The sequence below is a fragment of the Corapipo altera genome, unplaced genomic scaffold (genome assembly GCF_003945725.1).
Source record: "Corapipo altera isolate COAL_440 unplaced genomic scaffold, ASM394572v1 44, whole genome shotgun sequence".
NCBI classification, from domain to species: domain Eukaryota; kingdom Metazoa; phylum Chordata; class Aves; order Passeriformes; family Pipridae; genus Corapipo; species Corapipo altera.
The window spans coordinates 18749793-18893971 of record NW_020884880.1 but is presented as its reverse complement, the minus strand read 5'-3'; the positions used below and the strand labels follow the sequence as shown (position 1 = coordinate 18893971).

Here is a 144179-nt window from a genome sequence, read left to right as displayed (position 1 = left end):
AGGCTAGAAGGAAGACATGCACAAATTAAATGAGTTGCCTAGGATAATAAAGTAGTTCAGTGGCAGATTAAACAGAACTTTTGTGCCTTTTCCATGGTCTCTTCTTTTTTAACAATTTGTCACTTTTTCTTATGAGTAGTTAACTGCTCAGTTATCTTAACTACTAAAAGTAGTTAAGGTTTTTTTTTGCTTACTTAGTACTAAAACTAAGTAAAAAATTTATTGATATTTACTTACATGACAATTAATGTTCAAAGATAATCTTAGGTCTTTCTCAAGCACACTTATGTTTACATTAATTGGATAAACTGAAGACGTTTCATGTAAAATGTACAAAAGTGGCTATTACAAGTTAGCAAGATTTATGCAATCTTTATAAAAACACAGCTATCACCGTGTGAGAGATGGAGCATTTGGCTTTCTGCTGCCTCAAAAATATGTTGGTTCAGGATTCATCTAACCACTGCATTCAACATTTGAATAATTTTGACCTTTTACCACCCTTAGACAATTCAAATAAAAGGTTTCCTGTTGTCAACACAAGCTCCTTGGGGCCTCACTCAACACTCTATCTGTCAACTTGCATTCTAGGCTATTTTATTTCTTGCTTAAGTGTTGCAAACAGAGTTGCTATCTCGTGAAGACTCCGACCTTATTGATAATTCCCTCTGTACTATACCTTTCAAAGTGGCTAATACAAATACCCAATGAGTCATTTTCCCACTCATCCATTTCTTCTGTTCTCTAGGGCACTTTACTGCAGGTATGCAAACATTCAGTAACCTGGAGATTCCTGTAATTTTTGAGACTTATCTGTGCAAGCATTTTCTGTCTCAGAAAGTCTATAATAGTATATGATTAATAAATGCTATCCTAAAAGAATTATGTTACATTGGAATATGAAGACACGCTGTAGATGTTCTTAGAGAGTAAAAGCTGAAAATACTATCTGAATTCCACCATTATCTACGCAGCATACAAATTTATACATTACAAGCTACATTTTCAAAAGCATCTTGTCTTCTAGCTTTCCACCCACAATTTTGATATCAGTTCTCCTCTGCATTCTAACATTTTGCTAACAAGTACTGAAACCACACAGAATGGCTGCACAACTCAAGCTTTGAGTGATATTTTTTGAGTCTTTTAAAGACTTATCTCCGTTCCTTTTTTTGAACAAAAAGTTCTATAATGCTTGGGAGGTCTCCTGGAGTCCTACGTCTCCTTTTCTAGAAAGCCATCAAAATAGAATGGATAGATGTAACGAATTTTAAACATGCGTATAGCTCCTTGTAGTTTAGATTCTACACAACTGACAAACAAAACTATTCCCTGGTCATAGCCAGAGCTTCATCCTTCCTTGCCCAAGATACTGCAATGAGAGCAATGGCCAGGCAGTCACTTTAAATAGCAGCATGGTGATTTGAGCACATAATTGTCTGTTCGTTAGGGTGTATGAAAAGCCTTATTCTCCTCAAAATTGTTGCACAAAGGAGAAAAAAGAAGCAGCTATTTCTGCTGACTTTTCTGAGAGGTGGCCTGGGCTCACAGCTAGTGAAGAAATCTCTGGGTGGGACAGAAGGTCTAACCCAGCAGACTCAAAGGAAAGAAACGCAGCTCTGAGGCAAATGGGTGGGCAGCACAGACACATAGACATTTGTTCCACACAATCTGAAAACATCTGTATTTCACTGGGTGATGCTGCAGTCTTCTCAGTTCCTGTGGTAAGCCTGGGTCTGTGCCAAATTGAAAAGTTTGACCTAGTTTTCAGTATTTTGGAAAGGAAAATCTCCACTAAGTTCGCATAATGCAGAAAATCGGGGGGAAGTAATTTGTCATCATAATAATTTGCTAGAAACAAATAAACAAAAGGCAGATATGTTAAAACAAGGGAAAAATAATTTGTCCATATAATTTCTTAATGGATGCTAAATCTTCATTGCCAGAGATGAAACTTCCAGAAGCAGGCAAAGGCATGAGAATGTTAATCCAAGGGGTACAACATCTCCAGTGGCAGCTAAGGGTTGGTATGCAAGGATTGGTCCACTGAATTTAGGAGTCCCACTAACAGGGAAAGACAAAGACAACAAGAATATGTGTGGGTTTAACCCTTCAAGATTTCTGCTTCACCAACTGACCTGAAGCCCACACACAGCCCGGCTGTGTGAAGTTCAGTGGAGATTTGTGTAGGAATTAGTGCGGGTCTTAGGAGCACCCACTCCTGTCCGATTTGCAATGCTATGGAGCATTCTTATTTGCCTTTACTTCTGGTATGTCCAGTGTAATCTTAGGGAGACATTGTGAGACCTGTAACATGCTATGGGGTAAAGGAGGATGCCCAAAACAACCACATGTTTAGCTCCACTGATCCCTTTTTTTCATACTTTCCCCCCCCTCCCCCCAGTCTCTTCTCATTGCTCCTGTCTCTTGTAGTAGAAAGAAGCATAAGGACTCAATGTGCTAATAGCATCTTGTTTTTCATAGCAGACTGCATATATACATATGCAAATATAGTTTTGAGCTGGGATGATGGGTTTTGTTTAAAACTGTCAAAACTGAAGTCTGTAGAATTTTCTTGATGTTGAAAATAGATGAGTAATCCATTTGGTAGTATCTGTGTAAACAATATACACAAAACCACTTTCTTAAAACATTTCTGCTTTTAATTCTTAAATTAGTTCATACTGCTCGATTTGACTACTTCTTTCAACTTATTCTGACACTCTGGTCCTGCTGAGATGTGTCCCATTCTCTCCTTGTTCCTTCTGCAGATTGGAAATACATTTAAATTAATAAAATTTCTCAGAGTATTAAAAAAAAGGCGTGTTAAGCATAAATTAAAGAAACAATATATGTTTAAGCATAAATAAGACTGAACATGATTCACTACATCACCTTAAAACAAAAAATTGATAACAAGTGTCACATGACAAGGGTCAGAAAAGATGAATTTTCTGTCCGACTTGTATTAATTTATTTTTTTGGCTATCAGTGTCCCCTAGGAGATCAAAGCCTTTTAATGTCCAGAACAGTCTGTTAAGCATCTCACCTAATGAGACCCTTCGCTTAACAGATTCACTGAGATGGACAGGACATTTGATACCCTTTTATATAAGGACTGCACTTGATAGCAATAGAAAAATCCCTCAACAGGTTTCTCCTATGAGTTATTTCGCCATCGACAAAACCGTCAGCAACTAAACACAGACTCACTCTAACAGTTCATCAAACAACACGCTTATTAATACAAATTTGGGACAATTTAGGGGGTTCACTGTGTCTGGAATAGGGTCTAACTGCAAAAAAATGCACAAAAACTATGTAGTAATAATAATAATAATACAAAGCATAGGCACGCATGCTAAAGCAAAAGCAACTTGCAAATAAGTAAGACAACTTACAAAGAATTAGTAAAGCAAAAACTTAAGCACCCGCCCTAAAGCAAAAGAACTACCAAAGAATGAGTAAAAATGTTAAAGTACTGTAGAGCAAAAGTAAAAGTAGTATATATATATATAGAGTGATTGGTCACCCCAAGGCGTCCTGAGAAGGTGAAGGGAGAAAAGGTAGCCAGTCGGTTACCTCCGCAGCATTGATGGAGCTTCTCCCTGATTTTTGCTTATGTCCAATCTCTTTTTATACCTTTTTCTTTAGGCAGTTTGAGTGGCTATAGTCAATAAACTAATTTTTGGGGTGACAGACAGATGAAATAGGCCCAAGGATCCACTTCCCAAATTCCTGGTAGGAAGGATGTTCTCAAAAAAGGGCTGTATCATCTCCATACCACGCTTTTTTTCATTTTAATCTTTTTATGTCACCTGGGAATGTCTCCCCAGGTACTGGGTTTTTCCAGAAAACCATCAGGAGCCCTTTTCTTCTTTTGTGTGGTCTTATCTACCACCTTACAACAAGCATGTCTATTATCAGCTACTCCTCTATTCAACTGCTGGGATTTGAGTTTAGGGGTTTATAGTGCTGCCCAGTATATGCAGGTCTTAACCTGCAACTGGTTGAATCCAGTGAGATAGAAAGTACATATTTAAACAGTATAGTCTTCACCACTTCAATCAATATTTAGGAAAGAGTCTGACTTTGCTGTCTTTGCCTATGATAAACCTGTTTTGAGGTCAATAATACAACTACAAGGTGAAATAAAGGACATGGCTTTGAAGGGGAAACACAAAATCCAGAACTTTCCCTTCCCATAATAATTTTAAATTCCATAAATAATTTCAATATATCTGTACTTTGGAGCTAGCAATGTCTCCTTAATTGGAAGGCCATGTTTTCACTGTTTCTTCTTTTTTAGGATGTTACAGGGAAAAAAAAACCCACCAGGTAAAAATTTCAAAGAAACCTTTGCTAAGTGGGATATCATACATCTTCCAAAAGCAACATGAAGAATTTATTTTTGTTTAATTTTTCTACCCACAATTGTAGAGTTTAAAAGAGGCATTTGAACAAGTGAGTATGAAGCAAATTAATGAGGATACATGAGAAGACTATAAGATGCAAAAACCTAGGAAAACGATGAAAGTGAAAAACCCCGCAAACAGTTTTCTGACTTTGAATGGCAAACTCAAGAGAGATGAAAGATGAATGCATCAAAAAGAACATCCTTTTGTTCCTTGAAAGAATAGATTATTGTCTACTTGTATTTTTTGGACACCATCACTGGTAGTGCACTCACAAAAAACAATGGAAGACACATCCCTGCCCCAAGGAGCGTACAATCAAAGAAAGCCAATGGAAAGATGTCCAGTCATTTCAAAATGAATAGGATTAGATCCAAAATTAAGAAAATGTACTTAAACAGCAGTGCCTGCCAGCATATTAGCAATAACTCAGCAAAAGACAACAGTCAGCCTAACCATTCAAAGATAGATGTTTTGATGACAGATTAAAAATAAATAGACATGGTAATGGATATAAAGAAAATAAACTGAAGTTGCAAGGAAATGTTTTGATTAAAAAGCTGATGTTCTCAGGTCAAATATGCTGTCAACAGGGTATGACACTTAAGGTCTCAAAAAGCACTCAGAGCTAAACTTCAGCTTTGTGCATGCAAATCACTGGTGTGTGTGGTTGTTTATCACTGTCACTTGTACAAGCAAATGATAGAATTTACATCTGTAAAAGCCCATTTGTGCTTAGTTTGTATTCAGTTAGCACATACAGCTGAGGTTTGTATGCATATCTGTATATTTTATTATTTTCTTTGCAGAAAAAGCAATGCTCAAATTGTACCTGAAAAAATAGATGTCATATTCTGAAATCTGGTTCTGACTAGTGCTCAGAAAAAGCAAAAAACCCCAATACAATGCTGCAGATAGAATCTAATCTATTTCCAGCAATGACACCAAAATAAGATAACTCAGTTTATGAACAAACAAAGAAGATGCCAGACATCATGCAGATGTTAGAGTGTGTTTGTCTGTTTCCTTTCTTGTGCCCTTTAATTTACAGTGAAGCAGTTAATAATTTTGACAATCATTAGGGGTCACTTAACTTCAGAGAAGTTACTAATGCTTTGCTACCAGTAGACACAATTCATAACCCTAGCACTCTTGTTTGATCCTGCTGTGAAGGCTCATGGCATGTCTGTACTTTACATTGGTGTCAGTTGTGTAAGCAGATTGAAAATTCCTGGATCAGGAGAGGTGTGAGGCTGAATTAGTCAGCTAACCTTTCCCTATGTCATCTTCAGCACTGAACTGGACCCTTCATTAAATTCTATATCAGCACAGTTTCCCAGCTATCCCTGCACAACAGATCCCAATGCACTGGGATCCATTGGGCTCTGCCTATTTGCCATTAAAATATATAATTTTTATATTTATTTGTGTTTGACAGGATATTGCAGTAAGATCTCGATAAAATTTATTTAGAGTGAGTGCTCAGATTCTCAAACAAATGATGCAACTGCCGAGGTCAAGAACTGGACTATAAAGTTGTTCACTGTCCAGTTTAGCATTTGCACTTGCCTCTAAGAGACAATGTTATCCTTCAAACAGTCAATCACCTTCACTGGTAGTCTGTGGGCTTTCCGTACAGCTGTGTGTCTCATTTCATATGAGCACCAGAAGAACTCAGCTGCAGAAAATAGTTGAAGTCAGAGTCCAATAGCAAGCCAAGAGATTATATTTTTACTTCTTCATCATCCACTTAATCTATTCTCAACCTCCAAAAGGTACTTTCCTTTGGTCTACCTGTACCTACCTCAAATGAAATTCAGATTCCAGAGTTTAAGCTCTGGCCTTCTGGGAACACTGTGCCAGCATGTAAAACCTGAGTCCTCACATCATTCTATGTATGCACAAAAGTGGTCAGGATTCAAGCCCCCAGCAGCAATAGCTCTTAAATTACCTTGTATTCTCATGGAAGTCAGTTCACAGCTGATCATAAGTTAAAAGGTATTCCACCACAGCAGAATGCAGTATACTTCAGCATGGAATTCAAGTTTGAGAGCTAGAAGGTATGTCTGTGAAGATAAGCCTATGTGAAATAGATCTAGCAAATATTTTCTCGTTTAACCTCAGAAATTTTTCTGGAAGATAGTCAAAGTGCTAAACTACTATTATGAGAAACAATAGAGCTGTATAATAATCTGGGCAGGTCTGGGGCTGGGAAAACCCCTGTCTTCTTAGAACTAGGCAACAGCAATATGACTGTTATCTCTTGTGGCATTATCACACTGATATCTCACAACAACAAAACAATTTTTCAGAAAAAAACCTATTTTGTGTGCCTTCCATGAAATCAATTTGCATTTCTATTGCTTTCTAATGAAAAACTTTACAGTTTACATTCTTCGCTATATTTATACAGCTTTTATAGGCATGTCAAGTTATCTGTTTTGCTAGCCCTACATTAAGTGCTCTGGAATAATTATTTGTGTGTTTATTATATTGGGCACTTCTCTCTTTTCTAAAGCAAATTAGAATAAAATTAGGACTTGACATCTTATCTAAGACTAACAGGCATCCTACTCCAGTACCCTGACAGGGCCCAGTGTCAAATACACTTCAAAGGAAAATAAGTAGGCAAAAGTATCAATTAAGTATGCAATAACTACTCTGTACTAGACATTTCCTCTTAATTACCACCACACCATCATTAATTTATGCCAAAAATAACAAATTTTATCTACAGTATAAAAATATTTCTTACTGTAACTCCTGTAACTGTTCAGTTTACCCACATAAAGGTCTAATACTCTAAGAATTTAAAAGCCATTTTAGAATTCCAAAATAAGGTACAGCAAAGCAAATGCAAATCAGTAGACATTACATTCTCAAGCAACATGGGTAATGACTCAGCGTTATTTAGATGTGCATTTTGATTTCTACAGCTGCATCTTCCAATGCAGTGCTATCAGTCAGATTGAAGTTCTAAACAATCTGGTGATTCTACAGTTCTGTGACATCTAATAGCTCATTTACTTTTTTTACCTGTCATAACAACACAACAATCTATTTAAGGAAAACATTTCAGCTCTTATTTAAGATTTGCCTCCTACTAAAGACACCCATATTCTGGGACATGATTCAGAGTGATGGGAGGGTTAAAAAGGTACAAGCAGATAATATTGCCTTTTAGTCATTCTTTCTTAAGAAATTAACTTCATGAATTCCATTTTGAGAACTTTTTTATTCTCTGTTTAGGAAATACTTAATATGTTTCAAGTATATCTCCAGTGTACACAAAAAGGGGACAAGAAAATATTAAAAATAATCTCTGTGTTTCATTAAAAAATCCACTCAAACCATCTTGTGTATTTGTGCACTAAAACATATTGGTGTGTATCAGTATATTAAGCATAAACATACATAAGGCATGTAGTTCCATATTATACAGATGCATCTACACCCCCATATGTGAAATGCAATAGAGAGTAGATGGTGAACAAAAACATCCCTGCTTCTTAGCTCAGTCCCATTTGCCGTGTTTCAGGATGAACCAGAAAAGCATTTACAAGCAAGAAATGCTGTGGCACTGGGAGAAAGTCATATTCTAAAAAAATAAAAATAAAAAAATAAAAGGGTGTTTCTCAACGGAAATTGAAAATTTCCCTTCAAGTACAAAGGAGAATTGAAAACAGTCTCCAGGGGGGAAAAAACCATCAAAAAAACCAGAATAAAATCTTGCTTGCTAAAACAATTCTAAAATATTGGAAAAAGAAACTAATTTGAACAGAAATTTGCTAATTGGTGTAGCTGATTATGGACAAGCATTAAAAGAAGAGCAGCCAGATTCAGAGAGCCAAGACTAAGTTTAAATGAAATGGATGCAACACACAGGCTGAAGAATAAGTTCGTGATTCAGGAGCAGCAGACAGAAGAGATATAAATTGAAAGGATGTAGAAACATATTGGCTGTACATGTTCTCAAGTGGAAATTCAGAAAATCTGGAAAGTTAAAATTACAGGTATGGATTTAACTAAAAAGATAAAAAGTTACTGTTATATTAGAAGATCTCATTTGGCCTGTTCTGTGTAACTTGTCAGGGTACAAAGAATTCTTAATTGCTTGAGCTCAGGTCTTCAAGTGAATCTGTGATTGCTGATTTTGTGCTGGTATATATTTTAAGAGTTGTTGGGAAAAAAATTCTCTGGAGTGATTTCTTTCAAAGAAATGAAAACTTGACTTTTTGGTACAGCAACCAAGTTGTCTGTACTAGCAAAAACACAGTTCCTTGTTATCTTGCTAATACTTGGCTAAAGATATTTTGTTTTCAGGAGGGAACTAAAAAGAGTGTGATGTATGGACAGCATACAAAGGACAGCCTTTATGACCGACGGTGGTGGTTTGATGAGTGAAATTCCTATTCTTCTTTAGAAGGAATTTTATGTGAATAGACATTTTCTCTACACTGAAAATAGGGATTTCAAAACAAAATAGTTTGAAGGAGAGAGAAGTTTTTTAAATTGCTCGTGAAATACATCATTTGGATAAAACCGTTTTGTCATAATGTTCAGTTGCTCATTGGTAATCAAATTTTTGTTTTGCTGCTCATTGTTTAATGTTTCTAATAATCACACTCAACATTGTTTATTATCACTTCTCAGGTCCATGATAGGCCTAAGTTTTAGGAAAAAATTTTCATAGAAGTTGCAAAAGATAATTAACCTGTTGAGTCAAATACAATTCAAGGCTAAAGGAAATGTAGCTACATTATATCATTTAAAATGATTTATAATTAAACTATCTTTAAAAAAGCCTCACAGAGGTATTTCAAGATTTTTGCACAGTCTGAGAAAAGCTGTACTTAATACAATATCCAAAGACATTAAGGTGGATTCAGTTTTTATAGACATAAGATCGTCAAAGGGAAACCTTTAAGCTTCAGAAAGAGGTAAATATGATCTAGCTTCACTGACTTCAGCCACCAGAGGATGATACAGTCTATTTGTAAACAAATGGTTATTTTTTAGCTACGATATTTGAGAGATGATGATTGCTAGGGATTTATGAGCAAGTCATCTCATTTCTCTTAATCATGGCAATGACTCAATTTTCCTAGATAGAGTGGAGTTTCAGTATGTTCCACTGATCTTGCAATACACTTTATCACTTGGGTATTTGTTTTTTTTTCTTAACTCTAAGCAACAATGATCATAAGACATGATATCTGTGGGGAGCATTTACCATGAAAAAGCACTGCATACTTGGCAGAACTGCGGTCAAAATATTCTTTTCCGTTTCATTATAAGACTTCATTTGTAATTTTATGTGGAAGTAAATATCAGTGTTATTTAGAATGACAGTAAGAAAGAAATGGTAAATAGTAAATAGTATGAAAAAAGAAAATTATTAAAGTTGCATAATAGCCCAGTTAGTGCTACTGTACAAAGGCAAAGGAAACTCTTCAATGTCTACTAACACAATGAGAGTTTGTAAATACAGAGCAACACACAGTGTGTGGGAATGGATCAATTACTGTCTCCAGAGCTCTAGTAAATTGGGCAACATAGCTGAAATGACCAGACAGAAATGTACTGGATTTCTGTACTTAAACCTTGCAAATTTGTCATCACTGAACATATTCCAGGCAGCTGCATTTTGAGCTTATGCATATATCCCTGTCTTTTAAGCCCTATGAGCTTCAATATGTCTCGAATATTCTCATTACTTGCTTATTTGAATTTAGAGTTTCCCTTCTCAGAGGTAGCTGATGACAGAAACACAAAACATGTAGACTCTTAAGATTCTTGTAAGAATGACTGATTCATATCGGGTTTCAGCAAAAACTTGCGATTATGAATTTTTGATGAAATAAGTACATGTTATGCATAAAAGCCTAAAGAACAACAAGGCTATATTTGGAAACTCAGTCCAACTCCCTAGCTTTTAAAAGCTGAAATTCTAAACAGAAGTTACATCACATGTAAGCCCTCTCAACTGGTTTGGGTTGGTAGGTGCAGCACAGACCTCTGACACGTAATCTAGAAAACTGTTCGAATTGTGAAAAGCTGTCCTTCTTCTGTGAATCAGCCACAAGAGGCAGGCGAGACATGCATGTCATTTGGCCTACAGAATTATTACCTGGCAGGAGCAAAAGACTAGTTCTAGGGGGCAGACAAAGGCAATACCTATCTATCATTTTGCAAACATAAATCTTCCACCGGTGGTATTTCCAGTATATCCATATTACAGCTGCAGATTCCCTGCTGGCCTTCTCAGTCAAATGATTTCTTTCTGAGATCCAGACTGTTCCCACTCCTTTCTATTATCTTTACATTTTAACTCCACTTTTCTCTGTCTTCTCTTCTTTTCCCTAATAATTTCAGTTACTCTCTCTTCTCCTGTGCTTCATCATTGTCCCCATCCTTGTTACACTCAGATCCAGCTCCAAATGCTCCACTTAGGCAGTTTTCCTTTTATTGCTGTGGCATCAGCAGGGGTTCTTTGACACTAAAAGAGAGATAATCTCCTACTACAAGCTCTGTTCTCCAAACCACAATACTTGTCAAAGAGAGGAGGAATTGCACAAAGCCCCACTTGGCCCCTTCAGTCCAGGCAAGGAACAGATCCACTTAAGATGAAGCTTTGGAGAAGATAGTTGCCAAACCTTAGTGGCTAAAAACATGGAGGCACTTTCTTTTTTTTTCCCCCAGCAGGTTATAAATGCATACCAAACGTAGGTAGTTTTTCATAGGACAGCTCATGCCAAACTTTAGGCCACTGCTTCAGAATGTGAAGGTAATGCAGTTTCCTTGGTAATTGTAAACGTTTTTCATAGGGGCAAAAACGTTTTCCTATGAAATCTATTGTGAGGCATGGATCTGCTTGCCTAAGCCTTCCAAAACAAGTAAAGTACTACATGCATTTCAGCCTGAGGTAGATACCTGCCATGGCAAACTTCAAGTTGAGTATTTAAAATTTAGCAAAATTGTATTATATCTGAAGACATTTAATAATGGGAAAAGACAATGTCTTAAATATAGGGATTTCTTATGTGTTTATTTTAGATTTTGACTGTACCAGTATTTCCTCTGAAACTCAGCATTGTGGGGATCAAGTTATTTCCTCTCAAAGGGATGAGATTAATTTTGCAGACAATCTCAAAAACAGAATTTAACTAAAGCTGACTGCTTTGTTCTTCAAGGGCATGGGAGATGCTTCAAAAAGGCTACACTGTGAACTGAACAAAGCTTGTTTTAATAATTTTTGTGTATGCATTTGCAAGGCATCTGAAAAAATACCCATGTGATTTCTTCAGATGCAGTAATACTGGATATGTTTCCCAGGATGAGATTAGGCAGATTGCCTTGGGTTTGCTCCACAGGGGACAGGTCAACTACCTTTATTGCATGCCATCAGCAATGTGCCACTGAGACATTTCCAAAAGATTAAATACTTCTCAGGATTAAGAGGCCTGGTTAAAACAGAAAATTTCCTTTTTTGTTTTTGCTACCTGTAATGCCTATTAGGGGGCTATAAAGGGGATTATGGAATCTTAAATCGTCAACAGTATTGTTTGCTGAGGTCTTTTTGTTGTTTTGGTTTATATTTATGAAAGTATGTGCATTTTCAAATTGCATATGCATGTAAATATCTATTAAAATAAATGCAGAAAAATATGTTGTTTAGCCTCCCTAGACAACTGCTGCATTTCTCAAGTCACTGTGCCAGTTAAGCTTTGCTTCATGGTTGGAAGTGGCAGTTGGTATAATTATTAAAGAGAAGAGATTTTTGAGGATTCAAAGGATTGCTTATCAGTAAGTACTTTACGTGACTTCATAATACTTCCCTGTTCTGTAGTAGAGGGTTTTTTAAAATTTCCTTTACAATCAAGAAAAATGAAATTCAAGAAGTATGTTAGCAATGGTAAAATCTATTTCTTCTTAATTATTTCTCAGTCTCACATAGTGACTCTTTCAGTTTGTATTATCTGACTAATACAAGATTCACATATTTTGGAATTTACTCTTTTTGATCGAAATGTTATCAAGTACAAGATACAGTATCCCAGATAACCAAATAATTATTTAAATTATTAACTAAGCTTCACATGATACTTCCATATGTTTAGTGTTAAACTTTTTTTTTTTTTTTTTTGTGTGGAAGCAGTTGTAACCTTCTGTCCTTGTGTTTTCTCAACACACAAATGAAGGCTGGCACAAAGTACATAATTTCACAATATTACAAGTCAGTTTCAGAGGCTGCAGGACTATAGATGGAGGATCTTATTTTTGTCAAAAGACTCACAGAGCCCCCACTTTATCTTTCCAGCTATTTTACTCCTGAGTCTGACCCTGTCTTTAAACCGGGTGTCATGCAGTGAAGCACAGAAGTTCAGATGGCATAGATCTATTTTGAAAGTTTTACTTCCAATGCATGTCCTCTAGAACTTTAAGAAAATCAGGCTCAGATCAGGGCCCCGTTGTGCTAGGAGCTTTACCACGAAAAAAGAAAAAAAAAGAAAAAGAGAGAATAAAGATGACTCCTACTCCAAAGAACAAATATAAAAAAGAAGACTGGGGGGAAATGTAATAATGATAGTAGATTTTAATAGGCAGTTAGACATTAGTATAAGTATTAGTAGGCATTAATGCTGTACAGAAAGATAAAGTTTGACATTAGAGACAATGTTGTATAAGTTAAGACTTTTAACCCAGGTAAAAAATATCAAAAGAAGTGCCAATGGGAATAGTCAGAGACCAGTATACATCCACTTGCTTACAGATTTGTAGTAACACTACTTCAGGTTAATGCTCAGAGGATAGTATGGGGCCCTGCCCTGAGAAAACATTCCACTGGCACTGATTTCATGTTCATGCTCAACTTCCCAGCTGCAGATACATTAGGATCCTTACTTCTTTGCAGCTTAGTGTTTAGAACTTGGATAAGGTTTTTCTCTAACAGCTGCCTAACTGTTAACATTTTTCTGCTCATTTAGAACTTTTTTTTTTTATGATAGGACTGTTGTCTTTCTGCCAAGCTTATCAATACTGCACTGCATATGTATATCTTCTAAAAAATATTTGTATTGCACTGTGTTTTAAATTATTTCTTCTGTCTCATGTCTCCTGATTTCAATTTTTTTTAAGTCTCAGTCCTTTGAAATATTTTCTGCCTTTGGAACAGGAGCATTGAACTCTTCCTGATGCCTAACTCAAGTGTGGAAATCAACAGGACATATTACATATACTAAGTTTTGGATATTGAAATGTCAAGTGCAATTCTGAAGAAGGTATGAAGGACACACAGTGCCTAAGGAGGTAGACTGAACTGTCGTTTCCCGAGATACCTGCAACCTGAAAGGATGAATGTGATCATGGCATAAAATAAAGCTGAGCAAAGGTGGCAAGATGTTAGCTAGGAAGATGATAGCTGTGCAAACTTTCCATGTTTGGGTACATAAGCACAACAAAATGATAAGCAACTACAGAATATTTTAGTGACAATAGCAATGGAGATTTCCAGTGCATTCAGCATGCTTTGGAATGCAGGGTACATATCCAAGGTCTCTTAAGGGTTAGCATTTACTAATAACCTAACATTGTCTTCTCATTTACTATTGCTCATGTTAAACTGCCCAGTACTGTACACATGCCAGTTTCCATTTTATTGTACAGAATCTATTCTGCTAGAGAATGCTTATTAAGTTCTCTTCAGTTAGCTGTTAGACATATTATATAGCCTTCACCTCTGTTTTTGTGGAGTGTGTGTTTAAAGTGCTTTTCTTAAGGTCCATAGCTGTCCCAGGCCCACACTATTTCGCTACGAATGGTTATGTTTATTGTAAACTGGAAAACTAAAAGTGAAATAGATCTGAGGCATGCTGCAGACTGAAAACTTTAGATCATGTCCTAGCAAGCTGGAGTATGCTTCTGTCTGAATTATACATGGCCAAGCATCAGCTGTCTTGCAGTGGCATAACATGGCAAATAAGTCAGCTATGTGAATCTTCATAGGAGGGTCCCAATTTTGTGAAATACAAAGGTAGGCTGTTTGAGCTCCAGAAGCCTTTCTAAGCCTGTAGGGTATGCTAAAAGTGTCCTGTATTTGACCATGGAAAGCACTGAGACATATCAAGGGACACAGCAGCTTTAGTGAGCTCTGTGGTCCAGCCCCTAATGTACCCCATAAACATAATCATATTCATGAACATATGTCCACTTCTTTTACCCTCTTCCACAAACCAACCCTTCCAGCATCAAAAAGTGTTTTAATTTCAACTCTTTCTTGCAGAGGAAAGAAAGTTCTGAGATGCTCATAACGAATAATATTAATTACTGAGAGGATTATTAATTCCACCTCCTCACCACTGCACCTCTCTTGTTCAGTCTTGACTTGAGCAGAGCACTGCAGTTTCTTTCTAGCTCCTCCAGTGATGGAGAGAAACTGCAGCACTGTGCAGCACCTGAAAATATGAGTGCAAAAAATATGCTTTGCAGCTCTTTGGCTGGCAGCATGCCCCACCATATGACCCAGTCTGCAGAGAATGACCTGAAACGATGAAAATGGGATGCAGCCTCTCCCTCTGCCGTAAACGGCTGTACTGCACCTATCTCTGGCCTCAAAGATAGTGAGGGATTATAATTTTTGTGCTTATAGCAATGTAGCTCACATTGTGCATTAACTTTGCCCATGATAAAAATGCTTCATTGTGGTGATACATCCTCTCTAGCAACCAGCTCACAAAATTGGCAAGGTAAACTCAAGAGAACCAAATGCATTATTCTGAAAGATGGTACAGTTTATTTACGTGCTCTGCAGATCAGAGAGCTGGAGAAGGGAGTTTGCCTCCCAAATCAAATCGCTTGTTTTAATTCCATGTTCCAGTTCACATTCATATACTATTTGCCATTCCATTATTGTCCCCGTAGCTTCTTTTTTTTACTACTTTACATGTTTCTGTTGAACTTTTTTCATGTTATTTTTCTATATGTAATTACCTTTGAATTTTCTAAGCAAAACTTTCCTTGTTTTACTTATTTCCTTCCTGTATTTGTAGCCTCCTATGATTCCTCTGTTTAATTTATTTGCAACACCTCCTATTTTAGAGTCATCTATGAAACTTGCTATCTCCTTTTTATCTTTCAGATAATTAATAATAGTGTTAAATAGGACACGTTTAAGAGACCATGCAGCTTCCTGTCTTGTATTCTCAATGACTATTTGCAGCATGCAACCTGAAGAAATCTGTATCCCTAAAGATCAACCTGAATAAATGGTAGGACAGATTGCCTAGGGAGCGTACTGTGTTCTGAGGAACTGTCACCTCTCTGATCTTTCAACAAAAACTCCTACTTTACTCTCAGAGAGTTCACAAACTCAAGTTCTACTAAATTTAAGTAGAAGATTCAGAGTTTGCAGATGTAACTAGAGACCTTCTATAAATCCACTGCTCTAAAGAAACTGTCCTATTCAACCACATCAATCTATTAACTTTGACTACTTCCATGCATGCTAAAATACTGCTCTGCATGCTACTCTTGTCCAAGTAGAGCCAGCTGAAACAAGATGATATGCTGTTTGTCTTCTTGCAAGGTAGCCAGAAATGTACTGCACCCATACTGGTCATAATATTTTGGCTGTCAATCACCTGCTACAAGTACCTGAACAGTGAAAAACTCAGAGATGACTGGTCTCCAGCATCCATTGCCAACAATCTTTGGCCAAAATGTTCAGGTATAATCAAGACATCAAAGAACTAGGGAAATTTCTGTTACATCTTTCTCCCCTCTACATTAATTTAGGCAAAAATTAAAGCTATTTATTCAGTTATTTGTTTGAATGGTGAAATTTTACTGCTTTGTTAAGACCTCTGCATGGCCAGTAACTCTCAGAGTAGCATTTAAACTTATTAATCAGCTTTTCCTGTCTCTATTTCTACTAAACAATTGAAAAGAAGACTGAAAATATTTTTTTAATATATGTGAAATGCTATATTAATAAGCATGTTTAATGAAGTACATAATACATGCTTATATTTCATTTTGTAAACTTACAATCATGCTGGGAAGTTCAGTTCTGTTTTTAAGTATTTCTCATAATAATGCAGACAAGACTCTGCTATCTCTTATAATTTTTAATATTTTTTCTTGTGATTACCGGGTTGACTGCTTGTTAAGCTTCAGTAAAGTGAAATGGATCCCAGTATAGCAGTCTGGTGAAAATCGATATATAGTTCAAAGATGTATCATATTTTATTACAGCCTGTTTAGGATGTCTCTCATCATTGCACTTATCAGAATTCTCTCACCATTTGCATTTCTGTCTGTGCCAGAAAGTACTAGAGTTCAAGTTTGGACTGGATATAATTGATTTCACTACCTGTTCTATTCAGAATTAGACACAGCTTCAAAAATAACATGAAGCAAGAATAAACAGGAACTGTCATCAAAAGAAGGAATCTCCTGCAGCCGCTATTCCTATCTTTGCTCTGTTCCCTCTCTTACATCACCAGATGTACTTACGTAGCTACATGATGAACTGGATCAGCAAAGTAACCTGCCAAAACTCTAACTCTTTGTTAGAGGGGATATGGGATTAATTTTGATCCACATTGGTTTTCTGATCTAATTTACTAAACGTTCAGAAAAATACTTAGCTGCATCAAGTGACACTGAGAAAAACAAAGCACCAATGTCAGAAGGACTGGACTGCAGCAATGTCAATTTGATGCTTTTAAGCTGTACACTGGAAAAGTGTGGTTAAAATCAAATGGTACTTAAAATACATCACTAGTCCTAGTGAACTGTGATGAAAATACGAACATGAGAAGTTTCCTAGAAATCAATAATCTAGGCAGCATAATAACTAAAACAAGGTAAATTATTAGCTATTGGTTAAAACCTTATTTTTTCCTTAAGTGTTTCATATTGCCTGCTAAGAATTCTTCCCTAGACTGTGAAGAAGCTATTTATTAAAATCTTGCTTATTTTGGCTTACTTACTTCTAATCCTTCTCAGAATTTTGGCCTTACCTCATGACTACTTTATTTTCTCACTAATTTCTTGTGAGAGATTTTATCAGAAATCCTTTTGAAAAATCAAAGTAAATTACTTCCTCAAGATGCCCTTTATACACTGTACTGTTGACTCAAAGAATTTAGCAGGTCAGGAATGTGTGATTTACCCTTGTGGCAGCCAGGCTGGTTTGATCATATCAGCATATATTTATCCAAGCATTTCATTACTTTCTCCTAATTACGCTGCATCAGTTTTTCTAATAGTGAAGTTTGACAGACTGTGATACCTGTAGTTGTTCTTGAATCCTTTTAAAAGATGGGAAGACACTTTTCAAACATAGAAAGTTTTTACTTTAAGTGATATATAGAGTTTCACTTTCACATTTTAGGTTTCTCTTTTGCTCTTTATCTTTTTCTCTTTTCTCTTTTGTCTTTTAGTCATAAGCAAAATGTAGAAAAGAAGAAGTATTTTCAAGGACAATTTATATTTGCTTGAGGCCATAAAATTACTGTGAGATGGGTGACGCATTACTTAAAATATTTCTTAAATTTAATTAATTTCTTAAAATTAATATGTAATTATGTGAAGCTTTAAGAAACTTCAATAACAATAGTTGTCAGAAATAGAATTGTTTTGAGAATCATTTCAGTTATTTTTTTGTTTATAAAATGTCTCAAAAGGAATTAAATTATTGTAAAAATTGCAAAAATAATTTTAAAGGGCTTTTCATTGAAAAATTGATGTGAGGGCGATGACCATTTATCTTGTAGAATAGTGAAGAGAAAGCCTTCACATTTAAAATTAATATTTTATCTGTCTCTTTTTGCCCCTTTCTTAATTCCATTTTTATCCACTTTGTTCTGTTTCTCTTTTGCTTCCCTACTCCTTGGGGTGGGAGGAAAGAAATTTCCTTTGATCTTTATTATACTTTGCAGGTTTTCCTCTTTTAAGTGTAATTTTAGTTGCAGGACAGTGAAATGAGCATGCTTTGGATGTTCTTAAACATATCTAAATGCTGTGTAGCAGTTAATACTCCTCTGGACAAACACTACTTTTGAAATGAAAAAACTCTTACAGACAACTTAGAGATTCCAAAGCTGAATTTTCTAGTATTGATCCTAAACCTAATGTTAACCAAAAGGGATTATATATGAGGATCAAAGGACAATGAAACCCCAGTATTGTTTAATGTTGAAAAAAGGAATGTGTCAAGATTATGCAGTTGAAATGTAGCTTATAACTGCTGAAACATATGTTCCAAATATATAAAGATCCAGCATTTTGCTAGAATGCGCTGAGAATTGAAGCTGTGTTGAGAATCAGAGAAACTTGTCTGTTTTTATTTTAGCAGTTATCTGAACAGTTAAGTGTAAAAACTCAATAACGATACTCTCTGTGATAAAAAAAACAAACACAACTTCAGTTTTCAACTTTAAACTTGAACATACAGTAAGCTTTTCAGCAATTGTACCATGCCATGTAATGATCAGTTTAAATAATTATTCCTTTGAATAGTTCAAACAATTCTACTTCGTGAAGAATCAGTGAGTTTGTGCAAAAGTGGACAACGTGTGAGTACAGTTTAGCAGGGGAATAGTGAGAGTGTGATGATATAAGTCACCTAACTGATTCTTGATGGCTGAATTCCAAGGTATGTTATAAAGTAAATGCAAAGCACCCTGATCTAGGGAGAGATGTCTCTGCCCATGGCTGGGGAGCTGGACTAGATGATCTTTAAAGGTTCCTTTCAATCCAAAGCATGCTATGACTCTCTGAAAAAATAAACGTAATAAAGCAACATTTCTTATATGCCGTCATTGTTTCCATGCCGTCTGAGCATGAAAAATACTATATGTGAAAACCCCCCCCAGCATTTACCAAGAATGCTGTGAAAAGCATCTCATGAAGGGCTACAATGTTATTCTTTATTGTGCAAAATTACTTTTTTTTTTTGAAACATGGCTCTAGCTCATATGACTGGGTGGCTCTACAGTGTTTTTCCCAGTACCAGATTCCACAGTAGTCTTCAAAGGTGCGGTATCACAGTTCTGAAGATAGTACAGAGAAAACAGTAAAAAAAAAGTGTCTGCTTATACAATATGCTTCTGAAGAGAACTGTGGTAGATAACAGTATTCAGTGCATTTCTGTCTTCAAAATGCTTTCCCATTAGTGATAATGAGCCACCAAAGAAGGCTAATGGTATCTTCAGCTGCATTAGGCAAAGCACTGCCAGCAGGCTGAGGGAACTGGTGAGGTCACACCTGTGACCGGTTCTGGGCTCCTCAGTACCAGAGAGACATACTAGGAAAAGTACAAAGAAGGGCCATGAAGATGATGAAGGGACTGGAGCATCTCTCCAATGAGGAATGGCTGAGAGAACTGTTCAGCCTGCAGAAGAGAAGGCTCAGGGAGATCTTACCAACGTATACAAATAATTGAAGGGAGAGTGCAAATGGGATGGAGCCAGGCTCTTCCCAGTGGTGCCCAGTGACAGGATCAGAGCCAATGGGCACAAACTGAAATATTGGAGATTCTCTCTGAAAATCAGGAAACACTTTTTCACCGTGGTAGTGACTGAGAACTGCCCAGGGATGCTGTGGAGTCTCTATCCTTGGAGATATTTAAAAGCCACCCGAACATTGTCCTGGGCAAACAGCTGTGGGTGGCCCTACTTGAGCAGGAAGGTGGGACAAGACCACCCTGGGAGGTTATTGCAATCTCCACCATATTGTGATTCTGTGATAATCCTATCTTGATGGAGTAATTTTGCCGCTAGGAAAGTCAAAACAAATACCATAGTACAAAAGCACACAGATTTTGTCCAGATTTCCCAACATCTCAGATGTGTCCTGAAATATAAAAGCCTTTCAAAGCATTTGTAGTTATAAAGATCTGATGCTGAAGAAGTGCAGCAAGAATATGTTGAAATAAAATATTAATAAATGGGAGATTGAAAACTACTATTTCTACTGCATAGAAATATAAAAGGTAAGACCCTATGAATGCAGCACACACATGAAACTGAATATTCTCTGCTTATAAGGGCCACTATACTACACTGATAATTACATTTTTCATTTGAAGATTATGTTAGAACTGTGTTCAATTGGGAACCAAGAGTACAGTCCCTTCTGGTACTGCTGCACCTCCTATTCCCTTTAAAATCATTTATGGGAAAAGGACAATTTTCTAAACAAATTTTAGATAATATATCCCTAATTTTTTGCACACACATGATCGCTTTCAAGAAATATGGTCAAAGTCTGATATATGACTCTTTCAATAAGAAATTAGAGTGCAATTATTCTTGCCAGAATTATTTTTAAAAACTGAGAGAGTAAATAATCAGGAGATAATGTTCTAAAGAGTGTAACACCACAGGAAAATCATTCAAAAGACAAAAGTAATTTGGTGACAATTTTCTAATTGTTAGAAGGCTTTTGGAAATGCTGGAAGATACCAACTTTTTCACAGGAGATAATTTAAGTAGTAAATAACAATGTTTTTATTTTATCCCATTTTGCTTTTAACATCTGGAAATTGTTTATTTATACTGAGAAATAAGGAAGGAACAAAAAAAATTCATCTTTACATAAGATACACCACTACCATCAATTTAGTTTATTACAACTCAATCACTGTTACAGTTTTCCTCTATCATAAACTCAGTATCACAAGATAAACTCCGTCCCAATGTATGAGTAGATAAAGCCTAAAAGGCAATCACTTCCATCCCTTTGGATGATTTTTTGGGTCAAATGCCTTCAGGACAACTGATTTCAACTATGTGAAAATATACTGAATGCATTTCAACTTAGTCAAATATGCTATTTCATATCTCAAAAGAGAACTTCTGGTTTTACACATTTTGGAAAAGATTCATAACAAATTTCAGTTGAAGAAATGCCTTAGGCCAATGTGGTTTTCCTCAAAGCACACTGCACTAACAGACAATGCACAAGTCTGAAGTTTCTCTTAAAGCAAAGATTATGACCCATTGCCTTATAAATAGTATTAATTTCAATCTCACCTCCCTCTGCACATAAATACAAAACCACCCTGTCAACAGAATCAGTAAAGCTTTCAGATCATGCAGAATACTTAGATGCTGTACAGCCCTTCCCAGTCACTTTTTTAAGCAGATGTAGGTCTGTAGAGAAAAACCCACATGAATTCAGACCCCTTTCTGGGGGATGGAGTCAGGGGCAGAGAAGTTTCTATCCCTTTCACAACACATTATAATTTGACTCAAAACTAGCCCCAACAACACAGGTGAAAAAAAAAACTTTCAAAACATGCCCAAGAGGCTCTACAGGCAGTGTGCATGAGGATGCATTTCAATGCTAGTAACATGTAGATTATATAAACATAGCCTTACTTTGTCTGACCTGGAGGATCATGATGAGAAAATAAAGACAAGAAACAGAAGAAAGCTGAGAGGCTTCAAGTATGTCAAAAGCATTACTCTTAAAGGGCTTTCCTGTAATAAATAGTATAATGGGAAACAAACAGCCTAGCATAAGATAGAGAAAATCTAGGAATTCCTGGGATAATGCTTCCAGTAGGGAACAGAAAAAGAAACATATTCTCATGTCCAAAGATGCTGCAGAACACTAATATTTCAAGAGCTGTGAAAGGGACAGAGCACAACAGAGTATAAAAAGTGTCCCAAGTGGCAAGTCCCATTTTCCTGAAAAAAATTTTGCCATTTCAAGATTATTCAAAATATTTCTTTTTCAAATAAAAGAAAGTATGTAATAACAAATAATAACAAATACTGAGTTATAGTGCTGTCTTTTAAAACAGGCTGCAATATGCTGAGACATCTTCATGAGGTATGGAAATTTCTTTCTTCAAAATCAATTAGAAATAAATTGCATAAAAAGGCAGCCAATTATACATGGTTACAAATTCCCAACATTTAATAGTAAATTTTGATGGCAGTCAGAGGGCTGAAGTGATGATCTACTCAGGCATTATTTTTTCCAGCTCCAATGTTGTATATGTCTTCAAATTCCAGCGTGTGCTACTCATTGTTAAGTTTGTAACTACCATTGAAACACCAGCTCTGTATAATCAAAAAAATTTGCTGTGAGACTGTCATTCTCACTTGACTCTTACACTTCATCATTTCCACATACCACTGGATATAGTAAGACTATATAAGTTATCATTATTATCTGCAGTTCTATAAATTAGTTTCCTATTCACAAGATAGAACTTGTATTGAATCCAGTTGAGACTTAGAAAGGCAGATCTCAGGTGTAATATCTGAGCACACAATGAAGCAGAAGGGAATAGCTCCCATTTTTTTCTAAAGGTCTGAGATTAGAAGTACACCCAAGACCTTCATTAAGACTATGATGACCCATTTGAAGGCTTACAAACACACCAACATTCCAATCTATGCATCCTGCCTTGTCTGAGAAGGGCAGCAGAAACGTCAGTGCAATGTGAAAATGAGTTTCTATATCTGACTCTCTGTGATATACTGGATGCAAAAAAAAAAAAAAAAACTTAAAAAGTCTTTCTCAAAAAAGAGCACAGACAGGATGACAGGATGCAGCCCTTTGAACTGCAACACTCTGGACTTGATCCATGTGAGAATGATCAAAGCAATCAATTCTTACTGATCAAATGAGTTACAGTAATATATAACTTCTTAACTGGACATGTGGACAGAGTAGCAGTTCTGACTAATCCAGTACATATAAAATGACTAAACTGGGCCAAGAGTGGTCTTCCTTTTTACAGATGGGTCAAGAAAGTTAATTCAGAATGAGTAGTACTGCACCCCTTAATAGATCTGGAATTTCTGTAGAGCAACAAGAAGAGATTCAAATTCTAGTATTGAAAATATATGGAGTTCCTCTTAGGAGGAATTATTCATCATATATGTAATGTCTGGAGTTCTCAACAACATTATTTGGTTTTAGAAATTGTTTTTATTAATTGCAAAGGAATTTTGAAATTGCATATTATAATTATAAAAATACCCTTCCAAAATGCAAGAATTACTCTAGTTATGATTTATCAGCAAAAATAAGTATAATTTGCAGCTTTTTCTTTGTATTTCCTCCTTCTCTCTCTATGTGATTCACAAGGTGTTTTAAAACCACAGCTCTACCACATGCCTCAGAATTAGTTCCAGATCTTTTTGCAATATTATTTCTATTATTTGATCATTTAAAATAATAGTTCAGAAGGACACTATTTGTAAGAAAAAATATTATTTTAACTGTAAGAAAAAGGGTTTCACATTACCAAAATAAACAGACAAAAAGATCAGCTCTCATTGATACTAATGTTAGCACAGGTTAACTCCTTGCTTTAGGCTAGGACATAATATCCCAGAGTTTTTACTTATTTGAAATAAGAGAACAATATTAAAATAACTGAATATGAAATTATTGAGTAAGTACTATAACTGACAATAGCAGAAGCATCATGAAAAACAGATACTTAAGACAAACATTTTATTTATACATAGTAAACAAAATATGCATCTTCACCTTTTTGGGTAGAACATTCTGGAACAATGATTAAAAAAAACACCACAGAAGAAAATAAAGTTCCTGAGGCTGAACTCTCTGGAAATTACTATGGATTTTTTGGTTGGTTGGTTTTTTACTCCTCTTTCTCTCAGATACAGTATTAGGGTAGCTGCAGGAGTTCTACCTGGAGACAAGAGGATTCTGGGGACAAAGGACCCAGATGGCTGTGTCTGGGGACACAGTCATCTTCCATATTTCCATACACGGGTATAAGACAAATATAAGAGGGAAATAAATAATTTATATGTAGGTACACATGTTAATTTAAAAAGAAAAACACAGGTTTATTTCATGTTTACCACACATGCTTTTTCCCTGTGCCCACTGAAAACAAGATAATTTGAAACTCATTATACTATACATGGTTAATATGTTTCTTCATAACTGAAATTTACTTCTGTGGCCAAGAATCACAGTGGCACACAGGAAATCATTAGGAAGTATTTTACTGCTGTCCAAAATGTTTGCATGAACTAATTTTATAACATACCTGCAAAGATAGAAAAAGCCAAAGAATTATTGCTGTTAGCTATTTTTAATACAATGCAGTCAGCAGATAATTGTGTTTGCCTTAATGTTAACTAATGCCCCTCCTACTGTGTTTTAAAAGGAAGTGGATCAGCAGGAAACATTTAATTTACAGCAGCTTCTTGCTGTTTATGTGAAAATCAGCTACCAGAATACCAAATGGTTGTTTTATGTATGATTTATTTCTTCCTCATTGATAAAAATTCCTCTTTTAGAAGAAAACCTACATACCACAAAACAGGGAGAAATATTTTAAAAATACATGAAATGTCAAAAGTTCAGGGTTTTTTTACATATACTGCAGCCTATACTCAGACTATTTCAGAGTATTAAGAATATTTCTGAAAATGTGTCCCTCAAAGTTGTAGCTAAGGAAACGCAGTTGGACACAATAATTATAAATCCTGAAAGTTAATACTATTAAACACTTTCAATGTCATTACTAAGAGTCCTCAGCAAGAAATCTGAAAAGAAAAAGAGGAAGATTTTTTGAATTCTGTTTTAATTATTTTAGGATGTTTTGTCTTGCTTTCTTTTGGGGGACTTGACCTCATTTTTTTTTTTTGTCTGATTGACAGCAGTACCTATCTTCATAAATACTACCTATAAGTGTGCTTAAACAAAATTCTACACTGTATTTTCAAGGGCTTTTCAAACCAGACTACAACCAGCCTACTGTGAATGCCAGACAATAAAATAGGGAAATAAAATGTATAGTTGCCATTTAGCCTCTAGTATATTGATAGTATTACTCTGCAGGGTTATTTCACTCAGTCTTATTTTCTTACGCTTTTAGGTACAGCCACTCACTGCAATCACTTCAGAAGTTTATCTATAAAGGATTTAGACCTCAAAAACACATACCCTAAAACTGGTTCTGAAGTCTAGTGGTTTTAAGTAATGTTTAGTGCATTTGAGAATGGAGTTTGGTCAAACACCTGCTTTAATGTCCTCTTTCTGCCTGTCAGCTATTTCCCTGGAAAGCACAGACCCATTTAGCAAAAACAAAACTGACCAAAGAAAATTATATGAGAGATTGAAAAGATTTACACAGAAACAGCTGGAATTCCACTTTGAATCAGCATGACAAATCAACTTGTGAATACTTCCTCTTGTAAAACTGGGAGCAAGAAAACCTCATAATGCTACTGAAATTACTTCTATGATTATTTCAAAAATGCTTTTATAATTAATAGTATAGATGAGGTTTGGGTTTCCTAAGTTTCACCTATTCCCAACATATAGAACTATGTATTAGACAAGATAAGAGCAAAGCAAGTCCAGCTTCTCTTCCTTCAGCCCTGCTCCTTGTTTTCCATTTCCATCCTTTCCAAAGGTTTATGACTTATATGAAGATGAGTTTGGCTGAGAACTATAGCATGGCTGTTTTAGCATCAATTTTTCAACACATTTAGATATAAAACTCTTAAATTTCATACTTCTTACTAAGTGGAGTCTTTTCACTCCACACAGTTCGTAAACAAATCAATTGATCATCTAAGATGCTGGACAAAACAATGTGTGGCATTGGAATACCACAGAAACTAGTAGAACCTTTTTACTCTCAAAGATCCAAATCAGACAATTTATTCATATATTGGTTCAACTTGTTTTAAAGTGAAGCTAGTCCAACAGAACTATCTCAGCTAAACAATGTGAGGCAAAGTAATGTTGAAACCTTTCACTACACAATACTTAATAAAACAATAAGGTACGCCAGCAGTCTAGCAAGCCATCATGTGTTCAGTGGCAAAATGAAAAATGCCACTTATACTGAAAGTCTAAGGATATGATTGCTGAAAATTAGGGCATTACTTACTTTTATAATGTAATTATAATTATCTATAAATTAATAGAAGTAAAATGCATTATAGCAATAACAGATGTTTTGAATTTTTTTGTTATACTATTTATATATACTTATACTAATAATACTACCATTACAGTTGTGATCATCTGAGCATGTTAAAAAAAATAACAGAACCAAACAAACCAAATTTTCTGGGAGAAAAAAAGCACTACCATAACAGCCTTTTCTTGGCCCTGAAGAATGCAACTGACTTAAGCTGCTAAAATGTTGCTATATCAGAAACAAACTTTTTTCTCCTCCTACAGAAATTATTAAATATTTCACATATATTGTATGCTTGCTGTACATAAATAATTTCTGATAAGACAGCTCTCCTAAATGAAGAATTCCAAGTATCTTATCTAGCCACAACAACTGTTTCAATTGAGCACCTTAGCACATCTTTCCTTCGAAAAGATTGTATTGTTTTCTGAAATGTCATTAAGTATCCATAGGACTCACCATTTCAAAAAGAGGCAATATGATCTCCAGCCAGGTCATTTCATAAAGGTGGCTGGAAACTGACCACGAGAAAAGACTCTTTTCACTGCTTGGGAACGGCCCTCAGATCAGCTCAGTTGGTTAAAGCCTGGTGCTAATAATGCCAAGGTGGTGGGTTCAATCGCTGGATGGGCTGTTCCCTGGAGAGTTGAACTTTAAGATCCTGGTGGGTCCCTTCCAACTCAGAATATTCTGTGTTTCTCGTAATAATTATAGTACTTAGCTTATTCTGCTTATACTTATTAACAGGGAAATAATTCCACAGTTCCACGCTGTGAAAAACAGCTTTTTGTATTTTAGGGAACTCCATTGCTTAAATACCTCACAAACTACTCTAAGTTATGTAGACCTTTAAGTAATTAATTTCTCTGATAAATGAGGCACTGAAGGTATAAATGGTCTATGCTGTAACCCAGCAAGGACTGAATCTGCTGTTCTTTTCATTGACATAGTTTGGATCAGAAATTAAAGACTGATAAAAATCACAATGGAAATCTAACTAATTCCAAATAACAATAAGTTATTTAACAAGGAACAGATCCAATTTTGGAGAAAGGAATTCTTACTTAGGACCATTTCTAACTTCTGATTAAAATATTGTTATATTTACTCCTTGGGTATCCTTGAATTTTTTAACTTTTCCTCATCTGTGTCGTCTTCAAAATTCTTTGTTATAGGGATCTTGCAACCACAAGGAGCTTCTTGCTGTCAACAGTGTTGTGAATTTACTACTTAGAAATAGTGATTATATCCTAGAACAGGGTTTCTATTTCTCTTACTCATTCCTCACTGAAATACACTAAAAGAATCACATGAATCACAGATACATAATAAGTACCTGAAGAATGCAGTAGTAGCTTAGTAAATTATTCTGCAGGGTAGTCAGAGTGCTACCAAGTAATGAAGAGTTATTAGTTTATACAGTTCATTAGATTACATTAAAATATTTTTTAAAGGCTCCTCCAAAAGTTTCTCTTTTGCCCAAGTCCCTATCTGTTTTTTTGAGTTTGATCTTCCTAAAAGAGTAAAAATAAGTTCTGGTATTTGAGCGACAATGAGCTGTAACATTTCATTTATGTTAATCATATGTTAATACATTTGGTTACAAAATTAGTTTCAATATACATTTATTTATTTACATAGAATTTTTCCCAATGATGAGATGCTACACCAAGCATGTATGTTTAAAAAGTCAAGATTTGAGAATGTTGCTAGTACAGTTAAGACCCTAGACTTGATACACTGGCTGGAACATAGTGGGGATTTTTGTCTATAAATACCAAAATGGGAAGGTAAAAAACCCCATTTCAATAAGACTGTTGACTGAAAGATCACCCTTTTTTTTCAAAGAAAAATATAATAAAACGCTTTTCATCACCATTTTTTCTTGTTAGAATTTCCTATTAAAATTTCAATATATTATATGGAAAGCAAACTCTGGTCATTTGGTTAAGGCAGTGTGATGATGTGGGTCTCACCTCTGACTCTGTCACTGACCTGTTCTGAAATATTGGGTAACATGTTTAATTTCTTTGAGTCTCTGTCTTTCTTCTGATTACCAGTCAACTTGATTTATACACATTTTGAAATATTTGAGTTATGTATAAGGGGTTACCCCTCAGTGTATTTCTACAGTGTCCCATGTAGCAGGCTTGTTGATGTACTTAGTACATTTAATAAAAATTTACTATTATCTATTAAGATTCTCTAAATTAGTACACACTAAGGAAAACTAGGTAAATTTATTGCAATATTTCCAATATATGGTAGATAAGTAATCATTAAAAAATACTAATGGATCACAATCACTTCAGAAACACAAATCAAAAAACAAAACCAAACAAACAAAAAAACACACACACAAAAAATATGTTTACACTCAAAATCTAAAGCTTAAGTCAGATTAAGGAGTCTCTGCCCACATCAAATTTTGAACCACTCTGCACAGCTAAGATTTGGCTTTGTAACTGTTCCTAGGACCCTAACATAAGCCCTGCAAACAAAGAAAAATCTGTGGTCTCTCACTTTACCTGTTCCTACATAAATACATGCTCAGAAAGCCCTCTTTTAATGAAACTTGAAATTTAATTGTGTCTTATCCCTTTGTTTTATACATAAGACAGCAACGTTTCTTTTCCTTTCTCAAGCTCTTCTCTCTCATTCCCTGAATCTCATGAATTTCAGATCCTATTCACTTTGTCAGAAATGTCTTTGGGCACCTCCAGACACTCACAACAGAAATTCAGTAGTCACCCATACTTGTTTTTCAAATGCCTAGAAGGACAAGAAGCCCTGCAGTTTATACGTAGAAAATCTATCAAATCAAAATGCATTACTGTTCTCCAGGTCTGTTTATTGCCAGCCTTATTATTAAGTCTTCAGTCACACCAATGTTACTGGTTATAATAATCATTATTACTTTCCCACCTTATATTACTAACAATTATATAGTTAGAAGGGTCTGCTTTATACGTCATTATAATTTATCTGATTCTCTGCACTTTCAGTCTTACAGCGTTGTTCTATTAAGTTCTATTGTGAACGCAGCCAATCTGCAAACCTTTTACTTATCAGTAAAGCTGCACTGAACAACTTCAGCTCTTGTGCTCGCATGTAGTTTAAGAAATAGCAATTTAAATGTTTTCAACTTGTCCGTTTAACTAATTTTAAGGTGATACTAATTTTATGCCTTTTTAATGCTCTTTCTTCACAATAGATTTGAACTTTTTGCAAGTTCAAGTGAACAAGGAGTCACATGTAAAGTCCTGCACTTGTTTAATAAGTAAATTTCATAAAATGATGCTGTGTGACGAATAAGCATGTTTAATTAAGAGCAGCAGATACTGCTACGGTAAATTTCATGTTTGGATTGAGGTTTGTTCTAATAAATTGTGCATTTTTTTTTAGCAAGAAGTTATTTGAGAAATATAATACCAATACGCCAATTATTTTTAAAACATCTTTACTGAGAATAAATTAATCTGCTTTAGTCCTGGTTGCTGTAGATTTTCCCATAAACTATTTTCTATAGGGCAAAATGGTGCACTGAAAATCTGCTGAAGCAATATGCTACTACTTAGCAAGTTCAATATTTAAAAATGGAATAGACAGTATTCCTGTAGCCTCTACAGGAATTGTAAATCATTGTAAAAACCACCAATTTGGCATGATTTAACATGACAAATAAGAACTGCTGTGAATGGAACAGCAACGGTACTATAATTTTTAAATAAATTTACATTATACAGAAAAGCTCATATCTTCAGCATTAAAATAATTTTCTTTTTTATAGTTATTTCCACTTCAACTCAAAACATGAAGCTTTCTAAATCTCTTGTTTAAAGACTAAAATAATTCTGTATTCATCCTGGACATCTGCTCTAACAGACAAATCCAGATAAACTTTGTACTTTTGCTTCAAATTTTGCCCTTACCGAAAAAAATTATGTAATGGTATACTATTATGTTTAGCCTCATTATGTTTCTAAAATAAGTGTTTCCTAAACCTCATTTCAGTTCAAATAAACGATTACAAGTATTCCGGACCAAAATACTCCAGATAAACAAATTACAAAATTCCAAGAAAAGATTAAGCACCATAGTGCCCACTCAGACTTCCACTACTTAAAAGGAAAAGGTAGGCTTTTCTCGTAAGATTCTATAATGTATTTTTATGTTCTTGAATCAGATGCCAATTAAAAAGTTATTATAATTATTATTGAATACCTAGGGATAGTGTATTCTCTTTATCCAATTCTGTAAAACCCAGTTGATTTCCTGTCCTTAGATCCTCAAGATATGTGACATTGCATCGGTTTCAGTCTTCTTCTAGAGGCATTACCAATATATTTTTCTCAAAAGAGCACACTAATTAAACAATTTTGATTTAAAAGTGTACTAGATGACAATCTATTAATCCATCTGTCAAAGTCTGCTCATCCATTTTTACTTTGATCGTCCAGGTTAAGATTTCTCCTAAAGGTCAGAGTTAATTCAATCTTCTGACTTTTACTTTCTGCACAATGTCAAGGAATGTTACTACAATAATCAGTAGTTCTGTGCTTTTTGAGTTTAAATGTTTCTAAACTAAAAAAATAAAAAAACAACCCTCTATGCTTCTCCGTTCATGCTTCTTTTTATCTTAAGTGATGGTAACTTATAAATTGTTCAAATAACACACAAACACACAAGCAAGTGAAATAATATGGGAAAAAAAGAAGCAAGTGATAAAAGGAAATATTTTAAGATGCAATATTTTTGAGCTGACTCAGTTTTATCTCCTATTCCCTCTATTAGTTTAATAAAAACCTCTTCCTTAATTATTTACTAATTAATGAAGTCTGGAGAGATACACAAGGCTAAATAACTTTCCTTTCTTTCACATTGAATGGTAAGTATAAAGCACAGAACTTATACATTTTTTTATTAAAAGAATCCAGAGATCCTCATGCCAGTGTCACTTCAAGCACTGGACCATCTACTCCTACTCCTATGTCTGCCCATTTTTCTTGGTGAATTATTGTCTGTTTCCCTAAGACTTCACTCCAAAAAAACCCCAATACTTCCCTGTCTACAACTGATTTCCCACACAAAACAGAAGTGCAACATTTTGCCTTTTTAAGTGGCTACCAATATTCTACATACGGGGTTTTTTTATTCATAGTTTTCACAGCACAAAGAAAACAATGCTCTTTTGAAAACAGACTGACTAGGAATTAATTTAAGCTCAAACAATCTTGACTAAATAACGAGCTTTGTTGCATTATAAAAATAAGATAGAGTTTCCAACATCTTATAACTATAAAACGCCATCATTTGCAGATTAATAAGGCAGGAGAGCAAGCAGATATCATTCTGTAAGGCCTTTTCCTCCTAACTATATAAAATGAAGATAAGTGCATCATACGTGGCAAACTGAGAATAGAGGTTAATATTATTTCCGTTCTTTTGTATTTTGGAGGAACTTGTTTCATGTTTCAGAATTTTAGCAGAGAAGTAGAAAAAGAGCAAGGCAAAAAGGGACTCTAACTAAATTATCATGACCACACTTCCTTTGTGGGCCAAAGAATCTCCTGCTATTAGGTCAGAAGTAAATGTCTTTGTAAAGATTCCAAGTAATGACAATCTAAATCATGTGTTATAAAGGTTAGTTACCCTCATTGTTAAAAGATATGCACCTTATTTATTAGTCTGGATTTGTCTACATTCAGTTTCAAGCCTCTGAACCCTATGTTCTTTAGTGTTTAAGGCCATTAAATACTAGAAATCTCATTTTCATGCACCTATTTGTGGATTCTGATCAAATTACATCTGAATCCTCACTCAAACATATTGAACAGATTGAGCTTACAAGAAGCCCACAAACATTCCTATAGCTATTTCTGAACACTTTTTTCAATAATTTTTCCTTTTTGAAATATAACAACCATAACTGAAAATAATATTACAGGAACAGCCTTACACCATTAGCTAACGTTGTCCTACTTCTCTATTGTTCTACCCTTTTTATGCCAGCAAACAGTACAGGAAAAAAAAAGTGATCTACACACCTGAACACATTACTCTGATCTCAAAGTACAAAAAAAATCTAAAACAAGTTCTGAAAAAAATAAACCATTAAATACATGAGGGTAAATAGAGAATGAGATAAAGTGACATGACTATCAGCGTAATCCTGCTAGAGTGACTGGATGAGTTTAATAAAAGAGCAAATTTTACGGACAAATAAAAAGCAGAATATACTACAAAGAAGTTTTACATAAAATAGGGATTAAAGCTACAATTGTACAAAGCAAGGAACTGGCTGAGGAGAAGATGTCAACTCTTGTCTGCTAGACCTCTGCCCTAGAGTGAAGTTAGTAGTGGAGTTCCTCAAAATTCATCTTTGAGAACAATCTTATTATATATTTTTAAAACTGCGTGGCATAAAAAGTAGGAGAGATATCAATGCCTCCTAACCATGTGTCAATACAAAGAACTGAACTATGATAAAGGAAGAACTGGGTGACTTGAGGACTGGAGTAATAGAAGTGTCATGACATTTAATAATACAAAGTATGAGGTTGGGACACAGGCTCAGTGCTCAAGGCTTCTTAGCAGTGTATACCAAATTGGATTTTGATGCCCTCAAGGAGAGGATAAAATTACTTATTTTCTCAGCATGAACAGGCTTCAGAACTATATTTCGCAGCGATGACAGAGGAACCAGGACAGGAACATCTTCCCTGAGAAGTTAGTGTGTTGCTAAGCTAAGCAACATCCCTACCACCAACAACAGACAACCATGGTCCCACTGCCTTGTGCACAACCCCCTCTCTGACTCCAGGCTGAGTCCATTGTACCCTGTCTGAGGAGGACAAGAGAAAGCTACCAGCAGAGGCAGAGAGATGAAACATATACATCCCAGGTGAAAACAACTTCCAGTTCCAGCATCAGATAGCCAGGATCCCACAGTTTGCTTTGTGCTCATCTCTGTCAATGGTCAAATCCTCCTAGAACACTACATTGTCTCTAATCTGGGGAAATGAAGAGGAGGGTACAAAAGTCTCAACTGATTAAAACTTCCCAGCCCCAGTAACATGTGGCTATGAGACCTAAAATATCCAGCCCTGTTAGAAGCAGGGGCTAGCCTTAAGCTCTTAAACCCATCTTCTACTCCCCCATACTGAAATGAGTTCTTTTCTATTTTGTTATCCCCTCTAGCAGCCAGGTTGACAGTGTTGGGGAAGAGGTGTGAGCAGAAGGGGCTGAGTACACAGTCAGCTTAGCAGCAGCCATGTGAAATTAGTGTTGGTGTGATCTTGGCACTGTGAACTGCTAAGAGAGAATGAAATATGGTAGCAATTGTGTACTATGATGATTCTCCAGACATATCAGTCTGTCATCATACACAACTATTTATGCCTAAATCTAGTTCTGTGACAGTTCCTCAGAAACTAATACACTGAAAACCTATTAGGGAAATGAAGATCATAACATATTAGTCAATCTCAGGACAACCGAGCCACCAATGTGATGCAACCCTACAAGGCAAACATGACCTTAAATCAGAAAAGATCATTTCAGTAGAGTAAGAGAAACCTTTATGCTATTTTACATTGCACTAATGAGTCCCTGTGTATAGACCTATGCAGAATTCTGGCAAATTATATTAAAGAAAAATGGATTCAAACTGGAACACGTGTGGAGAAATGTTACTAGGATGATGAGGGAATGGAAAATTCCCTGTTTTATAAGAGCCAAGTTAAAGAAAATGATAGCACACTACTTTTTTATTACCTCCAATTCCACCATAGTTTGTTTCTGCCTCTGCATCACCTGCATCTTTCTAATAGCCCAAATGCTCATGTCACTATGCACTGAAGTGGGTCAAGAAACTAATTAGTCAATAAAAAAGCTTTCAATCATCAGTTTCCTGATGGGGTTTCTTTTCTAGTATGTAAGTCTGTGCTGGTACACAGCAAATAAGGCCCGCAGCTGAGCTAAGACTAACAATGCCAATTTATGGTGCAAGTGAAGATCATTGTTTGCTAATAAATACAGGTTGAAAGGAAACACCAAGAGGGAACATAGATGTTTAAATATAAGGACAACACAAGCTTGAGAAAATGGTTATAAATCTATCAGAAATCACTTTAGGCTGGAAATCAGAAGGCTTTTAGCTGTCACAAAAGTACTGTTGTAGTTCCAGTTAAAGGGACAAAAGTATAGTCAGTTCTTACAGTAGAGCAGCTGGCTGTCTTCTAGCACTTTAGAAGTTCATTTCAATCCAATATTTAACAACTGTTCCATATTTTTGATGATAGATATGCATTCTATTGTGTTGGAGTGTAGTACATTTTTTTAAAAAAGTTAATTTCCAGGAAGTAAAAGATTAGTAAGTTAACACAAAAAAATAAAATCACTTGTACAAACTGTGACATCCCGAAATTCTACTAGTAGCAGTATTTATTAGTAAAAGCAAAAGAAACTTCAGATAGAGTATAATTTCTCTAAAATTCAAAAAATACTTCAATAGCCTTGAAAAAGGAATTATCTCCTATATGTATTATTAGACATTCAGATGTGCCTTGTATACCCTGGGACTCATTACAATACGTGTAACCTGATTTTTAACAGAGTTTGGAACTCTGTTAAACTCTTCCGGGTTTTCTGAAATTTATCCACCTGTTCATGTGTCTAAAGCCATTACTTGGCTCCAAAAAGGCAAAGTATGCAAAAATAAATACATGTAGCTAAAATTAAATTTTTTTAAAATCACAAAAAAAGCGTCAAAATGTAGGTAATCTGTTTAGTTTAACGATAGAGAGGGGAAAAAAAGAGGCACCCTCCAAAATCTCTGATACCAGTTTTGAACATGGTTAGAGCTCACTATTTTGCATGAGAAACTTGATGAGCTATGGAGTCTTGAAACATCCCAAACCGCAGCAAGTGGATTATATCTAACCATACATGGTAACTCTTAATGAGTTGTATTGTGGCAGCTCCTTTGGAGGTCTGTGCTGGGAGCAATGGATGTGCATTACTTTGCTTGTTCGCTTTCACATTCTTTGCAATGAAAGACTGACTTCGGGAACATCTTCTCTAAAAACTTGACAGAGACTGATTATTAGATAGTAGAAACATGTTTTGTTACCGTTTTAAAGAAATTTTAACAAATTTAATTAAATTGAGATATATGTTTTAAGGGTTAGCTGAATTACACCGCTGGGCATAACCACACAAACAAAATATTTTACATGCCACTTGTTAAATAACATTCATATGTGACCACATAAGCCTAAACTATGTCTAACACATCAAAAATGACTACCAAGTTTTCAGATTTTACACCCAATACTGCTTTCTTCCCCCTCAAAAGATGCCCTCTTTATGCCTCACAGTACACTTGAAATATCTACTTTTAAAATACAGAATAATACACACAAAATAACGTGAAAAATCTGAAAAAACATATGCAAAAAAATAATAATACAAAAGAAATTCAAAACTCAGATAGTATATAGCAATGCAATTGCTTTTATCATATCCTAAAACACATTAGTACCATCTCCTAGATAAGCTTAAAAAAAAAACCAACTTGAATTATATTCTGGTCTAAAGAATACAATACCAGATTTGTTGTGGAGGTTTTTTTCCATTTTTTTCCAAAGTACTTTAAGAACTCAAACTCTAGAAGTGGTTGACAGCAAAAAACATGGATAAGACAAGTAAAAACTATGAACCTAATGCCATGCTTATCATCACTTTTAATCAGAACATTAGAATTTTATATTTTACAACAAATTTTGTAAGAGATGCCACTCCTCACTTGAGCAATACTGCATCATTACCACATGCTTGATCCTCTAGCACAGCCAAAAAACATTTCAAAACCAATATAAGCAGAAGCCAAATACACCTGACAAACAAAATAAATTATGTTATACTGGTTATTAATGAGATAAATGTACTCCTTCCCTGTTGAAATATTAACAGAGATGTTGCAATTGATATATTATGTCACACTAAAAAACAGTATAATAAAATTTCAGCATGGTTTTTAAATTACTTCCTTTTTGATCTGTAGATCGGTGGTCCTTGTTGCTATTATTTTTAATGAATAATAAACAACATACAGTTAATAATAATATAACATAAAAAATACTTTTGTGTGTCTCATTGTTCAAATGTCACCTTCACCTCGAAGGGACACATTAAGTGTGATTAGAAAATCCCTGCCAGGTAGCAAACTACTCACAGCCACTTGTCATCACCAAAAAGGTCAGCAAATTTGGAACACTTGTCTTTTTGTGAAAGAAAAATGTGTCAAGTTTGACAACTCTTCTAAGCACTTTGCCACAGGATATCCAGAGAACCTGTGTTGTGCCAGGGAATTCCATGGCCCCTCCCCATTTCATTACAAACTCTGATAGCAACGATGCTAACGTTGGAAGAGCTTGTTTTTGTAAAGTTATCACACCAATGTTATCCTGTAGGACTTTGTGCACTCCTGGCTCCAACTACCTTGCTGCAATAGCTCGCCTGTGATGCAGTGAAGGAGTTTCACGTGTAGTGCTCTCTCTGCAACCTGAGTCTGGAATGCCTTTTTCCCTCCAGTCAAAGCAGATGCTCCATCAGCGGTTACAGTTTTTTCATAAAATGTTTGTTTTAGTAAAAAAGCCATTTCCTGATGAGAATAGATCTTCTCCAGTACATTTAAAGCAATATTTGTTGTAAGACTTGTTTCTTCAGATGTCCAGCAGTGTCTTCTATGCATCTTCCAACAGTATTTACTGACAAAGGAGTGCATATTAGTTTGTTGCCATCTTGTTTTGCCTGCATTATTTTCAGTGATTTTTACCATGTCAGGAATAACAGTTGTTTCCCCAGTGGTATGTGATCTTTTTTTATTACCTGTGAAAATTCTGGATTTTTATCACTAAGTTTTGCATAGTAATGGATTGAACAGCATGACTTGAAACATCACTGAAAAAAATTTGTGAAGGCTTGTCTTCATGTTCTGCATGCTTAGTTTCTAAACATCTTGCTAATCATAATGGCTTCATACTACCATTAGCTAATACATCAAGACACAATACACACTTATAGTGAACTTCATTAATAACAGTGGACGTCAAATCATAGAATCATAGGATCATGGACTCACAGAATGACTTGCGTTGGAATGGAGCTTAAAGATCATCACAGTTCTGACCTCTTGCTGTGGGAAGGGACACATTTCAGTAGACCAGGTTGCTCAGAACTCCATCTAACCTGGCCTTAAACACTTCCACAGGGATGGGGCATCCACAATATCTCTCGGCAAACCGTTCCAGCATCTCACCATCCTCACAGTGAAGAACTTTTTCCTAATATCTAATCTAAACCTATTTTCTTTTAGTTTGAAGCCATGGCTCCTTGTCCTATTACTACATTCTCTTGTAAAAAGTCCCTCTCCATCTTTCTTGTAGGATCCCTTCAGGTAATGGAAGGCTGCAACTGGGTCACTCTGAAGCCTTCTCTTTTTCCAAGCTGAACAAATCCAATTCTCTCAGCCTTTCCTCACAGGATATTTCAGTCTTGGTAAATTTTAACGTCTTCAATCAACTTATCGTCAGATCCAATCAGATCACTGTTGGTTTTGATGTCACAAGGTTGACCAAGAACTTGCACTCTACCATTTTCTTGTTCCATGCTTCAATCCTTCTTGTTCCTATCTTCAATCATGGTTTCTTTGCAGGAATCTTTTTAAGCCACTTGTCCATTTTGTGAGGGTTAATGTACAGGTAGTACAATCTGTAAAACCACTTATGCAGGCACATGTAAATGGCACTATAGACAATACACTGAAAACAAGTGAGGGCTCCACTGTCAATCCCTCTGCATTGTGGAAAACCCAATCCTCCCCAGGATGCCTCGTGTACCATACCGGCTGTGACCATCTGACTTACTGACTGAATGAGGGCACCAGCATCAATTTCTATATTAGTACAGTTAATACATATTAGTACACAATTAATATTATTTATACTATTAGTATTATATATAGTGGTATATTAGTACAATTTTTTTCTAATAGAAAATAACTACAAGTGCCAATATTGTTTTCTCCACATGCCAGTGGATCATCCTGTATACCTCTTGGCTTGTGTGCTCTGTACGTTGGTCAAGATGATGCTAACTTTATTACTATATTAATATAAAATTCAAATCCTTCCCATTGTTTTCTTAGAGCTACTGTTAAAAATGAAAATGTTTCTATCATTATCCTGCAGGCCCTACTTAAAGTAAAAGAATTTTCCAGTAGTACCAGTTTCTCAACAAAGCTACTTCACTGTCAAAGGGGTATTGCTTTATTTTTTTAAAAAAATAACAGGACTCAAAATTGCTGAAAAAAAGGCAGAGAACAGGGACATAACAGAATTATTTTCTTTACAAAGATATTGAAATTTCCAGTGTTGTTTCAGGGTTTTTTTCCCTTCTTTAAACACAGACCAGTTGAAGAAACTACCACTGAAGCAACTATAAGCAAAGCAACCACACGGAGAATAAACAACAGCAACCAAGAGGTCATGTTGCTGGTGGTGCCTGTTAATCTGGATTTCTACTGAAGGGAGGGGAATTTTTCCAGTGACACCTAATAAGTCTGAACAGCTTGAACAGTTGAAGATGTCTTGTGCGTGTGACTGTTGGGTCTGACAAACCCTGACATGCCACCCAAGTGAGCTCTCCATTATTTGTGATCAGGTGCAACTACATTCCTATGGCTTGCTTCTCAGACCCAGTTAATACCTGCCTAATTCTGCTTCCTACTCCTGACTGTTCTGTCTGCCAGCTTACTGCTTCTTGAAGTAAACTCTTACCTTGTCCTTCTATTTAGTATATATTTTGATTCTGTGGCTTTTTCATTCCAAGTCTGATTCCTGAGTATGCTTTTGTTTGTTTTTTTTTTTCTTTCTTTCTTTTAAATATTCTTTTGCTACTCCTAATTTCTGTTTCAGCTTTGGCTCACCCTAACTTTTTTCCAGCCTTGATTCTGGTCTAGCAGCAATCACTGAGCCCAGCTGCCTATTTATAGTACTTACCTACAGATGACAGTTGTTTGATATTGTGTGGAAGTTGACAGTATGAATCAAGAAATAAGACTTTCACAACTACTGAGCATGTTTTGAAGCTGTTACTTGAAAACAGCATCAAAACAAATTGAGTTGAACACTGCTTTAATTATCAATATAGTTACTGAAACATGAATACTCTCTGGGTATCTGTAGGAAATCCAGTGTAGATCCCTCTCTTCCACTATGGACACTGTTCAACTCTCATAATGTAACCATTCAGATTGTAATCACTAGATCTCTGACTAATGATAAAGTTCCAGCAGGTAGAGTGACTTGCATGCTAAGACATTACCTAAGCTAAAATACAGACTATTTTCCTATGGTTTCTAAATTAATAAGGTGTTACTTATGAAAACTAGTGATCCTGAATCTGAAAAAAATTAAGTGTAAAAGGGAATATAATTTAAAATTAAGCTTTTTAGTAATTATCTCTAAATTTGATACAAGTTCCAGTACTATCATGGTTATATTGAAGACTAAAGTCTTTGATATAAGACATTACATTAATAAAAATAAAATCTATACTTGTAACCATCATACAAAAATAAAAGACCTATAAATTCAAAATCTACTTTATGGTTTCTGTTCAAATCTCATGTCCTTTTGAGATCTCTGGTTTCACATCTTTAAAGAAGCCTATCTGAAATTCTATTGATAAAAGAGCACTGAACTGAAGTTTAGTAACTTGATTGAAAAATCATCCACAAAGGATCAGATGTTTTTTGGGACCATGCTTTCCACTTTTTGACAGGAAAAGAAAGTGAATGCCTGTAAGGTTTTGGATTCTAAACTTAAGCAAATTTTCACATCTGAAAACAGAGCTAATCTTCAACACATTCATACGACTCCTGGATTTTGCCATACCCATGTACGAGGACTCGCATCTGGAGAGACAAAGCTCATATGAAGTGAAAAGACTACTACAAAAATATGGACCCTTGTACTTTGAATTTTTTGGATGGCATTATAACTTGATTGTTCCTATTCAACATGACATTCACCTTGACTGGAACCAAGTTCAATTACCCTGGACCAGATCCACAGTTGCCAGACAGTAACGCAACTTCCACTAAAGCTTTCTGAGAGTAGCATTGTCAGACTAAGCTCTGATGGTTTGTTCCTGAAAAAAACCAAAGTCTCCTGCTCCATACCACTCTTTAGGTTGCAGCTTTAATGAACTGCAGCCTGCCAGTGAATTATGAGAAACAAATCTGCACCTCGAGAGAGTTTTGAAACTAGAGAGACTCAGTCAATGGGAGGATAAAATTCTTGAGCATATCTTGTTGAAGAAAATTTACCATTACAAGTTACCTCTGTGTATTCTTGCTTGTAGAATTAGCAGCCTCTGATGATAAGCTTACAAAATCCTTAACAAATCTCAGGGTCACTGAAATGAGCATTTGAAGCTGGTGCTTGTCTTAAATATTACTTCCAAATATAAGTGTATTGTAAACTGGCATAATCAGCTAGAAATTCACTTTTTGCCAGTTTAATTTTATTCTTTTTTTTTTGTTTGATCATTGAAGAAAGGTTAGAGCAAGGACAAAGAGAGGAAGGCAATTCTTCCTCCAGTGGCATTCTTGAAAACATTCATAAACAATGACTTGGGAATATTTGAGTGAACTGACCAGAGTAAACTGAGTTAAATCTCTTCAACTTTGATGGAGAAGATGCAGTGGTAGAAGGTTTTGTGTACATGGTGATCAAAGAACCACCACTATTAACAAGGAAACTAGGTTCCTTCAAAGACCTCACTACATTTTATGGTAACAGTCAGAAACGGTGCACAGAACATAAGGAGGTATAAGTTGTTCTCTAGTTAAACACAGGACAAAGTATTAAACAAAAGACAGAGCATAATATTTAAGGTTGATGCTAAACGTGCCTTCAGGAATCCAACAGGTGAACTATTCACCAAAAAAAGCCTAGAAAAAAAAATTCTAGAGAATACAGATCAAAGAAGGCTCCAAAGAAAAAAACTAAATCAACCAACCAACTATAAAAAAACATACAGAAAAAGAAACAAACCAAAAAAAAACCCCACAAAATCACAACCTATCTATCTACGAGACAGAAGACTTCTTTTTTTACTCAAATTATTTTCTGATTAATGATTGTCCACTGTGCAGAAGGCTGAAATTTTAAAACCAGAGGTTGCCAGCACACAGCATAACATCACAGGAGTAGTACTGTCATTTTTCCTAAAATCACTTGCACTAAAGAATAATCTTCTTATTCCATGGCTTTTTCTTAACACCGAAGTTGTATGACTTGGATAGATAATGCCATGGCTAAGGAAACATACATAATTATAGTGTAAGGGCTGTACTAGGTGAGTTTTAGGACACAGTTCTGGTTCTAAAGTAGAGAAAACGGATCTATGTAGTGCTGCTGACTCACTACTTTGAAAAATCACAATTCTTCAAAGGTCCTTCAGCTGCTGGGAATACTGAATCATATCTTATCATAGAGAATTAATATAGATGTAAGGATTATTACTTCCACTCAAACTCCCTGAAGAAGTCTGCAAGTATCTCAACAAAGAAATCGGGTTAAGACAACCTTGAATTTCTGAAAGGCACTTAGTTCCTTACTAGAGGCTCTTAAGACAAGGAAGGAGGCCATGGTATACAGATCCTCAAATGAGTAAGCCAATGGAAAAACAAAAGAAAAATGGGTAAAAGGATATTTGATCTGTTTTCTTAGTAATGGCATTTCACTAACATAATCCCAAAATGGCCTCTATTTGGTCTTCGTTATGTTCATAAATTATATGAAAAAGTGAGTAAACACCGAGAGGAATCTCTAAATATGCTCTGATGTTGATACTAACTTCTACCAGAGAGATGAAAGGCACAGGGACAAGGAACTAAAAACAAATGAACAAACAAACAAAAAAATAACAAGAAACCCACACGACTTTCTAGTCCTGACTGGGCAATAAAATGGTAGATGAAATACAGCATACAATAAAACAAAAAAGTGATGAATATGTGAAAGAATTCTTAACTTTACAAATATGACAAGCTCTGAATTGAAAATTGACACTTAGGTAACCTTGAAGTTATGACAGCTCTATGAAAACATTGTCTCAATGTTCAGCAGCAATCAAAAAGTATTAAGAATTACTAAGATGGAACAGAGGAAAACACCACCGTGCCACTGTGTGATTCTACAAAGCTCCCAAATCTTACAGGCTGCGTATATTTTTGTTCTATAAGAACAAGACAGAACAAAAAAGAGGGAGGTAACAAGGAATCAAGGTATAGAATACTTTTCAAGTACCACGATGTCTGGTAAAATTCTTTACCTTACAAAAGGGATGACTGGCAAAGTGGTAAAATGGAGATCTACTACAACATGACTGGGATTAGATAAGATGAATAGGGAATGATTTCCACTGTCTTTTTTTAGCATGAGAACAACTTTTGTGCACTATAGGCTCTAAAATAACAAGAAGAAATACTTCACAGAATATGTAGTATACTGAAGAACTCCTTAACTCTTTATCACATCACATGAAAGTTTATATGGGTCCAAAATCAACTGAACAATTTTTGGAAAAGAAAATAACAAACCACTGAGACCTTTGCTTGTAAAGAAAGGGCCTAGAGCTACAAATTGTTCGAGGCAGGGAGAGCACCCAGAGAGCTACTGCTACATGTTAGCACCTTCTTCATATATTCTTTGCTGGACATTCTGTAATGGCTGATCAGAGAAGGAAAGGTGAACAAAAAGTCTGACTATCTAGAACTGTTCTTGTAATTTTGTCTTATGTAAGTTCCTTTCACCACTTCCTCAACCCTTCTTTTAGAAAGAGAACATGTCAAGTTATTAGGAGGAAGAATATGAAGATAGGAAAAGTGAAGATTTTTAGAACAAGGAAATAAAAAGTTCATAATATTATTATGCAATAGAGGAAAGAAAAGAACCCAAACCAAACACAAACAAACAAGCAAGAAAAACCAAACCAAAAAGAAAAAAAATCCCCCCAAAACCCAAGCCACAGAACAAGATGACAAAATAAACTGACAGTAGAAAAGAACCACTGGAGGAGATGGATCAGACGTTTTTACAACAGTAATGGCTTAGAAATAGAATTCTGTGTCCAGAAACAGACTCCTGGCCTGAAGACTAGTGGAAGACCCCTGAAGAACCAACTTACTACGCAGGAATATTAGTAAGGTAACAGCGCTTTTGGAGTTTTGCCACAACCAAAAGAGAATCCAGAAATTTCCAGATTTGTGGGTTTGTTGGTTTGTTTGTATTATTACTTCCTGTTTTAAGGTGTCCTCACAAAAACACAAATCTGAAACAACAACAAGGAAAACTGTTACTTAAAGGAGAAAAGCAAAATAGTAAAACTGTGAAGAAAGTCCAAATTGAATGCTTGTCACAGAACAGAAGTATTTTGACTACCAAGTTAGCAAATGGAAAGGAAATGATAAAGACAGATGAAGATAGAAATGATTGCCATTAAGAAACGTTTTCCAGCTACAGTACTGGGAGGGGATAGTGGTGTGTCATGATGTTTACAAACAGGTTCTGGAGAAAGCAGTCGATGGTGTTGAGCTGAGTGACGCATTCACAGATGGTGTCTGACATCCAGTGGTCAGCCCATGTAATGGCATTTAAAAACAGCGCTTCACAGCACCCTTAGTTTTGCTTTCAATATTAGAAGGAGAGACCCTGAAGTCATGATCGGTGATGAGGGGCAGGCGGAATAAAATCAGGAGTATACATTAATTATAGTAGCTCTATATAGATATGGTTATTTTTCTAAAATTTAAGAAGCGAATTTATTAGGAGGTCCTATTAGCTATCAAGTTGTACTGTCAAGTTCCAGAGGGATATATGAAAGAAAAAACTAGTTGACTCAGTTCTACCATTGAAACAGACGTGCTTTCGTTAACACTGTTCAATATTATTTCAATAATGGAAGAAAACTAAATTTTTTTTTTTTGAGGAAGACTAAATTTTGAGCCTAATCTGAATCCAAAAATCACAGACCACCTGAATAATACTCCCTCAGCTGTGAATAGAATTGAATTTGAGTTACAGTACGCACATACTGTGTGGTTCTAGCAGTCACAAGGACCCCTGGAATCTTAAAGACCCGTTCCTGGGAAACAAAATGTATCTGTTTATTTGAAAACCCTACTGGAGTGCAACTTCCTCCTAACCCTTGTTTTTCCTCTGTGCAGCTTTTAAGAGCAATTCAGCTCAGCATGACAAAAGCAATACTAATAACTTTATTTTGAGATCCATACAAGAAAGAGGTATGTAGAATTTGTTACATCTACAGTACAAGCTTTCAACTCTTACAGGTGCTTTTACTTACTTACTTTTAGGCTTGTGAAGTGATTGAATATTTCATTTTAAAGGTCAATTATAATCCTAGAGTTAGTGTTGAATTTCAATGCATGAATATACTGGATAAAATGTTCACTGAGATTCCTATTCAAGTGAAAATTTCTAATTAATATATAAAAAAATCACTCTAGTCATCAGAAATATTAAATGAGAAAAAATATTTCTTGAATAAAAGATTAATAAAGTGGCAGAAGGTGTTTTAAAAAACCACAATATTTTATGGTACTTACAATAATTAAATAAATCTACTTACACACAGAAACACAGACAAGTTGCATATTGATACACTTATCTTCTGTACTGAGGGCAAAAGAACAAGAAAATTTTGTAGCAAAATAAATTTTTTCTATTTCTCAGCTCCAATTCAGCCCCTGCATTTCCAACATTTCTAGCTAAAACTAACTGCTTAATTGTCTTTCGTTACAGGTAAGTGATGCAAACATAAATTAATGGAATTAACAACAAACTTTATTTTTTATAGCCTAAATAATAAATTAAGTACATAAGCAAAACTACTGTATACTCAGATGTACTTTATTTTTTATAGGCTAAATAATAAATTTAATTAATTAATTAATATTAAATAAATTAATAAATAAATAAATTAAATTAAAGTCTAAATAAAACTACTGCATACTCAGATGTACTTTATTTTTTATAGTCTAAATAACAAATTAAGTACATAAACAAAACTACTGCATACTCAGCTATTCAGTCCATCACACAACAACCGGTGAAGTATGAATTGGATACTGCCCCCACTTTAGGAGAAACCCTTAAGGCCATACAGCAGGTGAAAATCGGGAAGGCAGCTGGGGTTGATGGAATTCCACCTGAAGACTGGGAAACATGGGGGCCAAGCAGGAGGCCCCCATGCTAAATTTCATGAGTTTGTACTGCTCTGTTGGGAACTAGGTGAACTACCACCAGACCTCCGTGATGCAGTCATCATCACCTTGTATAAGAAGAAGGAAATTAAATCAGACTGTTCAAATTACCGTGGTATCACTCTGCTCTCCATTGCTGGCAAAATCCTGGCAAGATATGGATCTGAATCATGGGTCCTCTACCGCCACCACCTGCGTCTCCTAGAACGCTTCCATCAACGCTGCCTCCATACAATCCTAAACATTCACTGGTCAGACTACGTGACTAACACGTCTGTTCTAGAACAAGTAGCAGTCACAAGTATTGAGGCCATGTTGATGAGAACACAGCTGTGTTGGGCAGGGCACATCTCAAGGATGAAGGACCACCAACCGCCTCCCTAAGATCTTGCCACTGGCTGCCGCAAGAGAGGAGCCCCAAAGAGGAGATACAAGGACTCCCTGAAACAACATCTCAGCCTTGGCCATATTGATCAACATAACTGGTCTACTCTGGCCTCCAGTTGGGAGGTCTGGAGACACACCATCTATAACACTGCTGATGCTTTCGAGAAAGCACGCAGGATCACTCTTGAGGAGAAAAGACAATGCAGAAAGAATCGTGCCTTGCAGAATATATCACCTAAGGAGACTTTCTGCTGTGCCTTTTGCAACCGGACGTGCCTATCTCGTATTGGCCTTTTTAGCCACCAGTGTGCTTATAACAAAAGTGGGTAGAGCCCTTCCCAAATCTTCGTTCGCGAAGCCCAGCCATGACACTCAGATGTGAGATATCCCTGACTAAAGATATCAGAAGAAAGGCATATTTCTTTATACAAAAATTTATTTGTAACGTAAGGAATTTAGTGAAACATGCAAGTGGAAGAACAGCTGGATTTTCGCAATCACCCTCACTTGCTCTCTAAAGTCCATATCTTAAGTGGCGAATGCTACTTTGGAAAAGCAGAAGGTTTCCTTTTAGGGACAGCCAACACTATATGAGCATAGCTCATGATGATCATTCTGGGGATGTGCTTTCTCCTGAACCTACCATGTTATCTGGCTTTGTTGAATTTCTCCTATTTTATTCACTTGAATTAATCACAAAAGAGTTCGCTCCTTTAGAAAGTCCTACACAACTTTTCTATTCCTTGTTCAAGGGGGTTTTCTTCTCTATTAGTATTTGGTTTAACGCCTTAAAAAAGTTTATATACGACAAGAGCTCAGTAGTCTTGCAAATCATATTAATCAATTTTTAAGTAAATTATGATCTTAGAGAGAATATAATATTAATAAAATAAAATGACCATATCTAATGCTCCCTTGACATTAAATTGCAAGTATGCTTTTCCTAAATGAGAATGAAATACACTCCTCTGGAGTATAACAAAGTAAGGATTAAAGTCTCCCATTTCTTTTCTTTTTTTTTAAAGTAATAAAAATGCAGTCTTCAGCAACATAAACAAAAAGCATTCTGAACATTTCAAAAGGAAAAATCTAATTGTCAGCAACAGGATGAGGTCATGTAACAGAATTACTTTTATGAAAAGGATTGAAGTACTAAGACCTCTCATAAGACTCCTTGTCAAGGCATAAGGTAAGTTCAGAGGGAAGACAGAAATACCTGTCTAAGAGGCCCAGAGAAACTAGAAATATCTACACAGTAAATAGAGTGACCAGATAGATACAGAAGGGGGACTACATTGCTCTCCTACAAATAAGTATTTTCTCCCAAGCATAATGTTGTACAGCATACACACTTCCAGATAGCATCTGGACTTACATACAGTTATACCCAGTGTTGTACGAACTAAGCCATGATGTAAAGATAAGGATCAGTCAAGCTTTTCTGAATTAACCATATGGAAAGGAGATATTGCTAAGAGAGGTGGGAAAATGTCAATACCACTGCTGTCAGATCTGTATAGAAGAAGTCACTATGATATACTGTGATTCACAGTGTATCTGTCTGATTAACACTAGAATTGACAGAAACTCACAAAAATAAATCCAACACAAAACCATTCATGATCAAGTTTCCATCCACTTGTATTTCATAGTTGAAACTGTGAATACTTTTTATCCATTAGGTCATATTTTATCTACAGGTAGATCAAGGCACCTCCCGAACAGCAAGCTTAGAGTGATACCACAATCTAACCAGCACTTACAAAACCTTGAAACTTGCAGCTGAGATCTGCTGGTAGAGTTATACATACTCTCGGCAAAGCTGGCATCAGATGCACTTGAGAAGCTAGACACCAGTCCCAAAGGGCTACTGGAATGAAAATATAAATACTCCTTTATGTTCATTAAAATACAGCTCTCTTATTTGTGCCTGCTGCTGAGCGGCACACCCCTTGCTCGGTTTTGAGGGGAGGACAGAAGGAGATGGGTCAGAGTTCTGGAACACTTACATGAAGCTGCACCTCTCACCCCGCCCCTCTCGGTCAGGGGGAGCCTCTCCAACAGGGAGATCAGATGTGTCTAATGATCAGAACAGATGGATGTGAAAATTGAAATAAAGTCCTGAAGCATGTTATCTTGGAATTCTCACTAGCAGATGGTTCTGAGGACTTTTGGAGGAATGCTCCACAACTCTCATGTATAGTACCCATTTGGAGTTAATTTTGCTGCCAATTAGTGCTGTAGGTAATCACCTTCTCAGACAGGTATTAGCAAAAAGTCTATGAAAGAAGTCAAAACCACTATTAATCTCAGGTGCAATCTTGCTTCTCTTGCAGAGTGGCACTGCAAGATTCCTCACAGTCTTAACTGTGGGATATGTTTCACCCAAAGGCAAGAACAGAGTAATCTCTTTAAGAAAAATTGGACACATCTTTATTGAGAAAAAGAACTGAAATGTCTGAAAATAACATAAATGGGTGTATTAAGAAAAACATGGATGAGTCGGTTGAATTAAGCAAAAGTCATATCAGGCACCTGCACATTCTGGTCCAGAGTAAAGGCCAAAGGTTCAGCTTGTCTCCAAGTATGTGAAAAAATTACTTCAGCCAATCTAAGACAAACTGGAAACCATTTAAATTTTCAACTCTGCTTGAGGGCCTATCTGTCTACACTCTGCACCTGAACATTTAATAATCTGTTGGAGGCTCTAAAGATCAGTGACAACATGCTATCTTTCCTAAGAAACCACTCAAACACTTATTGAAGACATAAAAGGACAGATGGCCTTTTGTAGTGGGTTGACCCTGGCTCGATGCCAGGTGCCCACCAAGCTGCTCTGTCACTCCCCTCCTCAGCTGGAAAGGGGAGAAAAATGTGACAAAAGGCTCATGGGCCAAGATAAGGAGAGGCAAGTCACTCAGCAATTACCATCGTGGGCAAAATAGAGGTGACTCAGGGAAATTAGTTTGATTTATTACCAGTCAGATCAGAGTAATGAGAAATAAACCCAAATCTTAAAACACCTTCCTCCACTCCTCTTTTCTTTCTAGGCTTAACTTTACTCCTCTTTTTCTCTATGTCCCCACTCCTCCCCTAGGTGTAGGGGGACAGGAGTGGGGTTTGCGATCAGTTCATCACACGCCATTTCTGCCAATCTTTCCTCCTCAGGGAGAGGTCTCCTTGCACTTTTTCCCTGTTCCAGCATGTGGTCCCTCCCACGAGAGACAGTCCTCCAAAAACTTCTCCAACGTGAGTCCTCCCCACAGGCTTCACAAACTGTTCTTCCACTGATGCCTTCCACGGGGTGCAGTCCTTCAGGCACAGACTGCTCCAGCATGGGTCCCCCATAAGGTCACAAGTCCTGCCAGCGAACCCACTCCAGCATCTCTTTCCACAGGTCCGTATGTCCTACCAGGAGCCTGCTCCAACACAGGCTTCCTTCCACAGAGTCACAGCCTCCTTCGGCTACCCACCTGCTCTGGCATGGGGTCCTACACAGGCTGCAAGTAGTTCTCTGCTCCGACACTGACCTTCATGTGCTGCAGAGGCACAGCTGCCTCACCATAGTCTTCATCACGGACTGCAGGAGAATCTCTGCTCCAGCACCTGGAGCACCTCCTCCCCCTCCTCCTTCCCTGACCTTGGTGTCTGCGGTTGCTTCTCTCAGACATTCTCATTCCTCTCTCTGGCTGCCTTTTCACAGCAATTTTTTCCCCTTCTTAAAACTGTTATCCCTTTTTTCCCCTTGTCAAATCATTGCTGATGGGCTCATATGCCTTGGGCAGTGGTAGATCTGTTTTGGAGCTGGCTGGCATTGGCTCTTTTGGACAGGAGGAAAGTTTCTGGCAGCTTCTCACAGTAGCCACCCCTGTAGCCCCCCTACTACCAAAACCTTGCTACACAAACGCAGTGTATCTTTTCAGATTTTTCCTCTTATAATGGAACTAAATAAAAAAAAAAAAAAAAAGGACATTGATACTTAGGTTAGTAAAGTTATACACAAATAAGAAAAGTTCAAAGTAATATTACAGAATGTTTTTAAAAAATGAACCAAGACTCCTTTCTGCATAAAATATTACATCTTTCAGGACTGTTTTTATTTATTTAAAGGCAATTTCTTTTTAGTTTCAACATTCAAAATTCCAATTTATTAGCATGCGTGTATACACAGATACATATCCACAGATATTATGCTTTGCTGTGCCTCAACACTCAAAAATGACAGTATTTCAATAGTTTCTGGCTCAAATAACTAAATATTGAAAGTTACAGACTCCTATGTAAATATATTGCTATTCTGCTATTTCTATCAGTATAAACCCACTGGCTATGGGTAACGTAGGATATATCTTGCATCACATTATTGATTTATTGAAAATTAAGGTCATCTGAAAAGTGGTTCAGATAATATTAAACAAAAAAAGATTGTACTTTTGAGCTCTCTGTTTTGTATTTCTCTAAGTGGGATCTAAGTACTAACATCTTCCAGAAAAAACATTCATATCACTGAGGAACAAGTGCTGATACACTGAATACAAGGACGAGAAGATTATAGTTGATGACAGCACACAGAACATACTCTCTTAAAATATCCATAAGCTATTTTACATTCAGAATTCCAAAATAAATAAGGCAGAGATTTCATATTTGATTTGTTCTGGCACAAATCTGGGTAAACTAGAGTGCAGGGTTACCAACATGAAGTTATTAAAAGAAAATTATACCCACAGTCTAATCTCTGGCAAGCACTCAAGAGCAGTCAAAGCAATAGTCATGAGATAGTTTTATTTTATGGTAAATATCTGACATTTTCATTAGTATACACTGGTAAGAAATACATACTGATGTTCTGAATGCCTGTAAAAGGCAAAAATGAATACACCCCCCAAAAATAACTACAAGCAATTTAGAAATTAATTTGGATTTCTTATCAATTGGAAGCTCCTGAGATTGCCTGCAAGTGCTGGTAGAAAAATATTTGGGGCAGAAAAATGGAAGATTTTATATGTAAGAACTCCTAAGTCAGACAAAAGATCCACCTAGCACTGTACTTCAGAGTAGCAAAAGGAAATGCAATGTAGGGAGAACATACACATCCAGCCAGTTTCTCCCAACACACTCCCACGGCCCCTAAAAATGTTGGATTAGGGATGTTAGAAAGCACACATTTGCCTACTTCTGTTCTTCCTGAGTAACTATTATGTTTATGACAACAATTTATTTTTGAACCTACTTGTACTATCTGACTCTACAATCTCCAGTAAATTCCAAAAGTTCAATGCCTACTTCATAAAGCAGCACTTTACTTGTCTGTTTTAAATTCACCTCCTACTACGTTATTGAGGGCCATCTAGTTTTAGTACTGTGAGATTTGATAAGTAACAGTTTCACATTCCTCCTTCGTGATCATAGGAACTTCTGTCATATTTCTGTACTTTCTTTTTTCCTGAGTTGAACCTACAGCTTTGGTTACACTACTTGCTTTTCATACAACTGCTGTAGACACATATGCTTTCAGACAGACCGTGTGTATAACTTTAATTTTTAAATCTACTTTGTAATTTAATTTTTCTTTTGAATGAATCTTTTAATCCACTTCTGAAATATGGTTTAACTTTTCAACTGCTGACAGTTGAAAAATCTCAAAATTCTCAAAATAATTAGCACATTATTCTTCTGTCTGTTAATACCTATATAATATGCAAAATCAGTTTCCAACTACCTTTAAGCACAAATATATACAGTAATCAATATCTGAAAATATTCTTTCAGTCATTTGTGTACAATGTAATATTTTCCCAACCTTAAAGGAGTTTGGAATAACTGTTAAAATGTTTCAGTGCAACCCAAGCTCTGGAACAAAGAGTAACCAGGAATTCAGCATGATGGCTTCAGCAAAGCCACCTAGATCATACGTCATGCACTGTCTCTTAACTGGATTGGAACAAAGTTTGGCAGCCCACTCTAAAATGTAACCGAAAGAAAATATGCTTTCACAGGAAGTCTATTTGGGAGATGTATCCGTATCTCTGCTACCATCAACTATTGCATGGAATGCATTAGGAGGAAGAAATAAAGTCCTTATCTTACTTTGAAAGCTCTCACAGGTGAATAATTATAATCCACATTGACTTCAACTGAATTTTGTGATAAACCTCTGTACCAACAGAGAGCAAGTCCAATCTGATACATTTAACAAATTTAGTTTTCCATTTCATTGCTATTCCTGCAGGACACACTAGCTGTTCATTTTTTACCTTATAGATTTGCTTATTATAATTTAAAAGCACAGAAAATACAGAAATAAAGTTCAAAGACCGTTCATTCATCAAATTTCCAATTGTGATTGTCATTATAGACATTCATAAGTCCTTAGCATGGATTTGAAGGACCTGTTGGTACTAAAATCCAACAGTACTACACAGATATCAGTGTTGTGCAGTTTTGCTCAGTTGGGCGATCATCCTGCCCTAAAATAAATAATGGTTGCAAAACTTCAGTGGAAAGAACTTCCACTGGAACAGCGCACCATATGCATGTTTTGTATTTTCTACATTCTTAACATGGTTACAACAGCAAAACTCACAATAGGAATTAGAAAGCCTTCCTGTTCCAAAGCAAAGGGCTATGCATTCTGTCAATGTTAAAACTGGCAAGCAAGAGCTAACCTTTGCTCCAAGTGCTGCAGCTGTTTGGATTCAGTGCAAACAGGCTTGGGAACCTAAGGCAGGGCATAGGATTTGTCTGCAGAGCTGTGAAAAGCTGTGCCGTAGGCACTGTGTAAAAGACAGGAGTGCTTGGGGTGAGGTTCTCCAGAGAGATGGACAGAAGAACAGTTGTCTTCTAGAGAGCATTGAAGAAAGGTTTGCAGGAGTTCAACATATTAATTTGTGGCCAAAATAATGCTTTGGTTTCCAAGGGAGTAAAACTACTAGAAAGCCCCGAGGAACAGGAAGCTTTGAAAAATGCAGGGGTGTGATGGGGAGGTCAGGTCAGATTTTGGTTTGTTGGAAGGACAGAGCAGCTTGCCTGTTTCTCTTCTTTCTGTATACCTAAAAATCAGTCTTAGATTATCAGAAAAGTCATCTGCTCAAAGGCAATTGATACTAGAAAGTAAATAGTTATCAATGAAGACAACATGAATCATAGCATCAACTGGGTTGTAAAAGACCTCCGAGATCATCAAGTCCAACCCTTCATCCAACACTGCCGTGGTTACCAGACCATGGCACTAAGTGCCACATTCAGTCTTATCTTAAAAACCTCCAGGGACCGTGAATCCACCCTGGGTAGCCCATTCCAATGCCTGATTAGTCTCTCTGTAAAAAATTTCTTCCTAATATTCAACCTTAACCTTCCCTGGCACAGCTTAGGACTGTACCCTCTTGTCCTAAAGACAAGAACTGTCTAATAAAAAAAAAAAAACACTGACGCTGAAAATTAGACATAAATTAACTTACCCCCAATAACAGAGCACAGATTCAACAGTGATTGAAATAATATTGTGTTTTTTGCAACTAGTTTTTTATTTTTCATACACTTGAGAAAAAGAACACATCTAAAATATTTCTGCACATAATACAAAGTAAGCATGCTCATGTCCCAACAAAAACGAAGATGACCAAAAAATTAGGATTATAACACCTGTAATCTTATCTTTGCTATCTGCATTCTCTTCCCAGAACTACTTCCTAGAGGAAGCTCTAGACAGATATAATTACTTCCACTTTTATGGAGTCTCTTCAGGAAGATACTTGTCAGAAATCAAGCACTTATTAGATCATGGATGAGTATACACATTGCAGTACCATGGCTGAGCTGTATAAACTTGTATAGCATCATCACTTGAAAACAGTTCCTGTTTTATACATTTTGCATTTTCACTACAAACCCACACTTTATCTAGATAAATTTTTTTCTTTTTTTCAGCCATAGGAAAGTCAAAGTTTTGCTAATCCTCCATTAAAAAGTGTCAAACTGGTTTTATCCTAATATATTTTAAAAAACCCCGAAGTTATAACAACCAATGCAACAGATTTTTTCAAGGAATATTTACTTATCAGTAAAGTTATTTTTAACTCTTTTAATTCTTTAAAAGTAACACCTTGTAACAAAAGCATTTTATCTTAACACTTAACAAGGATACCAGCAAATTGTCAGCCAGAAGATACACAACAGATCACTCCAGCTACTTACTTTGCTATCCCCTTATGAAGAAGGGAGAAGAAAAAAGAAAGACAAAGAAATGTTGCCAAGAAGAAGTAGGATTATGTAAGATATATTTTTCAATACATCCCTTGAAGTATTCATTTCTCCATAGTTCTTACATCGAAAAGAGTATCAGATATTTAAGATGCATAATTAATTGTATGCACATTAACGACATTTGAACAACAAAATCATAACATAACCTCCTATTTTCTCTCATTTTTTAGTTTACAAGCCAGGTGTGTTTTCTTTTATGACAGAAGCATGCCTATACCTCAACATATTTTTTAATTTTAATTTGTAAAATCAGAATATTGCATAAAGGGAGGAAGGGAGTCCTCTTAAAAATTAATTGCTTTGATGATTGAAAATGAGATCAAATATGACAGCAAAGACCCTTGCCATTACCAGGTCAGTGCAGTGATTAGGGAGCACGTTAGGCAGAACTTGAACCCAGGACTGTTTTAAGGGGTTTAACTGCAGAATATGATATCATTGGTACATGTATGCAAGAAAAAGAAAAAAAAAAGATCAAAATAAAATTAATGAGAAGTCACCATTTTCTTGACTCAGCGAAGATATTTAAAATATTGAATCTGTTGAAAAAAAAGAGTTCCATTGGTTAGGGAAGACCCAAGAATACAAAGAATGTACAGTGTATTTCACTGAAATGGAGGCTTATTAAGCCAGTGTCTAATTTATGTAACTATCTCAGCAGAAAATGACTCACTCATTCTTCTTATAGTATCAAATTAGCTATTTATCACAGTACCACTTAATAACTTCTGTGAATAAGGAATACAAACATTTTCTTCCTATAGCCTGTTCCCCACAAAACAACTCTTCCTCCCCTGCCAAAAAAAAAAAAAAGAGGAAAAACAAACAAACAAACAAAATAACAAAATAAACCCCACAAATTCTTTTCATTTCCCGTTGCTTTCTTAATGTATTTCACTATGATTTGTACAAGAACTTAATAAAGAAACAGCCAAACAGTGGAAAAGCCTGTATTTGAGCAAGTACAGAAGACCTCCAGCTACAAAAGCAGCTAAATTTCCAATCTAAATACTCACAAGTGAAAGATGAGCAGTTTGGGATTAACACCAAGGTAAAATTTAAAAGCTTAGTCGGAAAAGGGTAATGGATTTTTAACTCCTTTTATCATATTAGCATATGGAAGTTCAAACTTGTTGCAACTAACAGGAATGAGTTAAGTGTGCTCAGGACCAATTCTCTTTGCTCAGCTGAAATGCTACCAGAACACATTGCCCTGACAGTCAACAGATCTCTCTGTCTCAAACACCTTGATTATATACTGCTAGAAAGTAACAAAACATTAGGCACCAGCTAGTTCAGAGCATTCCACAAGCGAAGGCAGTGCTTATGGCTCAGGACACAGCAGTTTTTGAATGCAGATAATTTAACGTTTTCAGAGAGCTACAAGTCCTGAACATTTCAACCTTGTATTTCTCTAAAAACTGTAATAAAAGTTTATGGCAATAAATTGCCATATATGGAATGGCAATGTTGTAGTGATTCAAAGTTAATGCATTTTGTTGACTACATGCTCTTTCAGAACAGTGTTTCCTTTATAAAAATGAGTGACCACTCTAAAGCAATGTGTTTACCACCAAATTAGTTCTGGACAGACCTCTTTCCGTTTCCTTTCTCTTCTCATTCACACGCATATTTATCTCCTGGCAACATCACACAAAAGTTGAAATATAACGTCCAAGAGTTTCTCTAGACATTTGTGAAACTGTACAAAGATTCAAACAAACAGTTCTTTCTTTTGATACACAGAACAAACCCAATAGACATATTTTAGCTACAGAGAATAAAAAGTTAGCTAAGTTTCCCAAATGCAATTAGGGCCTAATTTTTTGTTTTAAATTTGAAAGTAGAGAAGGGACAAAGTAGAAATATCTACAAATATTATTTGTCTAAGCACAAACAAGAAATGTTCAATTTTAACACACAAAACAATTTCGCACTTCAAAATCTACAGGCATTAAGGGGACAGCAAAAGAAATTTAGCTCAGCTGAATGAAGTGGAAGGTTTGGCACTGATTTTGTCAGCCAAAACCCATGCGAAATACCCAAGCTATAGATGGCGATGAAAGCTAAAACTTATGTATTTTATATTTTTAGCCTCTTTAAAGTAGTTTCTTCCTAATAGGTCTTAAGTTTTCTTCTGCCAAAGCACCTGTTCTTTGCAAGAATTCACCATTTCAACTAATGTGGGTTTGAAAGCAACAGCATTTGAACCGTGGAAGATACATGGATCTATTGTGATTAAAAAATATTCTTCAGATCTTCCGAGGAGCTTGCTATTAAGGCTAGTACCAAAAAAAAAAAAAAAAGAAAGAAAGAAAGAAGAAGAAGAAAACCCCTAAAAAAAACCCCAACCCCAACCACTAAGCTGCCATCTTCATCCACTCCTTCCTTGAACGTCTTACGGTTCTGGATGAGCGGAATGAAGGGAGGTTTTAGCGACGAGCCCTCAGGGCAGGGAGGGCGCCCGGGGCGGCCCCGGGGAGCTGGTGACGGTCAGAGCCGGCCCCTTTCCGCCTGCTCGGCCGGGGCTGCCCTTCTTTCAGAGCTGCTGCTTTCAGAGTGAACCGGAGCGGGCGCGGTACCTGAGGTATTTCTGCAGCGCCCATCACCTCACGGAAAGCCGCACCCGAGCGTTCGCGGGCGCCTGAAGCGAGGGGAGGCGGGGGAATGGCGGCGCCAACACCCTCCCTTTCCGCGGCCGGAGCCCTCGATCCGCCCGGCTGACGGGCACACCGGGCACCGCTGCCCTGCATCCCGGTCCTGCTCCCCGCGCCGCCCGACAGCGGAGCCTCCGAACCAGCCCGGGCTGAGGGGAAGGGGCGCAGCGGCGGCGCCCTCCGCCCGCCCGACGGCGCTTCCAGCCGAGTGCCAGCGGGGCTGGGCAGCGCCGCTGTGCCCCCCGCTCCTGCGCCCCACCGACCCGGGGCCTCAGCCGCTGCCCCGGTCTTTGTGGGCATTTCCTAAGCTGTTACGGGCCCGCCGGTGCCGTCCGGAAGCGCCCGTCCGCCGGCGGAGGCTGGAGCTCGCAGGCCTGAGGGAAAACACAGCGTGAGGCGACCTGACCCGGCTGTCGATCCGGACAGCAGGCTCGGGTTCTGTCAGCTTTTCAGCTTGGAGCTTCATCTTCTTCGTTAGCAGATGGGTAGGACACTTATTAGTCAGAAACATGTCTTCATAACCTTTTCCACCACAGGACCCACTGGCGCCCAAGTCAACGAGCCCTCCCTTGTGAAAACCAGCTTTTCAGCTCTTTCTCGAGTCCTTTTTTCCTAAGTCTTTAGAAATTATTCTCCAAGGTCATTTGCTGCTGCAATAGGAATAAATTTTATATACTGTAAGGTTCAAAATAAAGATGTTCTCTTGCTATAGTGTCCATAAAACATTTGGTTGACTGGAAGTGTCACCCACATCTGTCCCTCACACAGTATGGAGTCTTTTTCATTCATAGCTTTCTTAGGGAACGCCTCATAATTAACTGAGGGAAACATACCACTTTTGATAAGAAAATAAAGGTGGGCTTTGCTTTTCTTTTGTTCTTATTCTTCACTTGCTCTTCGCCAGTCATAAAATTACCCAGTTATGCTTCTGAATTTTAATTATTAACAAAAATTGTAATAAAGTAATGAAGTATAAACAAATCCTAAATCATTTCCCCAGGAGAGACTTATCTTTTTTAGTTTTTAGCTTTTGTGTTATCAGAGCCTTCCTTTCGTATCCTTCTTAAGAAGGGCCTGTAACATTTTGGTTAAGATAGAGTTAATTTTCTTCACAGTGGCTTATATGGGCTATGTTCTGGATTTGTGCTGGAAACAGTATTGATAACACAGGCATGGTTTTGTTATTGCTGAGCAGTGCTTACATGAGACAAGGCCTTTTTCGCTGGTTATACTGTCACACAGGTGAGAAGATTGAGGGTGCATGGGAAATTGGGAGGAGACACAGGCAGGGCAGGTGACCCCAACTGACCAAAGGGATATTCCATACAGTATGACACCATGTTCAGTATATAAAGCGGCAGGGACAGGAGAAAGGGGAGGATGTTTGTTTGGAGTGATGGCATTCATTTTCCCAAGCTACCATTAAGTGTGATGGAGCCTTGCTTTCCAGGAGATGTCTGAACACCTTTCTGCCCATGAGAAGCAGTGAATTAATTCCTTGTTTTGCTTTGCTTCTGTGAGCAGCTTTTGCTTTCCCTATTAAACTGTCTTTATCTCAACCCATGAGTTTCCTAGCTTTTACCTTTCCAGTTCTTACCCTGATTCACTGGTGGGGGAGTGAGCGAGCAGTTGTGTATTACTTGGTTGGTGGCTGCAGTTAAACCACAACACAGATCCGTGACTGTTGAAGTTCTGATTCTGGTTACCACATTCAACATGTGTGGAGCTAGGTTCCCATCTATCTCTTCATAAGACATACTCTGTAGACAGGAAAATTCTGTACTTCCACTCTTATGTCATTTGAAGGATTAATGGAATGGTTTGCTTGCTGTTTTTCATAGGTCTGTGTATATGTTATTTCTCTCCAAAATACTTTACTTCATTTGTTGCAGATTCCTGTTGAGTAGCCTGAAGATCCTTGATGAATTGGTGAAACAATATTGTAGAAATAGCTTCAGTTTAGTTGATATTTGAAGAAAAGGTGTTCTGTAACTTTGAAAACTATATTCAGTACTTCAGTTTGAGTGATAAATCTTGAAAAAGAAATGAGTCACTTCTAGAAGAGGTTGTGCTTAATATAATACAGAAGCATTAATCTGTAAGTGAAACTCCTAAAATGCCCTTTGTATTTAAATGTGACTTGTGCTATATCAAGAGTCTAGAGAAATACACAAGAAGGATTTTAATTACATATATTTAAATTTGGTACTTCCAAAGTTTTACTGTAATGCAGCTTTGTGTCCTCTCTTGATTGGTACAGAAGGATTGTAAAGATAGCATAAAGACTGCTAAGGCATTACCTTTGGGCAGGACGTGTTTTATGATCTTTGTGTTCCTTCTCTACAACATCAAGTACAGGAAAGGATCTGAGGAGAGCAACTATGACTTGTCTTTTTATTTGCAAGGATTTGCACTGAATGAATAAATGGGAGTGTTTAAAACAGCTTTTGCACCTGCCAAAGTGAAATCTAATGTAATATGGTTCATAGAATGCTTATTTTTATATCAAGTTCATTCTATTCTAATTATATACAATAAAAATGTTGTGTCATTCTAATTATACGTTATTTAAATCAAACAAAATAGGAATAGTCAAGAGAATTCAACAGAGAACAGGGAGTAAGATGTTCTATGCACATACTTCTAATGCATTAGAGTTACTTAACTATTGTCTGGGGCCTTAACATTTCTGAACCCTTTATCTTCTATTTAAAATTTTCTAGATGAAAATCTGATGTGAATTGGTTTGATATAGCTTATTTAATTGCTGATCTGTGGGGGTTTTTTTTCATGATAGAATTTTTAACTTTTCTCTTTTGTAGTAAAACATAGTCTTAAATCTGAAAAACAAACTGTGGAATCAGTTCATTTGAGGAACACACCTCTCTGATACGTCATGAAACTGGAATGTATTTGGTCCTGAGAAGTTACTAGTCTCAGTTAAAGATACACCATTTGGCTCCAGATGTTCTGGCACATGTCCTTGTGGCCATCTGTTGTGCTGAATCGTTTGCAAAAGTTTGAGGGGTTTTCTTGTTTTGTTTTAAAAGTTCAATACTCTAGTTCTGCTCATGCTTGTGCCCGCAATTTACTTCAATTGTATGTGCTTAACACGTGCTGGGATTAGGATGTCAAACTGAAGTACAGAGAGATGTCTTGCTAATTAGATGATAATTCTTGGTAGCTTCCAAGATCTAGGCTGGACAGCTTACAAACAGCTGTGTGGCAGCGTGATGGTGTTACATGAAAAATCTGTCAAACTAATGCTATGTTTCATTATCTTTTTTATTTATTCTTTTTTTTTATTCCATAGATGTTTAACAGAACAATGTATGCCTATATGCAGCTGAACTATATGTTTTTACATTTTATAATGAGCTTTTTAATCCATACCCTGTTTTAGTACTTTCTGTATGAATGGGGTGATAATAAATTGATTTTTATCTCTTCAGAAGCCAAAGTATCTGTTTTTTCTGAAAAGATATCTGACGCCATGAACTGTTGTCCACCTAAATATTACACATCTCAAAGAAAAAAAAAATAAACAGACAAAACAGACTCTCTACTATGGGAAAAATTCTGACATTAATTTTAATATTCCTGTCTTTAAGCTGGTTTTAAATGTGTAGCACCAGGTTTTACAATACTAAACATTGTTTGGGGCTATTTTTTGTTTAACTGCTCTGTAGAGATGATCCCAACTCTAATTTCTAATGAGAAAAATATTAGCAATTAAATACACATTTAAAAATAAATGTGATAATTAGTCTATGAATGCTATTCACAAAACAGCAGACATATTTGATAGCCCAAATCCTTATGTGCTTTCCTTCCGAATTTCATAATGGCACTGTTTCAAATCAATGTTAATTTATGTAGTAAACCCTCTGTTCTGTAACTTAATAACATACAAACACGTTTGTATCCATGCCATATTAATTATTACAAAGAGGTGTTAGCTTGGACATAGTACTTTTTGGACTTCAACAGGAGGATGCTTCTTTTGGTAAGAAGGATTTTAAATAGAGTAAAAAACAGAGCATTGCACTATTTTGGCTTATTAAAAAAAAACAAAACAAAACAAAATAAAGTTTGTATGTAAGCTAAATTCTGGTGAAATCATAATAATGGTAGTATGTTGAAAAACTTTTTTTAAAGTTGTTTTGAGATCTGTGAACATGATTTATGGAGAACTTGTGGGTTTGTTTTTTAAATGAGATTCTTGTCCAAATAACAATTCCCTACTCTCAGCATGGGTCCTGTTTCCATTTGGTCTTTAAGTATTTAAAGAATACACAATATTGCAATATTTTTCCATATATAGATCAATTTGGCATGCTAGTACACTTCCCTTGCTCCAGCTGACTTTGTGGCACAGTTGCCAAAAGCCCTTTGGGACTTGGCTGAAGAACTCTCACAGCATAAAAGCAAACTGCTTGGTTTTTTAGCCATAAAGGAAACTCCTGTTATTTTTAAATTAACCTTGAACAGCACAGCTGCTCTCCCCAGTAGATCTACATTAGACTTGTTGAATCATCTTTTTTTTTATTCCATATAACAGAGGTCCTAATCTGCGATTTAGATTTATCCTCACTTCACTTTGACCCTGGCTGAAGAACAAAAGCTGTGTTTCCGGCAGATGAGGTTTCATGCAGTGATCTTGTCACTCTGGTGTAGCAACAGAGTAGCGAGTGCCTTTCACCTCTGCCTCTGGCTTATGGGAAAAAAAATCCCAACAAACAAAGAAGAACAACAACCCCACCCCCCAAAGGAATATGAATGTAAAATGCTACACTGTGGCTTGCAGCTGTAACTTCTCAAGAAGCTGGAGTTAGACGAATATAAAATGGGGGGGCTCCTCTGTTGAGGAGCCCTCCGAGCGAGCTGGGGGCCACTCCCACTAAAAGTCACTGACCTTTATTGCTTTGCTAGGGCCATATTTTGGATGGTAGTGGGCAGTTCAGTACGCCTCAGAAAGGGGAGAAGGGTGGGGTTTTAGCCACTGTCTCCTTGTGTTGATGCCCAGCAGTGCCAGTGAAGAGTGGGTGCTGACAGACAGCACTGTCTCCTCCTTGTAAGAGGAGAGTGGAGTACTGTGCTCAGTTCTGGGTTCCTCAGTACCACAAAGACAAGAAGCAACTGGAGTGAGTCCAGAGAGGGGCCACAAAGATGATTAGGGGCCTGGAACATCTCTCTTATGAAGAGAGAGTGTGGGAGCTGGGCCTGTTTAGTTTAGAGAAGACAAGACTGAGCAGTGATCTCGTTAATGCATACAAATACCTCAAAGGGGGGTGCCAAGAGGATCGTTCCAGACACTTTGTGGTGCTGCCCAGCAACGGGATGAGGAGCAACGGCCACAAACTAAAACGCAAGAAGTTCCACCTCAACAGGAGGAAGAACTCCTTCACCTTGAGGGTGGCAGAGCACCGGAACAGGCTGCCCAGGGAGGGCGGGGACTCTCCCTCTCTGGAGATATTAAAAACCCACCGGGACGCGTTCCTGTGTCACCTGCTCGAGGTGACCCTGCCTTGGCAGGGGGGTTGGACTGGATGATCTCCAGAGGTCCCTTCCACCCCTAACAATTCCATGACAGCGCTGCAGGTGGAACGCCGACACAAAGCACGCCCTCACGCCTCTCAGACAGGCCGCTCGGGGACGGCACCAGCCACCACTCCCGGTGGGGCGGGGCCAGCCCTGGGCTGGGCTTCCCGAGGCGCTCGGCTGTGCCGGGAGCCGGCCCGCCTGCACGCCGGGATTTGCAGTCCTGCCTCCCTCCCCCAGTCAGGCGGTGGGGCCGCCTCTCTCCTTCCGGGAGCGGCGTTTGTTGACTTCCTCGAAGGCGGCGGGGGCGGCGCCGAGCGCCGGGAATTCCCCGCAGTGGCGGAGGCTGAGACGGCGGCCGGGCCGGCGGGGCGGGGGGCGATGGGCGCCCGAGGGGCCCCGAGCGGACACCGCGACGGGCGGCGCTGCCTCCCCGCCGAGCCGAGCGCCCGCCGCTGACCCGTCCGGCCCGGCCGGGCCTGGAGAGGTGGGTCCTGGTGCGGGGCGGGGAGCGGCGAGGCTGCCGGCGGAGCACGGCGGCTGTGGGCGGCCCCGGCGGGCTGGGGAGCTTCGTGCACGCTACAGTAGGGGCGGTTCTGGCCGGTCTTTAGTTTCTCTTTCTAAAACAGAGTCGTCCTCGTAGAATCACGGAATTGTTTGGGTTGGAAGGGACCTCTGGAGATCATCCAGGCCAACCCCCTCCTGCCAGAGCAGGGTCACCTCGAGTAGGTGACACAGGAACGCGTCCAGGTGGGTTTTAAACGCCTACAGAGAGGGAGAATCCACGCCTTCCCTGGGCAACCTGTTCCCGTGCTCTGCCGCCCTCAGTGTGAAGAAGTTGTTCCTGCTGTTAACGTGGAACTTCTTGTGTTTCAGAAGGAGTAGGGTGTCGATCTTGTGCCGTGCCCCTGCCCTTCTTACCAGTCACATTTGGCCGGTATAAGGGGGTTATCCTGCTGGGGGACCGGGAACGTAGTTTAAAGGTACCACTAACAAGCTGGGAGTGGTCTTCGTGTAGGCAATAAAACTAACTAGAAAGGTGTATCTAATCAAGCTGAAAAACTGTGTGAGTTCTTGGAGCTGCAAGCTTGTGTGTTGGTATAGGGGGAATCTGGCAAACAAAATGAACAAATTGGTTCAAGGTGTTGAAACAGAAGCATGATGGAATACTGGAGCAGACAGGAATACAGGTGCTGCAGGCTGCGGTGCTTTAGAAGAAGGGAGCACAGACTAGCGCTGAGGTGGTCTTATATGTTAATGAAGCGTTCAACTTTTAAGAAATTACAGCTTTAAATCTTGGTGTTTCACCTGGTAGGGAAAATACCCTTATCTACTTAAAGAAATCAACCCCTAACAACTTAGAAGTGAGAGTGTGTGTGTCAGCTGTTCCAGTGAGTGGTTTTAGGAGCTTTTTGTTTCTAAAGGAATCCCTTAATTTCCTCACTGTCTTACACTGTATGTATGCAGTAAAATCAGTGTGCTGGAAGCCAGCTCTGGAAAAAGCAGAGTGAAGGGAAGATTATTGGTGTAACCGTAAAGTCTGCTCTGGGCTCCAAAGATCAAGCTTCTCTTCTGAGACAGAGTTTTCTGAGGAGTGTTGTTATAGACAATGGGAAACGTAATTTCCTGGATATTGGTGTATGATCAGATGTTACTGCTGTTAATAGTACCAGTTATCTGCTGGTACCTGTATCTTAGAATTTTGGGAGTTGTAGTAGAATTACTGTGGAAAGCAAAAGAATTCCAAGATTACTACTACTTTTTGTTCTTTGAATAATTGATATTTTATAACAGGACTTGCATTAGAAGCATTAGATGATTGCACTAAAACTTAAGTATACGACTGTCGCCCTAAGTTCTAAGCGCAATTTTTGATCTAAACTCTAAAGTGAGAAGGCAGAAAACACTGGTTGAGTAAACTTTAGATCAGATTGTATGGAGGTTTTAGCCACCTCATCCCCCACAACTTTGCATCTTTACTAAAACTACTTATTTTTAGAACCTTGTATGCTACATTTACAGTTCAGAAAAATATAAGGTGACATTTGCTAGAGTACTAGCTAGGTTGTGTTTTACAAATAAAATTAAATGGTTAGGAGTTCTTTAAAAGAGCAAAGAGGATGAAGTGACACCTTTGTACAGCAAAAGTGGGTAATAAATTAGAGATAATATTAAGATTGCATAAATTTCAGCAAATATTCTAATTTGGTTTTCATTAAGTCTCTGTTTTCTATATGGCAGTTAAAAAGTAGGGAAAGTGTGAAAATTATTGGTCAAATACATGAACAAACTGTATTTAGTTTACTCAGGGTGGAGAAGTAGAATAATTTAATCTGACAACACTGGAAAACCTGTGCATGGAGTTGCAAATCCGGTAACAGTTGTTCATATGATATAAATAGATGTGTTGAATTGGAGATTGTGCATTATGTCTGTAAAATATTAAATGTAGGATGCCTGCTAGGAAAGTGGAAACTCCCTTGGAAAAAGTGCAGACCTGTCACTGCACATGCTATCTGTATCTGACTTCTTTAGAATAGATTTTGAAGAAAATAAGCAAAAAGGTAAAAGAAAACAGGATAAAATGCAATGTGGGTTTATCTTTTGATAAATGTTTTGATTCTTTCACAGAGATTTTTTTTTTTTAAACAAAGGAAGTCTAGATAGATAGTCCATATTGAATAAAAGAGTTACAGTGATAATGAGATCGAGTTTGTTAAGATGGCAATGACAGGATTAACACAAGGGTCAGGCTAGGAACTAGCTTGCTGCATCATATGTGTTTCTTTTATGCACAGGTCACTGTGCATTAATTAACTTATTTACATGGTTACACAGGGTTTCTGTGTGGATTTCTTAGTGTATGAAATCATAGATGCTACTAAAATTTGACAGGACATTTGGGGAGAAGAAATGAAGTTTGGGAAGGTAAGTGAAGCATAAGTAGCTTGAACATTCAAAGTCATGCACTTAGGAGCCGCTAACAGGAAGTTGTGTTCAAATGACCAGGTTTGTCTGAAATAATGGGATATAAACCTGAACATAGAATTGTAGGACAACTCAAGTTGGAAAGGACCTGGGAAAATCATCTTTTCCACCTTCTGGTGTAAAAGGGAGCCTAGATGAGATTTTCTGGGACCCTTCTCCGTGTTGTGAAAACCTTATATTGGTGAGTTGCAGGAGGTGACCAAGGGCCATCAGTGCAACTCAGTTTAACTTGCCTTTTAGTAGCTGTAACAGGTGTTTTCAGTTGAATTAAAAGTTAATGCACTTAGATAAGGCTTTCATAATATCACTGAACTTGTAAACTTACTGAGTGTTAATTAATCTGGCAGTGTAATTGAGTGGGAGGAAACTTATGACTGGGAGGTAGGACCTACTGTTTGGTTTACAAAAAAAGATATGAAAAAAACAAACCCTCTTAGCTTTCATAAATAGTTGTTCTTTATAAACATTTTGAAATGGGAAGCAATGAACACCAAAAAAATGCCTAATGAAATAATATTCAGTGTTAGCATGAGAACATATGGGTTTTTCAGTAACCTTTGAATATACTTATATTTGGTGCTAGAAAGATTTAATAGTCAAGAGCTATCTTGTTCCTACTTGTGTTTCTTTGGCAGTACTGCTCCTGATTAGTTTCAACATTAAATGTAATAGTTTAAGAAGCAGGATTATGTGATGCTGAGAGGATAATATTTCATTGACTCCAACTTTTGGGGTTTTTATTTTCCCCCTCTTCTTTTCAGGTAGTTGTTAGGGAAAGTGACAGCATCCACAGGAAGGCAGATTGATTACATTACACTGAGGACGCATAAGGTTTGCAAATTAGTGATGGAGGCACTGGAGTATGAAACTGTTCAGAGAAAGTAAAATTTATCAAGCAGTGTTGTCATAAGATGGGCTTTTTAGTGCTTTTCTAGTTCTTGTGAGAGTTCATTAGTTATTGTAAAAAGCTTGAGACTGAAAAAATTGCCTGTTGTACCTAAGGAGATTTTGCTTGATTTTTCTGACTTTCCCAGATGTTCATGATTAATGAACTACAGTGATCTAGTTAGTGAGCTTGGAGACAGTGACTTCTGTTTCCTGAAGGCAACGAAACTAAAGTGATTTGGAAGGTCTAGTTTAGCTGATGTGCTGACGTGTTTCTGAAAGAACACCAAGTGTGCTGAGGCAGCAGGACTGTGCCCTTGTACGTATGGACTCTCAGAGAGTGCTTTGGGCCTGTGGACTTTGTCCCATATGAAAGGATGAACTGTGGCCAAAGTTAGCAGCTACTGAGATGTGTGTGTAGAGATTTATTTATTTTTATTTAAAAATTAGCAAGTATCTGTAAAAAGGGATGTCTTTTTCTGTAGAACAGACTGTTCACCAATGAAATCAAAGAGAACCTAAGATTTCTGAAGGAGAGATGAAAAATGATAGATGCTTTAAGAGGCTGGAAATCTTGCTTCTTTTGATGTCATGTGTCACATGCTCCATGTGCTGTGTGGAGTTTTCGATGCTGGTTGCAGGAATTCTGTATTGTTCCTTGCAGTGCTTGCTTTAAAAAGTGTCTTTTTAAAAAGAAAAAAAAAATCAGTACAACTTTTCTGAAATTAAGGTGAGGGCTGCAACATGCTCATTCAAGATTCCTGTGGTTCAAATGCCTTTCTTGAACATAAAGTTTTATTTTTGTGTCTACTTGCATGTATGTGTATATACCCTTCTATGTAAGGCAAGGTAAATGAGTACAAAAATTATGCTCTTGTTATTAACAACTGGAAACTGTTCATACTACCATTATGGAGTCAAACTCGACTCTGGAAGGTAAACGGTAAAGTGGTTTGGACTTCAAAGAACAGGAGAATAACCATCTTAAAATTATTTGCATTTGACTTCTGGAAATATTTTGAAAACAGTTACGTTCTCTTTCAGATCAACAGATGGGGCAAAATGGGGATCTGCTCCATACTGGGAAAAATTTAATGTAATCCTGCTTTTACTATCTCTCCTTCTGATCCGAGAATAAGATTAGCATTTCAAACTACAGAGATCTGTTTGTGCAGTGGTCTGTTTGCTATTAGAGCTTCTGCATCCCATGTTCCTTCTATGTAGAATGTGTTTTATATTTAACTACCTCCCATGGTGTTAATGACTAGTATTTGTAAAGCTTTGTAAAGAGGAAAGCTATATTTCTGCCAAGCATTAGTAAGAAATGGGAAAACATTCTTTTTCCTCAAGGTATTTATTATATTAAATCAAAGATGTTCTATAACATATGTTGAGTATTAGTGAACAACAGAAGTGGTTTCTGTAAACCCTTCTTTTCTTCACATTTTGTGAAAGAAAACTTAAGTGGTGCCACCTTTTCAAACTCATACTCTTAGAAAAAGGGAACATAATTACTCCTGCTAGAACGTATTACTCTGTCCTGTTAACAGTGCTGGGGTCTTGTTTGTTTTTAAACATTAGTTATTTAATACAAACACTAGCACTGGTATTCACATAATGTATTTCTTTTTGGATGTGAAGATTAAAGTTCTTTGAAATAGACTTTCACATTCAGATCATTCTAAAAATAAGTATAAATGCAACATAATTATTACAGGCAAAGTGTTTAGCTAATGTGCTAAATTAAAGGAAACAAAAAGTAAAGTATTAGGGAGACCTTTCTTATTATGGGATGTGTCGTAAGTGGGATTTTAAAGCTTGCATCAGTTGTATTCAGAGACATTAACTTGTCAGTATCCTCCTTCAAATATTTTAGTGGGAAATCTTTCACTTTTAACTAATCTGTCTAGTACAGATTATCTCATGAATTGCAACTCCAGAGAGGTCAGAATTCACTCAGGTACTTCACAGTGACAGCTCTGGGACATTTGCAGCAGTGCATACAAGTGTGGCTTTGATTTGGAGAAACTGAATAGTTTAAAACATAGTAGCAGTCTGTGGTTGGACTTGGTGAACCATCCTGCAAGCCCTTCTGGCATCCTTCTGCCAGATTCGAGGAGCTGTAACTCCTGGTATAATCAAAGCACTTCTTTCATTGTTGTTTACAGTTCGTGGTTTTTTTCAATGATGTAGTATAATACTGGATAATCTAAATTTATATTTCTGTCCTTCAGTAAAATGACAGATTACAGCTGTAGTCAGGGATTTCTTACAGACGTAGCCCCATTTTGTATTATAAGGGTTTCTTTCTGTCTATCGTGACGGCAAAAAAAAGGAGATGACCTTTATAGTACTGCTGATCTTAAACTGTTTAATGGCAGTTTGTTGTCAGTTAGTATGCAATATGTTAGTCAAAAATGTGTGTGTCAGTTTTTTCTGAAACTGATCTCTTGTGTGTAGAAATTTAGAAAAACATGTATTACAAAGCCCCTTTAAATTGTGTGGGGTTATATGCTTCCCTTCTAAATAGTGTCCAGTGCTGGCTTAGAAAGCAGCATCAGAAAACCTGAGTTGAATAATCCTGTAAACTAAATGAGATCTTTTGAGTAAAAAAATATTAAAGTAACTAGTTCTCTTAGCATGTGCAGGTTGTGTACCTGGATTTCTAAAATCTTATTTCTGTAATCTAGTCTTTATTTGAAGGTCTTTCTCTCTTGAAAGCTCACAAAGGCAGTAAATTTTAGTTAACAAAACGCAGAATAAATGTGGTCTCATCTTCTCATGTTGTCTTCTGTTTTCCCGTATTGCCATCTCCTGGTGGAACTGATATGTGCAAGAAATAGGGAATGTACGATGCTCAAGTTTAGGAGCTATAGGAAAGTGTGGGGATAAAGCTCTATTTATGTACAAGGTCACAAATCTGTTGCTTTCTTCAAGAGCTAATGATAAGCTGTGACACTTCTTTAATGGTGTTTGAGTCGAGTGTTCAGAGAAAAGGAGACGTGTTGCCTTGGGAGGGCAAGCTCTGAGGAATTTGATGAGATGGGTGACAAGACTTGCAGGGCCCTTGGTAAAATGGAGGAGGATAAGCTGGTATGTTATGTTCGCCTTAGAAGACAAAATGAGCAATTCCTTCAGCCAGTTAATGCAGTTTGAATGATGTAGTGCTTTTGGTCAAGGTCACCTTGGAGTGATACTGTTCTTACAATGAAAAGGAAGCAAATCTTTTTTTTCAGGGCTTGTTCTGCTTAAATATGAGGCAGAACAGCAAGCAAGGGAAGCTTAGGCATCAAACAGTGTACAAAGCATCTGTTTGCCTCCTGAGCGTAGCGATTAAAAGGACTCCAGTTTTGGTTTGTAGTTTTTCTGTCTTTTCTCACCATCACAACTCCATTGCTGTCTATTTAGTATAAACGAGCTGTCACAGTTTTTTATCATGTTTCGAGCAAATGGCTCTGAGCAAATTGAGACAAATGTGATAACAGCACCATTGTTCAGCAGCAGCTGTACTACAGCTCTTCATAATGCTGCAGCCTGTAAGCTTTTCCACTGCTGCCGTGGTGAGAGAAGTTTGACCACAGAGAACAAGCTCCAGAGCAGTTGATCCCTTTATCTCTTAGTATCTAGAAACAAATAGAAGTCCAGTTTGAATTTAAATAGCAGATACACAGGAAAAGCAGCAATGGTGGCTGTATGTTTTTCCTGCACTAATGGCTGCCTTTCCTGCAAAACTTGTGCTGATTGAGTCAGTTTGCTGTTGTAGTAAGTTTTCCTACAATACAAACTGTCTTCATTATGCTCAGTTCTTTCATTCCAGCATTTCTGTTGGTTCATTAGCAAATCATCAGGAACCTAAAGATTTGTTCAAGAGGGAAAAAATAAAATTAAAAGTGTGTTTTTCATAGAATTCACATCAGTAGTTTGTTGAAGGGCGGGGGGGGGAATGTTATCAGGCACTGGGTAGCATTTCTTAGTATTGCATAGAGATGCAAGGAATCTTGATGTTCATAACTAAATAAGAATGAGCGGTGTCCTTTTTTGGTTGGTTGGTTTTGAGTTTTGGAGATTGGCTTGTTTTTAAATCAAACCCCAAAACTTGTAACTGATAACTAAGAAAAACGCCTTTAGGGGTTTTCCCTTAAGACCTGGTGCTCAAGAAAATATATAAATTTCTTTAAGGTGGTATTTTCTTATTGAATGTTTTGCTGTGCCTAAGTGATGTATGTTGTAAAAAAGCCTCAGTGTAATATTTACTTTGCATTTTTCATTCAGGTGGGTCTGCCTAGTATTTTAGGGTGACACTTTTTTTATGGTCAGACTGTTGTAGGTTTTTTCCACTCATATTTAAGCAGGGTTTTTTTTCTGAGTATGTTTTCATTCTTACCATATCTGCAGACAAAAATTACTGTAATCATTGTTTGGAAGGAGGTTTTCTACTGTGACCAAGTAAAGAGTAGCTACTCATGCAGTCTCTTGAAAGACAAATGCAAGTGTACCTTAAGATTCCATTTTAAAGTTTGGGAAAACTGTAAGTATTTGCATTCAAAAATGAAGAAAGTTTGGCACTTGTGGTCAGGAACCACCAGTAGTTAGTTGATTTGTTGCAACTATACTCTTTTACTGCTCATTGCCGGCTTGCAAAAACTCTGATACAATATTCCTTTGGAGTTCAGATAGTGGTACCAGCCAAATTCTAGGTTGGTGTTAAACCTTAATAAAAATGAATTTGAAGGTTCATAAATCTGATACGTATTCAAAATATTTTTATCAAATAACAGTGAAACATGCTTCTTTTCTAACCAGCATATTTCTATTGTAAAATGGATTTCAAGATTTTTCTGCAAGATTAAGATACTTCATAATTATTCGATCTTGTCATACTTAGACAGAAACACCCTGCAGTATTATTTTGGAAGGTTTTCAGACTCTTGATGAATTTGTCTTTGTGAAAACTTTGCATTTATATCTGTCTTTTTAACAGCTGTCATGGAGGAGTTGGTAGAGGATGACATCTGTATTTTGAACCATGAAAAAGCAGACAACTCTCACAAGAGAGACAGTGATATTCCTGTTTCATCATATAGTGGAGATGAGTCTGTTGCCTCACACTTTGCACTTGTCACTGCATATGAAGATATCAAGAAACGACTAAAGGAGACAGAGAGGGAGAACTCCCTCTTAAAAAAAAGAGTGAGAATTCTAGAAGAGAAGGTAAGAAAAAAGTTGATTTACCAGTTTCTAGTAGCAGCTGCTTTTTTGCTCCTTGCTGCATGGCAGAGCAGATGGTTAAGGATTTAAAATATATACTTAAAATAGTTTCCATGTTAAAAAGTCTTGGTAAATTGTTTTATTTGTTGAAGTGAAATGCAGTTTATTCCTCTGGTAGTCTAGTTGCATCGTACCGGGATTTTTGATTCTTACTGGGCATATATATGACACAATGCAAAAGCAGTAGTTTTGATTCAGAAGGATGTGTAGTTGCACTGGATTGTTACTGTAGTTTACCTACCTCTTTATGGTGTTTATTAACTTGAGCACATGTGACAGTATTGTTGAATAGTGAGGTGCAAAGCCTGTAAGTTGTCAGAATCCAGGAATTGTCTATCAAAAGACTCTTGGGCTCAGCCTACTTAAATATTAAGGAAAAGTTGGTTGCTAAGACTACCTAGCTAGGTCTAACTAATTGCAGTCTCAAACCTGAAATACAAAGTTGTCATGCTTAACATAGATGTTGGCTGTCTATTCTTTGACACAGTAATTCTAAAACATAAAGGAATCTTGTAATTTGTTTTATATGCAGTTTCTCATGCCCATAGTCTAGTGAAGTTCATAAAAGCTAAAAATTGACCAGGACACAGGTTTTTCCTCTCCAAGTAATGAATGCTGTCATTAAACATATATCCATCATTCAGTACTGAGTGTCTTTGTACTGCAGAAGTTCTTGACTTTGATAGATTGCTTTCTTATATGAGATGGGAAGATACATCCTAGTGTTAGAGATAAGACATTTTCTAGGAATTAGTCCTAAGTGTGTGCTACTGATTCTTGAAAGCTTTCTAAGTATGTGTTTTGTGGCATTAGAATACAGAGTCTGAGTCACACTCGGCACAACTTTGAAACACTTATTCAGGAATTCTTGGTGACTAGTTTGACAAGATTGACTTTCTGTCAAAAGGCAAAACTATCTCAGCATTTTCTTTATGTAAGGTCTGGGGGGTGATGGGAATAGGAATAGATCTCTAGACTGAATATTCTCTCAACCATGCTGAGTGTAACATCTTTTATGTAGTTACTTAAAATCACAATAAGCAAGACTTGACCTTGACAGTTCCTTTTGTCTTGCATCTTTTGGTTTGGCCTGGTTCAGCTTAATTCTCTTGAAAAATGATACTTTATTTTCCATGTGAATACCACAAAAATGTTACTGAGAGAGGAATATTGAAAAGGCCAAGGCTGTTTAAGTAATAGAACTGACTTTCAGTCTTTGCCAATAGCTAATATATCTGTATGTTTAAAAAATATATGGAGAGTTACGCCTTCTGAGTTTTCAATTTCAGAGTGTATGGAAACTTCCAGAAAGCTTATTAAGCCTTTGTGTTCTGTTTCAGTGGCGTTATTAGGGGTAGGAAAATGTAAAGGACTAAATTTAAAAGGAGTAGAACATATACTTTGAGAGTTAAGAAACTTTTGCCCTTTGCTTTTGTATTATCTTTATGGCTTGCTTTCCCATACTTTTTTTTGAGCAAGCACCTAAAAGAGGAGATATTTAAGGCAGATACATATGTGTCAACACTTTGGTTTTGTAGTTTTTTTCCGTGTAGCTCTTTGATTTTTAAGAAAATACGAACAAATCTGTTGCAAATATCTACAAGAGGTACACTAAACATGTTTAAAGGAAGTGTGCAGGATAAACAGGATGAAAAAGAAAATGCAATACTCAGTCAAACCAAGAATTTTGTATGTGAACAGATGTAATTTGATGTGAGACTTTGCTTCTTTCTGTCTTATTAAAAATGCTGAATATATTTTAACTCTGCTCCCCGTTTTCTGGCAATCTAGTTGGTGGTGCTTATTCTCCTTTGCTTGTCTCTTGCCAGAGCAGGCAATGAGGGAGTGGTGATCTGAAAGTTAGTAGTTGTTTGTAAAATAATTCTGCTTTGGCTTTTCTTACATAACTACGCTGAAAAAAATCTTTGTTTACATTGAGTCATTAAAAAAATATGTTTGGTTTCCTCTGAACTTTCTATATGTTGTGTATTTATGTGCTTAAAACTCATTTTTCAAAAAGCAGTCTGTACATTTTCAGAGTCTGGAAAAAGTATGATTAAGGGATTATCAGTGTGAGAGTAATCATGATTTGTGAATGGTTTTTAAATACTCATAGCAGTCTAATGAAAAGTATCCCTGCCCATGGCAGAGGGGTTGAACTAGATGAGCTTTTAAATGTCCCTTCCAACTGAAAGTATTCTGTGATTCTATAAACTAGTGAGCATTAAGTATGGTTAGAAATTGCAAAATTTGTAGACAGCCTTTGTTACACTTCCGTAAAAAACTTTGTCCTGTAACTTTGGTCCATATCAATGTATTTGATTAATTTATTATCTAAACTAAAAAAAAAAATTAAAAAAAAGCTGTTAGATTAGTATTGCTGGCTGTACTATTGCCTTTTTTAGGTTGTGCAGTTCTCAACAAAACATACAAAACTTCTTATTTCTCATGTCTGTTAAACTTTTAGCTGCTTGGCTCCCGGCGGGAAGAGGAATGCAGTTCGGTTGGGCGTGAACAAGTAAATAAGGCATACCAAGCCTATCGAGAGGCCTGCATCGACAGAGATAACTTGAAAAGCAAGCTGGAAAAAATGGTGTGCCTTTTTAAGTAATGATTTAAATGCATGGTTTAATAAGTACTTGCATAGTTAGTAAATTTTTACTGTAGAATGAATTTTACTTACTAAAGATATGTGGTTAGTTATATCACTCCTTTAGGGTTTTTAAGTACATTACAATACCTTATGTAGGAATAACAATTTCAAGTATCTCAATTTTATTACTGGGCTAGAACAGTGCTAAAAAAAGACCAAAGTAATATTTTTTTTGTTTTGTCTCTGTTTAAAAAAAAATTGAATTGTCAGACATGATAGAAAAAAGCTTCACAAATGGTTTTCTGCTGTGTTCCCCCACCCCCCTTCCCTCCAAAAATAGGTGAAAGAAAGTGAGGAATCCTTGAAAACCTTGAATGAACAGTTGCAGTCTAAAGAAGTAGAGCTGTTACAACTGAAAACTGAAGTGGAAACGCAACAAGGTGTGTGTTTGGTTACTTCATCTTAGTGCATGCTGATGAGCCCTCGTGGTTATATCATGGTCTTGGGGCATGAAGAGCTTTAACCCTATATAGTGACTGGGTAAGAGAGGCATGTCTGGCAGTGAGGCACTTTGAGCTGGGGTTCATTTTTGTGAATAGTGACATGCATGTTAGATGGTTGTAGGTGAGGAGCTCCATGGTAAAGATCTGAGGCTGTTGTGTTCTACCACAGAGGATTTCATAATTTGAGAAATGGGCACAACCTGACAGTGTATAGGCTGTGTCATGTACATCTCTGGACCCCACCACCTTTCATCAGAGCAGGGTGGGAGCATACCTGTACAAGTACAAAGATTATTCAGTCAATACCACTTCCTCTGGTACCTGCAGAGGATCCAGTATATTCCTTTTTCTCGCTGTTGGGATATATGACAGGTGCAAGAGGATGTTGTACAGCAATATAGCTACAGTCAACAACAGTCACTTAAAGGGCTGGGAGATGAGAAAAGATAGAAAGATATTGGTTGTAGAGAGCCTGGTGGAAAGAGGAAGGGGAAACAAACAGTGTATCCTGGCAATTCCAAAAGTCCAAATCCAGCTTCTGTTACTGCAGTTGTTAAGAGGGCTGGGCTCACAATAGGTATGTAAAACACTATGGAAGAAAAGAAAATCTGTATTAATTTAGTTACAAGAAAAGAGAGCAAGAAAATGCCATCTGTGTAGGGATATGGACTGACTTCAGGGTCTGTACAAATGCAGTCATTTGAAAGGTACTTGAGTTGGATTACTCTCCAAGAGGACCTCAAGCACTGCTTCAGTTGCACAAATTTTTAAATCTAGAAGAACAAACTGCATGTAGTGCTAGTATGACTCTTGAGGACCTCATGGTTTAAGGAGATAAGAAGTGCAGAGATTATAAGGAGAGCTCTGAAAATGTGGTGATTTCATGCCTTATTTAGAAATCAGTTTTACTAATAACTGGACTCTGAGCATCTTGTTTGAGTAAAAAAATCAGTGTAGCTTAAGCTTGTTTAAACTGTTAAATCTGGAAATAAGTGTACCATGTGGTTGAAGATTTGAGGGTTTCTTCCTGTCATATTCTTTTTTTTTTCTTGCTCTCTGACTCGTGTTCTGCCACTGATTTGATACTAGGATCATCTTAGGTGGCTTCTTACTGTGTAAATTGCTTTGGTCTAATAAGATTTATGTAACTTCTATGCTTTCCCCTTTTGTTTTGATAGTATCTTTTGTTGTTCTGTTTGGAACTTCCCGATTAATCCTGGGGGAAACAATGGTAAATTATGTAATGATATAAATCTGAGGGGGAAAATACTTGTGTTTTTAAAACACGTAAGAAGTATGCAGATTGGTCTATATATTATGTGTGTTTGCCATGAACTGATTTTTCTATTATCAGTGCCTTTTATGCTGGTACTTCCATGGTATGTAAAATCTCCAGTGTGTTCCTAGAAAGTAGGGCTCCGTGCTTTAAACTCAGAAAATAGACCACTTCTCTGCCAACAGCTTTACTAGTGTTAGTATTTCCTTGCTGTCATAAACTGCAATTTCTTCAGAATATAATGTTTTTGTAGGGCATGGTCTGGTTGAGCAGAGCCTTACATATTGATTTACATTCCTTGAACTGAGACTGGAATCTGATTTTTTTTGCTTGTCTTCTTTACAGTGATGAAAAGTTTGAATTGTACTCAGGCCAACTGGGAATTAGAGAAGCTGAACTGTGACCTTAAAGTTCATAGTCTGGAACAGGATCTAGAAAAACTCAAGGAAGAGTGCAACAGTCTCAGGAAGGAGTTGCAAAAATCCAAGCAGAAGGTACCTTAATTTTTAAGGAATTTTTGTAGTAATAGTTTATTTTAAATCCCAGGTTCAATCAAAATAAAGGGTTAACAAAGATATAAAGTATATAATTGAGTGAAAGGTGAACATCTTGGTAAAATTTACCTTCAATATTTTCTTGGACTGTCATGTTTCTTGGAAATAGGCTTCCCAGTGAAATGGTCATGGCACCAAGCCTGTCCAGATTTAAGAAATCTCTGGGCAACACACTTAATCATAAGGTTTAGTTTGAGGTAGTTCTGCAATGAGCACAGAGTTGAACTGAATGATCCTTAGGGGTCCCTTCCAAATTCAGATATTCTATGATTTTTACATAAGTGACATGTCCTAGCCATTCCCCATATAACAACAGAAAATAAAGCTTTATGATTTTTATAAGTAGTCATTGAAGTGTTCTGTGTAAGCTGGGCTACTTAAAACGTTTGGGAAAAAAACTTTTCTCTCTCTCTTTTTTTTTTCTTTTTTTTTCTTAAATTGAATGCTTATGTTAAAGATGCCCTGAACTTTATTAAAGGAGGCCTAGCATTTTTCTTTAGGGTAGCTGCACGAAGCTTGTCAGGAAAGTACCTCTTTGGCTGCCCCTCCCTGTCATTTCTAGGGCATATGTCTGTTTTGAGGGATTAATTTTGTAACCTGGCTGTTGTTAGGACCTCCAAAAGAAAATTAAGATAACGTAATGTTTTTTGTTACTGTTAAGCTATATGTCTAGTGCATTCTTAATACTTTCCATCTTACCCTTGATGAAAGATGCAGTGGCAGTTTCTAGGACGCTGTGGTCACACTGAAGTTACACAGGGAATGGAAAAGATTTAAATGTGATTGTTTGAAGAGGCAGATTATTTTACATTCTGTATGGCCATTAATAATAATAATAATTATGTAATCTTGATTCACACAGTATTTGAGAGAGTCTGCATTTTTTCCACTAGGTGGGGATAAAGCACGTGAGGTGTTTTGTTAACTTCCCTTGTTTTCACTTTTGTCTGGAATTCTTTCAAGTGCTTTCAATAACTTTTAAGATCTGAAGGCATACTGTAACTTGTAATTGAAGATTGCAGATTGTATTGTGAGGGTGAATGTGTTAGACAGAACAGACTAAGGTAGCAGTTGTAAGGGATACCACATGTGACACTTTGAAAAACGCTTATATCAGCAGCTTTTGTTGGAAAGAACAAATACAAGGAACAGCTTTTTTGTTTGTTTCTTTTATATATTTTTTTTTTAATATAATTTCTTCTTGATCCTGGTAACTACTTAATATAGGAAACATAAAGGTACAAGTTTTCAAATGTGGGGTAAGCACAACTCGTTTTTTAACTGTGACATTAAATATTTGATGGGCGGTGGTGGGAAAGTCGTCATGAGAGGAAAGATCTGCCAGGTGAAATACAGGCAAATATGATCAATGGGCAAAGACAAGTCAGCATTGTTTCAAACCCAGCTGGTATTTTTGTTATTCCTTGATGTAATTATATTAGTTAGCTTTTTTAAATGTTTTCTACTGTGTAGAAATAGTTTACTTTCCATTTTTTTGTACTTTTAGATATTCTTACTCAGGTTTTGCATTGTAGTTGATGCAGTGTGTACATTATATTGACAAGTTGCTTGAAATGTGCACAGGCTGTCATGAAGCCACAGTAACAGGTATCAAGTTCAAAACAGCTTTGGCTAGGGGAAATGGTAGTAGGAAGGTAACAGGAAAAGAAGGGATATGAATGGGAGTTCATCACAGGTGAGGGTCTAGTAGGAACACAGCTAATGAAGTGAGCCCAATGTTTGATTTGTTAAACAGTCCTGTTAAATTCTCTGAGGCTGCCAGTACATGCAATTTTAAAGTAAGGATAAATTATATTCTGTTATAAAAGCAACTTGTGGAAGTAAATCTGTACTGAAACAGTTTGCTTTAATGTAAAGGTCTTTATATACTCTGATAGGGAAAGAACAAGAGAAAGACTGATTTATTTTTTTTTTTATGGGCATGAAAAGTCTTTCTCAATTTTTGCTTTTTAAATCAATCACGAAGTCTGACAGCTGTTTAAAAGAAAACATTGTACAGAGGTGGCTGAGCAATGCCTTCATACGAGTAAGTAGTTTAAGCATTTTTAAGTGGAAATTCTTAGTAGAATTTTGATTTCATTTTGAAACCCTCTGCAGCCAACACAAATGAAGACTACTTGTGAATTTCAGTATTACTGAATATTGTAGTTTCAGTGCCATTTTTTCAGACAGAAGATCTGAAATCATGTTCATTCAGTCTCTGCCTTCCCTTCACTCTGTTACACAGGACCAGGCTCAAGATGAAAATCCACTGAGTGGAGACCACCTTCAAAGGCAAGGTATCCAGAGGTATGAAAAATCAAGTGATGTTCATGTTTTATTTTCAGTTTACTGAGGGACAGTTATTTGAACAAATAAATATTTTAGCAGCCTCTTTAATCATGTTATTTCAAATTACATTATTTCAAGTCTAGGTATACTCATTTAGCAAGATCATTGTAAATTTTTTTTTCTTTGTTATGTTTGTAGTTCAGGATGATGATGACCATTTACATCTTCAGATTATTGTAGAGAAAAAGCAAATTTAATTATCTTGGATTTAAAAATCAGTTTTTTTAATAATTAGTTGACTTGAGGAGGTGGTAGATAAATTTCCAAGTGTAATCCCAGCTATGGAATGTCTTCATTCTGTGCATGGGGAGGTTTCTGTGTTTGCATAGTTGCAGGCTTCAAATCCCTTGCACACTGCTGGAACATACATTCTTACTTAGTACAGTGCAATAATATTTCTACTAGAAGACGTTTTAAAGGATTTTTTTTTAACACTGAGGAGCCATTGTGTGACTTATTCAAAAAGAAATAGCAATTGTCCAGAAAAATGCTAAAATATCAGAAAGCATTTGTTCTCATTTTGTACCCATTCAAATAATAATTGTTCTTGTGATATAAACTCCTTTGTTATCCTACCTTAAGTATATGTGCTATATTAGGAAGTATATATATCTTTTAATTCTTTATGCAAAAGAACTATACAGGAATGCATGAAAATTCCCAAATGTTCTGTCTTGCGGAAATGAAATTCTGTCTTTCTACCCAGTTATGCCTGTTCATGCACTTACAGGATTTTCCACCAGAGGGAAGAGTGGTCCTTCATAATGACAGATTGTTTAGCATGGTGCCTTGTTGCTTCTTTGGGCATTGAAGAGATGGGAAGGGAGATCAGTCACTGAAAGAGAACTGTACAGATATTTCTCATCTTATGTTCTCTGGTATAATGACGATAATGTATGCACTATGCACAAATCACACTTTGTCCTTTCACCTTGACTGGATACTTATTCCTGTGGTTTCTGATGGAGCTTCATAGTCAGTCTTGCACGCTGATGAATGGTATTCTCTCAAGATACAGCAGTTATCTTTTGGTCATTGCTCTGATCAAACTGATAATTTGATCAAATGATCATTAATCAGAGCAGATTTATTCCACAAAGTGGGGTTCAGGTGGCAGCCATCAGAATTAGCTTATGTACAGCATAGGGTTTCTTCTAATACTATATAAATATTGAATGTGTAATGAATACGCAAGCCCATCCAAAAATCTGTAGAAAACACACATGAAGACCTCCTGTGAGAAACATTTGTTGTAGCTAGCAATCTTGCTTCTTATGGGAGATGGAGGCATTTGCAGTCAGTTAACTTCTTGGAGAGTAGTTGTTTCACATTTGTGAGGAGTCTGCAAATCTGACTTTAAAGTCTCAGTTTGCAAATCTGCTTTCCTGTAGATTTAGACAGGCGGTCATATTGAAGGTTTGTATTATGTGTAGAAGGCAGTATAGGATAAACCCTGAAGCACAGGGTATCCTTGGTTTTCAATTGCAAATTTGTCAAAAATTAGGCTTTGCAATGGGATTCTAGGTCGGCATCCACAAAAACGATTAAGATGTGTCATGTGTGATTTAAGTGGAATTCTGGTACCTGCAGTCATTTGCAAGATGCTTGTAAAAGTGCTAAATGCACTTTACAAAATTCATCCAAACACTTTTCTTCTAGTTACTGGCAGACACTGAGCCATTCTTATATTTACCACTTCCGTGTTAAATATTGGACAGTACTGTCTTGATACAACTTAAGTTTGTTTGGTCTTATTTTGAGACCAAAACACGTGAATTAATGAAGAGTGGTTGCCACATCAACTTAATTTTACACAGTTGTCATCTTTAATGAACTCTCATCAACAGTTCAAAGAGCCAAAAGGATTCTGCAGTAGAAAGGCTCCAGGTTTATCTGAACTGCTTGAAATATCAGTTTTGAAAATTTTAACTTTTTGTCAGAATTGGTGACACCTAATACATTACCTATTAAACTGTCAGCTTCCTCTGTTCTTTAACGGTGCTTTTTCAATCTGACTGTTTATATTCTGGTGAGATATTTCTGAGCACAGCAGAAAGTTCAGTTTCTTTGTTTTAACACTGTTGGCGTTAACTTGCAGGACAACCTAGTACCTGCTTCTCAGAGTGATTTTGAACACATTTGTGCCTGATATATTTCATGCAGGAGTGATCCTATATTGCTGTTTTAGAGGGAAAGAACTCTCTACGTATGCATGAAAATACAGTTATAAAGCTTATTAATTCTTAGTCATCTCGATAGTTTGAGACATTGAGCTGTTTTCAAATAAATGTCTTAGGTGAATGTAGTGAGGAAGAAAAGAAATTTTCTGGAAACTCTCACCCATGATACTTCTCTTCAATAAATGTGTTTTGGTGGAATGTTAAGCATTAAAAAAAGCATTATTGATTTCATGTTTAAGTTGAAGTAACTACATCCTTATGTCTTTGAACACTAAGTTAATTATTAATCAACATAAGAGTGGTATTCAGTGAGGCTTTGCTTGAAATTTTACCAAGAAACATATGGTAATGCTGACTTCTCCTAATTTTTTTGTTCTTGATTTTCTTACCAACTATTAACCTGTAATGCCAATGTTGGAACAGTGCTGCCGTTGCTAAATAAGTTTCTTGTGTTACGCTGTCTTAGAGAATGAACTGGGTGACTATATTTTACTCTGTCTGATAAGGCAGTGTATTAACATAATAATAATAATACATCATGCATAGATGACTGGAATATGAAACAGTATGTTTTATGTCTTAGTTTGGTCTGTGTGGGAATGCTCAGTTGGGATCTCAGGTATTCAGTCTGAATTCAGCGTAGCAATGTAGACAGTGTAAGACCCAAATATATACGGAATATTTAAAATTCTGATCAATTAATATTACTAGGATCATAATCTGTGACGGGGTGTGTGGTCATTTATTGAAAGGTGTTCAAATTAAAACTACCTTCTTTGCAACTTAGTGTTACTTTACTTACATATTTTAACTACTCCTTTGAGATTTCTTATTTTATGGGAAGGTGGTTAGTTTTAAATAATGAAAGGAAAAAGTATACTTCATATTTCTCTTCATTTGGGGAATTAAAATTATTATTATTATTACCTAGTATGTCAATATATAGTGCATTATATATTGTAATATGCACAAATCAAATAAAATATACAAATGTCCATCAATTTAAGGTCATTATCAGTATCATTCAATGCATTTTGAATTATGGTACTGTAGCAAAATTTGCAGTGTTTGTCAGGCAAAATCAATTTATTAACAGATAATGCTTGATAAGCATGTAATAGGTTGCTTTAGAGGTGGCAATATTTAACTGGTAATAAATTTTTGTTTTGAAAGTGTGCAACAAGCATACTGGGAACTGAAGAGAGAAATGTCTAATTTGCGTCAAGTGACTGATGTGCAAGCCGAGGTTCTACGAAAACTGAAAAGGAATCCAACAGCAACCAATAAAGGCAAGTCAGTGTTTGCAGTAATAGACCTTACAAACACAAGCTGTTAATTCAAGATGTCCTATTTTAAAAATGAACTAGCTATCATATCTTATCAGAATCTCATCAATTGAAGTTGATAAGCTAGACTATATTATGGTTCCAGTTTACCCATTTTCTGCTTTTGCTTCTGTCTCATACTGGTCAACTTCACACATAAAGGTGTTGCTGATGTGTTTTTTCTTCAGTACTGTATTCTGTTCCCCTTGTGGCTTTTTTCTCAGTCAAGTGTTGCTTATGTGCACAAGGCTGAGGTGTTAAGTTTACTTGTATTTGACCTTTTACCACAACTACTTCATATTAGGGGGGAAAAAATCTTTTTGCAAATGCAGTCTTATTTTCCCAGTACAGAATATATGAAATTGGAAATATTTTAAAATCAGACTTTAGCAGACAGAAGTTTCCTTATGGTTCGATGTTTCTTTATGTCAGTGTTCAGAAAAGTTGTCTTTTTTAGCAAAATGCTGCACAATATGACATTTTTTTGAATGTCAAAATACTGGGGAAGCAAAACTGCCTTATATAAGGGTTAAATAATTTCTGTATAGAGTATTTATAATTTCTGTGAGCAGTTCATCAGAGAGTTCTTCTATTTCATACATATATTTCTCTCAAGCCAAATGCTAGACTGTCAGTCAAACACTGTGGTAAACAATCTATTTCCTTTGTTTTCTGCTTACTTCAATTGTGGTATTTACTGTGCTCAGAATACAGGTGAAAAACAGTGAACTTGGTTACAGTGTATTGGTGACAATCTCTGATGGCCCTGTCCATTACCGGATCAAGACATTTTGTTTCTAAACAGCTCAGTGAGGTAATGACAGGATTCACCTCCCGGTCAGTCCCTGCCTTTGTGGTCAGCAGTGACTAATGATCACTCTCTCTCTGGTATTTGGCTGATACAAACTATCAACACATTTTGTAGAGTTGGCCATATGTTACCAGGTGAGTTTGTGTTCCTACAATTCTAAACCACATTTGTCAAATAAATTCAGCAGAGAAACTGAGAACTGAATGGGTCTTTAATCTTAAATCTGTCAAGGTTTGACGTGATCATATAGTGTCTTTCTGTCCTTATTTTAATTTGGAGTTACCTGTCTTGCCACTACACAAGTACTGATTTTTGTTTTCTCCTTGGTAAACAGTCTCATTTTCTGGAGTTGTTCATCCACAGCCATAAAACGTGTTATTGACGGATCAGGAAATAGTGGACTTCTGCCTTTTTCTCTGTAGGCTTTTTTCACTAATTTTTCAGAAGTATGTAAGAGTGGACAGATCTGTTGACCTTGCTCGTCAGCCACCCTTAGGAACATGATGCAGATATCTTATAAATATATACTTATATTTTTAGAAAAATCTGGGCTTATGAAAAATATGGGTAGAACTGACTTAAACCTTCCACTTCCTATACCTCTAGTACTGGCTGGTTTAGCATCTACAAACTAGCTGCCACTTCAGAGGTGCATTAAGTCTGCAGAACACGTGTTTGTTACTCTGTGTGGGACATGAACAATATCAGTTAATGTGCAGATTCTACTTATCTGTCATTTGCATATGGAGGCATTTTCAACAAATGTGTGTCTGTGGGAGTTTTTTATTGTTGATTGTTTGTGTTTTGTTTGGGGATTATTATTTTTTTTTGCATCTTCAGTCTATTTTTAGCGGATTCCATTTTTCTTGAACTTCTAAAGGTCTGTAGGCCTCAAATTGCTTTTTACAGCTGTCAGCACAAAGAGGCCAAATCCAGTGCCTTATAATGTCTTTCAGACATGATGCCTGTGCTATTGGAAGGTGGTTTTGGTTGACATTTGTGAATTGGGTACTGCTTTTTAATTCACAGTGACAAACAGTTGTATTCTTTGACCAAGATGGTTCCTCTTTCTGTCCCTTAGGAATTAAAGTTAAAAATTGCAGTTTATACTCAAGATTCACATCTGTTCTAGAAAACAGTGTGTAAGATGTGAGTTTCTTTAACTGCAGGAAGCATTAATCTACTCTCATTACATGTTTATGTACGTGATCACTAAAAAAAAAAAAAAAATCTGGTTTTATTCGACCATCTGTTCAGATGTGTATTGAAGATGCACTTCTTCCATTTCAGGTAGATGCTGTTCTGTTTCAAAATCCTCCCTTTCCTAGCACAGTTTAAAACTTCCTTGGAATTTCAGATGGCTGAATATTTCAGTCTGTCACTTCACTTTTGGAAGTCAGACAATAGTGGCACACAGAGAACCTGGGAACACCACGTGTTTCCTTCTTACTGCTTCATGGACAGTGAGAATTCGGTTTCTGGGCAGCCAGAGAACACAACTTGTTAAAAGAATCAGTAGAGGAGGAAGCAGCACTCAGTGTTCTGCATCTGGTTGATTTCTCCAAGTGCATGAAAATCCTGTTTCAGCATTCATTCCAGTCCAGTCAGAAAGATCCACCAGTTTACCTGTGTTCAAGTGGGAGTCAGGAGGTTTCCTTGGACTTAGGTGTATTTTTAGACATTGTGATTTCAGGTTCTTGGGTTCATCTTGTAAAGTCAGACTGGTGAGGTTAGTATGGCGTTTGTAACTTTTAAGTAGTTACTGAATATGGTCTGAAAACTCGTGGCTTGAAAACACTGTGTTTAACATCCCTGCTAGACTGTAGTACATTTGGAGTACATGAAAAATGCATTAGATAATGTAATTTTTAAATCTTTTTTTGTCTCCTTCCTTCAGCTGCCCCTACTGCACCAGTACAATGTGTTGAATCGAACATTTCAAAGCTGAATTTGACATCTGGGGTAGTCTATAAAAACCTCTCACAAAACAATAAAGACTTCTGCAACGCTGTGTCTCCCCCTCTGCTGAGAGATGTCCACATCCCATCGGAAAGGGTGACTCTACAAGCATGGGCAGATGAGAGACCCATTCCAGTTGATGGCAAAACGTTTCAGGAACACCATTCTTATGGAAAGAGCTCTCTGGAAGATAATTCCTGGGTATTCCCAAGTCCTCCAAAGCCTAATGAGAATATGTTTTGGGAAATTAAAAATAACCCAGCTTTGTTAAACTGTCCAGCAGATTACCTGGATCAGTGTAATCAAAACTGTCTGCACAAGAGTTAAACAATTTTTGGAATGATTCTGAATAGGCACCTTAACGCTTGAACTTTTTAAGACAGAAAAGAAATTGCTTGAAATGTTCTTTCTTTATTTTTAATTCTAGTTCTGAAACAGAAGCCTAGTCTTCCTCTGCTGTTAATCAGGAGTAAGTTCCTTGATGTTAAAGCTGTGCTGGTATAATGCAAAAATAAAGAAATCTAGCATGAGGCCTAGATAGTCTTGTACTGCAGATGACATACATTTGCAAAAGGTTACACTGAAAAGTGAGTTGATGGAATAAAACAAAGTAATTCAGTTCTGTATTTGTTTGCTATTTGTATCTTATCAAGAAAATATTTGGTATCTGATGTTAAAACTTGTACCAGCTCTAAGGTGACTTTTTGATGGTGTCCTTTTTCAGAAGACATACAATGAAGAATTGGATTATCTCTCCCTTCCTCCTTTCAATTAACTTTCTGATTCCTCTGTTTTTAGAAATGCATTTTTATGTAATCTTTAACCAAGAAAGGTGAGATTATTTTTTTTTTCCAAATCCTTGATTTATATTAGATAGTGCCAAGAGAAAAATCTTGGCTATCTTGTTTAGATTGCACCTTTTACGGTTTGATTGTGAATTCTAAAGGACCATAAGTAATGCTGCTGAACACTGTGAATCCTGGAGGTTCAGCTTGTTCCTGCTGAAGGAAACTGTGTGCAGTGGTGCTGCCACAGAACCACCCTGCTCACAGTGCAGTTACTCATATTGTGCCTCCTTTGCACAGCACCAGAACCTTGACTCTTTATTTGTATGGTGGTGATGGATACTAACTTTTCTTTTGTGAAAGAAACAAAGCCTTAATTTAATCAGACTTGGTGTTCTCACACTGTTGACATACATAAGAAGTATTTTTGTGGTATCTTTAGTATGCCACCGAGAACTAGTTATTAGAATCTGCCTGCTTTATAGATTATGGGTGTCTAAGTACTATCTTTTTTAACTCTTAAGGCCACGAACTGTTTTTAGGCAAATACAATTTATGCCTTTTTTTATTATCTGCTTCATATCTGGCATGATACAACAGGGTTAAGTGAAATGTCTTGACTGCTCCGAAGGTTGAAGAAAAATGCTTTGTAATTTAGATCCATGATGCCTAACTTGTAATGGGCAGGAAGATATTTTTTATACTGAATGGGCTATTTACACTTGTGTGGGTGGGTGAAGTATTTGACTTCACAGGTCCAGCTTCAGATCAAAGTAATAAAAATTAATTTCACAGCTGTTTAGTAGCAAATTATCTTAGAACTTCTTGCAAATACGTGAGGAAGCTATGACTGTAGCATAGCTGTAGTAATAATGGGCTGTAAAAGTGTTACTGGGGTGCTACATGACCTGTGTGGTTCCAGACACTCTTCCCTGCACAGCAAGTATGAAGCCCATCTCCTTCTCTTTCTTTTTATCTATCAAAGTCAAAAGAATGCCTTCCAGATACTTTCTACTATAGTAGCAAACAGCATACATAAATAATGTTTCCCATTCACCAGATACAGTTTTTCTTTCTATTATCTTGCTCACATATACTGGGTTGTCTGTGATTAATGGAAATGGTGTCAGATGCTGGAATTTATTCTGACCAATGAACACAGCTGACTCAGGGGAGTACAGTCTCTTGGAAAGTAATAGAACAAAACCCAATATGCATAAAACAAATCCAAGTCACTAGGCTTTAGCTGATAAAAGCAACTACCTGTGTAATAACAAAGAAAACATTTCTCATGTGGCTGCATAAGCTATATGGCTTACTTTTGGGGTTCCCCACCTCAATATTACAGAGGCGTTTTTTATTAAGTAATGTATTATCCAACAGACATCAATATGATTTGTGCATTGAAGGAATTCTATTGTGTAAGATTTCAAATAAATTTATTTTTGTTTGAAATTGGTTTCACTTACAAATCTCCTTTCCGTATTTGGCACAAAATTTTTACTTAAGTTTTAATTCCTTGGTTGTGTACAAATATTTCTCCAAATACAAACAATTAAATTTGAGGTTCATCCTTTTTCATTCAGAGGAAAAAAAACAGCCATCTGCTGTAACCTGCTTTAGCATATTCTGGGAAAAGTATTCTCTTGGATGCTGAAACCTGAAAGACTTAGTTACCTTAAGCTATGATGAGTTCAAAGTGGTTTGACTATTTGTGTCAAAAGGTTCCTGATCCCTGCCCTGTCTTCTGTGACAGGGGAACTTAAAATTAAGCTTCTCTGTGCAGAGCCTGAGAATTTCTGGGCTTTGGCTTTGACTTTTGGTTTATATTCTGTGCTGCTTCCCATTCTGGAGAAGGGAGCAGCAATGTTTGCCAAGAGGGACTTCAGGAGAATGCTGATACTGGAGAGAAGTGGGACTGATGAGGGAGAGCTTGCTCTAGGCAGCATTTCCAATCCAATCATTCACTGCCATGTCCAAGCTGTAACATTTGAAAAGGAAGTCCCCAGATTTGGAGTCACCTGGGAGCTTGCTGGCTTGTGAAGCATCTGTTGGTCCTAAGCTTAACAATCATATTTTGACTGAAGATGGAAAAGTCATTTAAATCCATGCCACTAGTGGCTTACAGTGCTTTTTCCATTTTCAGAAGTGAAATCTTTTTATCAGAGTGACAGCAGATTACATGCAGAAGTAGCTGCAGCGTTCTGGTGTTTGTGTGCACATGTGCTTGTGTTATATAAAACTGTAAAATTGCACATACTAAGGACCAAAATCCTCAAATAGTTCTTAAATGACACCAAGCAAATTTTAACTTGAATGCAAACTTTGAATATTTTTATACCTTTACTTAACCCACCAGTGTGACAATTTTTAATTTAAGAAAGCCCTAATTCCATTTAACAGAAATGGAAGACAGCTTTTGGGGCAGGAGGAGGTTGTTGCTTTGCACATTTAAGCGAGCATATGGCAAGCTGATGAATATGTATTTGGATATTTGGGGAGTTGGATGAACCTTCTAATAACGTATATGTAAACTTGCACTGTTTGGTTAATTTTAAATATTTTTAAAATTTGATAACTTTAAGTTTCCCTGCCAGTTTTGTGGTTTAAAACTGATCAGTTTTCCTCTTAGGTGAACTAGCCATATTGAAGAAAGCGAACTCCCAAATTAGCTGTGATGCACTACCCAATTTTTACAGCTGGAAAAAGACAAGAGCAGCACTAGACATATGGTGGAGTTACAGTAAGACAATACCCATTCCAGGTAATGAAACACAGACCCACATAAGTACTATATGAACTGTACTGGTGAGATAAAGCAGATTGAACTTTTATTTCAAAACCAACATGCAGCAGACTTTGAGACTCCTACGCTGAGACACCTGTAGCTTTAAATGATGCTCTGGCCTGGTAAAGGAAGACTGAAAAGCTCCAGTACTTGACACCTGTATTGTTGTCTAATCTTCAGACAGGCCCTCTGAAGAACAGTAATCACAGGGCAGTAAGAGCCTTGTGTAGTCTGAATACAAAAGGGCACGTGGGGTTCTGATATGTTTTTTGCATTATTTTTTTGGGTCCTGAGTGGTCAGGCTTTTCCCCCTCCTTTTTTGGGGGCAAGCAGTGTGCTACTCGCAGTTGTATGAACATAATACAGTGAATGAAAGCTTTTCATATATAACACCTTTTCCCTCCTTCCTTTCAGATCTTGTATTTGTAGGGAGCCCCCCTCAGGAGTTTGAAGAGAGCTTTAATACACTGAGAGGGTGCAGTCTCCAGTGAAAAATGGGGGTGTTTTGGGGGCTTGCCAAGTGCTACGAAGAGGCACAGACAAGCCCCTGTGCTGCAGAAAAGGCAACAGATGTTGTGCTGTGCTAAGCAAGGGTGCTCAGTGACAAACCAGTCTTCCAGCTTTAAGACCTAATTCCATTAATGCCAGTGAATAGTGCCTCGTGGTTGGTTTTAAGCAGGCTGGGCACATGGTTACAGGAGGTAAGCACGGGGGCAGGCTTGTCGTAGGGCCACAGTGAAAGCCCTGTAGCTTTGCAAAAGCTTCAGTTGTAACAGGCAGTGTTAAAACTGGGGCTATAAACACTTGGTGATGCCACCTCCGTTTTTCAGAAGGTCATGTTAGAAAACATTGGATGCTTTTATAGAAACATTAACGATGACGGGCAAATGGCACTGCCAGGCTTCAGACCTTGGCTGACCTCCTCGAGTCAGTCTGTGCATCTGCACTCCTGTAACCTTTCTGTATAGATAGGCTAACTTGAAAACACTGGAAGCACACCTAGATTAATTTCCCTAATTGTCTACTCCTACACAGAACGATAATGTAATAAGAATCCTGCAGAATTTATTTCATAATGAAAAAAAAAGAAATATCTAGTGACCATTAATGAGAGTTGCAGTCCCTGGCTTAGATGGAGATGGCTGCATGCAGTACTGCATGTCTGCACAATGTCAGCTCCCTGCCTCATCACCTAGGGCTGCTCTCTCTCTAAGTACAGGCAGTTACCATGTTTGGTTTTGTTGGGAGGTGGAGGGGCTGAGGGGGGAAGACAGACAGGCTTCCAAAGGTGTATCCTCTCATCATTACTAAGTAAGTGCTTTTTAAAAAATATTCAACATGTAGCAAAAAAACTTCCAGTTCCCTGCACACAGCTGAAGGCTTTGTCAATACTACTGCTGTATTCTTACTTTGTTTAGAATCTAGGGCTGCCTCCTGCTAACCTGAGTAGGAAGGAGAGTTTATAGCTGAGACAGAAACAAAACCGAAAGGAATTTACTAGTATGAGTTTGTCACTTCACAGTACTCATTCTTTCATTTAAACTTTAAATAAAAGATGTAAATGCAATTAAAGTACAGGATATTGCACAAGACAGTAAGAAAGCGAAAGGTGTGAAATCAAGAATTCAAAACTAGGGAACATCACATTAAGGCTATGGATGTGTTACAGAGGAAGCTCATGCCAGAGCCGAGGGCAAATCCCAGCTCTGAGTGCATCCCAGACCAAACAGAGGAGGAGCTCGAATAACCCAGTTCTTCCTTATGCCCACAACAGTGTAGGTAAGGAGAAATAAATGGCTGGCAGCACCATCCAGTACACGGGAGTTCAGGCTTGAGCACAGAGCTTAGTTATCAGTGCAGAAGTGAGTTGTGGCTGTCGTTCACATACAGCACGTCGAGGGTGGGGACCAATACCTGCAGGTTCCACCCTGGGCTTTGTTCCACTCCAGGCACTAATTCCTCCCCTGCAGTACTGGTCACTGCACTGGGGTTCCCCCGCACTGGCTGAACATATTTTCTGATGAGCCAGAAAAGGAGACCCCCATTGCTGATGCTGTGTCTGATCACCAGCTGTGCTTGGAACCTGAGGATGACCCAGGTGAGCCCTCAGTGCAGGCACATACCACTGGCAGCACACAGCATTGCCCCTAAGGGAATGCTTGCTCCCACACAAATCCTCTTTGGGAAGGCTTTTGACAACAGTTACAAATACCCAGGCTGGATTTCCAGAGGTTGAAAATGTAGCAGATTTTCATAACGGCATACCAGAACAGTCACTATCTTTAAAAATACATTTTACCATCTACCTTAAGTTTACTCTTTTTTAAAATACAGCAAAACAACTAATTTTCCACTAACTGATTAGGAATATTTTTTTTTTCCAAAATGCTTGAACTAAGGAGAAAAGAGCAAGTACGCGCGTGGGACACTGTTCCACATATGCTATCTTAAAGTGGTTAATTTTAGAGCTGAATGCCACTTAAGTTTGCCTTACAAGGCAGAATGCTACACATCTCCTCAGTTTTTCATTCACAAATGTTCGCTAGTCCTCCAGCCACTCTGCTGAAGCAACATTATTACTGATAAAAGGCACAGAATAAAGGGCAAGGACTAACTTGCAGTGTTAAGACCTTCACATACAGATGTCAAAGTCTGATTTGAACTTCCTACTTGAATAGCTTTAGAGCAATATTGTGTTTGTGGTGAAACTATTAAAATAAGTCAAATTTTGCATCTTCTGATGGAGAAGTATCAAATCCTATTACGTACTCTGAAGTTTTTTTTTTAATTTTTTTTTTCAAACCAGGGCATTAAAGTTACCAAGTTTAAGTGTAGCCTTTCCCTACTTGTAAAGAATTTGGTTTTATTTCAGAATGCTTCAAAGGATACTCCAAGATAGCCTGTAAAACTTTGAATTACTATCTCTAGTGAAGTCATTTATGCATTTGAGAGTTCTACCATTAAGCAGCTTCAAGTACCAATACACGGAAGATCTTTTGGAAGCCCCTTTTTAATCAGGGACTTCCTTTCACTTAGTTCCTGCAAGAAGTGACCTGCATTTTACATGCCTAGTTTAGTTGTTTACTCACTTATACCTGCAATAATTTTGCAAGTGGGGTCACTTGCTCACTCTTGAAGTGTGGCAGCTTATTCTGTGTTCTCAAAGAAAGTCTGAATCAGTTTGCTTTCTCCTCTAGAGTCAGAATGGTCAGTCTGGGCCACGCACAAACACAAGGCATCCATCCCTTCTGGCAACGTCATTTAAAAATGAGTCACAGTGTAGGCACAAGTACTACCAGGCTCTCATATGACTCAACATTCTCATGAAAAAGATAGTTCACACTGGTCTGAGCAGCTCTTCTCTTCTGCATTTGCAACCCTTCTCTTCTAGTAAGTGCATCTCCATACACAGTCAGCATCAGGTGATGCCTAATAGACCAGCTTCAATGTATTCACAATTTGTGATCAGTTAATACAATTTAAGGGTGAAAAATTTAAGTTTTTATGCAGCCTAGCTCACATAACTAGACACAAGCTTTAAATTCTAAATGGACATTCTGGATTTGTAAACTCCAACTTGCAAACTGGTAACAAAATCTCAAGTCCAGACAGAGGAACAGACCTTCGCACCTTCTCTCGCAAACTGCGACAGCATGCTTGAGATCTTTAACTACAAAAAATTTAAAAATTTAATTTTAGAGATTATTTTATTCTCCATTCATCTCATCTTGTGTATTTCAGTTAAACCCCACACAGGGGTACAGATCAGGTACAGATCATTTAAGTCTGTTTAAAATCAATTGAAACTCAAAGTTGTATATAAAATGTGAGAAGTTCATTTTAAGTTTTAATTATACATTTGAAGTAACCTTCTGTCTTTTTTTCTTAATTCCAGTTGCTCTGTATTCTTCTCTTTGCTTCAAATATTCTGCTTTGCATTCTTCATAGAATGATGGATCAGAATAGCTGCAAGACAGAAAAATACATAATAATGGGTTTTGTCTTGGAATATGGAACAGATACTGCACATTAACACCCAAAGAAAACTTGTTTGCCTTCAATAGTAAAATACTTTTTTTTTAAAGTACATATGTGTTACAGTTATCTTTGTAAACTCTAAATAGTAAGTTGATCTGCATTCTCTCATGATACTGTTTTCTCTTGAGGCATAGTCCTTTTCAAGCTTCTACAGTCAAGCCACCAAAAGGAAAGGCAGAAAAAGGGAAAGACATTTGGTGTTTCGGTTCAGTTGAATAATTTATTATTTGCAGTTATCTTCCTCAGTATGGGAATCTATTGGAGTCCACTTATATTCTTTTATGCACCCAAACAACTATTTGAAAGAGGTTAAAGTGTATGTCTCAAACAGTAGATATGTAGGTCCTTGATCATTACATTCAATTCCTTTTTCTTATAATTTTGTTTTTAAGTATAACAATTCAAGCACTAAACATTTTTTCCAGTAGCATTTTGTTTCATTTTATTTTTTAAAAAAAGGCAAACTGAGTAACTCCAGCAAGTTCTGACTGCATTTAGGCCTGAATTCTCACCTGATTGGACATGTTTTTTTCATCAGTTCCCAAATACTTGAGAATAACTGTCACTAGTTCAAAGGCAATTAGTCTTAATTTCTGGTTTAACAGAGCAGGACACACATTCCACCAAAAAACAAATGAACATCCTTTTTCTCCCAGTGAAACTCAAAAAATCCCCAACTCTCACCCTGGCAGATTCAAGAATCTAACACTTCAGCCTGATGGCACTGGGAATAACTTAGGACTTCCAAAAGAAACATTTCAATCCACCATGGCTTCAAGTTGACCTCTCTTATATCTAACAATTTCCCACTGCTGCTGCTATTGCTGTTCACAACAGCAGGACACTTTCAAGACAGACTAAATCTTACAGAACAGTTCAAGAACCAAAATGAAAACAAACTTATCCTGTCTCACTAATAGAGTATGAAGGTGCTTCACTGCTCACCCCCATCCTCACATGTGTGATGCAGCAGAGCAAATACAGGGCTACAGGTCATCTGGGCTGAAATCTGTCACCATGTAAATCAAGGACAGAGTCTTTATAGCCATATATTTTATTTATATGGTAAATAAAATCTTGTCAGTTAGGGCCTGACCAGCACGGTTCTAATAAAGAAAAGATACCATTTTCAGAAAATACATCGAAGTCCCTAACCTTGCATAACCCCTTTTGAGAATAGTTAATATTTCTACTCATTTCTAGATTAGTATAGGCCATGCACAAAAAACCAATGGAAACTCATGAGGGACTTACTAGCCAACCAGGCAGTCTTTCAATGCTGTGTTCTCTTGCCGACACTTCACCACCATAAGAAAACCAGTTTCTTGACAGCATTTAGTAAAAGCTGGGAAGCAAAAAAACAACACAAACTAAATTAAAGTTATAAAAATGACAATTGGTAAAAAAAATCCATCTGTAGGAGGTATCAGACCAGATCTGATTTATTATTATTAATATAACCACAGTTGGCCCAGAGTCTCATATTGTTTGCAAGATCTTTGTCACTTGTTTAGCAGCAAGATTTTAATTGGGATTCTCCCCTCATCATGTAACACATTCACACATATACTGCTATTGCTAATATCAACAGATTTTTGAAATTATTCTTGCAGCAAATCCATGATTCTTGTGCCTGCTTTTCATACAGTGTACTCAGGGCTATCACAGCAAAACAAAAGGAATCATGAAAAATTAGGTAAACCAGGGCTGTTAGTGTTTCCTCTACAGCGAAAGCTTTTGGAATTACTGAAGCATGTTTGTATCTACATTAAATTAATTTAATCTAAATTAAGAGGGCAGCAATGCTGACAGCAATTACTGCCTCAAAGAAATGCCACTGGCAATAATCTCATGTGAAGGTTCGGACTGGAGATAAACTGTGAGGTCACAGTTCTTTCCTGGCATTTCTAAAAATCTCTCTTGGGAATGCAAGGAGAAAGCTGGAAGTGCCAGGTTGTACTCCATGGCACTACAGTGCTCCATGAAGGACTGCTGTCTTCTCTGTATCTTCTCTGCATTGTGTAGCCTGTAGCTGTTCTTCAATACAGAATTTCTTCAAAGTCCAAATGTCTAGTAAAGAGCACTGTCCACAGAAATACTGATGATCTACATTTCTGGGATCATGATCTCTGGCATTTAAGAACAATTAAGTTGCTCAGTGAAGTGAAAGTACCTGGTCTGTTTTCAGGGTCTTAAAACTTAAAAACAAGTCAGTGAGATACTAAAACAGAACAGCAAAGTCATGGTTAAGAACATAGGTTTTATCTGGGAGTAACTAAAATTATGCCTCATTGTTACCAACACCCTGTACAGATGTTTCACTGAATAGTAACTCTAGATAAGAATTAGATGTTATTTCTATCAGAAGACTTCAAATTGTTTTGTTCTAAGAGGTTGGCTAAAAGGTTAACAGCTGCATTTAGCAGATGGAAAAGAGAGAGAGAAAGAGAAAGCCAAGTGTCCAAGATCAACCAGTACCCAGGTCAAGAACAAAGCTCCCCTCTACTGCATCCCCTTCCAGAATTACATCCATTTTTCCTCTTCTAAGCTCTTCCAGCAAATTTAGGGCATACAGAAATCGTTATCTTCTTGCACATATTTAGCAAAATTAATGCTACTACATCATACATAGCATAAATCACATTATCTATGCTCAGTGTATATGTACGAGTATCATATGTTCATGCATTACTTACTCTGTTTTGTCCAAAAACTTGGACAGTAAGACTTGTAAGTATTTCATGTACTTACACTAGAATCTTCCATTTCTTGTATACAGTGATCAGCTATGTAGTATTTACAGAAACAGCAATTTTTGTATCCCTTCCATTCTTTACGCTCACTTATATATTCTTACTTATGATACTTATTATACCTTCTGAAATCACACTAGGCATCAAAAAGGCACCTCAAGCACCTGCAAGTTACTGACCATGTGAAAACATGGGCATGACTGTCAAACACACCACCACATAATCCTGTACCCAGCCTTGTATGTGTTCAAGACATTTAGCTGAAGTTTCAAATCTGCCTCCTAAGTAACTATTGATCCTGTATGATGATGTAACTTCCATTACATCAAGACTTCAATAAACAAGAAAATAGATTTGTCCCTATAAAAGCAGCAATCCTCTCCTTTGCTCAGAGCAGATGCCCACTGAAATGGGCATCAAGCAATCGTGGACCTCTGTGGAGCAAAATTCACCTTCTAGTATCCTGGACACTACTGGCAAGATTTTAAGGAGAAAGTGATCCAACAGCTGCAAGCAATTCCTAGGTGAGACTAATCTACTTGCCCATGGCTATATGAATTAGGCTTTTACCAAAATAATTTACAAGTAAAGGTAGTGTTTGCTGAAAGTGATGATGACAGACTTAAGTGTCCTTATACTGCCAAACGTATGTATATATACATTCACAAAACTTTGCAAAGAATTGACTTCTTATCTACTTTTAATGTATTATTTATTGATGAACACTTAAAACATGCTCCAACACAGCACCTGGTGTTACACACTGGCAACTTCACCACACACTACCAGAAAAACAGATGAAAGTATGCAGAAAATGGGTTTAAACTGACTGGTTAATTACCACTTGGGAAGACCCTGTAACCTGTGCTCAAAAAACCACACCGAATTTCTAAGATCTCGTTCAGCATGTGTTTTAGACCTAAAGTCACCCAAATACACATGCACAATTTTGAGGAAACTTCTGGACAGCTGAAATTTACAAAGCAGTGTAAGCTCAGAACAACAAAAGAAAAGTGTTATTAGATTATTGAAATGTTTCTTTGGTTTCCAAAGGTGAACCTGACATTTCTTCTATTCTTTCCTGGACTGCTTACATTGACTGTCCCTATATCAGCATCTCAGAAAAATCATACCTATTAGTACATTTCTAAAAATGTCCTTTGGTCTTTTTTCTGGGAATAAACTTTCAACGCCTTTGAAAGCTTATGGTCTGTCTAGTGACCAGTTTGATTTCTACTCTCCATGGGCACTTCTTTAAGTGCTGTGCTGAGGTTTTGGGTTGAGGTTTTTTTGTAGTAGTAATCATTTCCTCTGGAATCTGTGAAGTACAAAACCACAGAAGACAACGGGAGGTCCCTCTCACTTGTTAGCTCACCAGTCTTGATTGGTTAAAGGCGTGATGTCCCAGTGAACTAAAAAACCTGAACTGCAATTGCAAGCATTCCCTGTCTTCAGAAAGCCCCACATGCAGTACAGGGCCAGGCACTGCTGCAAAGTGATAAAACTGCTTCCAGTTATTTAGCTTTAACATTACTGATGCTTAACAATGGAGGAAGAAAGGAGGTTAAAGCATATTGGGCATCCTTACATGAGCACACAAAATTCGATTAACCATTTCTTCTCTTCAAAAGCCATGTAAGGAGTGTGGTGCAAGACAGGTTTATACTAAACACTTACCAGAAACCTTACAGGAGTCTGGAGAACATTGTTTTAGTTTTAACTGTGCTTTATCTTGCTCACAGAGGGGCAAATACTGATCTCTTCACTCTCATCACCAGTGACAGGACTCGAGAAAATGGCATGAAACTGAGTCAAGAGAAGGTTTAGGTTGGATATCAGGAAAAGATTTTTCACCCAGAGGGTGACTGAGCACTAGAACAGATTCCTCAGGGAAGTGGTCACAGCACCAAGCCTGTCTGAGTTCAAGATGCGTTCGGACAATGCTTTCAGGAACATGGTGTGGTTCTTGACGTGTCCTGCACAGGGCCAGGAGTTGGACTCGATGATCCTTGTGGGTCCCTTCAAACTCAGCATATTCTATGATTCCATGAACTCTTCCATGAAATAAAATATCTCAATGTTGAGCAGCACGAAGAGTGTTAAAACTACTGGTTTGGAGAATAATCTTGCAAATAGTGCACAAGGGATCCAAATCTCAAACCAAAAATTAATCTCCATCTCTGTAATCTTGACAATCACCACTCATTCCTCACTCAAGCAATAGCTGACCAAAGTTTCAGAGTGCATAGCAAAACAGCACAAAATGAGTGGATATACAGGATCTGGTTACAAACCTTTTGTAGTTTAAGACTTAAGTAGCTCTGAGTGGTAACCAGAACACCAGGGAATCCACCCTCAGGCTCAAACAAACCTCCTTCCTGATACAAAGAAGAGTTGCTCTTTCAGAGCAGAAGTCCTGTGTATGATCCAATACCTACAACTTTAGCAAATGACTTTATGTGATTTTACAAGTTCATGGGCTGATTTGTTTTCTTTCAAGCAGCAGCAAAACTAGAGATAAATTTGAGCCAGTCTGCAAATTCATTGCAGATTGTAACACAAAAGAAAGACATGTTTCAAACAAACAATAAAAGTTAACCCCAATATTTATAGATACAAACTAAATAAACTGAAGGACAGAGCTCAATGCAACAGAAGTGAAAATGCCTTGTTAGAAAGGGGGAAAAAGCTTGCCCTTGATAAAATCAACCCTTTGCCAAGGCTTTTCCAGGACAGCTACATATGTCCATCACTGAACGCTCTGTGCACAGACAAGGACAGATCCACTACTGCGTCAACGAGCTGCAGGTGCCTACCAGTTACCACGGAAACTGGCCCCAGACCCCCCCTTTCACCTGCAGCAGTTATGGTTCATGACAGCATATCTGACACAGGTTATCCCACAGGCTCCTCTCCTTGCTGTAAGCTGGCTCTAGGGGGATGCACATGGAGCGAAGATGTCTTCCCAAGGCTACAGCTCAGAGACAGTGCGCTGAACAGTTCATCACTGATTTGAGGCTGGATTTCACCACCTTCCTCTCTCTCTCTCAGAAAGCTTTGTGCTTCTCTTGTAAAGCAAATCCAAAATAAGCTTTGGGTATAGTTCTGAGAATTTTAAGTCTCATGTTTTGGCCATTACAGCCGCATAGAGAAATTCTAATGGCTAAATCAAGCCTGCAATTTAGTACCTTCTCTAAATCAACCACATAGGTAAGGCCAAATGGTAACTTTGCCATGACAAAGGTCTGCTCTCAACTGAACAAAAGCTGAACAACCACATTTGAATACAGAGCAATTCAGTTTGGCCAGTTCTCACCTGCTGACTACAGCATACTGGCATGTGCAAGTGATCTGCCTAGGATGGGAAGAGGACAATAGCTCACACGAGTTCCAGGGACAGACATGAGGGCTTTTTGGCTGAGGTCAGTGAGGAATCAGCCCTACCAAGGACTGACTCTTCAGCAGGGAGCATCTCAGACCCTGATCAATTTGGGGAAGCTGCTGAGTTTGGTCCCTGGCACCTCCAAATTTGCCCAGGATGCAAAAGCAGGATTTCACTGGGTCTCCCTATCCCAACTTACCTGCCTGAGAAAGTACAACACAGAGAACAAGCAGAAATTAGATCCTGACACATGCAAAGTCACAGAACAGAAAAAAAGAGCTTTAAAAAGCCTCCTAAAATTACCCATAAAGCTGTCCAGACATGCATTTTTAAATAAAAATCCTATTCCAAGTCTCTGTGTAATTCCATTCCAATACAAAATTATACAAATTATGTTGCAGGTATCAAGAATTACTTTTGAGTGTCTGACTTGGTATATTTGATGGTTGATTAAAAACTTTTTGAAGTTACAGAGCACTTTTTATTAAGGTTTCTTTGATAATCAGCTAGAAGGTTGACACAACAAAGAATATTTTGTTTACAAAGATCTTTACAGTCCACACTAATCTTTGCTGAAAAAAGTAGCATCAAAAAAGAACATTTTTCTTCTGTATTTTTAATTGCTTTTTCCCCAACTCTGTTTTATGACTTTATTACAAGGTAATAAGGAAAGCAGATGGAAACTGCCATGAAGCTGGGTAACAGTTCACTTATCACAGAATAAAGACTGGACAAATTATTTCCCTGTCTACACAAGCAGTCATAGAAGCATAGGCAATACACACTAAAGTGTTAATTTTAAAAGATCAGAAACATTACCAGAAAGTTATAACAAAGTTAGTGGGGGTCCACCAACAGATGTCCTAGTACATACACTTCTTAATTAAAAAAAAGGAAATAAAAAGCCAGAGTACTGCCCATTTTCATTCTAAAACATATTCACAGGTTCAAGAAATATTTGCTCCTGTATGACAAAAATAAAAAACTTGTAGGATTTTGACTCAAAGGGACAAACCAACATCTGGCATAAGACAGAGCCACAGCTCTGCTGAATAAAGGTGATGATTTTCTTCCACACCATTAAACCAGACAAGGTTAAATTTAACACTCTTAATCTCAGTGTCTGCAGACTTACAAACAGTGGACAACAAAAACAAGGCACCATATTTAAGATGCAAGTGTTCTTTCTGTAGTCCTTCCACCCCCAAGCAGAATTAGGCTGATTTCTTCACTGTGTTGCATTCAAAATGAAATGGTGGAATCAGTGTGTTGGACTGCTAAAATTTCAGTTACTTGTATGTAAAGGAAACATTTTATGAAAGAAAATGTAATGTCCTGCCCCAAGCACTAAAAACAAATTGAAAGTTGGGGGATTTTTTTGTAATTCAATAAAGGGGAACAACCAGCATCAGATTATATTCGTAGTAGATTTTTAAAGGACTTTTTTTTTTTACTTTAAATATTTTTAAATATTAGATACCTAATTATTTCTTTCTGCAAACATTTAGTCTTTTCATGCTCAAAGCAAGAGAAGAACAAAAAGTGTTTGGGACTCATCTCTAGACAACCAGATATAACAATACCAAGGGATCATCCTTGTTATTTTCAATGTATGAACTGTTCGTAGCGTGAAGGCTATTTCGGAAAGCTCCTTTTTTGTAGATTCAGACTATAACAATATTTGGCACTTTTGTATTGCCTCATACATTGCAAAGTGTTGTACAATTCATATAACATTAGAATTGCAGTTTTATCAATTATAATTGTGCATCTATTTTGCAGATGTTCTTGTACACAAAATAAATGAAATATTCCCCATTATCAAGACAAATTGATCCTCTCGGGTCTGGCTCTCGTTTATTTAAAGACTTTACAATTTTACTACTTAAGAGAAAGTCCTACAGAGGTGTTATCTCACCATTTATATTTTCTCAACACTTATGATACTGCTATCACACTCTTAAAATAAAAAAAAAAAAAAGCTTGCATCATGATTCAAACCACATTTGTGTTCTATTCCTGGGATAGTTTTTTCCCTCTACACAAAAAAAGGAAATAGTTTTGTCCAGTGTCTGGATCATTCCTTGGGGTCTACCACTGGGTGGAGAAAAGATGCCCAAGTAATAATGGAGATTTAGGGGGTGATGGTGGAAGGAGGAGGGAACAGTTCCCTTTAAAATATAAACAAGGACAAGATTTTAAAATCTATGTTTGTAAAATGTGTACAAAAACATTAAAATGATCCAAAACATTATCAGCAACATTTTATGGTGAAGTTGTTATGCTTTTTATTTTGTATTAAATTGTGATTTATTAGCTTGGTACTTTGAAGATTACTCAGTATGCACAGAACAGATTACTGGTACATTTAATGAGCCAGAGGAAGTAGAAGGACGAACGCGAAGAGATTGTTTTACATTGTAGAATATGAGCTATTTGATATTTCTAACACAGTACAAAAGAAAGCTTCTCTGTAGATTGATCATGGTTCAGTTAACATCACTGAATATCTAATACCACCAACTCAATTAATTCTCACCTGATTAAGATCAGTCTGATATTCAAACTAAATCATCTCTCCAGTCAAGTAGAAATCAATATTTCTGATTTTACTTTTAAATTACAAATACAAATAAAATACACGCATCGTCAGTATGCCAGGAGTAGCTTTCCTATTCTAGTCTACTATGGCATGCATAACACAGCTGATTAAAGACTTATTCTAATTTGAGCAACAATATATATGACAGATTAATTTGAATAGGAGGAGATAGCATGAAATAATTAAATGCATCTTATATAGGGCAAAGAGAAAATTGACATAAAATAACCTTGTTTCTTTCAAGTGAACCTCTGTTATCAGATCAAATACTTTGTCTACACAATTTTCATTTGCTATAACATAAAAATAAACACATACTTTCTATTTTCCTGCTCATCGCCAGCTCCCTGAAATCTGCTAAATTTCAGCTTTTGTAGCTCCAATATACTGCTGGGAGCATCTGTCCTAGGGCAGATGATCTACAGTAGCACACAATTCAGGACTGGGGAAGAAAGACAATCCCTGGAATTCAGAAATGGGATATTCATCCTCCTGCCCAATCTTTTCCAGGGCACTCTCAGCACAGAACAGCAGCTTTACCTTAAAGTACACAGTGCAAACAGAGGATTCTCCAGTAGACCACAGCATCTCTGGCACTCCATTATGAAATGTTGAAACATCTCTCATCTCATTATGGAGAAGTGAACATATAGCAGAAGAGAATCATCAGGAAGGTAAACAGCATAACTGTGAACTGCAGAGAAAGAATATTTCCCAAAAAGCTATAAAGTGTTTCTCTAAACACAATGTCTTGGGATAAAGAATGCATACTACCAATATCCTAGAAACAAATCTGAAGACTTTGCTTTAGGGAACATTTAGAGATTAGAAAACAAAATACTGAATCAGACAAAGGGCCCACTTGTCCTGTACACCATCCTTCTCAGAAGTCAGTAACTGCTGTTTTAGAAAAATGTGTCCAAAAGTTTACATATGGAAAAAACATTTTCTCAAGAGAAGTTTTTTCCTCACCCCTATCAACTGTAAGCCTGCCTCATACTTTGAAGCATAAAGTCCTCACATGCCCTTCAAAAACCTTACAATCACTACACAGTGGGTCTAAACTGACAAGAACCCAAAAGAATGTAAAGAAAGAGGGGAAAAAATCATCCCAACACAGGAAAGATACATGCTACCCTGAATTCCTTTAACATCTATCCGCCCTGGTTTGCTCAAGTCCTGCTGAAGTCCCAACTATTGCACTGTATTTATTTGTTTCATACCATGCGTGTCTTTTTCATTAGCAAGTTTTCAAAATCCTGCTGCAAAAATTAATTGGCCTCAAAGTATGTCTCGGCTGGATGCAGAACGGGCCAAAGCAGTAGGGAGGAAAGGCACTCTGTGCAGATCAAAAATGTTTGGGCATTGGTTGTCTGGGTTTTTTTCAGAACAATCCAGTTACTTGCCCTGTAAATGCCATCTACCTTCGCTTAAGAACTACAGTCTCCCAAATCTTCATTCCTTAAATGCCCTGATATTACAAGGTTCTAGGTTTGGTCAACTGCTTCGAATGAGCTTCCTAAATGAATATAGGAAATCAATGGCTTATTTAAACTTTCTGTTTCAAAAATCATAAAAAAAATTATTGGGTTTGGTTTTTTTATTTGTGTTGTTTGTGGGGGTTTTTTTGGAAACCACAATATCACACCAGTTCTGAAAACACATGTAAGGCACATAGGGATTCTCCAACATCAGTTAATTCAAAACATGTTCAGCTGCTGATCTTCTTTTCATTACAGAAACGTTAGTAGGGTTTCTGTTATTTTCAAACCCAACAATCATTAAAGACAGAATTTCTGGGGAAAAAAAGAGGATCTTAAGAAACTTGCATCAAGGAATGACAAGTAAATCCAGGAAAGCCACAAACGATAAAGACACAGTACCATTCCAATACAAATGCAGAGGCTTGTGCTGGGACAACAAATGCTCTGTGTAGTTTAAAATTTGCTCCCATTCAGACTAAGAGTTGTAGATATTTCTAAGAGGTATATCCAGAAACCTCAAGAGACAGCAGGACAGTACTTCTGTTTGTCCCAATTAACCCACACTTATCCACGGCAGATTACTGGACCTTTTCTTTCTAAATTCATTATAAGCACCAAGAAATAGGGAATGAAACCGAAAAGCAGAGTATAAGAAAGAGAAAAATTGTTTTAAGAAAAAAAAAAAACAAAACACAAATAACAAGCAGAGGAACACAGCCAAATACAGTAATCCAAACCAACCCAATCAGTTCAACTAAACAAAACCCAGACTAATACTTAAAACTGTTAACAAAAATATGCCAGATTAAAGTAATTAAGAGGTTTTTTTAAAAAGAGTTCTGAAAAAAATATATGCACGCAATCTCACAGTACTTTCAGGAGCATTTAGTTCTGTTGCTTAGGCAAGGACTGGTCAGCTCTCCTCATTCTACATCCTGCACACATGAGATCTGACCAAAATGTCTTCTGGGGGACAAGGGGTGCAGAGAATAAAGTTACCTTTCAGTTTGATATGAATGCTGAATGTGCATATGAAATCTTACTAGGAAAAGCATTTTTCTAAGTAATCATACAGCCAGAAAAGATTACTTCTAAAAAACATACACCTTAAATTGTCAGCCAGTACTTTCCTGACTATTGCTAAATGCTAATGAAATGCTGTGGTAGACATAATTTATTAGTAATATGTGTTTAGTCAGTAAAATTTCAACAAACTTGGACTTCAACAGCAAATGGAGCTTTGGCACAGAATATACAGAGAAATATCTGCTTGTTAGTTTTAGTGCTGTAGACACAAGCTTGACCTGATCTGATCTGTCATCCTGGAGGTACAGAGTTGTCAGCATTTTTATACACATGTCTATACACTCGTATGTGTACAGACATATGTATGTGTATTTTGCCCCAAACACACAGAAATCCAGTACACTGTCATATTTATTAAACTCCAGCAACCCAGTTCTTTAAGAGCTAAGTCCTCCTTCTTCTGACTAAGCAAGATGGCCAGAGCACAGAAGTACATAAAAGAGGGTTATGCCCTCAGAAGACAGGGGAGAAATAGCAAGGGCATAACCAGTATGTATAAGGCTTTACAGTGACTGTACTTTGTCAGTCAAGGCAGATTCAAGTGTTCAAAGATGATGATCTGCTGGGCTATGTGAGCAAATTCATCAAGAAAAGCAGACCTCCTTTTCTTCCTATTGAAATTACAAAAAAATCTCCTTTTAAGCAAAGTAAGCACACTGCTGTGAAACAATTTATTTTGGTAAATCATGATTTGTCTATTAAAGAAACCTGCTTTGGGAACATTTTTGTCAAGCACAAGCACCGCCTTCTATATAAGGTTTCAAGTAAAGCACACCCAATGAGTACAGCCACCTAGTTAAACTGCACTGGTTTCAAACAACTGCTTCCTTTAAGACTGACTTGATCTAATTTTCCTGCCACCCTGCAGTAAGTATCCCTGACATCAAGTGTTACCATACCAGGCGCTGGAAGAGGCAGAACTGGAACAAATGCAAGTTCCCCCATGGCTACTGTCTGTCACTGCCTGCTTTTATATAAACAAGTGCATCCAACTCGAACTGCACAGAGCAGCCTTGCTGCTGCTTATCCTCCCATCTCCGTCTGGAGCTGCTGAGCCACTCAGGGACAGCTGAGAAGTTAGGATAACAGATGATTAAAAGAAACAACATCCCCCTCCCTCTGTCCCATAGCGACTGACTCTTTAGCTGAACTCCAAGCTAAAAAAATGTATCTATTTCTAAAAGACAGAGCTTCACCGAGTGGCAGGAGTAATAGTAATGTCCTTCTACCACACGGTGGGGATAGAGCAGGGCATTTATGTAACTCCTGAAGAGGCACTCGCCCAGCTGTTCCACCATGACAACAACTTTCAGTTAGAGCATGCTCTTTTGGGGACTCTCCCTTTTTGCCCCCTTTCCTCCCCCCCCAGTTTTCCAAAACTATGTTTTTAACTCAAAGTTCCAATATGGAAGGTTGGTAGTAGTAGCAGTAGTTCTCCCTTCTCAGAATGAACCAAAATATCCTCTAAGCACAAGTGAAACTCATTCCAGAGTTCCAGCTGGAGGGTGAGGAAGGGTTACAGAACAGGGTCAAAATTTCAGGCCTTTTGGGCACTCCAAAAAGGGTCAAATATTAAAGATTAATACAGTTATTAAAAGAGGAAGTAACTCTCCCTTACAGGTCACAATGCATCCCCAACCATAATTCCAACATCTCCAAATCAGCTATCATGTACTAATCTTACTTCACAGTATATGTTGTCTCTTTTTTCAAACATAGCTAGCCTAATGCTGGTCTGGAGGTGTGGGAAGAATTCTTGCTGAATGAGGTATTACTCAGTGCTTGTAAGGATGACAGAATCAGAACGGTAGTTTTCCAGAAAAAAAAATAAAAACTGTGCTGTTTCCATTTACTGAACTGAATAACAAAGAGTAACTTGACCCTTTGCAATCGTTGCCACAGTGTGATAAAGTATGTAAAATTACTTTTTCAAAAGAAATTGCATCATTGACTATAGAGGCATTTAGAATTTCAGACTTCCTTATTTATTTTATTATTTTGAAGAGATGACTTTTAACCATGTGACAAGAAAGCACACTACTAAAGCTTAGCAAGATCTGGAAATTTGGTAGTAACTGTGTAACATTTATCTTCCATCTTCTGTAAAGTGTTTTAAATAAATGACTGGAATAACCAGGTACCTAAAAAGGACTGAATACCCAGCCCGCAAATAATCCAGGCACCACACTCTTCCTGTATCTTTGAAACTGTTACACAAAAGCTTTTTGAAATGACAACGCACAGCTTGGTATTTCGTTTGGGTCCTAGAAAACTTTCCATGAGCAGTGAGCACTGCATACTGCCCTGTGGTAATGGGGCAATTAGGATGCTCCCCTGGATCACGAACTCCCTCACACCACACATCCTCACAGAGTTTGTAATACACGTTTTCTTCCAACTTTTCAGAGACATTACACCAACCAGACGAGGCCAAGGCTATCCAGAACACTGCAGAACTGGCAGCTTATTACCTTATTTACTGACCAGTTCTGTTGTGGACCAAAACCTGCATAAGGATAGCAATCAGCTCACCGGCTTCTACCAATCATGGAAGGGAGGAAAAAAAATCCTAAAAACAACTAACACACCCTCCTTTCTAACCTACCATGTCTTTTTGTCCAAAGCACAGTTTCCAGGAAACATTTACTGCCCAGGAAGATTAGGCATGGACATCAAGCATCAGAGAGCAAGAGAAGGCAGAAGTGATGCCACAGAGATCTGCTGACAAAGTCACAGGTTTTGACAAGGAAGCATCAGGCTGAAGTCATGATGTTACGCCCAAGCATAGAACAGATACATCCAAGCAGGTGCTTCTGGGATGGTCCTGGCTGTTGGAACCAAACAGTACCAGGCCAAAGCATTGTATAAAGCATTAATCTGTATAAGGGATTGTAATAACAGACCTGATTTCATACAGAAATTAAGAGATGAGGCCGTTTCTTCAGAGCAAACGTTATAATTCTGAAGACAGTAAAATGAAATATTTGTAGACAGGGGACTTAAAAACAAGCCTTTGACAAATCCACAAAGCAAAACAAAATGCATCAGGAAGTAGGTATGAAAGCCCCTCAAAAATCCAGAAACTGTTCTTCATGTAAAGCTTAATGGGCAAATGGCATAAAAATCTATATAAGACCATCAACTTTACTGGCACAAATCCAGGTGCAGTTTGGCATAATGAAGCCTCAGGGACAGTGCTCTAACTTCTGACAGTTGACTACACTGTGCTCCTCAAGCTGTATGCACACACGTACTCAAGTTTGGCAGGAGGTGGTTGTTTAAGTGCATCTTTTCTGCCTGCTCCAAGTATCTTGTTTCTGATGCAAGAACATTTTAGAGTAATACAGTCTTGCACCGTTATGAAAGAAACAGCCAAAATAATCACATAAATGTGGTCTCTGTATTTAGAAAAACAACTGCACTTTTATGAATTTATTTAGCAATTGTTCAATAAGTATTAACAGTCCATCTGCTACAAAACCATTGGCACAGGAGACATTAAAAGTTAAGACAAAGGGAAATCTACATGTAGCTTTACTTTAGAAGCCATTAGTCACACTTCTTCCCATGGCATGAGGATACTTCCTATGAAATACCACACAAACAAACAAGAACTACTCAGTTTTTGTCAACTGCTTCCTAAAGAAGGAGACAAAGTTTGTTTCTAACACCTTCAGCCACAGGAGCCATAACTAGGGCTCAAGCTGCTGTAAGGCAAGATGTGACAGAAGATCCTGCACATGAGCCAGTGGCAGCTGAGGACACACAGAATTTCAAGCAGCACTCAGTGGCTGGGACATAAGCAGAAACTGACTGAGGGTCCTAATGCTGCAATAACTGTGGCCTTTTCAGCAGCACCTTTACATCCCCCAGTAACCTTTTATCATCTGTGTTTACATAGGACTGAAAGCTCTTTGGGATATATCTTGAGTTCTATGTAAGGGTCTTTCCTGGTTGAGACCTCTCAGTTCTATGACTGGATGATTGTGAGTGCATTCTCCACTGGTACACTGAAATTAAAAGAACATAATCTGGCTAAAAATCTCTCCTCCATTTTTTGGGTTTTGAACTAAATGAGCTTTACTCACTGAATGCAGATGTACACATGCCTCCACCACCACAGATTTGTCAGTATGTAAGTTTTTTCCAAAGACTTGTCTCACCTTTATTCTGAAAGAAAAAAAAAACAACACCCAAAAGCTAGCATATGCTGTATTAATGTAAAACCCCTAGAGGGCAACTAAGCTTCAATTTCAACCTGCATAAATATTCAGCTCCTTAACTAGTTTACAGATTATGTAAACTATTTCCTTCAACCTTGGTTTTTTCCCCTCGTTTAAAAGAAATGAATCCTTTTCATTCTCAAATCACATTATTGCTGCCTATTTAGTGTAAGTTAATCACCAGTGCCCAACCAGAGACTGAGTTCTCAACCCACCAAAGCTTAAATGTGTGCAAAAGAGAACAATAAAGAAAACACATGCAAAGGCCTCATTTAAACAAAGACAGAAAACAAGCATATGAAAGTCTGAAATCACTTTCTTTGCATTAAAGACCTTTAACAATACATCTTGTTTATTATTCAGCTTAGTATTAATTTATTACATGGCATCTGTTTTCCTGTACAACAGTCTGGTTGCAAGTCTCAGATTTATAAACTGAAGTTTATGCTGTTGGGATTATTTGCCTGTTTTCCCCTGCACAGTACAATTTCAGCCTTATATATTTTGTGACCAAAAAAAAGTGATGAAACGGGAAATAAGATGTCAAATTAGTTAAGAAAAATAGTTAATTTAGTTTTTGGACTTCAGAGTCCAGGCCTGCTGCTAGTGGTGAAAAAAAAAATCTAAATACTTGGAGCCATAAAAGTAAAAAGTCTTCATTCAGTTCCAAGTGTTCTCCCCAAATTTTATAGTAGGTAACTCCAGTGTCCAGATGAGCCTTGTTTGTAATGAACAAGCAGGCATCAACTGCCTTTCCCTAGTTCCATCAAATATTAGTGGGAGCTAATCCACTCTACAGTTACTATCCTGCCAGTCCACACCTGTACAGAACTTCAGACATATTGATGTTTAACGTTTGAGAAGGCACTTAACAAACCAATGGGACTCCCAAGATGTGGAAGCAACCAAAGACAGAGAGAGAAAAAAAAACCTCAAAGGAATCCTTGGCAAATGCCCACAAAGTCCAAGGGTTTCTACGTGGCTTTTACAGGAGATCAAATACCCCAACAAAAATTCATAGCACAGCCATCCTTGGTTTATGCATACCAATGCAATGCCCCATATGCACCGACCAGACAGCTCTCCTTCATCTATTATCTTATTCTCATTTATATGTGTAAACAGAGACTAAAAATGACTGCCACTGGAATTCACTTTACCTAATTTTAGCCACCTAATATTTACATGTCTTGCCTAAAGTTAATTCTGGAAGTACCTTGCTTTCCTTCTTGTTGCCTTGACAGGGAAGGGGGTATGGGGATAGAGAGAGGTTGATACTTCTAGAATGCAGTTATGCCCCATGTAAGAGACTCAACATAACATCCAAATGTCTAGAACTAGCATGAAATGTCTCCCATCCTACATGACTTAACAATAAAATCAAAGGAGTAGTTCAAGAAGCTGACATAAGTCTCCAAGGCTAGCAGTGTTCCACTCACAGAGGTCTCTTCTCTGAACATTGCAGAACAGAATGAAGTAACTTCTATCCCCCTGGAGCTTTGAAAGACTGCAGAAGGGAGAAGAGAAGTAGACTCTGTTTCTTATTCAGATTCACCTCCTCTGATTTCTTGAAATATAACAAGGTTTTGGTGATCATTCTGACTTTTTGCTGCAAGTTCAGCCAAGGCTTAGAGACCTGAGCACTTGAAAACTGTTACTACAAAACCTGCCCAAGTAAAAAGTCATTGTACAATCAGTTAGGGTTTGGACATACAAAACACTCATTAATACCACATCTCTTTACATGGCACAACACAAACTGCAGTCATCCAAATCCAGCAGTTTTCCACAGCAGTAGTATAATATACTTTCAGATTTAAAAGTCCAACTTGGAATCTTACTTCCAACAATAGTAGTAATGACATACTAAATTTAGGTACATAAATGAATGTGTAAGTAGTTATCTAGAAGAGAATGGAACTAGCATATTTAACTTAGAAAAAAAAATTAATCACATGCCATATTTTCCTGAATTGATATTCTAACTGCAAGAGCAGAAACGATGAGACCAGAACTATTCATCTGAATAGTCTGTTAGGAGAAGGCAGTCAAAGCAAAAGTTGCCATCTCTGTTAAATATCTTCCTTCTACAGAAGTGCAAAAATTATTTGTTGGGGTTGTAATTTAAGTATTCTCTGCCCAATAATGAATGTTTCTCAAAAGTTTATGAATAGTCAGTAACTAGTATTTACATGAATTTGATGGCAGAGTGAAGAGACAGAGTCCCCAAACAATATTTTGTTTTAAAACTGCTGAAGTTTCATAGTTACTCAACAGATGGAGCATATCAAAATGAATTTACACAATAGTCTTGCAAGAGCATTCTTTTCCACACCATTCTCACTACCCACAAAGGACTTAAAACTTTCTTAAGCTGTTTTGAATGTATAAAATAATAAATATCCATCACACATACATGCTTTTTAACTTCCTTAAATTGGGAATAGCTTTCAAAAGTATGGGGACACCTGTATTATCAAGAGAAAGCTGAAGAACTATTAGTACTATTACTCAAGAGTCATGAAGCATTGTTACACACAGATAATATAAAATATTTTAAACACAGGACTTTTGATAGAAGTCATTGAAGACACCACAGAAACTGTCAGTTCTTTTAGTGCCCTGTTAAAGATTAGCAAGTTAATTACTAATTAATTAGTAATTAAATCTTTGGTTGTAAAACCCCAACAGTACACATTCTTTTATATTCTTCTTTTTCATATTCTATAGAAAGCAATGGTAAGGTTCGTTCATTAACTACATATATGTTGAAGCCTACATTAAGGTAATAATCCAGAAGAGTGCCTTTAAAAAATGTAAGAATCTAAACATTATGGCCTGGTAGAATTTTCTCCTGAACTTCCCAGCAGGCAGAAAGACCATATATGCCCAAGTGAATCCCTGACAGTCAGTGTGCTTGTCCTGCTGCATTGGGTCTCACTCACAATGCCATGCCATGTTTCTTCTACCATGTTGATTTTCCTTTCAAATATCTCCCTCACTGAGATGTTCTGCAATTTGGAAAGAAACAAAGGGATATTTCCTGTGCACCCAAACTTTCTGCAAGCTGCATTGTTGGGGTAGGGAGTGGGATGACACACAAGACAGGCATCAATCTTCTCCATGTTTCTGTTCTACAGCCATACCCAAGATGGGTATCATGGACAAATTATTCCCAAGCAAAACCTCTGACACACTGGTTTTCCATATTTAGAAGCTCAATTTCTTCAGCAATATTTATACTATACTTTTGTTATGCTTCTTAAACAATGAACAGAAAGCACACTGTACATTGGAAAGTTTACATGCATTAAAAAGAAACACTAAAAAAACCACTCAGAAAACACATGCAAAGAAACAAGAAGAGGAAATCAGGACACATAAGGAATGACAGAGATTATTTACACCAGAGAAAAATAAAGAGTACTTTTCACCATTGGCCTTATGAATCATTTTGACTGGGCTGTCAGATTCACTGTAGAAAACTACCACCCCAAAGGCAGGAGAAAGTTTGAAGCTGCAGACTGCGGTCACTCTTGTTTACTAGAAACCATTTTCTTCAACCTGAAAGCACAAGTTCTCCCTGTGAATTTTAATGTCATTTTTTTACATCATAACATTAAAAGTTTTTAAGTTTTTGCATTTTAAATTCTCCATGCTTCTGAAAACAATTCTGGAATCTCAGGGTTCAACACCTTCCCTAAGCCATTTCAGGGAGACTCTGTGGTAGAAACAGTTTTCCAGGATGGCTACTGAACAAGGCTTCTATTTTTCTTTCTTCCTTTTGCCTGTTTAAGATAAATCAGATCATACTATTTCTTCCATTTAAAGTGCTGCTTTTATTCAGACCATTACCAGGAATCTACCCAATGTCTGAGAACATGAATTGCTTGATATACAAAGAAAAGTCAGTTTAAGCATTAAAACCTCAGAATTTAGAAAATAAAAAGCATTCTTTGAAAGGTAAAATAAAACTAAGCATTGAAACAGCTTGTCTAGAGAAGCTGAAACATTAGTCAGGTTACAGGACAATCATAGGCATGCTACATATGACCCCAAGACAAGATGATGGACCAAAATGTCTTCTGAAAGTTCTTTCCAACCCTGCATTCCTTTTGTGCTTGAAACATATGCCCTCCAATTCAGCAGTCATTTTCTAGGGCACTCAGGTTTGATAATCATTTTACAGAACTGAAGTTCATGCTTTTGAAGCACAGTTAGACCAGTCTAGATTGAATCAAGAAGTCCTGCTTTCAATTCTCTCCTATGTCTTCCGACATTTTACAGTTTCTGTACATTTCCCACATATTAAACCACAGGATTCGGAAGTTCTTTTTGCCAACATAAGCTGTGTCTCCCTAAAATGACTTTTAGAAGGTCTGACAGTCTACAGCCACAGGTGGGATTACATCTCAAACCACAACTTCACAGTGCTTTTTTACACCAACTTCATGAGCATTCCATTACAGCAAAGAGCATGGGATATTTCTGTCACCAAGAAATAAAGCAAGACCTGTATCAAGCCTGGCATGCAAGTGTAATGATAAATTTACACACATGAGCAGACTGTATGATTTCATGCTTCAAAATGGACTATTTAAATATCCTTGAAATACGTTACTGATCTGAAGGTTTGAAGGGCATATTTAGTTTATATTGAAGAGAGGAAAAAAGAAGAATGATTAGATACCTCCTTGAGAGATTCAGGATCACAGACAGAAAGAAAGAAGCCTATAAAGTGCAAGACTTTATGGGTGATAAAAGTCATACACGGAAATTCTGAACTTAACTATTGGAAGTCCAAAAAAAAAAAGCCTTACGGAGTTAAAGAAACCTTTCTTTAAACTCGTTTTAGGAAAAAGATAAGAAGACAGATTAATACCATAAAGTCCCAGATTCCCTATAACTATTTCAACTTCTTCCCAATACAACTGATAGATACCAAGAAAAGACTATTCACCCAAGGGAAATTTTCATGCACTGGTCTCCTATACTATCTTATTCAAAATTCCTAATGTAAATTCCTTTCCTACTCATTATCCTATCAGAATGATTACCTTCCATCCCTTACATGACTCCTTTAAAATCCTTTCTAGTATCCCTCTCAAACCTAGAATACAACAGCTAACTGATCATAATTTAAAGCCTCATTCGTACCTCCAAAACTCTAGGAAAGCTCTACCATTCCTTGACCATCTCCTTTCCCAGCCTCTGACAAGCTCTGCAGCTCTTGATTCCTCATCCAAAATACCTCTTGCCTTCTGTCATATGATTACACTACCTGTAGAGGGATCTATCCTGATCTTAGGCAGCACACTTTCCAGGTGCTCTTTTCTGCGGGACTGTTCAAAACAGAATTCAGAAGGATGACAGTACAGCACACATTTTATAACATTTCATTACGGTACTCTATACTCCCTTCTTAGGCATCGGACCTGTAAGTAGAACACGCTTCAGAACGCAAATCTCTCTACCCTTTTTCTATGTAGCACCACAGAGACAATTACTGGAAAGAAATTACAATAGCAACAAAACTAAATTTGGAGGTGGGAGAGAGGGGGATTTTTTTGTTGTTGTTATTAAAAGGACCTGAAAAATAATGTACAAAACATGATTTTACTCAGCAACAGACAACATTGTTTCTACTTTAAAAAAGGACTTGTGCATTGTCAATGTTGTCACCACAGGACCCATTTAACTTCCACATCAAAGAATAAGTGCCAGAGGGACAGCTCACTCAATTTAAGCTAAGCAATCTTTAGAACTACTGTTCCACATGGAAAAAGAAGTTTAAAATGTTTTCATCCCAAAACAGGATGAAAATTTTTGAGATTTCATCAAACACTCTGATTGTTTCTAGAACACAAAAAAGCATGAAGAACACTTAGAACACATTTTGTTGAAAGCGTATTTGCCAAACAGTACTTCAACTTTAACTTCCCCTATTGCATAATAAGACCTGTGATTCCTGCCTTTATTTTTGACTAGTTCCACTAACTCATAGTATTCCACACATAGATATGTACAACAGGTGTAACTCTCCAATCTACAGGAAAAAATGGGAGATCAAAACTACAACCCTCATAAAATCAAAGCACATTAGGTGAAACCACAACTTCTATTCTGATTCCCATTTAGCTCAACTGAAATTAATATTTAATTTCAATTTTTGTGATTTGGATAAGCAATTTTCTTTGGCAAATACACTTGTCAACTTCATGTGTTCTCTAAAGAGTGGTGGACAGAAGCTTTCCCCTATTACTGTATGCTGAATACAAGGTCAATACACTGCTTGTAGGCTGCCTGAAAGCTCGCTATTTATTGTATTCTGAATACACTAGCTACTTTTTGACCAAACTAAGTTCTGTTTTCCACTGTTGAACTTAATGGTACCTACACAACACATTCTGACTTCAACTGTTGAAAAATAACCTATTTTCTTTGTGAAAGTAACCCCAGGGTAATATTCATAATTCATAAATGACATAAATATTTATACACATGCAATGGGAATATAGCATGACCTCTTAAAAGTATTAAGATTTATTTACACAAAGTGCTAACTGTGTAACTGTTGAATGTAGTATCTAAGGGGGGTTTATAATCCAAAACTGCAAAGCAACTACATAATACATCGTTAAGGACAGGCAGTTAAAGTAACAGTTACTGTAAGTCACACGATTAACAATGAATTGCCACGTCCACCTACACCACAGTAACACCTCACTGCAATACTCCAACAAAGTACCCGTAGGTTATCACCACCATCAACTGAATGAATGCAAAAAACCCCTTACAGAATCCCAAGTATGCTCTCCCTTGCTGGCAATAAGAATGACTGACACAAGAAGAATCAAAATGTGTCAACTGGGAAAGAAATCTATGAAATCAGCAGATACTGTATATAACATCTGGGAGAAGATATTAGTAAGTGGCTGCAATAGCAACCATGCTACTCTCCCCCTTTTGTTGGGAGAGGAGCTTGACCATTCTCCCCTATCCACTGGCTGCTGCCCTATGGACACTTACCTCCCAGTGTTTTCTGAAAATGATCTAAATACCATGAAATACCCCAAGATCAGGACGTACAGGCAAGGTTGAGTTTCTCTATTTTTACCGTTTGGGTCAATCTGACCTCACCAGGACCCTAAGAGGCAGAACCAGCTATTCAACCTAACAGTATAGAGTTTACCAGTGGAGAGGTGGAAATAATTAGAGCATGTAAAAGGCATACACAACAATCTTAGCGTCCTTCCTGAAAAAAAAGTTTGAAGAAATTATGACAGAGAAGAGTCTTTTACACTTTTGTCATCACTGGGCAAGGAATTTCCAGGTACAGAAGTCAACTGAAGACAGCAACAATGATCCAGATCTAATGGGGAGTTTGTCAGGGAGTAGCAACATGACTAAAGGGTAGAAACAACTGATGATCCTGACTCTTAATTTCAAGTTAAACTCTTCCAATAATCCAAGAAATGATACAAGAGGACAAAGGTAATTGATTTTTTCCTTTCTTTATATACAGGTTAAGTACCTCCATTCTGTAGATGTTAAAATACTATCAATCCACAGTCTGAAAGAATAGTTTTCCTCCTAAAACTTGATCACCAACCACAATATAATTGTATCTCATCATAAGAGCTGCAAAAGAAACAATCCTATTGTTCAACTTTCAGCAGTTCGCTTGGTGAGTGGATATTACTACCATGTACTGCAATAAGCCAAAAACATGCAGTCGTCGTCTATTTAAACTAGCATTTGTTAAGAATGTGCAATAAGTTTGGGCTATGTTAATATATTTATGCTGGACAGGGAAATCAATTTGAAATTCAGGATCTCAGCTGAAAACCAAAAAAATCTGTAACTTGAGAAAACCAAATTGAAAGAGTGGAAAAAACACAGGTAACCTCTGGAGGTTCTCATCTGTGAGTTCTGAATTATCAATACCACTTTAATATCTATACATAAAAATCTCTACCAGGTAAGAGAATCAAAATTAAGACAGGGTTTGTAGGATATGGCAACCTGGCTGAAATTGATATTCATTAGAGTACTCTTTGCATGAATAGGAGCATTTGGACTCTGTGGTCTTTATCAGAGCCCCAGCTGGTAATGGTTGAAGGTTAATGCCTTACCCCATTCTGTTCAATTTTCTGTCCTAATTAGTCCTCCAAATCTATAGCTGTGAGCACCAAGTGTCTGTGCTCAAAAGAAACTAATTAATGCTAGCAAATTAGATCAAGTCCAAAGATCCAACAGCCAAACTCTTAAATGCTCCTTGTTAATAGGAAGTGTAGCTGTCAATAACTGCTGTTGGTGGTTATAATGAGGCCTCTTTCTTTCATTGAAAGTGATTTCATTTCTCTTTGTCCCTGTAAAAGCTGTTCCATTCCCTAATAAATAAAAAATAAAAAAACCCTACACAACTAAGTTGCAGTGGTTAAGCTAGAAGTCTGACCCATTTCTTGTCATCAGCTGGGTTGAAATGACATGGAGGGGGGAAGGACAGAAATAATCAAACAGGGCAGGTTCCATCCCTGAACATATTCTTCAAAGTCCTGAAAACTAGTTAGAACACTTAAATTTCTAACACCAAGCAACACAATATGCCCTCATATTTCTTTTCTGCAATATCTCCAAAATTAACCTAGGCTACTTAATGCTGTTATCATCTAAAAAAAAAAAAAAAAAGACCACAAGATCTAGAATCTCATTTCTTCAAATTGTAATTTACATATAGCTGTTCTCTCTACCCAGTTTGCTGGGGCAAAGCTCAATATACCATAATCCCTCTAGAGATTGTATCAATTCACATAGTTAAATGTGATGAGAGTAAATGTTCATTGGAAACATATAGTGCTGAATATTTTTTTCAAAATAAATGCTATTGTGTGCAAACAAGATCATACAAAAATTCAGCATCTTACTCTTACCAGATAGACTAGCCAGAAAAAAAGGACAAGGCAATTTATTACCACTACTAAATACAGCAGTACACTACCAAAGCATCCAAAATAATTTCACTAACTGACAACTGCATAACATGTACAACATAATGTAATATCAATAGCTTCATACAGGGTCATGGGGTCACACACAATATGACCATAATGTACGTCCATATTCAGATAATAAATACAGCAACAGAGGACAACAGCTTTTTTCCATTCTCCACCTGCAGTTTTGTTGCTGAATTGAAACTATGCTCTCAAATTATACTAACCTTCCCCTCAAGAAAATGAAGTTGCAGGTAATAATGCAGCATTCTTTTTTCATCCTCATAAGAGAAGGCTATTTTGGTCATAAAAATGCTCCCGTGTCACCTCTCAGGCTTTCCACCAAACTCTGAATAATATGTACATAAGCACATGTAAACAATTTCTGGTCACAGCAGCTCAATTAAAAAAAAGGCACCAGGAGCTGTCATGTTAACACATTGATTTTTATCAGTCACTTGATCTTTTTTCTTTCATCATCACTGTGTTCCCAGACACTCCTGGGAGTGACGTGAATTTAAAAAAAACCAACAGGTTAATTCTCCCCTAGCATTCAGCAAGGGTTTGAATCAATTAACAGAACCTGGTCTGCAATACCAAAGAAAGTGAGCAATAGCAAGTAAAAATTGCTAAGTATTCCACACATTTCATTACCTGCATTTCTGATAAGAAAGTATATATAAAAAGACTTTTTTTAAGAAGAAGGAGTATCTAAAGGTATGCTCGGGCATTTAAATGTGCAGTATCACATGTAGTTCAATCAGAAATTTCTTTGGTTTTATGGACCTTGATATGTCAGGTGTAAGGGTCATGGTCTAGAGCAGGTGGCCCCTACGGGGACAGAGATAATGTCAGAGACAGGACTGTTGAGTAACTGCACATTATCAAAACTCTGGTTGACACTGGTCATGCTCAACTGTAGAGAAGCCTGCAGTAGTGTTGCATCCCATCATCTTCACTAAGTATCAACATGAGCCCTGAGGAGGAGAGGGCTAATGGGAAATCTGGAGAATGGGAGGAGGGTGGTTGCTTGGAAATGTCCTTTTCCAGCCATACTTTCCAAACCATTTTTTAAAGCCTTGCCAAGTATCACGGGTTTTTTTCAGCAACTCCATTTGCTTTAATTACACAGCTCCCACAGACAGCAGAACCAACATAATAGTTTAATCCACTGAAGGAGATGGAAATATCTTCCTTGTGTCTCCCTCATAACAATTTTGTTTTAATTAATGAATTTTTTTAAAGGACAGAACAACTTGTCATCTTGGTCAAATTGATGTCTCCCACAATACGCTTCAAATAATAAATGGCTACATTTACTTCACCATCTTTCTAATGGCAGAACCAGGCTGATTTGGACTATCTATTCCTGTATTCACCCTGAAAAGCGTGTAGTTCAATTTCCTACTTGAATCCTTGAACCTTACAAATGAGTCTCAGTTACAGAAGACATCTCCACTACCTCTTGGTGATCTTGAAAGGTCCAAATCCAGATGATGCATCAGTAACAGACAACAAAATTCAGAAGAAAAAAGCTCAGAACTAAAACTCTTTATCTCTAGAGCAAGTTTGTTCTTCTCCCAGCAAAAAATGTTGTGAGGTTTTGGAAGGTGGGCAGAAATGCTTTACAGTGCAACAAATACACAAAACATATACAAGAAATATAATGCAGAATTAATTTCATGACTGACTCAGTGACTCAGTAACTTCTCAATTCAGGACTTCTTCAGTCTGAACCCACAACATGTCAAAGTCAGTTACCCGTTTCTAGTTTCCAAACCAAGTAACCCAAAATTAAATCAAACTAAGTTTGATTTAATTAAACTAAGTTAACAGTCCTTCAAGTTTGTGTATTTCTGTTCCCAACAGTTCTTCTCTACCTTAAACCATCAAGTTCAGTTTCAGAATTCGTAACTTTGAACAGCAGAGTAAATGCTCTCAAGAAACTGGACAAACTTTTCTCTAGATATGATCAAGACCAACCAAAGGTCTTGCAGGTTTTTTTGTGAGTGTCCCTTGTTTGAGAGCAGAGAGGAGTAATGGAAAATAAAGCACAGTTAGATGAAAATACAGAAGTTTTGATACGCTAAAGAGAACGGTTCTGATGAAAAATGCTAACTCCAGGTTCCTGAAATGTGCTATGACTTTGCTTTTAGTCATATCTAAATTTTACAACTGGAAATCAAAGCAAAAAACTTGATAATTCCACAGGAAAAAAGCTTAAGAAATTATTTCATAAAATCAATGAACAAGACACTAGTTAATAAATGTTCCTTTAAGTTACATAGGTTTGAAATGCGAAGAACATGCTCATACAGAAATATATGGATATAATATTATTTCTGGCAAACTCATGCTACAGTTTGTAAAAAAAACAGTGAAAAGACCATGTATGACAATGTTGTTGTGTTTTCTTGCTTGCTTGGTTTTTATTTTTGTAACTCATATAGCAGCCCACGATTTCACATACATACAATGCATGAATATGAACACAATAAAGCAATTTACATAATGGTCCTTTAACACTGACTAATGTTTCCCAGAAAGCATTGTCTAACAAATTTAATAAAATTACTAATATATCCATTTTCACTGAAAAAGTGCTTGAAAGTCTTAAAACACACAAAAATTATTCTAAGACAGAGAAGTACAAAATTCTTAAGAAACACACAGCACACACTAGAACTATATTGGAACAATCTGAAAAAAAGTCTAAGTAAATTTAAATAATCTAAATAAAATTAATCTAAGTATAATCTAAGTAAAATATGACCAGACACAATACTGAATTGTTCTTAAAAATTATCAGATGGACATATTTTCATGGTTTTTTCATCCTTAAACCACTCTAGTAGGCTAACAACCAAGTATAGCAACGGGTCACCCACTCAACCGTGCACTAGGACAGCAGGACCACTTTTTGAGTTAACAAAACCTTTTTATTTATTTATTTATTCATTTATTTAACCCTTGGGGTTTCTTTTCCCTGGACAGCTCTGGAACACGTGCTGGACAGGCTGTCATTACTTGCATTATTAGCTCTGATAAGCACACAGCTCTAGGTGGTATAGCTGCAGGCTAAGGTAACGGGCTGGATACAGATGGACCCCCGCGCTCACGCAGAGCACTATTGAATGTATAGGGGCTCCCCATAGGGACACATGTGAACCCAGCGTGATCAAGCCGATTGTAAAGGCCCACACTTGTGGAATAGCTTTATTTCCTATTTATTTCCTATATTACCAATGCATTTACCACAATTTCCGAAAGACAAAATGAAACCTATTAATAGAAGTTTCTCAAACAAAATTAACATAAAGCAGAAAAATCCTACACTGAGAGGAAGTTAAAGGAGTAGCTATGTAGCTATGCCACTTGGTGTAAACAGTTCCATTTCATGCATGCATGTACACTCTGAAGCACACAAACTGAATCGCAGGAGCTTTGATTACTTAATTACACAGTTTATAATTGTTTACAGCATAAAAAGCATTGCCTATTTACTCTGATTAACACCTATCCCTGTGTACTAACAAGACAAATTTATTCCAGGAATAATTTCACAATAGATTTAAGAAATTATAAACCTCCAGTTCACAAAACTGCTTAAGCTTCATTTCCCGTGGTTTGCTCTCTCCTCTCCATCCAGACAAAAAGGTGTACAACAAAATAGCTGAACTTAGGCCACCACCTTTTTATTTTTTAATAAGGGTATCAATGTGGGGTTTTGCTTGCCTGTTCGATCAAAATTTTTTTCAGAAATACTCAGTTTCCACTTCTAACTGCCACACAATTTGATCAAAGCTGGCTTGCAGGTGACAGGAATGAGGGGAAGACAGATGCATCCACAAACCTCATTTTCTTAAAGAAACACAACTGAATTCTATGCAGGAGAAAGAAATTATAGTTTTGCCTAACTTCACAGAAAGAGAAAAACCATAACATTTGGTTTTAAAATTTATGGAGGCAAAACAGAGAAGCTGCAAGGTAACAGTCTACAACTCACAGCTCGAGAATCAACAGTACTGGTTGCTGCCACAGAAAATGAAGATGCTGAAACCAAAGTCCTCATCTTAGACAGAGAAAGTTCAGGGGAGAAAAATACGTACACAATCTCCTTTTGGTTTACCCTCAAACAATATTATACAAACAGCAAGCTCTCAGAATATTCTTAACTGACATCTTCTTTCAATGACCCACATTACTGCAATTGCTTTTCATTTTCATTTTTCCCCCCAACAGGTATAGAGTTCAAAGTAAAAATGATTCAACTATTGTTCAAATGAAAAAAGGTCTATTAAGTCCTTCTGACAGCAGTGAAAGGTACTTGTCATGTGATGCTACTTTCCTCTGGCAGATATTCCCAACTCTTTTCCCACTTACTCAATGTCAAAATTACTGTAAGACTACTCTTTTTTATCTTTTGAAGAACCCCTAAAAGCAGCTGCTTAGAAATACACTGGATCATTTTAACTAGACTTGACTTTAAAGCTAGTGATAAATCTCTAGATGCCTCCTTTGAAGCTTCTTTTTGTGAAACACAAAAAGCCACATCCCATTCAGGAAACAACTTTTCTTTCTGCCACAGTAAAAATCGCTGAAATAATACAGGGAAAACAATGTGGCAACAAACTAAAACGCACTCCTTTGTCAGTAAACACTGTTGGAAGATGCACAGAAGACAATGCTGAAGATTTGAAGAAACAAGTATTAGAACAAGTTACACAGTGTGGGAGGTTTGCTATACAGCTGGGTGAAAGTACAGTACAGAAGTTTCTAACTTCTCTCAGCTTGAGCTATTTGCATGTCAATAATGAAATGCACAAGGACTTTTTTTGTGAGCCACTGAAGGAAAGATAAACTGGAGAAGATCTATTCTCAACTGTAAGTGGCTTCTTGAATAAAAACCAATTTATTATGGCAAAACTGCGCAAATGTATCCACTGATGGAGCGGCTGCTTTGACTGGAATAAAACAGGGATTCCAGACTAAGGCTACAGAGACAGTGAAACACTTCACTACATCACTCATAGGTGAACTACCGCAGCAAGGCAGTTGGAGCCAGGAGTGCACAAAGTGCTACAGGATGACACTGATGTGGTAACTTTATAAAAACAAGCCCTTCAAACAGTAGCATGTTTACCAGACTTCGTAGCAGCTTTGCCACAGCTTTTACCGGGATGGGGAGGGGCCATGAAAATCTCGGGCACCGCGCAGAGGTTCGCTGGGTATCTTGCGGCAAAACCCTTAAGGGAGCTGTCAAACCTGACACATGTTTCTTTTACAAAAAGACAAGTGTTCCAAATTTTCTGACCTTTTTGGTGATGACAAGTGGTGTGAGTAGTTTGCTACCCAGCAGGAATTTCCAAAAACTAAACACTCAGTGTGTCCCCTCAAGGTGAAGATGATGTTTTAACGAGTGAGGAAGTAACTCTTTTGCAAAAGAAACTTGTGCTTTGGACAGAGCATTTTGAAAACAGGTGTTCAGATATGTTCCCCTCATTATGTGACTTTTGAGTTGGTTTTATTGCCAAACACAATGTGAATGTGTCACCTACAAAAACCTCTTCCATCTATACACCTCAAAAGGATAGCAACAGAATTTTCTAACCTGTCAAAAATCTTCCAAATGAGAGTTTCAGTGGGTTAAAAATATAAATATGCAACAACTTCCAATGAGTTTTGAAGAAAAACTGATGGACATTTGGGAAGATGGTCATTTAGTAGTCCAATTTTAAGTAAAACCTTTGCAAAATGTGTGGATGGGATTGAAAAAATCGCTATAGTTTAATAAGTGCAAGGAACAATGTACTTCTTTCATTGAGATCTATGCATCTTTGTGAGGCATCTTTTTGACATATGACATCTGTTAAAATCAAGTATTGAAATAAACTGAACTTAGAACCAGACCTTCAAATTCCTCTATCACAGTGTTAAATGAAGATTATGAAGCATGTTAAGTCATACAGATCTCAACAAAAAATACAGTAAACTTTTCAGAGCAAAAATGTTTTTGTACCATTGGTAAATACCATAAAAATTATTTTAAAGTACTGTTTATTTCATCTTTACCTCTTCCTTTTTTAATTTCTATTTTCATGTTTTATAGTGCATATTAACATACTAGCACAATGGTTCATTTGCATAATTTATAAATAAATATACATATATTGGGATTGTGCACTCAGAAATTTTTTACTGATGGGGTGCACAGTCAAAAAAGTTTAGAAAGCACCAATCTAGACGACCTGGGTGTCAGAAAAAGTGGTGATACTACTTTAAAGAGTTATTGTCCAGTACTCTTCAAAAGAAAATGAAAACAGAAGTAGACTGCATCACCCTATTTCGATGTCTGTCTAATAACAGATGTGGGTTTATGTGCACATATCATTCAAATGTTGGGACAGGGAAAGGATGCAGTTAGGAATATTGGGAATATTTAAACAAATTTATCATAATGAGAGAAGCCCTAACTGAAGGTTCATATGAGGCAATTCTTTTTATGTAAGTATCAAATATTACATATAGGAATGCAATAACTCTTGTGTGGCTCTGCCACCACACAGTGTAGACTGAAATGTGCAAAGTTTTGTATTAATCATACTAAATTCCACAGCACTCGAGAACAAGTCATTTTGGAAAACAGTCCACATCACCAAGCAGCCAAAGCCAACACAGCAGATTTATATGCTTCAGTACTGGTTTCACAGTGAACAGATAAGATGCAGATCACACATATTAATTCTCTGACTACATGACTTCAAAACCAAGGATTACATTCAGGGTACAAATATACATCTGATATCAGAATATATCTGATCTCCTAATGAATATTTGACTCTTACCTTGCACCTTATCTGAGCACAGCTCCTTGGCTCGATCCCTCATTATTTGTGGAATCAAAACATCTTTTTCTACATGTCTCAGCTTAGAATTTTCTGCAAGAGTGAAAAAAAGATAATTTTGAAAAAAAGATTTGTAATATCTATACATCAGAGAAAGTCAATCTAAAGAAATAACACAGCATTGCTTATATAACAGACACTAGTACACTGAAACTGTCATAAACAGCAGCTAAAAGTACCATGAAAGGACCACATAGATCAAAAGGATGGAAAGTCCAAAATTTAAATTTGCTCAGATACAAATATGATCATTATCCTGAATATTTCTATTCTGCTTAATGTAGACAATGAACAAAAATAAAGGAGAAAAGTCTAGCAGCACATTTTAATTTCTGCCTTAGTGAATAGAAAATCTGCATACAGACAGCACAAACATTAATTACTTTTATTTCAGGATACTAGTATTTTTCTATGCACATTATCTGTATGTACTTTTTCACTCACTGGTACAAAGCCGAGAAACATAGCACATGCTAGAGCACAACCTAAAATTTTTATTCCTATGTGGAAGTCTTCAGTTCTTGAGAAGAAAACTAAGTCTTTTCAATTAAGGATCTAGGAGATTTTTCATTGAGAAATCCAATCTAACAGAACAAACGCTGCTGTCTGAATTCTGCACTTAAAAGTACAGTTGCAGTTTGCTTTCAGTTGTCTCCAGAACTCAGTACTCTTGAACACAGCTAGTGAGTTTGAATAAACAAGACAGATCATTTTAAAAAAACCTGCATTTCCAAACCCACTTTCTTCAAAACAAAGGGATGAGAATTTGTAAAGCACAGCCTTTTACTTCTCAGCTTCTGAGTTAAAAAATCTTTAAGGACATTCGTGCAGAACACTGTATAGTTCAGCACAGTTATATCAAATACCTGGTTTTCATCTTCAAACACACTATTTATTCTTCCTTTGATTTCAATATTACATTTCAGAATAGCATCAGCTGGGATGCTCATATGAAAACCATACTGTCAGATACAGTTATTTTGAGTGACAATCATTTCATTTTAAAACTGCTTATTAAAAAAAAAATGAAATGAAAAAATTAAAAGTGCAATGTATTGAAATTAAGGAAAGAAGGAGATTTTAAGTTCCCTACAGCTTTTAAACACCACTTTTCAGAGGATTTTTGGCTACTCTACATAAAAAAACAACAGAGACTAACATTAGTCATCCTTACATCATCATCTTTTAAAGTCTACTAATGCTAAGAGATTACATTATGAGACTACACAGTATTGCATACGTGATATTACTAGTGGAATGTGGCAACAAAACAAAGGATTATAATGAACAATATACAGAATCTGAACGAAAGACTTACACTTCTCCTCAAGAAAAATATCTTTCTTAGAATTTCTACAGCAGAAAAAAACCCCCAAAGTCTAATCTGTAAATACAACAAAAATACTGAAAACAAATAGCTCATGACTTAAGATTTGCTTCTATGTTCTGATTTTCATGAGATAAAACAACTACAAATATCTTTCATTTTAACTTTCTGCAGAATATCAGTGCAATTACTGTACCGAGCATTTGTTACAGAGAATGCAAAGCTGTCAGAAAACTTTAAACATATGTTTTAAAAAGGACAAATCAGTTCAGCTGAATGACCTGGCAGGAAATGGCACCACCGAGCTACGTGCCTCAGCTCCACTCACTTCACTCAAAGCAAGCTGGCACTGCAGCCTTCCTGCCCTGTCCCTATCCCCATGATGCTCTTTTCCCACTGCCCACACAGATGGGTTCGGCAGCCCTGTGGTGAATGAAAGGGGAAGTTAATTTGGGTTAAAGGTAAATAAATTTCTTGTCAAGGAATTTTTCAGCTAGAAAAATTCCCTGATCCAGTTCACTATATAACTCCAAAATGACCTGTAAGAGTGAATTGTGTGACTCTCGGACAAGAAAGACTGAACTGTCACGAGTACCACTGGTGCAAATTATAGCCTAAACCTACTCCCTTCTTTTTTAAACTTGACTTTGTTGTATTGGTGCTTTGAGCAGGCAGCACGACCTATAAATGTGGATACAGCTATGCAAGTGGGTTGCTATCTGCCACCAAAAGGGAAGTTTTCCCAGTCTCCCATCGCCCTCGCTGACTCCCACACATCAGCACTATTATGCACCTTAACACACAGTGAATGACCAGCTCAAAACAGAAAACTAGTTCAAATACAGGCAAAGAAGTGCTTCTCAGCTGATTTACACCTTGGACAAATTGGATCTACTTATCTGCTTCCAACAATTAACATCATAGAATAGTCTGAGTTGGAAGGGACTTAGAAGGATCATCAAGTGCAACTCTTGGCTCTCACAGGTTTAACTTTCAGACCACATGGAAATGTAGCAGATAGCAAAGAAATGCAGCAAATAGCCAAGAAGTCTTTAAGGCCTTGGAAATGCAGCTGGGCCTCCCCAGCTGGCAGAGCTGGCTAGAAGCATCTACGGTTCCCACAACCACAAAGCCCAGGGTTTCAGAGGATCAGCTACCCTCTACTGACAAAGAGAAGTAGGTAGGAATACAATTCCTAGAAAGGAAAGAGGACACAAGACCATATGGAAAAAACAAACAAACAAGCAAGGAAGCAAGCAAAGAAAAAGAAATCCAAAAAGAGAAGGCCTCTCTATTAGCCCAGAACAGTCAAAAAGGGTTTTCAGGTTTTAAATTAGCTTAACCACCCAATTTTCTGTTTGATTATTCAACAGGAAAAGGGCATAAGACTGATAGGAAGGAGTAGTTAAAGTGGTGTTAACATCAGCTCAACCAGAACCATGACAGAGCTATGCTCCAGGCAAACTCCCTCTTTTTAGTCCCATGTTGTCAAACCTGCAGAGGTTGAAAATGCAGAAAGGAGAGGGCACATCAGGACACTGGGCAGCATCCAGTAGAAAGAATGAGAAGAGAGCTACAACAGTAATTCAGAGGTAATTATTCAACTGTATAAAAGAAACAAGAATGAAGACCATTTACAAACTCATCTACAGTTTTTAGAAAAATGTTTGTTGGGAAGTATTAGCTTTAAATTATTTTTTTATTTCACAAATTTTTGTCTTTACAGGATTTTGCTTTTGTATTTTTCAATCAGAAAATATTTTGTGCCAAATAACAATTGGACTCGATGATGCTAAAGGTCTTTTCCAACCTAAATCATTCAATGAAATTTAAATCATCTTATTCTGTCTAAGTTTCAGGCATCTGGGTGCAACCACCTCTCCAACTAGCTCAAATGCAGACATTAAGTTTCGGCAGTACTATATCTGCATTTCAACTGCAACATCTTAAGTATTTGAATATTCTTCCTTGACTCTAAACTATCTATAGCATTACAATTACAGTGATTTTCCTTCAATGATCTTAAAACACTTCACTGAAGTTGGTATCCCTAGCACTTATACAAAATAATAAAGACAAATAAGGCACAAATATTAACAATAGCAGATATCAGCTAAGATAAATGTGTTCTCATGCAAAGAAACTGCATTTCTGATACTGATGTACAAGTGCTTGCAAAATCATCAATCCAACCTAATCATCTCTGCAGTAATGTATATGGCAAGAACTTTCAAAGAAACACCACCTCAGAAGCAAGACTTTATCAAAAAACAAGGCGTAAACCCATTAATTCCTTTTGCCTTTTTTCAACTATATTACACTTTCCAGAATAAGTACTTTTCCCCCCTTTTGAAAGTTCACTATTCTGCACTAAGAAAGATAATTTTTATTCTAATACCAGATTTGCTGCATAATAGTCCCTATAAAAGAATCTGCATTTCAACAGTCTTGTTCTTGTTTTACTTTATCTTCAAAACATTATTCCCAGACAAGTAAGAAATATGTTTTCCTACAGTTTGCCTTCTGCATTTGAACGCTGAGACCTTTGGTTCCCATCTACATCCTCAACACACATTTCCTGCTCTTCTGGGTAGGCTCTTTGAGATGATTGTGGCCTTGGGCCACAAAGTGAACCAATAAGAATATGTTACCTTTCAGCTTCCAGAGGCCAGACAAATGCTAGCAGAAGTTTTTCCTTCTCCCCCTGCCAGCCTAAACTCAGGCATGTGTGCTAGAATACTGTAATCCTCTGAGATCCTACCTTACTTTCTGATGAAATTTCCTAGTATCATTGAACATTACAAGGGAAAAATGGATGAACATAAACTGATTAAGTAGAGGTTATAAAATGCAGTAAAAACTACGTAGTTTGTAAAAATATACAGAGAAGTTAGTCAAAATTAAAACCAAATGCTGCCTCGCAGGTGTTACCGCATCTAAGTCACTAGCACCTTGATTCTAATAATGAAAGAGATTGTAGCAGCTTGTCATACTCATTAGAAGACTATTACAAACAGGGAATACCAAGACAAAAGCTTTCCTAGAAGAGTGTCCTGAGGAAAGTTGTATCATCTCCCTCTCCCCTCGTCATTCAACACAATTAGCAAATGTTTTACTCACCCTCTACTTGCTATTTCCTGCTGGTAGCTACAGCTCTGCTTTCACCTCTCTCATTACTTCAGGTAGCAGGGACACAGATTACTCAGAAAAGTTGAGAAAAAGTTGCAATCTACTCTACCCAGATATTTAAAGAAACCTCACACCTTCTGCATCCAAGAGGAATTGTGTCAAGTGATTCCGGTAACAGTCTTTAAACATGCATTTCTACTTATACAACCCATAATTTCCATTTTCTTGTTCAAAAAATGCTCAAGGTTGTTTACTTATTCATGTTCAAAAAATGCTCAAGATAGTACTTTAAATACTATAGCTATTTCAGTAAGAATCACGGTGTATATGAAGAACAGAGAAAGTTTTAGTAACTTTATAATATTTTAATTTGTAACTGTTTTACCTCATGTTTTTCTTGAAATCACAGTTATATCAACTTTTAAACACCAGTTACTTTATTTACTAGCAAAAATGCTGTAGAAAGTTTAGTCGAGGTTCAAGAATCCAAGTTAAACTGTAACACTCCTCAAAATGTATAAATTTCAAAAACAATCACTTTCATTATTTTGGGAGCTTGGTTGAGAAATGTGGAGCTATAAAAGGGACTTTTTTTAATACACCTTACTATTTTTTTCTACCAGCTGCTATCAAAAGTAAGCACTTGTAAGTAGACAGATTTCTAAGATGCCTTTCTTTTTTAAGCTAAGAAATAAAACTTGAAAACGTATTAATGAGAACTTCAGCAGTAGAAATAGGAGAGTTATTACAGTCAAAGGGAAAAAAACCAAGGAGATACAAGCAAAATGCCCATTCTTTAACCTATACCACATTTAAAGAAGCTGTTTTCCTGGAAGGGAAGGTTTTATGTTAAGTCTACTGAAACTTGAGTTTACCAGCCATTCTCTCATTTTTCCCATATGCAGTCCTATAGGATACTCAATATTTGAGCTGGCTTGGAGAACAAATTTATAGCTAAGTTACAAAATTGCATTAATTTGGGGGATTCAGTTATTTTTCATATCACTTGATAAAAACTGTTTCTCAGCTGTAAATACGCTGTTCCATTCCAAAGTTTTGTTTTAAGACACTTGCCTATGAGCTAATTATAAAAATACACTTGAAAAGTACACTTTTTTTTTTAACACTTTTATTAATAACAGAAGGAGTAGCACAGTGTTCAGTGCATGCTTATTGGCAAACATTCCTTTCATCAATCAAACTATTGGCTCTAGAGGTTACATATTTTTTTTTAAAAATCATATTTATTTTAGTGTGCTTGTAACAGTGTTTGGAATAAACAATACAATTAGAGCTTACTACTCCTCCAGAAAAAGAATGCATTCAACTCAAAATTTTCATCTCCATTATTCTGCCTAGCTTATCCTCCCTGTATTAAATAAAATTTACCAATCTTGCATTAATTCATGTGAATAATTTATGACTATGTGCATCACAAAAACTCATCAAAAAGGCTGTATCATTGAATATATTATCAACTACTCAAAGCCTCTGCTTGAAAACACTAAGTTACACAACGCAACAAATTCATTTAGAGACAGACCCACTAAAGTCATGGGACAAAAAAACCCTTATCCTTCTAAAGGCTTAGGGTCTTTTCCTACAATTCTAATTTGATGTACCAATGTAATTAAATACTTTAAGTATGCAATCCTGTAGCTTTTGAGAGAACTTCTGTGCCTTTACTGACATGGAATTCATGGGGTCAAAGTGACAATGACTTTCAGCATATTGCTTTGTTACCTCAGCCCCACAAAAACCATGCAAAATCCTGTTAAAGGTAAAGGATTTTATGAGTCAAAAACATCCAGTGTAAACTGACAGATGACGGACCAGGCCCAAACACCTGAGTTTGGTAATCTCACTTGCACATCGGTGTTTGCATACCAACTAGAGCCTTAAGTACTTGGTTTCTACTAAGGGTTTTAAAGTATAGAAGGACAACATGAAATGACAGAAGTGTTATAATCCAAGTGAAACTATATATGTGATACCGTGAAACCCTGATTTAAAAGCAAAAGACACTGATCAGTGCAACTTCTCTACGCAGCAACCATTTTTTTTCTTCTTTAAATGTATATGAATAAATTTATTTGCACTAAAAAATTTCCAGATTTTGAGATCTTTCTAATACTGACATCATTTTAAATTAAGATGGAGTACAGGGATGACAATACCAGAGAAAATTTCCAAAGCTTTAACTTCTCACCATTCTATCGTCACCTCAAAGTCAATTTTCACCTTTTTCAGTGGCTGAATTTGTTATCTTACATTTTGCTTTGGGGCTCATATTCCTGCAATATGGCAGTCCTGGATTACCAGAATACTGTTTGCTAAAAGCGAACAATGGCTGTATTGCAGAAAGTCTGTAATATCCAGAAAGAAAAGGAAAAGCAGACCCAGCAAAGCACACTTTTTTTTAATTACATGCAGATTGCAAATGCTCATACATCTAGTGAGTAATAAGTAAAGCCAAGCCGAAACGAGGAGATATTTTTACACTGCTGATCACACAGCAAATCCAGTTACAGGGCCTGAAAATTAATTACAGATTAGGACTTAAGTATTTACTGCTGGAAATAATGCAGGTTCATTAGTGTCTAGCCTGTACCATTGTTCAAGATGACAGACCTGCCAGTTAGAAAAACTTAAGGTGTGAGCTACCTCAGCCTACCTCAAACGAGAATTCCAGCAAAATGCACAAAATATAGAGTCAGTAACAACTAGGGCCATGACTGACCCAGGACTAAACTAGCAGAGACAGCCCTAATTCTGCCATCGTAAAGCTGCTGAATGCTTCACTTGGTAACTGATGCAAAGTCCTTTCTTTCACCTAAAAACAAAGCCACCATGCAGCAGTACTCAGCAAACAAATATACATTTTCGATCTTTTTCTGGGATGCCAAAATATAATAACAGCACAGACACAATTCAATTCTTATATAGGATATGGTTCAACACTTTTTAAATCAAGTCCAAACTTTTGAGCACCTCTTCTCTGAAACCAGTCCCAAGTGTACAATCCCTATTTCTTCTACATCCCTTCTAACTAATAGTGGATGTTGTCCAAGTATTTTCTGCTTACTTCCACCTGGAGTAAGAAATAGAGAAAGGTCCTGCACCACAAACTATCTGAATGGTATAAATCAAACAGATCACATAAAATAGAGCTAAGCAGTGGCAGCAAAAACTATGCAACAATTTGCATCAGAAACAAGAGACAACAACAGGCAAATCTGACACAGAAAGAGCAAAGTCCCCAACATCTGGAAAAAGAAGGGATGCAGGAAAATCTAACAACCAACAATCTCCTCCCATTATTACAACAGGAGATGTTAACAACCTCAGATTTCTCACCATACCCAATAATGTTAATCAGTTGCTCCAGCACTACATAGTCCTCTTTACTCATTTTCAGAAGTGTATGACAAGGTGTACTGAAAAACAATGTAAATCACAATTAAAAGTTTTAGCCACTCCTTTCAAGATAAAATTTACACCTTTCATTCCAAAGAATGAACACCACACACAAATGAAGAGCAAGGCTTTTGAATAACAGGACCAAATACCATTCTTCCTGCATTTTTTTTAATTCCTTTAACTGGAAGGACTAAGAGACAATAAAAATCAATGCCAACCTTTGACTTCTGTACCTATGTACTTAATGAATAATCAGTACATGTAATAGAAATGAATGAAGATCTTGGAAACTAACATCACAGATATGATCAAAACACAGCAGTGTTTTCATAAGTTCCAGAACATGAGATGTTCTGACATTAAGACAAGGCTAAAAGCCTTTTGCTTACATTAACACAAGAATTGCAGATGTTATTCTGGCAGCTTATCTAAAAGAAGTTTAAAAGCTGAAAAAGAACAGCTGAAAAGCCACTTTTCCTTTTATTTGTATATTTTTGCCCTTTAAATTCAACATTGTTTTATCCCCCATTATTTCGTCCTCCCTATCTTTTGAAATTATCATTTCATTCCTTTCAGGATATTCTTCTAGCTCTGGTCTTACAGCCCTCGCCACTTTGAAACAAAGTTACAACCATTCTGCAAGCCCAATTCTCTCCTTCCACTGAAAAATGCATGTTGCAACTTGTTAGCATCCTAGATTTCCACATGACAGTAAGAAACAAACATTTTAAGTACCTTACGAAAAATATTAAATCAGTCTTCAGCCCCTCTGCTTTTAAGCCCTATATCTAGGAAAGGTACCAAAGCCTGTATTGTGCATCTCAGCTACTGACAATGATTCCACTTTTCTTTTTACACATCTGTGAATCTTCAACTGGGGATCAAGACATCGCCATCTGAAAATTACAGATATAACTCAAGTGCACATTAAAAAGAAAATGTGCTTTCTTGTAACCCATGGCCTCTACTACTAAAAAGAGCACCCTACATAGTTTTGGAAGTAGTGCATACAAAAATCAAATTCAATGCTGAGCTGCAGCACATTCATTCTGGAGAAGGATAAAACAAACTAATGTAACATTCTCCTAAACTGTGAGGAGCTGTTGACTCCTTCAAAGGCAGAGAGGCTCTGCAAAGAGACCTATGTGAATTAGAGAACTGGGCAATTACCAACTATGTGAAGATTAACACACTTTAGCACCTAGAATGGGGCAGCCCTGGATGTATGGACAGACAGAGGAATGAGATGTTGGAGAGCACTGCTGTGGAAAGGGACCTGGGGGTCCTGGTCGATGGCCAGTTGAATATGAGTCAGCAGTGCCCTGGCAGCCAGGAGGGCCAGCCATGTCCTGGGGGGTGTCAGGCAAAGCATCAGCAGCCGGACGAGGGAGGGGATTGTCTCGCTCTGCTCTGTACTGGGGCGGCCTCACCTCGAATATTGTGTGCAGTTTTGGGCACCACATTACAACAAGGATATAAAACTCTTGGAGAGCGTCCAAAGGAGGACAACAGAGTTGGTGAAGGGCCTAGAGGAAAGGAAGGGCCAAGAGCCTTACGAGGAGCAGCTGAGGTCACTTGGCTTGTTCAGCCTGGAGGAGACTGAGGAGAGACCTCATTGCAGTCTACAGCTTCCTCACAAGGGGAAGTGAAGGGGCAGGCACTGATCTCTCTGGCGACCAATGATAGGACCCGAGGGAATATCCTGAAGCTGAGTCAGGGGAAGTTTAGGTTGGCTATTAGGAAAAGGTTTTTCCCCCAGAGGGTGGTTGGGCAATCAAACAGGAACCCCAGAGAAATGGCCACAGCACTGAGCCTGACAGAGTTCAAGAAGTGTCTGGACAATGCTCTCAGGCACATGATGTCATCCTTGGGGATGTCCTGAGCAAGGCCAAGAATTGGACTTGATGATCCTTGTGGGTCCATTCCAACTCAGGATAATCTATGATTCTATGAACATAAAATTTTGTGAACAGATTCATCTACCAATTTATTTACTGAATGTAATCACCTAATGACACAACTACAGTTCCTTCCCGAACTGTGGCTGTCAAAAAACTCCTCCCATACAAATCATGACATAATTCACAGGTTCTATATTCCAAGCTTCAGAGGACTCCTTCATATTCGCTCCCTACTGCCTGGCAAAGCCACAAGAATATTTGTGTCTTTTGTGACCACAAAACGAAGTATCAGTCACAGTAACAATTTACAGAACTGTGATTCTCCCTCTTTTTTTCTGATATATGAGCCAAGAAGCAGTTAACAATGATGACACTAAAACCTACCGCACCAGAGTATCTGGGTTAACACCTTACTAATAAGAACAGGGCAGCTCACACCTCTTGCAGCTACTGTTCCAGTTTCTCTACTACCTCACGTAGACATCTCTGCTTTTAGTTCACATTCTGAGGTTTTCAACAGAGCCATAACAGCCAGGGACTGATGGGGAGCGGGGGGAGGGAAGCAGAAGACACTGGATAACAAGCTAGCAGATTTAGAGAGGTGTCAGTAAGCAATGCCACTGCTCAGCAAATGAATATCAGTATTGGTATCACACAGCATGTACCCGAAGTACACCTCAGCAGCCCTACTACAGCTATCATACAACTACAACATGGATTGGGAGGGACAGATGATGTCATTATACAGAAACATAGGGAAGCTGATGAACTTCAGTGTTTGGAATCAACTTTTTTGCTCTACACTGAAATCACAACAGGTTGAATTATGCTACTGTAATAACTAGGCTTTTTCCAAAGGACAACTGGGAAGTGGAATTATGCTGTAGATGTGAACATCCACCACTCAAAATGCAGCATTAAGTTTTATAACATTTTCTTAATTCAGTAACAGATCAACACTTAAACAACATGATCAAAAACCCCAGAAACAAACCTAGAACTTAATTGCTCTATGAATGCCTTGTTTGCAGGGCCTGGAAAGCCAGGCCCAGGACAGGTTTCTATCAGAAATCAGGAGCTTGACCTTGGCCAACCCTCTTCAGCTTTTGAAGAAGCAGCCACAGGCTGCACCAACCAAGGTGCACAGCCACGACCGCTGCAGTCTGTCACCAGCTACGGGTGTCCCAACACCTTGTGTCAGCTGGACCCGGCCCACAGGGAAATGGCCTTTTAACATACCAAGCTGAAGGCACCTGACTCAGGGGTTTAGGGCAGGTGAGCAAACACTACGCGGGTATAAAGGACACGGGTTTTCATTCACTTCTGTGGACACGTGTCTATAACCATTCGGGCAAGACCTCGGCAACGCGAAGCCAAAGCCGACGTAACCTTGGTGTTTAGCCTCTTCCTTCGTTACACAGCCAGAGAGGCCACAGCAGCACCGGCGGGCACCTCGCCTCCCCGGGGCTGCCTGGGCGCCGCCCGGCCGCTGGAGGTCACAGGGGTGGCAAGAAGGAGGGACGGAAAGGGCGGCGGGGAAAGGGAGCCGAGAGAGCGGGAGGGCGCCGGGAGCCCGCTGCGGGAGGCGGGGACGCCCCAGTCCGCCGGGAACCTCGCGGATGGCGGGCCGGAGCCCCTCGGGGTGGCCCTTCCCAGCACCCGCGGGCGTTGCGGTGCAGCCCAGCCCGCCGCCCTCCCCGGCGGGTGAGCGGGGCCAGCGGAAAGCGACGGGGGGTTTCCCACAGGAAGCCCTAGCGAGGCGGGAGGGGCAGAGGGGAGGAGAGCGGGGGAGGTGTGTTGGGGGGGGGTGGGAGCGCTCCGCCGCCCCCGTCTTCTCTCCCTCCCGCCCGCCCCACGGCCGCCCCTACCTGCGGCGCCGGGGGGAGGCTCCATCTGCGGCCCCGCGCACGCCGGCAGCTGCGCACACGCCGCGCACGCACCGCCCCGCCCCTGCCGCGCAGGCGCGGCCCCGCCCGCTCCTCCCGGCCCGCCCTCGGCGGGCGGGGGCGCGCGGGGCGAAGGGAAACCTGGGCTGGGGTGGAGTCGCGGGGAGCGGGGCCGAGGGGGCGGGAATGGTCTCGGGCTCTGGGGGTCACCGAGGAGTCACAGAATGGGTCAGGTTGGAAAGGGACCACAGCGGGGTCATCTGCTTCAACTCCCTGCTCAAGCTGGGTCATCCCGGAGGACGTGGCGCAGGATTGCGTCCAGACGGTTTTTGTACATCTCCAGTGAGGGAGATTCCACAACCTCTCTGGGCGGTCTGTTCCAGTGCTTGGTCACAGTAAAGAAGTTCTTCATGTTCAGATGGAGCTTCCTCTGCATCAGTTGGTGCCCATTGGCTCTTGTCCTATTGCTTGGTACCACTGAGAAGAGCCTGGATTCATCCTCTTGACACCCTTCCTTCAGATACTTGTAGATGTTGATGAGGTCCCCTCTGTCATCTTCTCTATGCTTCCTCAGCCTTTCTGCATAAGAGAGATGCTCCAGTCTCCCAGTCATTTTCTTTGCCCTCTGCTGGACCCACTCCAGGAGCTCCATGTCTCTCTTGTACTGAGCAGCCCAGAACTGGGCTCCCTGTGGGCCCAGGTACGGACAGTACCACTTCCCTGGGAACCTCAGGGAGCTTGTGAGTGTGACAGGGGCTGGGTGTCACAGCCTCCAGCTCTTGCCCTCCAGCCCAGGCCTCCAGCCTGAGGCTTCCACGGCAAGGGCTTGAAGTGGAAAAGAAGAATTTCAGTGGTGACGGTTTTAACCAATGAGTTGGTCTGTGACCTTTAAGAAGGGCTTACCAATCAGAGGGCAAGAGATCCTCTCTCATGCCTCAGTATCACCGGGACCACATTCCTGTGACAGCTGTGTGGTTGATAGAGGAATCACAAAATTTACTGTCCCACCTGAGACTCATATTTAGGAGTCTGCAGTATATTTAACTGACCAGTCTTTAGTTGTTCATGGCACGAGGCAATGCTGACCAGTTTGGGAAACAAAACATGCAATTAAAAAAAAATTAAATAAAAAGTGACAAATTACCACACATTTAAAAGTCCGAGAACATGATCCCCCAGAAATTAGGAATAATTAAAAACAAGGAGACATATCTGAAATTCAGGACTTGTTTTAACAAATACAACCTAGGATTTTCAAAAAGCCCACCTTTTTTTCCTGTGTTCAACATTTTAGAGTGACAGGTGGTATGGAAAATCAGTCATTTTATGCAGTAGCCACTTACAGGAGGCTGCAAAAATGCTTCTAAATATAGCATTTCCTCTGTTATCCACCATTGTTACTTCCTGTTAAATGGAAAGATGAATGTTAAATATTACGTTCTTAGGGAAGTGGGAAGTCCAGGAGCCTTCCCCAAACACCAGAGAGACCTTCTATGGCTCTGGAAGATAATAAGCAGTCTAGAAAAAATCAGTGGGAGGAATTCTGATAACAATCACCACATTATTTATTCTTAAAAGGAATTTCAAGTCCAGTTTTTTCCCTAGATTTACATTATTTTCCCCATCTGAAAATTCAGTCCCTTAATTTGAAAATAGATTGTTTCAATTTGAGGCCACACTAAGAGCCAAGTTCTTCATGTTGATATGTTCACAGAAGTTAGCAGAGCGTCATGTAGGCAAAATCTTCCACACAATTGCTTTTGGCCTTACTGATCTAGAACATTTCAGTTTTACACCATTAAGTGCCTTTATTCTTTTCTTTTCTTTAAAATCCACAACTCTGGTCTATTTCCTTACAGTAAAATGCAAATGTTACAATTGTTTTCCATAACTGTAAACTATACCATTTCAGTTACTGTTTATACACTGATTAAGAGAATTTTAGTTCAATGGGGCTGTGCAAATGCAACATGTCAATTTGCTTGTATTTGTTTTATTAAGGGGTTTTTTGCCTATGCCACTTCTGCACTGAATGTAAGAGTGCTAAAAAAAGGATACCAGCCAATCTGCAAAGAGTTCTAATATATATCTGCAACAAGAAAATGCAAGAGAACATGTAATACAAAGAGAAGCTTTCAGCAAAAAAAGGAGAATGTACACTTACAACAGTAGGTCGAGTTAAAAAAAGGCATTATTTTAGTTAGTGATTTTTGCTACTCTTAAATTCTTGGGTATTGGTGTTTATATATGCCCTGCAAAATCAGAACTCTGAGGATTTCTTTTATTGATGAAGATCTTTGAATTTACGTGTCAGCTCTGTGTATTGTGTCAGTTTAATCACAGGGTGCTAGGCTAGACAGAACTTTATTTGACGAAGGCAATACGCACAAAAACAGAAGACCAAAAACTTTGTAAGTTGGGGAAGCTGTCCTCTTCCAGTAGCAGGCCTGGAGAGCAGAAATAGGATTTTTCTGCAAGTCCTATTTCCAAGTCTGACCAAAAAAAATGAAGAATGCTAAGAACTGCAAGGGAGTAAGACATATCTTGAGGAAATAAGAACAAATACAAAGGAAAAAATTGTCTAGAACAGCTTTGGCTAGTACAAATACAGAGATTTGAGAGTAAGAAATAGTTTTTGAGTAAGGGCATAGGCAGCCGTGGGTCTGATAATAGTCTTGTGCTATATGGGGCTATTAGAAATTATTGGAAATGAGAACGTATTGCAGAAAGTGTTACCTTGACAGATAAGCAAATGAGACTGACATTATGGAGAGCAGGACTGGCATAAGTAAGACAGAAACTGTCCATGAAGAGCTTTAAATTAAGATAAATAGCTTATATCTGACTTGGGAGGAAGTGCAGTGATCCCAGGAGGTGGCACAGTGGACAACACGGTGACACAGGAAAATTATTTTCTTACAGCAGCTCAAATGAATACAAGCAGAACAGATCAGAAAAGAGGAAGTTACTGTGTTAGAGATATGAGGTGTTAAGAGCCATATCAAGAATTCTAGTAGTATAGATAAAAAAGCAAAACACTTTGTAAATACATATTCCACATGCTTTTATATGTGTTCTTGATGTTATTAAGTTCATCAACCTGTATAGAGAAAAGATGGTTTTTCTTCTTTAATTAATGTGGAAGTGCCTGTGGAAGTGAACAATATCCTGAAGGGGCATCCAAGGGTATAAAGGGATGGTTTCATTAAAAAAAAAAAAAAAAAGTGCAAAGTTATGATCAAAAACACTTAGAGAATATGATGTAAACATGAGGTCTAACTTGTATCTTATCCCAGGAGAGAGTTCTGAAATGACATCTGGAGTATGCAATTTGTGTTTAGTCAAATCTTTTTTTAATATGAATCTTGCACAAGTTGGGCAGGCCTGTGAAGTTGTGCTGAAATGTGTGGGGCTTTTGCAATGTAGCACTTCGATACAAGTTAGTACTGTATGCTTCATTTAACTGGCATACTTATCCTGTAAACTTCCTTAATTGGGACATCTCCTGGGGCACTGATGTGAGACCAGTAGTGCTTAATACACACAACTGCTACTTAACAGGGCCTTAACAGGACAGTGGCTACTGCTTCCTGCTTCTGGTTATTCAGTGCTGCTTATGTCATCTCTCTGTTACAGTTTCTTGGAATTTGTCTATATAAGGAAAATATTCCCTGCAATTAACTCCCTGAGGATAAAATACTAGGTGCACTAGGGAAAGCAGACTGGTGACGGTGGTCACAATTTATGCGCTGATTGTTACAGTGGGGAGGATATGGTAGCTTCCCTTATAATCTTGAAGGATATCCGAGACAATGCTTTTCTTATAAAAATTTTTAAAAATATATAGTCAGAAATAGTGTTGGGTAACAGTAATTTCTGTGTTCCTAAGATTCATATTGTCATTTGATTAATCGCCCATTTTCAAGAGTGTGAACATATTTTCACACTTCAACCAAGACAGTGTTAACAATGAAACTATAGATAGCAATAGAGATTAATTATCTATCCCACGTGTTTCCACACCTAGTTCTTACTAGATAAAGAGAGCCTATCTGTCTATACACAGGTGTGATTTTTTTTTTTTAAACAATAGCCTTGGTCAAATGAGTTCAAAGGCATATTTTCAAATGGCACCTCCTCAACATTTTCGCTGTTGACATTTTTGATCTTGTTTCATGAAATGTAGCTTCCAGTAAAAGGCTGTGATTCTTTTCTAAGCTTACCCATGTGAAATACATTCACTCATAAGTGCGAGGTGTAGGGGAGCTTTAAATGAGAGTATTTAGAATCAAAGAAACATTTCATTTTCTTAAGGGAGTATACTGTCACAGAAGCCACTGCAAAGTTGTTCAGGGCCTTATTTGCAATTGCCATCTGAGATTGCCACTGACTAGAGACATGTCTTCCATGAGAGGGAAAAACATGAAGAAGGCGTTTGTAGTATCTTTTGGTTGTGCAGGTTCCAGCATTTTGTGTTTACTCCCCCATAAAATTAAACCTATCCATATGTCTGTTTAAGGATAGGAGGTCTTTACATCAGAATCTGTTCCTGTAGGAAGAAGCACTAGGCATGTTGGACTAGTTCTGTCCTGTCTTAGTAATCTCTAACTCTTCTTGTTCTGGATATTTAGTATCTTGCAGACCTCTGAATCTGCAGCCTGCCAAGTCTCACATAACTGATGATAGACTTCTGCAGTATCTTCACAATGCAGGCATTAGCACTGTGTGGCCTTGGCCTCTCTCTTTCTTGAGAAGAACCGCAACTGGCATGTTGCTAAGGAGGAAGCTCTGTGGTGGTAGGGCCCATCTCGAGTCCTGTGGCCTGTCTCTTACCACTTCACCAAGAATGACACCCTTCCCTTCATGGGCCTGGCCGTTCCCCTGGTGTTTCAGGAGAGTTGGAACCATCTGATCAGAGTGACTACCAAAATTTCTTGTCTTTCTAGCAAGATGCCACTGAAGTAGTATATAGGGAGCTGGCCATCTGCTTAAGTAGAAAAATTACAGGAAATAATAATTATGTTTGCCAGTCACTCCTAGATCTGACTGGCAGAGTGCAAAACACTTCAGTTCCTTTTCTGAAGTCTGCGAATGACAGCACAATCTTTCATTGGCTTTTTTTTTCCCCTCAAAATGTCCTCATTTTATCTCAAGAGACTAGATGTACCCCAAAGATATAAACTGTATGATGTACCAGATGTAGACCACTTGACTGGTACCAAGATTTTCAAATAGTAGTAGTTCAGTAGTGTGAAAGCAAGGGAAGGCTCACCACCAAAACAAAGAAAACTATGAGCTTTCATTGTTTGATTTACCTTGCTTACAAGAACAATTACTTTTCAGGCTATGATCAGAGTGCTTTGCTGTCTGAATACATTCACAACACTTAGAGAATGACTGTCATTTGCACTAGAGGTTTTATTTTGAAACTTATTTCAGCCACTACCAAAGCTTAGGATTTTTGTTTTCCCTCCTTGCAACTCTGTAGACAGTAACAAGTTTTCCTTCTGTTTATGATTTTCTTTGAAAAGTTACTTAGCCATTCTTTTGCTTCATCCTTTCCCATTTTTTTACCTGCCACACAGAGAAGGGCTAGTCCTTGATGATATATGTTTAAAAGGAAATGGTTCAGTGTTCGAGGTGGCTTCTAAGTCACTGTAACCACCGTGTGGTGCAGTCCTCTAGATATGTGAGCTGGCACAAGAGCCATGTCTTGCCATTAGTAGTAGCCTGGACATTTCCTAATCACTCCTTAGTCTGGTTTTTATGTGTTGGGGGGAGAGTTGTGCCAGAGCAGAGAATGTCTCTACGGAGGCAAGCCCTCAAGTTCTAAGGTACTTTCAAATCCATTCTGTAACATGGACAGGGGTTACAGCTCCATCCTTGGTGTCAGGAGTTGTATTACAAGTAAAGAAAAAGGAAGAGTAAGCCTTTAATAACGGAAACGCGCTAGGTAGTCAGTTCTGTTTGAGTGCTAGTCTTGTTTGTACATACTCATTTTGTGTAGTAAATCCCTGCTTAGAGATACAAATCCTCTTAACTGGTGGTTGATCCTCTTAAGAATCATTGTCTGTTTCTTTAGTTCTGGAAATGTTTGCTTCTCACTGGGCACACCACCCTGTAATGTAGGATCATCATTCTGCCTTGAAGTTCAACCACAGTAGTTGCTTCTTTCATCTCTAAACCACAAAAAGCCTCAGAGGTAGGGAAACAACAGCACAAAGAGCTTAAGCAGTTTGCTGGGCATTTTGGAGGAATGTTAGTGGTAAACTAGAGACCTGAAGATCAAGTTCCTCAATTTATAGTCCGCTGAGATTGTAACACTACTCATAGTTCAGAAAATTAGGCCTAAGTACAATCCATACTTCTGCGTTTGGATTGCCATCACTGAAAATGTTAAAATCTGAGTCATCAGGGCAGAAGACAAAGCTACTTGTTAACGTATGTAGAGAAGGATGCAGAAATGAAAGAGAAAAAAATGTCATTGCTGAATGTGAGCCTGATGCTGTTTAAAAAAATCTTTCTGTCAGCAGGCAGCTTTTTTTTGCATGCATCAAGTTTTCAGTATTTAACTTATAGTAAATCCCCATACCTCTCCCTACCCAAATTTACAGTAGGATGGTTTTATATAATTATCTATAATGTTATATTTGCTCACCTCCTTAGTTTACATTGTTAAGAAGTCTGTGGTTATTTGTCTACTTCTGCATAAAATATGAAAAACAATCTGAGGTACGAGGACTTATTTTCCTTAAAATTTACTATAATTGAATATATTCACTGCACTTGTTTCTAATTCAGACTTGACACTTAAAGACTGATAAACAGAATGTGAGTAGAGGAAGATGCTTTCCTACCATGACAGATATGGTAGGAAAAACCCCAAAGCATGGGGGTTTTTTGTCAAGGCTTTTCCCTTTGCTTTAGTTTTTAGGTGCACAGGAGTGATGCAACAATAATAATGCTGAACACTTAGCTTCTTCATATTCACCAGTCTGGAAAATTCAATCTGACTTTAAATTTAACACTGCTCTTCTAAGGAACCTCAACTGACCAGCACTGATTCTGTGGTTTTACTTACTGAGATATGGATGTTGTCAAGAGGAAGTATTGGCAGTCATAAAAGTCCATAACCTGAACTTCAGTAAGGGGAAAAAAGGTTTTTTTGCTTTTTTGTGTTCATCCATTGCTTTGAAAGTCAACTTCTTAGTTCCTAGTATCTTATCTATGTCGTGCAGTTAAGCATTTGACTGTTCATAAGTACAGGAGGCTTATTGGGGAAGTCAGTGAAATTATCATGTTGCATATTTTTGAATTGAGATATAAACTCTCATTGTAGCTGAGCTGCAAAGAAATGTTATTTCTATCCTCTTCTCCCTTTCTGATCTTTTTTATGTTGCTGAATGTGGTTTTACAGCTGCTGTACTTTCATCTACTGACATTCATTTCAGTGCTAAGGGAGCACTGAATGCAGGGAAGGGACATCTGATTTAAAAACTCAGCTCTTGTCATGTATTTCCCTGTGATATGATTCTGATGTGTTCCTAATTATCTACCTTACTGGGATATTTACATCCATAAGTAATACAGGCTTTGTGTGACTCCAGTTCTGATGGCTGGTTGGTGGGGGTGCAGCAAGGGTTAGTTGCTGTTGGTGTGGCAAACCATAGTATTGTCTACAGAATCGTGAGATGTTTTTTTTTTAGTATTAATGTGACATGTTGTAATACATAGAATCAAAATGAAACCTCAAAGGCTTTATCCCATTGATTCCATTTGTGTTTAGAAGGCCTTAAGAGCCTGACAGCTTCTACATTCAAATTCTTTGCTGCAAAGCATTTAATTAACTATCTTCTTTGCTTTACAACCAATGTTCAACCTTTATGCACAACTGCGAAGTAGATGAGGATATATAACGTAATGAAGCTGGATACTCAATGGAAACTCTTGACAAAGTTAGTAAAACAAATCTTATAAGATCTTGGAAGTGCTATACAGTTCTGAAACTTCAATGATGATGGTAACAATTTTCATTTAGGGCAAACTGAAACTAGGAGTTTAATACAGATACTACAATTCAGGATTTCTTAGCTCATCTCTTTGCTCTCCAATTAAATAAGTATTTCTCAATTTTTCCTAATAAGCTGAAATTTGGGATTGTAGATTTTATTATTTTTATTATTTACCTATCTCCAGCATTAGTTTAATTATTGTG

The 144179-nt window shown here is 37.4% G+C and overlaps 2 protein-coding genes and 1 long non-coding RNA gene across 5 annotated transcripts; 1 reads left to right on the top strand and 2 right to left on the bottom strand.

Moving 5' to 3' along the window:
• Window positions 1-54044: 54044 nt before the first annotated feature.
• LOC113945328 lies at window positions 54045-56941 on the bottom strand. Its single transcript, XR_003527048.1, has 2 exons — window positions 56770-56941; window positions 54045-56596 (listed from the first exon to the last, which is right to left on the bottom strand). It is a non-coding gene; the product is annotated as an uncharacterized LOC113945328 (long non-coding RNA).
• Window positions 56942-62844: 5903 nt separating this feature from the next.
• On the top strand, window positions 62845-87495 carry AZI2 (5-azacytidine induced 2). 3 transcript variants are annotated; one of them, XM_027638997.1, is made up of 8 exons: window positions 62845-63052; window positions 71420-71649; window positions 74174-74299; window positions 74640-74739; window positions 76424-76572; window positions 78881-78942; window positions 82338-82453; window positions 85198-87495. In XM_027638997.1, exons 2-8 carry the CDS (start codon window positions 71425-71427, stop codon window positions 85584-85586), a joined length of 1167 nt encoding a protein of 388 aa, XP_027494798.1. In that variant the 5' UTR covers window positions 62845-63052; window positions 71420-71424; the 3' UTR covers window positions 85587-87495. The 3 variants fall into 3 exon arrangements, with proteins under 3 accessions (XP_027494798.1, XP_027494799.1, XP_027494800.1); XM_027638998.1 differs by having other exon boundaries at window positions 62968-63052; window positions 71417-71649; XM_027638999.1 differs by lacking the exon at window positions 62845-63052 and adding an exon at window positions 63194-63315.
• A 5021-nt stretch (window positions 87496-92516) lies between these two features.
• Window positions 92517-136026, bottom strand: CMC1 (C-X9-C motif containing 1). The gene is made up of 4 exons (XM_027639000.1): window positions 135947-136026; window positions 124242-124334; window positions 94125-94215; window positions 92517-92798 (listed from the first exon to the last, which is right to left on the bottom strand). The coding sequence occupies exons 1-4, from the start codon at window positions 135969-135971 to the stop codon at window positions 92684-92686; spliced, it is 324 nt and encodes a 107-aa protein (XP_027494801.1). The 5' UTR covers window positions 135972-136026; the 3' UTR covers window positions 92517-92683.
• Window positions 136027-144179: the final 8153 nt, after the last annotated feature.

Coding starts and splice junctions, on each gene's coding strand:
- CMC1 (XM_027639000.1), bottom strand. CDS start 135,971: ATGGAGCCTCCCCCCGGCGCCGCAG. Junction 124,335..135,946: donor GCCTCCCCCCGGCGCCGCAG/GTAGGGGCGGCC, acceptor TCACTCTTGCAG/AAAATTCTAAGCTGAGACAT. Junction 94,216..124,241: donor GTGCTCAGATAAGGTGCAAG/GTAAGAGTCAAA, acceptor TTTGCTTCCCAG/CTTTTACTAAATGCTGTCAA.
- AZI2 (XM_027638997.1), top strand. CDS start 71,425: ATGGAGGAGTTGGTAGAGGATGACATCTGTATTTTGAACCATGAAAAA. Junction 74,740..76,423: donor TGAAGTGGAAACGCAACAAG/GTGTGTGTTTGG, acceptor TCTTCTTTACAG/TGATGAAAAGTTTGAATTGT. Junction 82,454..85,197: donor TCCAACAGCAACCAATAAAG/GCAAGTCAGTGT, acceptor TCCTTCCTTCAG/CTGCCCCTACTGCACCAGTA.